General features: G+C 35.1%; 7 protein-coding genes and 1 long non-coding RNA gene across 10 annotated transcripts; 4 read left to right on the forward strand and 4 right to left on the reverse strand.

The window, feature by feature from the left end:
• Positions 1 to 662: 662 nt before the first annotated feature.
• Positions 663 to 8,135, reverse strand: LOC133205254 (calcium-binding protein P-like). 2 transcript variants are annotated; one of them, XM_061341024.1, is made up of 9 exons: positions 8,050 to 8,135; positions 7,697 to 7,748; positions 5,470 to 5,585; positions 4,805 to 4,968; positions 4,486 to 4,510; positions 4,086 to 4,251; positions 3,681 to 3,929; positions 3,423 to 3,521; positions 663 to 2,926 (listed from the first exon to the last, which is right to left on the reverse strand). In XM_061341024.1, exons 2-9 carry the CDS (start codon positions 7,740 to 7,742, stop codon positions 2,775 to 2,777), a joined length of 1,017 nt encoding a protein of 338 aa, XP_061197008.1. In that variant the 5' UTR covers positions 7,743 to 7,748; positions 8,050 to 8,135; the 3' UTR covers positions 663 to 2,774. The 2 variants fall into 2 exon arrangements, with proteins under 2 accessions (XP_061197008.1, XP_061197007.1); XM_061341023.1 differs by having other exon boundaries at positions 4,483 to 4,510.
• Positions 8,136 to 10,315: 2,180 nt separating this feature from the next.
• On the reverse strand, positions 10,316 to 25,503 carry LOC133205660 (collagen alpha-1(III) chain-like). Its single transcript, XM_061341505.1, has 9 exons — positions 25,419 to 25,503; positions 25,033 to 25,101; positions 20,953 to 21,068; positions 15,937 to 16,100; positions 15,125 to 15,152; positions 14,824 to 14,920; positions 14,518 to 14,643; positions 13,640 to 13,768; positions 10,316 to 13,244 (listed from the first exon to the last, which is right to left on the reverse strand). Exons 2-9 carry the CDS (start codon positions 25,070 to 25,072, stop codon positions 13,102 to 13,104), a joined length of 843 nt encoding a protein of 280 aa, XP_061197489.1. The 5' UTR covers positions 25,073 to 25,101; positions 25,419 to 25,503; the 3' UTR covers positions 10,316 to 13,101.
• Positions 25,504 to 25,743: 240 nt separating this feature from the next.
• LOC133205303 (NADH dehydrogenase (ubiquinone) complex I, assembly factor 6-like) lies at positions 25,744 to 33,528 on the forward strand. Its single transcript, XM_061341083.1, has 10 exons — positions 25,744 to 25,932; positions 29,291 to 29,390; positions 29,835 to 29,921; positions 30,045 to 30,086; positions 30,277 to 30,333; positions 30,430 to 30,529; positions 31,654 to 31,787; positions 31,954 to 32,055; positions 33,011 to 33,067; positions 33,263 to 33,528. The coding sequence occupies exons 1-10, from the start codon at positions 25,757 to 25,759 to the stop codon at positions 33,386 to 33,388; spliced, it is 981 nt and encodes a 326-aa protein (XP_061197067.1). The 5' UTR covers positions 25,744 to 25,756; the 3' UTR covers positions 33,389 to 33,528.
• Positions 33,529 to 41,507: 7,979 nt separating this feature from the next.
• Positions 41,508 to 55,186, forward strand: LOC133205765 (proteasome subunit beta type-5-like). 2 transcript variants are annotated; one of them, XM_061341631.1, is made up of 7 exons: positions 49,656 to 49,823; positions 49,942 to 50,086; positions 52,627 to 52,738; positions 53,646 to 53,745; positions 53,952 to 53,981; positions 54,433 to 54,637; positions 54,966 to 55,186. In XM_061341631.1, the coding sequence occupies exons 1-7, from the start codon at positions 49,683 to 49,685 to the stop codon at positions 55,052 to 55,054; spliced, it is 822 nt and encodes a 273-aa protein (XP_061197615.1). In that variant the 5' UTR covers positions 49,656 to 49,682; the 3' UTR covers positions 55,055 to 55,186. The 2 variants fall into 2 exon arrangements, with proteins under 2 accessions (XP_061197616.1, XP_061197615.1); XM_061341632.1 differs by lacking the exons at positions 49,942 to 50,086; positions 52,627 to 52,738; positions 53,646 to 53,745 and adding an exon at positions 41,508 to 43,437 and having other exon boundaries at positions 49,753 to 49,823.
• Positions 48,188 to 49,495, reverse strand: LOC133205878 (uncharacterized). The gene is made up of 2 exons (XR_009723675.1): positions 49,393 to 49,495; positions 48,188 to 48,888 (listed from the first exon to the last, which is right to left on the reverse strand). It is a non-coding gene; the product is annotated as an uncharacterized LOC133205878 (long non-coding RNA).
• Positions 55,187 to 57,923: 2,737 nt separating the features above from the next.
• Positions 57,924 to 63,176, reverse strand: LOC133171563 (centromere protein T-like). Its single transcript, XM_061306329.1, has 9 exons — positions 62,985 to 63,176; positions 62,681 to 62,784; positions 61,419 to 61,991; positions 60,661 to 61,323; positions 60,452 to 60,495; positions 60,178 to 60,311; positions 58,789 to 58,920; positions 58,470 to 58,574; positions 57,924 to 58,098 (listed from the first exon to the last, which is right to left on the reverse strand). Exons 1-9 carry the CDS (start codon positions 63,167 to 63,169, stop codon positions 57,975 to 57,977), a joined length of 2,064 nt encoding a protein of 687 aa, XP_061162313.1. The 5' UTR covers positions 63,170 to 63,176; the 3' UTR covers positions 57,924 to 57,974.
• Positions 63,177 to 67,490: 4,314 nt separating this feature from the next.
• LOC133205285 (transmembrane protein 231-like) lies at positions 67,491 to 74,774 on the forward strand. Its single transcript, XM_061341059.1, has 7 exons — positions 67,491 to 67,636; positions 68,403 to 68,569; positions 68,805 to 68,933; positions 69,054 to 69,197; positions 71,836 to 71,917; positions 72,037 to 72,142; positions 74,127 to 74,774. The coding sequence occupies exons 1-7, from the start codon at positions 67,498 to 67,500 to the stop codon at positions 74,290 to 74,292; spliced, it is 933 nt and encodes a 310-aa protein (XP_061197043.1). The 5' UTR covers positions 67,491 to 67,497; the 3' UTR covers positions 74,293 to 74,774.
• A 20,592-nt stretch (positions 74,775 to 95,366) lies between these two features.
• Positions 95,367 to 110,710, forward strand: LOC133172398 (sodium-dependent proline transporter-like). Its single transcript, XM_061307275.1, has 14 exons — positions 95,367 to 95,612; positions 105,420 to 105,615; positions 106,010 to 106,141; positions 106,535 to 106,850; positions 107,024 to 107,156; positions 107,371 to 107,505; positions 107,705 to 107,808; positions 107,898 to 108,028; positions 108,194 to 108,306; positions 108,561 to 108,692; positions 109,037 to 109,136; positions 109,259 to 109,359; positions 109,775 to 109,942; positions 110,437 to 110,710. Exons 1-14 carry the CDS (start codon positions 95,367 to 95,369, stop codon positions 110,569 to 110,571), a joined length of 2,142 nt encoding a protein of 713 aa, XP_061163259.1. The 3' UTR covers positions 110,572 to 110,710.
• The last annotated feature ends 277 nt before the right edge of the window (positions 110,711 to 110,987 follow it).

Raw genomic sequence — 110,987 nt, forward strand, 5'->3', positions numbered from 1 at the left:
AACAGTTAGTTACTCAGGAAACCCATGGGCCATAATGTTAACCTGCCTAAATGATTTAACAGTGTTAACCTGATTCAATGATTTAACAGGAAACTTGTGGACCATAGTGTTAACCTGTCAGTGAGTCAATGATTTAATAGGAAACCTATGGACCATAGTGTTAACCTGACTCGATGATTTAACAGTGTTAACCTGACTCAATGATTTAACAGTGTTAACCTGACTCAATGATTGAACAGGAAACCCACAGACCATAGTGTTAACCCGAGCCACACTACACTTCTGAAAAATGAGTTTGAAAAATGAAACCCAATATTGTGGTTTTCAATTTTTCAACAGGTTAAATATTACAACAGCATATACTGCAGTATATATTCCTATGTTATTGTGGCTCAGTCCAAAGTCAAGGTGACATTTTTTGCATAAACTGATTTGAGAAAATGAAGAGGCCTGTAGGCTACTGCGCTCACCCGTCACTTTCCCCTTCCAATGGGTAAATATATGTACAGGCTCTTCAGCTTATTAATGTTAATTTAACATCAATAGCATACATATGGTCAATGCATACATTATATCAGGTATCATTTATGTACATGTAGATAAATTAAATGCTTTATTGGTTTTAGTAGCAATGTGAGTTGTGATTAAAACAAATATTTCAGTCATGTGTTCATATTTTTATTTTCAACCATTATAACATAATAAGTGGATTTTCAGAGGAAAAAAACAATGCAATCTTGAATTTCATTTCTATATCTAAGACCGTAATATACTAGTTTACATTCTCTAAATACATGTAGTCTCTATTCTCGACATTTAACTGTTAAAGATATAAAAATGATACATATCTGTTATTTGCAACATGATACACAACTATCCAATGAAAATTTACATTTATAATATTAAATAAACAATATCAAAATGTAAAGGGATATAAATAAACAAGAATCACATATCACATGTTAAATATTGAACACATAAAAAGACTTCAGATCAAACTAAAATTCTTCACAAAGTTTCACAGATTACTGGTAATTTGAAGAAACCATAAAAAAAATATATATACACAATTTCTTTTAATCTTTTAAGAGTTCAATTTTTGGTTGCAGTTTTAAATGACTTACCAAGCTTGGGGATTTAAAATACTTAGAGCTGCATATTTTTATTTTCATTGTACACTCTTTGGAGAGTTGGAGAGACATTATAAATGACCCTGTTGCACACATTTCAAAATTTCACCTTTTATAATGTTGTAGAGATTATGAAGAACACAATACATGCATAAAACACAAACCAGAAAAATAAAATGCAAATATGTGTATCTGAAACATTTATATATATACCTATATGTACATATTCATAGATAAATACATTATGTTATGTATTACATTTGAATAAGGGAAAATGCTGAGAAACATTTGTGTTAAAATAAAAATTATGTAGCAATAATTGTACAACAGTAATGGAAAGAGAAACATTTTAATTATTATCAGGCACCTGAAAATCTGAATTCTATTTTTAGTTTTTGTAGCTGTTATATCAAATTAATACTTTGACAAAATTTTTTTGCTTGATAAGAATATTCTGATAGAGCAGATGATGAGGTATAATTATCTCTTTATATAATGAAATGTCCATGTAATGGAGAAAAAAAATCACAACAATCATCACAAACTTCAGGGACTGGAAGCATAGACAGAGAGAGTTACATCTGTATCTTAATTAAGAGCCCTCTATACACTGCACACTAGAGAGTTCTGATTTTGTGGTATTTTTATGCAGATAGAGTGATCTGCCCTTTGATCAAGAATAAGATAAATTGAAATGTACAGTTTATTACTTAATTTGTGATCAAATCAAGCATTCATAACACTTTCATAGGCCAACATGTGAATATTTTTCCTGGGGGTAAATGCAAGGCACCCTATGTTGAAAATGTGATAGATAAGCTCAATACTTACACCTTTACACACTATAATTTTCTCAATGTCCAAAAAATATTTTCCTCTAGTGTATAGAGGGTCCTTAAAGTATCCATAAGACAAAGACACTGAAAACTAAGAATTATAAAAATCAAGAGTTGATAAGTGTCATGAATGAAAACCACAACTCTCTCAATTTTGTCCAAGAATAATATTGTCTGACTATAGTGACTTTTTTTCACCAATTGTTATCAATGTGTTCAAGATATCACTTGTTCATACTATGACATTCAGAGAAGTGTTTAAAATAAATAAGAAAAAATATGGGAAAAACACAATAGGTCACTTTGAAACATTTTACACTTTTATTCAAACTTGCGATGGATTTTAGAACCATGTCCTATAAAAAAAAAATACTTTGGCAAGTATTTTTCCTAAACATTAAATTACCGTACTTGTTACTTTTATACAAACATGCATGCACAAAGATTATTAGGCTAATTGCTAATTTGCTGTTTAGCAAAGTAATTCAGAGAGATTAAACGTGTGTGAACTAGCAACTGTATCTCCTCTAGTTATTCATGGGAGTTCATATGAATAAAAATGATGAAAATATGCATCAATTGGCCACTTCTTATATTTTCTTTAAGATTAGCTGTTTCCTTTATTTCAGTTTCAAAAAAAAAAAAGTTTAACGAAGTCATAAATGTATTATAAGTTCAGACAAACAGAAGAAGATGCATTTAATATGAGATTTAATTCAGATATTAATGGTAAAGAATTTCTTTCAATTTTAAAATAAAATGAGTATCCTAGTGTTAAATTTTTCTGATAAAACAAAGTCCTTAAAGTTTAATCAAAGCTACCAAAACTTCCCACACTTCCAAAGCTACTTAAAGAACTCCAACTTCCGTGGCGACCTAAGCCCCACCCAAAGGGCCCTCCGAATCCGTGCCCCATCATTCTGGAGGCTCCGTACCCCAATGCTGCTCCTCCTATTAGACCTGTAATCACAAAAAATTCATTGAGTGTTGGAAAAATATATTGCATGTGTATCTTTTTGTTTAAGCACTTCAGGAATTTCAATTTATTGATTTGATATGACCTGAAATAAGATACTATATGGCTGTGTATTCTATTTAGCACCTTTGGAGGAAAGCAACTTCCACTACTTACATTGCTAAATGTCTTCTATACATACGTACATATGTATATCTTAGCACATTCAGAAATGTGTTATTCAAATCTAAGTTATCTTCTTGAAAAGTCAATTTCTGCCAAAAATCATTGTGCGTTAAATATAATATAATACATCTACAGTATAGCACAGTAATACCTAGTTTATACAGAACAGCCATATAATAAATAGCTGATGATAGGAAAGTGATGATTTGTCACAAACTAATTTAAAGTAATTTGGTAAAACCTCTTTATAACAGAGCTCTGATAGATTCTTGACATGATTTTTTGATCTATATATAAGTAATTGGTTATACTAACCTGCAGCCAGTTTGCCCGTATTACCACCAAGTATTCCTCCACTTTTACTTTTCTGTGGTTTAACAACATATTGCTGCTGATATCCTTGTGGTGCATAACCTGAAGTCATAAGAACATTTTTTAACTTTAAAAAGAGGTGTTATCTAGAGACAACACTATGGGTGTAAAATGAAAGTAAGTTTCTCAATTGAAAGCTATTTCATAGACCACAAACACTGATAGCAATTTTAAAGTTCTGGAAATTAAAAATTGTATTACCATATGGTTGCTGGTACTGTTGTTGAGGATACTGTTGATACGGCTGTTGTGGATATTGTTGATAAGGTTGCTGTGGATATTGTTGATAAGGTTGCTGTGGATATTGTTGATAAGACTGTTGGGGGTATGCTGCTGGCTGTTGGGGGTATGCAGCAGGCTGTTGAGGATATCCTTGGGGTGGCGTGTAAGACTGTGGGGGAGGTGCTTGAGGATATCCACTAGGTTGTGTTGGGTAGGGTGCAGGTCCACCTGTATACATAAAACATGTTTGTCATCTAAAATGGGTATGTACACATACAAGAAAAAGACTTTTTTCACTGTCTTCAGCATCTACCCAGTAATGTTCATAATACACAACAATTATCCTCAGAAACATTGCCATCTGCTGAAGGGAACTTTACTGACCTGCCAAACCATCAAAACCTAGCCCTGGCCCTCCTGAACCACTGGGTGGTGCTGCACTGTAGGGGGGTGGTGCTGATGGTGAATTATAACTTTGTGGCATACTTCCTGTAGAGCTACTTGGGGGGATTCCTCCTGAGGGCTGCTGCTGGCCGCCAGGTGGTGGGAGCTGTCATAAAATCATTATAAAGGTTATAGTAAACACACTAGTGAACTGCTATTAACAAATGCCCACATTTATATTTCTGCAATTTATACTAATTTGAAATTCACAATTTCCAATGATTTATACATTGCATTGCATATCTAAACATATGTAATCATTTTGTATTGGTTGTTAATTATAATGGTGATTTACCGAGTGTAGTGAAGTTCTGGTATAAAGAGTATATGTACTTACTACTTGACAAATTGCATTCATCCATTCACTGAAATAGAAAATACTTGATTATTAGATAGCTTTATAATTTTATTCATTTTTACATCCAATTTGTAAACAAGTATTTTAAAATACAGGTACTGATACATGTATTACGACAGTTACGTTAACTTTGAAGAAGGATTAAATTAAATTTAATTTTTAACTTTTGACAGCAAAATCTTTATACAGATTAAGCATATACATGTATATTGAAGAGCTGCCTGAAACTATGTCTTTCTTCATCAAATTCAAAAGAAAATAAAAATTAACAGATATACTGAATGACTCTGGTTTTTCTTACTGGAGATCATTGTTGTCCCGACATAGAAACCAGAACACTTTAGCCTGACTGTTGTTTTTATGGGGGATGGCCAAGACTTGGTCATAAGATGCTCCTCTTGGAAGATCAGGTCTATCAGAGAAACTACTTGTATGTTCTCCAAAGGCAAATCTTTTACATACATCCTGTTGAAGAAGAGCATTATGATGTACTTGTCATAAGTTGGAACAGAGGTATGTAATTTATATCATTATACAGTCTTAAGTCATACTAATCTGGGATTTTTTTTTAAGAACTTTTAGTTCAATAGCAAGGATACATACTTTGGCTTTGTAGTATACATGTTAAATGTAGCAACAAGATGAGTATTGGGTTTGCTTCGACCACTTTCATGAGATACAAAAATACTAAAGCAAAATTATCATTTTATCTCTCATCCACCTGACATTCACATTTTATTGGAAAGTAGCTGCAAAACTGCAGCTCTCTGTTTGAGAAAATTCAGATGAATGGTATGTCTGTCCTACTTTTCTTAACCAGAAAGCTACAGTTCTACACTACATGTAGTTGGACAAGGTATATTTTATAATGTGTCACATACGCATATAGAGCTCTGTTTAATTCTGGATGTTTGTGACCTTGACTTACTTCAAAATAACCTTACAACATAAAATGGAAGTACTTACCTTCATGTGAATTTTTGCTTTGATTTCAAGGTCACCTTGTCTATTGTACATGCACAGGTCACTGTTGTCATAAAGGACAACCCACACATCCTTCCAGCCACCAGAAAACATACTTTCTGGAAAAAAAGAGAAATTTTAAGCATACAGTTATCTTTAGTTTTATCTAAACAGTTAACAATTCCTGCTTAATAAAAATTGAGTATGTTTTACTTCAAATATATACTTTATAAGACAGTTTAATAAATTAAGGTAATCTGATCCTTGGGTTCTGAAAATTAGCCATTAAGTAATTGAAAATGCTCATAAAAATGCCTCTGATTTCACAAAGTAATGTGCATCTACCCATGGTATTTCTTCAAAGTTCATCATTACAGATAATCACATTATATAGGGAACTTTATCAAATCTCATACATATTTTCTGGAAACACAAATAAAAACACTAGCTTTACATTTTCTATTTGAAAATTGATCAAAAAATTTTATTTTAGGATAAAAAACTAAAGATATTCACTATTCAGGCATTTGGAGAAAACTGCATGTTTCTTTTTACTAAAACGGTATTTTAGTTCATCGTTAGATTATATATAGTGTAAAAAGCTTAATTGTGCTATCATTGCAAGACATCACACGCCAATGGGTACCTAATGCTAAATTAAAGGATATTCAATTTCTCTAAAAATGTATGTATTTTTGCATTTTTATGGGGTACAAATGTCAACATTTTACAAAGTCATTTTTAAGGCTTCAGAGAATGTTGAATCATATTGAGATGCATGAAATGAAAATTGTTGCACGGAAAGATTTCAATTTCAAGCTTCATTTGAGACTTTTTAAATTAAAATAATATTTTTAAAAGTATTTCTCCTGGTTCCTTGATATATGCATGTAGAATTAATATTTCTGGTTAATTATTTTTAAAGTATTAGTACTAAGGCATTACCTGTAAATTACTTTCATTTATCATAATATCATGTTACAGTATAAGATGAAAATTGAAAATATAAATATTGTTCCAAGGTCACTTGGAAGAGGGCCTTAAATCCTCCACTTTACTAAATTCAGTCTCTCTCTTTGTTCTGTTTCCTTTTGGTTACCATTTTTGAAACATTTTAAAATACAAGGAGATTCACATCTATAGTATCATTTCCTTCCTGTGTTTATCCTTAAAATTTTGCCAGGCCCATACATGTATGATAAAAATTATGACAAATTCATATCATTGTAAAAAAAAAAAAAAAAAAAAAAATCAAGAGTGGCATTAAGAGTTTTAAAAAGTCAGCACTAGCTTAATCAATTAGCTTACTGAATACAACTTATACTATTATAATTGTGGATGTACTTTTTTCCACTGGGTAATAATTCCACGCAATCACAATTTCTGTATAATCCAAGTGTAGAAAATTGTATATGTCTTCAAAATACTTTACAGTACACAGTGACAAATTTCTGCAAATAATATGTGACCACCTACATAGCATAAATTAATCCAACAGGGAAAACATATGTGTATAATATTTATAGTGACTCTCAGCTTTAGTTCTGTTCATAATATATATATATTTATTGCCTTCATTTGAACATCACACTATCAAACTTTATACAATTATGGACTGTTTCAATGGTGAATATGGTTTGATAGTCATCAGGCAGAAAATTTTGAATATTGACCGAGGTGAAGCCAAGGCCATTTTTCTGGGGAATATCAAACCATATTCACCACTGAAAGAGTTCATAATTGTTTTATTATATAGTCCAGGTTTGAATAATTAAAGCATTGAAAGCTGCGTAACCACACTATTTTCATTAATCAACTTCTGTCGCAGAAAGATTTAAATATGTCCAGATTACAAGTTATAATTTCTGTGTTTTCCTTTCATAGTGTGTAAGACATGATTCCCAAAATATTAAGAACAGGATTATGATCTGGCAACAAGCTTGCCTAAAGTTTTTCCTGCTCAGATAGATAGCTGGGTCCAGCCATTGCAAACATTGTTTACAATGCTTTTTGAGGTGTTATTAAAATAAATATTTGTGACACCACATCACAACTGCTCATGTATTGACCCTCCGGTGAATCTGGTTTCAAATCTATGAATATATTGTGTTATCAACCATATGTATTTGTGTAGATTATAAGAACTATTAATAGACTATATAAAAAAAATAATTAAAAATATATTCATTCACTGAATTCACCTAATAAAATATTATAGAATCAAACTTACTACTGAAACGTTTCAGGTGTCCAGATTTCACAATTCTCAAAGCCATGTTTTCCTGAAATGTAAACAATTAATTTTTTTAAAGAAAAAAAGACTAATCACAAGATAGAAAAATACTTTAAATAATAAATTTCACAACATTTTCATTGCTTGCCCTTCAGGGGAAATACTTGCCATCAGTATTAATGATAAATGAACTCGGAGTCCTGATACATAATTATCTAGTATCTATCAGTTTCTAAACATTGAGCCTCTTCCTTTTTTGTACAAAGCATGATTTTTCATTTCAGTGTGTCTCATGATGTGTAAATATCTTTAAAAAACATCACAACAACACCAGAATTGCTCTGACTTACCTATATTATTATTACTGGTAGATATAAAAGACTTAAATAGGTCTGAAAATGTCTCTGTGTTTTACTAATGGTAGAAATCCGAAATATTTACAAAACATTCAATATGTCAAAATAAACTTGCTCTCATTTAATAAAAGCTTGTAAGTAACGGTCAAAAGGATAACAAGATAAACGCACAGATGATACAGAACAGAAAGTTAGGGTTCCAGCTTAATTTCCCCCTACATATTTTCAACCTCGTACGAATTTCTCGACACTATCGGGAAAAAGTTCAATATATTATGCTTAGATTTATATATTTTTGTGATTTTGCAAAAATGATACTGAAAATAATTCAATAGCGTTTTTTTTCCAATTAATTTTATCTGGAAAGAAAAATGTGTGGGACGATTTCTTAATCAGTTTTACTGTCAATATTTTCAAAAGTAAAAACATAAAAACATGTAAAGTTCATTCACAGTATCTTCTGATACATTGTACCAGTCACTGCTTGGATTACTTGCTTTTAATTAAAACAATCTTTCAAAATGTACCATTTTCAATATTTAAAGTAATATTTAATTTTGCTGTCTATACAAAAAGAGGCTGCCTTAACAGAGTACAGTACAAAACAACCCTTAGAGAGAATATTTTCAAAGAATAAATACATTTCACTATTAAATCAATAGAGTCAATAGACACCAGAACCCCTGCCCAATGGGCCAGGAATTTCACAAATTTCATAGAAGCACCCTTGCTCATCATAATTATGCACATAGTTTATCTGCTTTATTCCCAGGAGCAGAGGAGACACTTTTCAAAGAATTAATTCATTTTACCATATAACCAATAGAGTCCTGTCCTAACTAAAACCTGAACCCCTTACCCAGGAATTTCACAAGTTTTTGAATATGCACTTAGTTGGTTTGCTTAATACCCAGAAGCAGAGAATAACCATGCACTTAGTTTAGTTAACCCAGGAGCATAGAAGAAGATTTTCGAAGAATGAACGTATTTTCACTATATTATCAATAGAGCCCTGCCCTAACACCAGTACCCCTCTCCAAGGGGCCATAAATTTCACAATTTTGGAAGAGGTACCCTTGCTCATCATAACCATGCACTTAGCTTGTTTGCTAAGTATCCAGGGGTTGAGAAGAAAATTTACAAAGAAGTATTGCAGTTTCACTACATAATGAATGGAGCCACACCCTAACATTAAAACCCATGACCAAGGGGCCAGGTATTTCACAAATTTGGAAGAGGCATCCTTGCCCATCATCTATGCAGTTAGTTTCTTTGCTGAATACCGAGGGACATACATGAAGATTTTTAAAGAATTTATGCATTCTCCCATTATGATCAACAGAGCTCACCATGACATCAGAACCCCTGATCCAGGGCCAGGAATTTCAAATTTTGGAATAGGCACCCTTGCTCATCATAAATATGCTCTTAATTTTTCTGCTGAATATACAGGAGGAGAGAAGAAGCTCTTTAAAGAATTAATGCATTTTCATTATTAGATAATCAAAAGAGCCCTACCCTATCTCTGGAATTCCTGACCCAAGGGCCATGAATTTCAAAATTTTGGTAGAAAGCTCAGTATGCTTATTACAACAGATTGACTGCTTGATGTCCAGGGGTAAAAAAGATTTTTAAAGATTGAATTAATTCTTATGGTTTTAGATCCACCCCTCAGGCCCCAAAGGGGTAGAGAAAATGAAATTCAAAATTTTTGTTCCCCTTCACCAATAGATCCTATTACCGGTAGTCAAAATTAGTTGAAATTGGTTCAGCAGTTCCAGCAAAGAAGCAAACAGCAAGAGGACATCTGATTGACTCAGGTGACCTAAAAAAAATTGGAGAATGATTTCACATTCATGGGAGGAATTACAAACATTATAATTTTCATGACTGGATAATGAACTCTGATACTATCGTCAAAGTCACCAGTAATTCTTGATCAACTAGAAGTCATGTAAAGAAACAGACTGGCACTGTATCATTCCATTTCATGATGTGTATCGTATCACCAGTGAAGTATCGCAATACACTTGTTATTTCATTAACATGAAATTTTATAATATAAATCAAGTAATAGAAACATTAGAAAGATATAAAACATGATATTTCTTTGGTCATTTGACTAATTTCCTGAGAGCAGGATAAGTAAGTTTTGAAGAGAAACATGTCATTGTCTTTTGTTACCTGTGTCTAGTAATTTCTTTGGGTTCTTATCTTGTTATGTCATCTAATTGTCTTTTTTACTGATATTAAAACAAAGGAAAGGAAAAATGTATTTATTTAAAGACATGAACAGATAAAAAAAATGCAAAGATTCAATTTCCAAAACATTTAAATATATGCTTTAATAATGCAGCAAGAAATTCATTAATACCTATCATTTTATATACAGTGAAAACTCTAATCAGAAACCTGTGTAATCCTTTTCACTGTGAGTTACGACTTAAGTTAGTTTTCATTCCCATTTTACCATTTTTCATGTTCTTTACACAGTGTAATCCGACACCCTGTCTATTCCAACAAAAAATTTGTCTCCCAGTGTATGTCAGATTAGACAGGTTTAACTGTACATATGTATTAATCCAAACTTTCAAACCTTTAACATTGACAAATATTATACCTCTGTATTCTTCAGATCTCAATATGAAATTTTGTTACTTGCTACAAACCTTTCAAAAATCAAGAAAATAGGCTCTAAATATATATATTTATGTAAGTAAAACTTTAATCACATGAAGTTTATTTTTTCCCAAGATTTTTCAATAATGTCTACAAACCTTTCAAAAATCAAGAAAATAGAAAATTCTTAACTTTTCATATTTTGGGAATTTGATATTTGCACCATTTACAAATTGTACATCCAAAATAAGTCCAAAAATATTTACCAACCGAATTCATGCATCTGATTTTTTTATAACAAGTGTAACATAAACATGATAATCTCTAAACTGCTCTATTGATGACAACACTGGAGATTGGTTATGTCATGTACATCAGAACATTTCTATGTTAATCAAACAAATTTCATGAAGTCTGTAGAATACTTTAGGCAAAGTGTTCTGTTAGAAAGGAATATTACATTTTATACTTGAAGAGTTAGCTCCCTTGAAGACACATTTTTTTTTCCACAGCTGTACTATAATTAAAGGGTTTTTATCACAGTTCAAAATTTGACTTAATTCAGAAATACAAAAGTAAAGTAAGAAAAAAAATACAGGTAATATTTGTATACTACACTGTTTATAAAAAATAAAAGAAAATAGACGTAAAAAACACAAACTAGTTGACCAGACATCATACAATAGTTGCAAGGTACTTCATTTTATTTACATACCACAAGGACAAAATGAACAATGTAGACACTGGCATGTTTCAAGTTAACACATAAAAGAGAGAATTTGCTAAAATTTCAATTACTTTTATTTTTTTATTATTATTAATCAATAGTCCATCTTAGGAACAGGATTAAAATCCACTTAAGAATGACTTCATACTTAGTATTTTTGCAAACTTTTCTTTTGTAACAGATACATTTGTCAGCAAAAAGGAACACCAGTAATATATATATTGTTTGTTTTTTTCTTTGGTCAAAAGTCCTTCTGGTACTTTAAAACTAAATTCCTTAAGAGATAAAAGTCATAAAAGTAAACGGAGAATACATAAAACACAACCAGATAATTTACTATATATACATCGTACGTGTACATATAAGTTACTAAAATGGCACAGGTTTACATAATGGCACTCTATGCATTGCATGTGATACAAAATAATATTTTGCATTTATAAATAAAATGACAGATACAAGTCTTCATTCACCATATGCATGATCCCTAACAATTATAAAATTAGATTCTAGTGTGGTGCCAGCAAAATAACAATTTCCTTTGCTGACCCTTACCATTTGTTATCCCTTCTTTATTCAATATTTATGTATCTTGCTATTATGTGTGTGTGTGTGTGATGATTATGGTAACTATACCATTTTGATTTATTGTATGATACATAAGATACTTGTATAGCTGTACTAGCATGTGCCATTAATCAAGAATAGTAATCTTTTATTATGAACTGGTAATTAAGTGCTTTTGATTTTATTGGAAATGCTAAAAGATGCCGGAAAAAAAAATTAAAATACTAATTTATCCCTTTTTTCTTCATGATTTACAGAATTTTATACTCATCAGTCTTCATTGTTCATTTTTTAAATTTGAATGTGGCTGGACAAAGCTTGAGAAGAAAATAAAACCTAAACAAACAGCTCATATATGAGCCACAAAGTGCATATGTACTGCTATATCTTTATAAATACTGGTACATGTATATACTAACTAAGAAACAGTATTTCATCAATGTAAACAGTATATATACAGTTAATTCATCGATAATCTGTATAAAAATCTGATCACAAATTGTTAGTACAAAAACAAAAAAACAAACAAACAAACAAACAGAAAAATCCTGATTTTTTAAAATAGAATATGGCATGGTAATAGTAAATTGGTACCGATTATGCTTACAATATGAGATATATCAACACAAACCAATATACATCTGTTTTACCAGGTATCAGTACTTTACTGCAAGTGTAACCCTGATTTTAAACAATCCAAACTATCTCATTCCTGTATTACAGTCTGTCTGACTGCGGGTGAGATATTCAGTATACAGAACCCATTGAACATACTAGAACATACGTATAATTAAAAATCTCATGCAAATATCACATTGATAAACAGCAACCAAATAACATGCATAGAACATCTTCATATAAATACCAGAAATATCTTAAATATTTGTGAATTTCATTCAATTTTTACAGAGAAAAGGTTTACACATAAAAATTGGATGTATGTATTCTTAATTACGCTTTAGGGTTTTCACAAGAGTGCTTATGCTACCTTTCATCACCCTTTGAAGACATTGTTACAGATTTTAATACAAAGGTAAAAAAAAAATACTAACATAAAAATGTACGTGCTATAACATTATCCACAATTTAAAGTCAGTGGCAGTGCAGGTTCTAATTTAAAAGCTTCTCTTTGTTTAATCAAAACTTCCAATGCTCCCAAAACTGCCTGCACTTCCAAAGCTACTCATAGAACCCCAGCTACCAAAACTACCAAGGCCCCAGCCATGACCAAGCATCTTCTTGGCTCCATAGCCGAGGGCAGCCCCTCCTATCAGACCTGCAAAAGAAAATTTACTAAGCCCTGTAAAAAACTGATAAAGACAGGATGATCAAAATGCAAAGCATTTGTAAAGTTATATTCCCACTGATTCAAATGCACAATCAAAAAAAAACCTATGCAGATACCTATTTATGTCTTATGGACTTAATTAAAGGTCAAGGTTCAAGGTGAACTCTGAAGGAGGTATTTAAATATGTCATCATGATCAACGTGTGAATTAAACTGAAGAATGCATGTGAGCATATTTTGCCTAGAGCAAAGTGTTTTTTGTAGGTTGAACATAATTTAACAAACCTTCAATTATTTTCTAAAAGCATGACATGTCTAACCAGGTTTGAAACAATTGTAATCTCAGTAATGTTGATTATCAGAATTTACGTAAAGTTACTGACCTGCTGCTACTTTTCCACCTTTACTCCCCATTATTCCTCCATGTCCTCCTTTTCCTCCCAACATTCCTCCAAGCCCTCCTAATATTCCCCCTGAACCTTTATCGTGATATTGCTGTTGTTGAGGTTGACCTAAAATGTTCAAAATTGTAGAAATTTCTTTAAAGACTTGCATTTATGTAATAAGTATACAAACAGGCTGCTATTAAGGTATTTATTCCTACAAATGTACAATATATGACATATTAATACTTTAATTTCCACAGATATTACACAAATAGAATAAAAGAACATGGACTCTATCTAAATAAAATTAGATGTTCTGAATCTGCTCCTGCTTCTCAAAGTTTGAGAAGGGGTAGCAGATTTGGAACATCTAATTTTAATTACATTTAATTTGACATGTACTATACATGAAAGAATCTAAACACTAACTATTGGAATATTCATGAATTTCAGCTAACTTTTTTCTTTGTAATTAGTGTATAACTAGAGTGTTATAGAAGACTTTAAACCAATCAAGACTGCTTGAGGATAAACTTCACCAAGAATTATTATTTAAAAATTAAAAAAAAAAAACATACTTTAGATTCCTTATGATAAGCAAAGAATATCAAGTAATTTTGTGAGAAGCACAACTTAAGAAATAAAACTACTGGCTTTTTATTATTTTATTGCTGAGATACATAAATGTGAAAGGTCTTGATCAAAAGAGCACTTGTGAATTCATATTCTCCCAATTTGACATCTATAAGTCATTTTATGATATCAAGTAGTAATTGTGTAAAATAAAGAAACAAAAGTAATGAGTAGCCCAGCTATTTACTTCCAAACTTTCAGTGGTTATTAGTTGGGATGTAATTTCATAGTAATTAAATTACCATATGGCTGCTGTTGATACTGAGGATACTGCTGATAAGGCTGCTGGGGATATCCTTGTGGGGGAGGCCCTGGGGGGTAAGGACCAGGTTGTTGGGGGTGAGGAGCAGGTCCTCCATAGTATCCTCCTACAAATGAAACAATTTTGAATGTTTATAGTCGTCCTTTATAATTTTGAAATATTTACCAAGAAATTTACATTGTTTATTATACAATTTAAAAAATGAAAATGTAATGCAACTTTTATACAGTATTACATCAATTCAGTTTGTAAGTTGATCTGCAAACATGTACATGTTCAACTTTACCTGACACTCCATCAAAACCTATGCCTCCAGGTGCACCTGCACTGTAAGAAGGTGGGGGGTTTGAAGGCTGCTCCTGTGGACTTGGGGGTGGGGGAAGCTGTATATCAAAAATATCCTTGTGTATATACACAGTAGCAATACATGTATGTATGAAATCTCTCATAACAATAAAATAATGTGCTTTAAAATATCTATTTGATTCTAGTAATAAAAATACATGTTCACAGTGTAATCATTTTTTGCAACTAGCTTTTAATCAAATATATGTACCCGGTAAATGTATGTATTTCATATTACTTACAGTTTTGCAAATTGCATTCATCCACTCACTGTAATCAGAAAACTAAAAAAATGTATACATGAACATGTCAATCTCCTTACATTAGATACAGAAGAAGCATTGAAAAAAGATAAACATAATCAATCTAATTAAAATTAGATGTTCCGAATCCCACATCGCTTCTCAAACATCTAACAACATCCCATACAGAGTCATGTCAGAGTGATCTTTCAAACATGGATAAACATGAAAAATTTCAGCCAATCAGAATTAAGCCTCTATATATGATTCTAAAAATAGTTCAACAGCCATTTTTTACATTTCTGCAGGTCACGCTGATGTGACCCCGAATCAGATGTTGTTAGATATGTTTGAGAAGTGGTAGTGAAACATATTTTATAAAATTCAAGGCCCAATTTGAAGTTAGACAGAAGACATCCATATTTACTGGTGATAATACAGTTAAAATCATTTAGTACGAACACGGATTTTGCAAATTCACTGATATAGTTAAGTTTTCTTGGATCCCCAACTAAATAAATTTTATGAATTCGTTATATGGATATAACAAATCATGGATATAGCGAAGTAATTTCACAGGTCCCAATGACTTCATTATAACTGAGTTTTACTGTACATGTATCATAGCTTTCAGGTCAACTTGACCTAAATAAAAATTATCTTAGATTTTTTCTTCATTTTACATGATGACGAATTTTGGGTATTTTAAACTTCTTCCCACTAGTAATGCATTCAATGACATTTTTTTTAACAAGATAGGAGTCCAATTCCAAACTTGATTAAACCTTTATCTAAGTCTTTTTTATGCTTACTGGAGTTCATTTGGATCATGACAAAGTAACCAGAAGACCTTGCATTTGCTGTTATTTCTGGTGGGAATGGCCAGTAGACTGTCAATGGATGCACCTTCGGGAAGATGGGGTCTGTCTGGAAAACCGGCTGTATACTGGCCATAAGCAAACCTTTTACATACATCCTAAAAAATAAACAGGTAAACTTGTATTAAATCTATCACATGTAATAAACTGTTAAACATACATGTACATGTACAACTAGTAGGGCAGTAACAAATTTATATTTTCCTCTCCATTTTTGTTATACCGGTAATTTCATGTATAAGTAATTTGGTCATGGTCATAGGTTATCCTGTACCGAAGTGGGCCACAATGGGATGTTTGTGCATTAATATGATTTTGTGCAGTTCTTCAAAAGAAGATTTTGATTTTTCTTTTATATTTCATCCCTACTGTGACCTCACCTTAATTCCCGTAGCAGGGTTTTCATACCACTTTTTGGTACTGTGACTAAAAATGGGGAAAAAAACCAGTGGACCTTTCACAAAAAATCTTGCGACATATTTTTATCTTAAGTGAAAACTTATGATAAAAATCATTTTCACAAAAATTCTTAAGAAAGTCGTAAGTGCAAAATCAGTCGTAACTTTACGAGAGCCCCAACCCTCTCTTAAGTATTTTAAAACTGATTTTATTGTAAAAATATAACCGCAAAAACCAAAATACACTTTTCATTAAACCTTTTAAAGCAACTTCCAATAATATTTTATATTTTTTTCACAATCATTGTCGAAAGATTAAATGAAATACACTACAAAATATTTACAATGCAAGTTTCACTTAAGATTTTTGTATGGCCTACTTTTATGTCAGACTTGTAATTGTGACGTCAGATTTTAAACCTCCTTGCTTCACAAATGATTGCATTCGATATTTGTAGTAAATAATGTTTGTTATGCTGACAAATGTTGAAAACTAATGCCCTGTTCACACGGAGAGTTTAATTCGAATTAAACGTAAGTTACTGCGAATTAAATTTGAACAGCGTTCACACGGAGAATTTAATGCGAATTAGTTTAATTCAAATTAATTTACTGCGCATTAAATTACTTCGCATTAGCTCCGTGTGAACGCTAAGCGAATCTAATTCGAATTAAATTTTGACGCATGCGTAAGGGCAGAATTAATTCACAGGCCACATGTCGGTGGTCAGATATAGGTACTTGCGCTATTTTTGAGTGGAAAACAAAGGAAAATTGTGTTAATTACTAAAATGTATACAGACACTATGACATTATGTCAAATCAGTGGTCAGATGTGATCTGCTAGGCACAATGTGACGTGATTCGCAAATGACATCATAATAGCCTCACTGAATAGCCTTATTGCAGAAATAAAAATTTAATTCGCATTAGTTTACTTCGCAAAAGCTGCCGTGTGAACGCAATTTAATTCGCATTAGTTTAATTGGCATTATTTTACTTCGCATTAATTTACTGCGAATTAAACTCTCCGTGTGAACAGGGCATAAGTTTAATTTTATTTTCACTCACTTATTTAAGGATTATAAAGCATATTGAAGTCGTTGCTAGGGATGAAGTCTGTAGTAAGTGAAATCTTAAGTTTCATCTGCTACGAATGCGTTCATGAAAAGCACTTAAGATTTGTCGTAAGAGATTCTAATTTAAAATCTTACGCAAAAACTTAAGATTTTTTGTGAAACGGGCTAGTGGTAACCTCATCTGGGGTAAAACTCATAAAAAAAGAGCACATTCAGTTGGAGGAAAAACATATTTTTTGAATGGGGAAAGAGGCCTTCCAATAGCCTCAATTATAGACAATTGAGAGCCTTGCACTGGCATTCTGTACTTGCTGAGGATGCTGGCATATTTAAAATGTGAACTTTTATAATCATGGTCCTGCTGTTCAATTTCTGAGAAAAAGAATTAAAAAAAACCTTTCCTATATGTTATGATTTCTATTGGTCTCCATTACAAAATCAGAGCCAAAGTGTGAAGTAGAATGGAAAGACAGATGAACATGTCATTACTTATCCTATTTATCCTTACTTATCTTACGTATACTTAGGTATACTACTTATCCTGCCTCTGATAAAAATTTTGAAGGAGTTTCATTGGTCAAAAAGAATATTGTATTAATATTAAACCATATTATGCTGCCTACTGACATTATATTGTTAATATGCCCCCTCCATGTGACCGACTCGCCACATATCAAATAACAAGAGGCCCAATGGGCCTTAACGGTCACCTGAGTATAACACAACAATTTAGAGGATCCATAGACTCTGAGTATAAAATAAACTGATAGATGAAGCTTTGTTGCCCAAAAGCAAGAGAAATAGGATGATCAGGATCAATGAAATAATTAGTGTAGTATTCAGTAACAACTCATACATTAAATTCTAAGCTATCCCCCATTTAGCACTATCACCATGCAGACTATTAACAAACAATTAGTTCTTCTGTATTACTTTTAACCCCATATTGTGACCTCTCACATTGGCCTCTCTTGGTCTTTGAAGAACATTTAATAAGTTATTTTTGTCTCATTTCTATTCATTTACTATAATTTACAAGTCTACCTAATCATTAAAACTATGAAAGTACTTTTTGTATTATTCAATAAAATTTTCTGCATAATTTTCTTATTCTAATAACTTTCAAATACATTATTTACAGTGATTAATTATCAAAAGTGAATGGCAAAGGGGAATAACTTCTCTTAGTTGAATACAAATTAATGGAGCCTTGGCCAGGACCAGAACACTTGACCAAATGGTCCTGATGTTCAAAAATCTGGTAAAAATATACTTGCTTATTAAAACTTTTATTAAATTTGCCTTCAGTATGCCAAGGAGCAGAGAAGATTTTCAAAGAAATAATGAATTTTCACTACAGATTCAACACAGCCCTACCCTAACACTAAAACCATGTCCAAGGGTCATGAAATTCTCAAATTTGTTCGAGGTACCCTCTTCATCATAATTATGCACTTAGTTTCAAAGAATTAACACATTATCAATAAAGCCTCCCCCCCAAGAAACACCAAAACCTGGGGACCACAAGTTTTAAAAATTTTGTTCATCATAACTATGCACTTTGTTTATCTGCTCAACACTAAGGAGCAGACAGGATTATTTAACAGAATTAATGCATTTTCACTATATTATCAATAGAGCCCCACCCTCACACCAGAAAATCTGACTTAGGGGCCATGAAACTCAAAATTCTGGAAGAAGCACTCTTGTTCATCATAACTATACACTTAGTTTCTTTGCTTTTTAACCAGGAGTAGAAAAGAATATTGTCAAAGAAATTATGCTTTTCACTATATAACCAATACAGCCCCCCTCCCCAACCCTGGGGCCATGAATTTCACAATTTAGGAAAAAGCATCCTTTTGCATCATACCCATGCACTTAGTTTGTTTAAATAATACACAGGAGCAGATTTTCAAAAGATTCAAAAGAATTAACACATTTTCTCTATATAATCAATAGAACCCCTCCCTTACACCAGAACCCATGACCCAGGGGCCATGAAATTCACAATATTAAAAAAAGACACCAATGCTTATCATAACCATGCACTTAGTTTGTTTAAATAATACCCAGGAGCAGAGAAGAAGATTTTCAAAGAATTTATGCATTTTCACTATATAATCAATAGAGCGCCACCCTAACACCAGAACCCCTGACCCAGGGGCCATGAAATTCACAATTCTGGAAAAACAATCAATGCTTATCATAACCATGCACTTAGTTTGTTTAAAGATACCCAGGAGCAGAGAAGAAGATTTTCAAAGAATTAATGCATTTTCAGTATATAATCAATAGAGCCCCGCCCTACCACCAGAACCCCTTACCCAGGGGCCATGAAATTCACAATTCTGGAAAAACAATCAATGCTTATCACAACCATGCACTTAGTTTGTTTAAATAATACCCAGGAGCAGAGAAGAAAATTTCAAAGAATTAATGCATTTTCACTATAAAATCAATAGAGCCCTGCCCTACCACCAAAACCCCTGACCCAGGGGCCATGAAATTCACAAATTTGAAAAAAACATCATTGCTTATCATAACCATGCACTTAGTTTGTTTGTATAATACCCAGGAGAAGAGAAGATTTTCAAAGAAATAATGCACTTTCACTATATGATCTATATAGCCCCACCCTAGCACCAGAACCCCTGACCCTGAGGCCATGAATTTCACAATTTTGGTAAAGGGCCTAATGCTTATTACAGTCATGCCAACAATTTGACTGCTTGATGTCCATGAGTAAAGAAGAAGATTTTTTAAAGATTGCATCAATTTTGGTGGTTTTAGCCCCACCCCTGGGGCCCCAGGGGGGCAGGGACCATGAAATTCACAATTTTTGTTTCCCTTCACCCAAACATGCTATATGCCAAAATTGGTTGAAATTGGTGTAGCGGTTCTAGAGAAGAAGTTGAAAATTTTCAAAAGTTAACGCATGACGCACGTCGGACAAAAACAGATATCAATAGGTCACCTGAGTGACTCAGGTGACCTGAAAATACCCCCTCCACATGCCATACTGTCCAGATCATATTCAATATGTTGTTTTCATATGAAGATGAAAGGAGCCTAATAACTGACGTCACATAAGCATCAAATGACGTCACAATGTAAGCAATTGCTACAGAATGGTTTGGTTATATAATAGACACTTAGAGGGGTAATACGGAAATATATGAGGTTCTTGAAAAAATGCAATATATTGGACTTGGCTTACACCTTGCCCAATATGCATTTTTTTCTAAGACACCATGCATATATTTCCGTATTACCCCTCTAAGTGTCTACATAACTAATAATGTCCCCCTCCCAAATACTTTGTTGGGAGGAGCACATTTAAGAAATATTAATTTTCTGTCTACATTTGTAGCTTTTGATATGTTCAGCTTAGGGCACAGTAATTTCTTATAGAAATTTAAGAAAAACAATAGATCAAAGGTTACAGAACAAGTATGGGTATTCATTTTTACCTTCAAATGAATTCTGGCTTTCAATTCAGAATCATGTTGGTGTTTGTGAAGACACAGATCACTGTTGTCAAACAATTCAACCCAAGTATCCTTCCATCCCCCATGAAATAAGCTCTCTGAAATGAGGAGATTTCTGATGCATAAAATTGATTATATTGCTTTACAGATGAATTTGTTAATTACATCTTTTATAAATTGGAGAAACAAAGTTACTGGGCAAAATTACAGTACTGTGAAATTACTTATTTTTTCAAGGTGGGGGGGGGGGGTCATTTTATCACTGTTGATTTGGTGGTATGAAGACATCCACAAGTTCATATTCTCCATGAAATTTTAAAACAGAGTATAATGTTTACTTTAACAGGAAATTGAATCCCCAAAACCAATATAATCTTTCCTCACATATTAACTTGAAACAGAATGCAGATCATCATTTCAACATTCAATTGATGCAAATTTAATTGACATAAGTTCAGTGCTTCTGGGAATGAGGACTAAAATAAAAGTTCACATTATCATACTGTCACAGACAAATAGATGCCAGGCAACCTTTAATGAGAAAAGCTCAGTTGAACTTAAGCAAGAGGCCCATGGGTCACAACACTCACCAGAATCAAGTTTCTCTTTCTAAGAAATGAAATCCTAATACTGTAGCCTTACTTTTAAAGACCATAGTTTTTGAAAAAAATAATTATTTACAGACTGATAATTAGATTGTAGTTCATGTAGAAGTTTATATATTTCTGTGCAAAACTTCAAACCATTATTTTGAACCTAACTTAGCTCCCTTGAACCACAATTTAAAGAAATTTGAATTTGTTTAACATGGAGAAACTTGTTTAAACATATTTGTTACCGTTCTGTTCTTTAAATAAAAAAATTCAAGAATTTTCTTTTTATACCTGTAAAACATGTAACCATATCCCAAGTCCTGGGGGGGAGGGGGGCATTATTTGACATGGTGGGAACAAGCATAATTAACTATGGGTTTCTGATTACATGCCTCACCCTAACTATATAGATCATGATCATTAATACAATATTCAATCTACAACTATATAGGGACACTTGACATTTTTTTTTCAATATGACTAATTGTTGTCCTGATGATTTAGATCTTTCAGATTTTTCCTATATTTCAGTTAAAAACTTTTGATTCCCTATTGTGGCCCCATAATAGCCTCCTGGGGCCTTGATTTTAAGAAAGATGAATTTACAGTTTAAAGGCACACTTTTGTTTGAGTTGTGTCATTTCTGGACTCATCACTGATTTTTAAATGACCCCATCCTTTTCACTATCTCTAAATTATCTCCCCCTAAACAACTCCATCAATCATTGTTTGAATAAATTTGAATGTCCTTCAACAATAGTACCTTGTGCCAATTAAATTTGGAAAAGTAGTTCTGGGTACGTGAAAATTATAGATCTACTTTTGTACATTCAGATTACAGATAGATATACAGTTGAACAACTGACAAAATTATAGACGTTCTTTTACAGATAGATAGACAGGTGGACAACTGACAGAATTAAATCAGAAAGGTTGCACATTCGAACCTGTAGTTCAGGTAAAATTCTAGCTGCAGAATTTCATGTAACTTTCCAAATTAAAAAATATTGACAAACCAGAGAGTTAGTGACAATACATAGAAAAATGGTATATTTATTGCACACAAAAAGTTGCTCTTGGTTATGGATTTATTTCTCCAAATTCTTACCCCAAGTACACAAAACCTTGATTTAAGAAAATTTCTTAGACCTCTATCAACTTCTGTTGTAGTTGACATCTGCATGAAGTATGCAATGGACCAAACTGTCTTGCCACCCAAAATGGCAGTATAAATTAAATAGGCAAAATTTTGAAGGTCTCAGTTTTAGGCCCAGAAAGGTAATTAGCAACGGTTATGGAAATGTTTTGTTGTGGAAATAATAAAGAATATGTTAGAAACAAACAGTAATATTTTGAGATGGCAGTTTAAATATATGGAGAAATAAATCAGGAAACAGTACTTTTTTGTGCAATAAACACTTTTTTCAATGGGTGGCACTGTAGTTCTCTGGTCATCCATCCCAAATTTTTGCAGCCCAGCTACCTATAGATCTGCAGCAAGTAAAATTCAATCAACTCATACATTCATGTATGATACAATTGTATCTTTTATCTCTGGGGGTCCTTGATTGGAAATAAACTATTGTCTATTGTATATACATATGTAAGAGAGAGGAGAAAATTGTGATGGACCAGACTAGGATTTGAACCCAGGCCCCCTGAATCTCCAGTCAGGTGCTCTACCAACTGAGATATCTGGCCACCAGCGATTGAACCCGCCTGACTGCCACATCTTCCCTCCTTAAAGGTTGTTGGCCCTTGAAGACACAAACCCAGGCTCTTCCAGGCTCTGGTTCATTGCATTATTCTCCTCTCCCGTTACAGTTGATGTCGTTCCATGCCCTGGAAGTGACAGGTGAAAGACCTGTCAAGGAAGAGTGTGGGACGGTTCGCCCCAAAAGACCATTCGCGCCGAGACATTTCACCCCAAGACAGTTCGCACCGAAGTTCAATTAATTAATTATGCGGTAATTATCATGTGTTAACAGCAATTATTAACTTCTTAATAACTTTTGCACTGTGTTATATTAATCCAATCCTTTGGTTCAATCAATAAAACCTGTCCAATTTATATGGTATATACTAAAGACGTGACACTCTGAAGACCTGATTGAGATAATTTTGCCTGTATGAGGGAAATATTAATAGATGATGCATACCAAAATACACTTGCAGAGAATAAAAACTGAGAATCTATCTCTATATCATGCTATATAACCCCTTCCTTCCCCCCTCCCCCCCCCCCCCCCCCAATATTAAACCATACTAAAATTAAAAAAAAGAAATTGCCAGAGCTGATTTTTTTTATGAATTCCTGTTACTTAAAAAAAAGAAGATATTTCTTACTAAATGATATTTTTTATATGATGTGAGAAAACAGCAACTCGTGATTATTTTAATGACATGATGATTAAAAAAAAAACTGATCTATTTTGATATTAACAGATATAGAAATAAATTAAGGTATGTCACTTGTGAAATTAGTTATATCAAAAGATTTTTTTGAGAAGTATATTTTTGATAAGTACTTATATAGCATTACTCAAAATCGCAAAGAAAATTGGAGTCAGTGTGCATCCTATTGAGCAACAGTAAAATGAACTTGACACCCGTCTCATAATTTAATTCTCCTCTTTTATAATCTTGACGTGGAGAGTATCCAAATTATAGTTATAACACCTTTATTACAAAACTGAATCAGACAATTATGATTGCATGCTGAATAAACATAATTATATCTGCACATGGATGATTATACATTTAATTATGGTATAAGCCTATTTCCAACAATTTAAACATAAAAGTTTTTTCAGTAACTTTAGAACATTTTTTAACAAAGTCAATATTAATCTTATATATAAATATTTATCTTAAAGCATCGTAATATATGGTTATAGACAAAGTAGATTAAATTTGGCGCGAAACGTCTTGGCACCAAAGGTCTTTAGGGGCGAATGGTCTCGGCGCGAAACGTCAATAGGGGCAAAACGTCCTGTTACCCCAAGGAAGAGCCTGGATTGGTACGTGTCTTTGGGGGCCGAAGACCTTTAAGGAGGAGGAATGTGGCGGTCAGATGGTTTCGATCGCCAGTGGCCAAAAAGCTCAGTTGGTAGAGCACCTGACTGAAGATTTAGGGGCCTGGGTTCGAATCCCGGTCTGTTCCGTCTTATTTTTCTCCTCTCTTGTTACACATATAAGACCCTTGCCAATAAACAGGCACATTTCAGTCATTTTTCTGGTCATTTTAGAAAATGCTTATCAAACTATAGTATGAATAGGAGTCTAAACCCCTTCCTAATCCTGTATTCTAGTGCAACTAATTTGTCAGCAATCTACAATGAAAATGACAATACTGGGACCCCCTCCACCCACCCACCCCCCACCCCCTTCTCCACTACACACACACACACAGTTTCCACGATATCCATACAAATTCATGGATCCTTCTCACTTGTCAAGAATCACTTACTGCTGTGACGTTTCAAGTATCCCGACTTCACTAATGACATTTTTATCCACCTTTCCCTAGGAGAACGTACTGCAAAAAAAAAAAAAAAAAAAAAAAAAAAAAATCCTATATTTTTAATTTTTTTTTGTGGAAAGTCTGCAATATTAGGTAAAACAGATAATGTGCAAAATTGAAATTTATAATAAATAATGAATGCTTAAGACTAATCTAGAAGAGAAGAATTGAAGTATGATGCCAATACATAAATGAATCATGCCTGATTGGTCAATGAACTTGCAGACGAATTTTAACTTGACCAGCTAAATTTTGACGACTTTAAATACCGAAAAATCAGTGCACTGATAAATTTGATTAAATTATTAAAAATAAACTTTTAATTAACCAACCTTTCTGTTAAGATGACTGGATAGTATTGAATCGCCTTCTCCCTGCGTAGTTCACTACGTTAGAAAATTCGGGAAATTTTGGATATTACCGTGGTACGAGCTAGCAATTTTTAAGAAAAATTGTTAAGTTGAACCATGAATGGGTTGGGGGAAAAAACTTTTTATCGATATTAACTGGACAAAAATACTAATATTGATATTACTGTCAATTTAACTTGTTAAAGTGTAAAATCATATTTCTCAAAATACTATTTTTGACAGAAAAATAAAAATTTCCTATTTCGGAAAATTTCATAATACATATACGCGTTTGGTTTTTAATTTTATTTATTTTCAAGATGGCAGCCTCCTTGAGAATAATTTCCAAAGGCTGTGGAATTGGTTTAAAGCAAAATAGAACATTGTATTCAAAAATTAAAACTTTAGATTTGTCGTACTTGAACTTCAGAAGAAATGCATCAGTGGTTCGCAACATACCACCCAAAAGTTTTGAATACTGTTACAGTTTAGTCAGGTAAAACTACATCATTTGACTATTTGATGATTGTTTTCTTTATGTGTTTTTTGCTAAATCTGCAATGTTAGTATGTGTTTTCAAAGTGATAAAAAGAGTTACCGATTACCATTCATATTGCATTTCAACAGTTATTTTTTAAGCTCTCGTATTAGAGCAGAGGAAATTCGAGTCAGATTTGTTTTTGTGGACGTCAAGTTCCAAAATTCGGGTAGACTTTACTTTACCGGTCCCCAGATCCGCAAGATCCGCGCGCTCATTGCACTATGACGTAAGATTTACGTCACTCAACTGATTAGGGTTGGTTTTGCACATTTTTCGACTGGTTAGGGTTAGTCTTGCACCCACCTGAAAGATTAGGGTTAGTCCTTGCATAAGTTTTCGACTGATTAGAGTTAGTCTCGCATATATCCGAGAGATTAGGGTTAGTCCTCGCACATGGGTTAGTCTAGCATGGTCTAGCATCCGCCTGGGAGATTTGGGTTAGTCCTCGCATACCATCCGAGAGATAAGGGTTAGTGTCTTGTTCTTTTAGATTAATTAAGAAATTCAGTTGCATCTGTATTTTTTGCAAGATCTTAATTCAGCTTCAACGACATCTCGTTGGTTTGTTTACATGAAAAAAATGGCTAAGTACGAAAGAAACGGCACTAAGCATGCGCCGCACTCGCTTCGTTCACAATTATTTTTTGTCTCCTTTTCACTGAATAAACAACATTTATTACTTTTTTTCAGAAAACGAGGTTAAAAACTTCGTTTATAAACGAAGTTTTAAACTAAACTTTTAACCGTAGAATTCGAATTTGGGGTCAAAAAGGCTTAAAACCTCATATTTTTTATTTTTTTCGATCGCTCACGCGATCTCATATATATTGAAGTCGCCTACGGCGACACTATATTTTAGCGCGTTTTTCTGGGGACCGGTAAAGTAAAGTCGTTCCCAAAATTCTCATCCATCTAATCATGCATTTGTAACAACATGGCAGTATACCTTAATTTTAAATTAATTTAAATTTAAAGATTAAATGCATTCTTTTCACTGCAATTTTATATTTCCAGTCACACTTTTTGTCTCCCATCCTTCAAAGGACATGGCAAAACATAACTATATGACATCTTAAAAAAAAATTGATGTTCCCATATTTTATAGTATTAAGATTAACAATTAAATCATTTACGTCTTTGCTGAAATTAAATTCTGAAATGATTGAAAGGAAATAAGATTATTTATATATGCTATCATCTAAGATGTTGAAATATACATGTTAACATGTATATTTACAAAAGAGCTAACAGGATATATGGCAAACATGGTAAAGGGCAATCAGAAATTATGGCAAATGGGGTACAGGGTGAATGGGAATTATGGCGAACAGACTCGTGCGAACAGGTAGGAGAGGGCAAACGGACTTGATACCCCTTCAAGAAAAAAGATGTTCCATTTTGTTATTTTTAATTAATACATTAATTAAAAAACTTGTTGGAATTTTCTGATTTGTCAGAAAGGCACAAAAACAGATGATGAAGTTGGCATCTGATCTCCCAAATGATGATAATCAGCAAGGATTAGAAAAACCAGAGAAATATATGCCCAGAGTTTATGTAAAATGAACAGGTTGATGCCAATAGGAATGAATATATAAGTATTTATGATGTTGCTGATTATATTGAGCAATACTTCACTGTTTTGGAAGATTTACTGTCAATTAGGATGCTTGATAACAAAAGAACAGCCATAGTCTTTGTGAAAATGACACTTCCTTGAACTTTCTAAAAAGTTAGTGGACTCTTTGAAATTATTATAAGGGAAAGAGTCGGTGTGTCATTCAGAATGCTGACATGCAATGATCAGATGCCTGTGTATTAGAGATCAATGTCTCTTCCCTTTTCCAATGTCATCCACTGATATTTTCTTATTTTCCTCAATCTTTTTTGACAGAAAATAAATGACATCTTTAATTAAATTTAGTAATTTTTGAGCTGATGAGTGCATCCCGACTAACAGTTATGATAGATTGGTATATCGATGATATAACATATCCAATATTACTTAGTAATAATTGTCCCAACTGCCAGTTTACGCAAAACAAAACTCCCCACCGTAACAAAAGAGCACACCAATTGAGATACTAAAACTCGAAATTTGTGTATTAAGCCCCAATAGTTTATGTCCAAAGAGTCCATGTGTACCCCCATCTGTGTGTATGTTTTCATAGTATCAAACAATGTGATGGATTTTGCAAATGCCTAAATATTACGTTCCTGACCAAGTGTTGACAACATAAAACCTGATTATTGGGTCCTCACAAACCATGGGTGTATAACTCTCTTTAACTTCAGAGAAAATTTAAAACTGGTTAGTACATACAGGGACCTATATACTAATGGGATAGGCAACTCCTTCAGCACCATGTTTATTTACCAAAACGGCACACACAACACTGCAAGTTTTTCAAACTACGTTTCTTCCCAGTAAAAAGCTTGTTTTCTGATTTATGTAATCTGTTCTTTTTGTGTATCGGAATGGATATTTAATAAATTTTAAAGCACATATTATAAAATAATTTAGATATTAAGTAAACAACCACCAAAATCGGCGATTTCTCGGAAATACGGCCGATCAGGGGCACGCACCAATTTTTAAATAAACGTAATTACTTCTATTAAGATAAGGAGTAAAAACAGTGCTAGTAATAAATCTTGAATAATTTTGTGATAGATAAATTAAGATTTTATTCTGAAATATTTGATAGCAAAGGAGATATTATACACCTATTTACTGGCTATGAGGACAATAGCAATTTTATCGTTCCCCAAGACAGCAACTATTTCCCGAGCGCAGCCTCGGGAAATAGTTGCTGTCGAGGGGAACGATAAACTTGCTATTGTCCAAATAGTCAGTAAATAAGTGTTTTATTATACTGAAGCAGTCTTTACTTGTGTTACGTCACAATCTGTATAAAACCAGAAGAGTTCCGAGATGAAAAGTGAGGGAAACAGAATGCTGTCGGTGAATAGTTTAATGACTATTTCACCATGGGCAAATAGCACAAAAACTATTCCACGGTAGGGACTGTTTGGAAAAAATAGCATGTTTATTCGTAATATTTTTATATAGAAAAAATTCACAGAGGTATAATAAATTTAACTAAAATTGACTTACGAAATCCCGCAACTTACGAGATATCGCGAGACTTGTGACAGTTGCCTATCCCGTTAGTATATAGGTTCCTGGTACATAATACTCAGGTGACTGTTAAGGCCCATGGGCCTCTTGTTAATCAAGAAATGACAATTGTGTTCCGGTAATCATTTCTTACTGTAATTAACTTAAACTTTATATCATTCTATTTTGTAGGCAATATGACCATGAAAATTATCTTTGTACCTTACTATTAAGAAGAGACCTTCGTGCTGCAGTTATTGTCTTAAGGGCCTTTAATATTGAAGTTGCTATGGTAAAGAATGGTATAAATTTAGATTATAAAAGCATTGGTTTGTTTCAAACCAACACATATTTGTAATTTCTTTTATTCAAAACTGATAAATGTCAACCCTCTACAAACCATTTATATTTTTAAGATTTCTTATAAGTATGGAGTTGACAGCAGATTAAAATAATGGTGCCAATCTCATTGAAAATCTCAAAAAAAAAAAAAAAAAAAAAAAAAAAAAAAACACGGATAAACCAAAATAACAAAACAAAACAAAACAACAGACAGTTTTATGAACAAGTTAAAACCTTCAAATACTAACTATTAAGTAAGAATTTAGTAATTTCTAATAAAAAAAAAATTATGCATTAATGTTGTTGCTGTCTTTGTTAGACTCCACATTTAAAATAAGACTGATTTACCTTCTTTGCTTAGATTTTCTATAGAAAACATTTGTTTGTGTATTAGGTTGCAAGCAATGTATCAGACCCAATTAGAGGTCTTGGCAGGTTCCAGTTCTGGAGAGAAGCTCTTGATGGAATTTACAGTCCAAAGGCATGTGACTCAGAGTTCTGTCAAGTTAACTGTTAATGATAAAAGAAATGTTATCTTTGAAAAATAATCCTTTAATAGCATGAAATATGAATGTGTTTATTAATTCGTTTATCTGTTATTTAGGGAACTGTACCTCAAACACCAGTGGCCCAGTTGTTGAATTGGGTTTGTAGTTTTCATTATGTTTAAACTTATAAACTTAAAAATTTATCATATCTACATCCTATATATTTTTTTACATTACGGTAAATTGAATTTCTTGGTTGTTGAAGATTTCAAAATAAATCCCTTTTGCTATTGTTAATTGTATTATGAAAATTTCAACCAGGTAAAAATAGAATAATTATTTTTACAGGTAGCTAATGAGTACCAGGTCTCTAAATCATGGCTCTCCAGGCTGATCGAAGCTAGGGTAAGAAGCCAAAATACAGCTTTAATAGGGCTTGCGCAAATTTCTGGTTATAATTGTCACAGTCAACAAAGTCACTTTCTTCATTATTCTTTGCAGGCTTCCAATCCTACGAGTCAATTTAAGACATTGGTGGAAATGGACAATTATTATGAACAAGTTGTTTCCTCAATGAATTACTTATTACTTGAATTACACGGTAATAAATTTTAAAAATGACAGTCTTATCATTCGGACCTTACCGAGAATACCCTGTATAGAACAAATGTAACAATATACAATAAACTCTGTGCATGTGTTTAGGTAAATGAAAGGTAATCTTCATTGGTGGCCATAAAGACACAATGAATTTGGTATTGATTGTTTTAGTATAGATACATTTTGGCAATTTTAGCACTTAAAAACTGAACTTTTACATCTGCCATAGTTGAAAAAGTTGTATGTTTTCACCTGTGTTATCTTTGTCCACTCATAAAGACTTTTATAAAGTGTCAACTGAATGCCATCTTTGTTAGGTTTCTGATCCAAAATCTACTCTCAGATTGGAAACCCTTGGCCAGCGAAGATGACTTATATTACCTAATACAACTGATTTTGCTGTTTTATTAAATATGTAGTATTTTTGACTATTTTGTCTGTATATTCTCTCCTCTGAACTAATTAAGAAACTTCAGATTGATCTATTGGACCACCGGTCAATAGTTTGTGACTTCTGGACTGGCGATCTATTGACCACCAGTCGATAGTTTGCAAATTTTGGACCATCAATCTATTGGACCGACGGTACCCATATACACACTATGATATTAGGTAATAAAACAGTTAGTTAGCCTCAGGCAATAGAACACATAGAGCTGTTCCCAGTACCTTGGGAAAAATATTCTGGTCTATTGACTGATCGGACATTAAATAGCTGTATAATATTTGATATTCTCAAAATCACCAACCGTGATTCAATGTACTATGACATAAAATAAGGGTTCTTTTTTTTTGACATAAAATAAACTTTACAATGTTAAAACATAACATTAATACAAAATTAATACATGTAAATGATTTAGTACTGCAGACCTTTATACAGATTTTTGATAGGTTTGTGGCCTTGTCACCTGAACCCCTGACCTCATTTGATACTGTAGTATTATGCCAGAGTTCCTGGTAAATTCTCATATAAGTCTCTGCTGTGTACCAGAGTATTCGTAAACTCTTTTAACACCGAACTACTTCATATAACTGAGTAATCAAAGTTCTTTATTAAAGAAATTACTGATAACTCCGTGGTGAGGACCTGTTTTACAATTAAAAATGTGTATATTTTTAAAGGTATAAAAGATGTACAGGCAGATCATGCTGCCAGTCATTTAGGACGATGCTATGGGATGGTGAATTTAATAAAGGTTACCCCATCCCAGCTGTCACAAGGAAATGTAATGTTTCCCCATGATTTATTAGCAAAGGTAGTGCAATTTATATCATAGTGTTTCATTTCTTTGTTTTCATAATACACATGTAATGAGAATTTTGTTTAAAATTCAGGATTTTTAAAAATAATAATTTTTTTGTAATGCTAATGAATGCAAGAAATAAAAACTCTATATTTATTTTTTGCTTTTTGAATTTCAGCATTCAGTATCTCAGGAAGATATCAAACGAGGGAAAAATCCAAAAGGAGTCAGTGATGTTGTGTACGAAATAGCAAGTGTTGCAAAACAGCATCTAGACAAGGTAAATATCCAATGGTTATTGCTAACATTTCTTAACATTGTTTATTACTGTACAGTCATTGTTTGCATTACCATTTTAAGTGGTCTAGATACACTTTACCTTTTAAAGTGAAAGTCTGCACTTTTTCTCATAGAATTTCATTTTAAATAGTGAAGAAAGGGGTATTTCAACAAATCTTTCTTCTTAAAATATACATGTATGAGCCAGAATTGACAAATTTATATATTAAAACCTTTCACTGTATTTTATTGATTCAGTTTAATTTAGATCATAAAGCCTGTGGCCAATTGAAATACATGTAGTAGAAAAACAGATACAGTATATACTGAATTTTAAAATTATAAATAGAGGATATTCAGAGTTCTGTAGCTTCATAGGGAATTTTCTCCATATAGGAAAGATTTCTCTTTATTTTCACTCAGAAAAAAATCCTAGCTGTCTCACGAGAGTCAGAAATAAACTCTGTATCCAAATTTAAAAATTTTCTTTACTTTCCTTCTGTGGCTCTTAGCTGTCTCTTTGTTGAAATTCAAAATAATATTGGGAAGGGGGGGTGCAACAATAAATTCAATTTTTCCCACAGTAATAGAAAAAAGTTGTTTTTACATTTATAATAAATATCCCTAACTTCTGGAACATCACCAAAAATGAGGTCAAAACAAAATTATATGCAACAAAACTAAATTCTTTCCATTTTGAATGTGTTTTAATATAAGAAATAAAGTCAGACTTCATTAATATCTTGAACTCGATGGGACTGTGAAAAAAACTGAGATATCCGAGGTTTTGAGGTATCCAGGGTAAAATACTTATAGAATAAGAGGTTGGGACTTCCAAATTACTTCAACATATCCATGGTATTCCAGATATCAGTGTTCGAGATACTGAAGTTCAACTGTATATGTATTACACATGCAGATTAAATTTTGTTCTTTTCCTTACTTTTGCTTCAAAGGCCAGATCATTGAAAGGAAATGTTCCAAATCAAGCTATGCCTGTGTTTCTTCCATCCGTAAGTTTACTTCACATTTCAAAAACCATTAATAAATTGAGCTTTTTAAATCTTGTTATTAAAACAATTTTATTTTTTGACGTGCATGTAATTTTTTGAAATCTACAAGTTACCTGTATGTTGTATTGTTATCTCCCCTTTTCAACAAATTTTTCCATTAAAATGATTTGACAAGTTCTATCTGCTTTCTTTTAGGTGTTTTGTGATAATTACCTGACTAATTTACAGAAAGTGGACTTTAATGTGTTTGATCCAACACTGAATAAGAAGAGATTTCTATACCACAAACTTTTACTGCAAAGATTCAAGAAAACCTATTAATATCAGTCTGTGATTAGAGCAAAAAAATGGAAACTGTGTTGCAGCATAACGTTTTAGATAATGTAGCAAATGTGAGATGCAAAAAATCTCTGATTTACAGAGATTGTTTTATTGTTATTTGATTACAGAAAGATTACAAAAAGTGATGTTCCTCCTTTTTGTTCAAAAACAAAATTATGAGATGGCAAAGTACAGGACAAATGTGTCCCCCACCTTTGTGTTTTAGTTTCCAGAATGTTCAACCACAAGCATACATGTATTTAGTTGACCTCAGGAACGTATATGTATATGAGAGGTATACTTGTGAGAAATACTTTGAAGTCGGTTTTCTTTCCTCATAATGGTGAAAGACTTGTCATTACATGAATTATAAGAGAATTTTTATAATAATTGTGATGTTTTCAATCTGTAATGACAATAAGAAATGAACACATTGCTTGATGTATTGAAGGAATATGCAAGAAAATATTTACAAGTATTTTTAACCCCCCCCCCCCAAGAAAACAAATTGCAGAAATGGAAGCATCCTCACAATGTCAAGGTTTTGTGATTTTGGAACTCCACACAAACCCTTGACATAAGTTGTTATTTAAAAGTTGGGCTAGAAAGCTACTATTTCATTTGTTCCTGGTCTAGGACTGGAACCAATCAGAAAACAGCTTTTATTGTAGGTAAGTTTTGTAAGCAAATATGACTCGTCTTTAAAATGGAAAATGTCAATATTGTAGGATTTGTTACTAGTTACTTTAAATAAAACATTGGGGATTAATTTTTTGAACATCGTCCTCCTTACAATCACAAAAGATATACTCTAGAGTTGGGCAATTTGATAACAATGGATTTAAAAATATATATTCTCATTGGTTAGTTTATAATTACCCATTACATCATGTGTAACCACACGCCCAACTTTTTTAAAATAATAACGACTTATGTCAATGGTTTGAGTGGAGTTTTGAAGTCACAAAACCTTGACATTGTGAGGATGAAATAGAAGGAGTATTAAGACATCATGGGCTTGTCATTAGATCCTGTAATAAAGTTGCAACATCTCAGGTTTTTCTGGAGAGTATTACCTGAGAGACTCAAGCAAATATGATTGCTCTCTAATAATTGAGCTTATTTGAAAACTTGGCAGCAGCCATGCTATCGAAAGTTTCATAAGAATAATCCTAAGAGATGATTTCAGAGACATCTTAGGACCTAACTTAGGATGGTCCTAAGACAGTTATAGACATAGAAGCTTTCTTAGTAATGTCTTAACTAGAACAGAGCTTAGAGATTCTTTTTAAGATAATATTATTATACATTTATTGACTGAAATGAAATTTGGTATACAGATTTACCATAAGAATATCTAGGTCAAGTTCTGTTTTGGGTACGATGGAGCAATTTTTGACAGAGTTATGCCCCTTGGACTTTGGAAAATTCCAATTATTTGGCATAAGTGTTTCACAAACATCTTTTGTTTATTTATTTATTTATTTATTTATTTTTTGCTGGCTTCCATGATGAACATTTTCTTTACTTGCACTGCGGTAAAACTCGGGCAATTCTGTCACTGTTGAACACCTAAGATTTAGCTGATCCCAAGAACAGTGTAAAGTAAGCAGTCCAATATCTCATCAACAGGTCTAATATCTCACTCTGCGGTCAAACATTGATTTTTTTATGACCGCTCAGTAGAACATTGGAAATGCCATACTTTTTACTTATAGATTTATATAGGAACTAATTTTAAAGGTATAACAATCTAAAATATGTAGCGGTACAAACTATGTTTACATAACAAAGAAAAAATAATAATGTCAGAACCTTAAATGTTTTAGTAGCTTGTAAAGAGATGAGTCTTCATAAATACATGTAATTGTAAAAATTCTTTGTTATTTAATTAAACAACAGAAAGGACATCTCTCTCTTTCTCAAAATAATGAAGAAAAAATAAAAACATGCAAATTGGGAGTATGCAAACTCCAAAATTTATTTCATGAGTGAGTTAGACCATACTGCACAACAAAGTAGGGGGGGGGGGGGGATGGCATCTCAATGAAAATTTCCATACTTAATGAACAGCAAAAGACCAAAAAGTGGGAAAAGACTCCTCTCCGCGGCCTCCAATATTACATGTATGCCTGATAAGAAATGAACAGTTGCACAAAGTTAGGAACCTCTCAAGTTCATCTTCGGATGGATGTTGTAATGTCTCAACTTAAGAAGAAATATTAAGATATGTTTTAAGTATGGACAGATTTAGATAGTCTCACTTAGGACTAAAATATCTCTTCATGTATGTCATAGTCCTTCATGGTAGCTCAGTCTTTTGAGTGCTCGCTCTACAATCAGAAGGTAGTGGATTAATTCAAACCTAGCTGCGACAGACCTAAGTCTGTAAAAAAAATAGGTAGCAGCTGTTCCTTCACCAAGTGCTCGACAATTGGAAGTGAAAATTGCAGGTCTTGTGGGTAAGTCCTTAAAAAATCCTGTATCACAATGGTGTTAGCATGATAAAGATTCGTCACTGCTCAATGGCCCTTAGTGCCGAGTATAGGTCTAATTTTGAAGCCCTTCACCAGTATATGATGACATAGAACATGAATATGATGTAAAACAACATACAATCAGTCAATCATAGTCTTAAGATGGCTTCGATAGCATGCATGCTGTTTCTTTCCACATGATATTTGTATGTACAATTGATTATACAATGTATATATTATTGGTAGGTCACCTGAGTCACTCAGATGACCTATTGCTATCTTTTTTGTCCATCTTTTTGCATCCTAGGATGTGTGTTGGTTATAAACTTTTGAACATTTTCAGTTTCTTTTAAACCGCTGAACCAATTTCAACCAATTTTGGCATATAGCATCAATGGGTGAAGGGGTACAAAATTGTGAATTTCATGGTCCCTTCCCCACTGGGTCCTGGGGGATGGGGCTAAAACCATCAAAATAAGTGCTTTTTAAAAATTATCTTCTTTACTCCTGGACATCAAGCAGTCAAACTTTGCATGATTATAATGTTCAAGCATTGAGCCCTCTTCCAAAATTTTGTAATTCATTACCCCAGGGTTGGGGTTCAGGAGTTAGGGTGGGCTTCTAAGGCCAAGCTTAAAAAAATTCTTTGTTTGTAGTTGCTGACCTATAATTTTTAGAGTGGGTTGGTATGTAGGCATTTTTATGCCCTGCCATGAATATGGCCGGGGCATATAGTGTTTGTCATGTCCATCTTCCATCCTTCCGTCTGTCCTTCCGTCACACTCTGTGTTTAGCTCTGTTCAATGCTCAGTTTCAAAGAAACTATCCAAGATATTTTTATCAAACTGATAGATATTGATGAGAGCTATGCAACTGCATCAACATTTTTTAACCTTGACCTTTCCTTTGACCTTGACCTCACTTTTCTTAAATTAGTGTTTAGCTCAGTTTTAAAGATACCATTCAAGATAGTGTAATCAAACTTCATATGTTGATACATACTGATGTAAGCTATTCAACATTTTTTGACCTTGACCTTTCTTTTGACCTAGACCTCACTTTTCTTAAATTGTTTAGCTCAGTTTTAATGAAACCATTCAAGATATTTTAACAAACTTCATATGCTAATACATACTGATGAGAGCTATTCAACTGCATCAATATTTTTTACCTTGACCTTTCCTTTGACCTTGACCTCACTTTTCTTAAGTTTTTAGCTCATTTTTAAAGATACCATTCAAGATAGTGTTATCAAACTTCATATGCTGATACATACTGATGAGAGCTATTCAACTGCATCAACATATTTTTTTTACCTTGTCCTTTCCTTTGACCTCACTTTTCTTAAATAAGTTTTTAGCTCATTTTTAAAGATACCATTCAAGATAGTGTTATCAAACTTCATATGCTGATACATACTGATGAGAGCTATTCAACTGCATCAACATTTTTTGACCTTGTCGTTTCCCTTGACCTTGACCTCACTTTTCTTAAATTAGTGTTTAGCTCAGTTTTCAAGAAACCATTAACAATATTTTTATCAAACTTCATATGCTGATACATACTGATGTAAGCTATTCAACTGCATCAATATTTTTTCAACTTGACCTTTACTTTGACCTTGACCTCACTTTTCTCAATTTGTGTTTAAAGAAACCATCCACAATACTTTTATCAAACTTCATATGCTAATACATACTGATGTAACCTTTCCAACTGCATCAACATTTTTTGACCTTGACCTTTCCTTTGACCTTAACTTCATTTATTTTAGATTAGTGTTTAGCTCAGTTTTAAATAAACCATTTTTATCAAACTAATATGCTGATACGTATTTATGAGAACTATTCAACTGCATCAAAAACGTTTGACCTTGTACTTTTCTGGGACCTTGACCTCACTTTTCTTAGATTTGCATTTTGCTTAATTTTAAAGAAACCATTTAAGATATATTTATGTAAGCTTATGCACTTATACATAATTTGGTGCAAATTTATCATCTATATCAAACTTTTTAGATTTCAATTTTAAAGAAATATTCAAAATATTCTCATAAGATTTCACACACTAATACAAATTTTCATGTTGCATTACTAATATACCCTCGGCGGGGCATTCATGTCCTATGGACATATTTCTATTTTTTTTTTTTTTTTTTTTTTTTTTTTGAAAAAAAAAAGATCATAGTTTTCAGATTTCTGTTAGATAACAAAAATAGGCTTGCTAACCATAAAAAAAATCCACTTGACATAAATAAAAAATGAAAATTTTAATATCCTAATTAAGAGCTTGAAACTTAAAAAAAATAATAATAATAGAAAATAGCTTTAAAAAAAAGTTTGGGTCGGGTGCATTTTCAATGAGTCAGTAGGCAACTGCAAACAAACAGTTTTTTATTTTAGGCCTAACGATCATATAGTGAAAATGCATAATTAAGGTATGTCACTCGTGAAATTTGTTATATCAAGGATTTTTTGAGAAGTATATTTTGGATAAGTACTCATATAGTATGACTCAAAATCGCAGAGAAAATGGGGGGTCAGTGTGCATCTAAATGAGCTACGGTACAAATAAGTTGACCTTTTTGCACTTAAATTGTAACTCTTTGGTTAATCACTTTAACCGTTATCATATATCATAAGATGTAACCATGGCAATAAACATAATCTTATTTTACGTAAAATAGTTTGAATAGTATTTATCATTGAACAAATCATGCAAATTAATGCGCGTAAATTATTGTGTGACCTTTTTGCACTAAAAAAGTCTCATATTTGGGGTATTAAAAATCTAAATAGGCAATAGAATATTTTCTTGTATCAAACTTTTTACGACTTAAGTGCTGATCGGTCAAAAGTATCAAGTAGTTTAAAATGATGAAAGAAAAAGTTGGGTCAGTGATGTAAATTTTGCAATATTGGTCAAAATATGCGATTTTCAGGCAAAAAACTGTGTAAATTTTATCTCGACTTCCTTAATATATCTTCATTTCTTGGCAATGTTTGTTGAGCGAAGGTGTAAATTTTGTTATAAAAATATAAATTGAGACCTATATTTAATATTCCAGGCATATCATGGCGGAAAATATTCTCCGAGTAAAAGTATGTGAGGCTAAAGTTCCAAGATATTAAATTAAATAAATGTGTAGATTTGCAGAATTTTCTGCTAAATATCCTTCCGCCACAAGAAATAGTCCCTTATAAATCTTGTTCTTTGTGAATTTTTGAGCAGTTTTTTAATTGAATGTTGAACATTTTACATTGTTTAATTTAAATATGTTATAAAATTGAATTTTAATAAATAGTTTTTAAGTAAGAGGCTCTGACTGAAATTTTCTAAAAGGCTGACGAGTGACATACCTTAAGTTCTTTAAAAAAAAACATCAAAACTTCTTCTTTCCCCCTGTATATTTAGCAGATAAACCATAGTTATGATGAGCAATGGTGCCTCTTCCAAAATTGTGAATTTTTTGGCCCCTGGGACAGAGTTCTGGTTTTAGGGTAGGGCTGTATTGATTACATAGTGAAAATGCATTATTTCTTTGAAAATCCTCTTTAAAAATTCTTTAAAAAGTCAACATTTCGCAAGTTCTATGGTTGATACAATGACCTTGTCAGCAAATACAGTCTATCATTAAATTGATGTTTTTCATACTAATTGTTAGGTCATTATTTACGAACTGAATTGTCTACGAATTTTTTCCGTTTGCCCAATCATGACAAAGAGCACACAGCAGTTGTAACTGGTTGACAGGGGATGCTTATTCCTCCTTGGCATTCTGCTCTGCTCCTGGTTTGTATTGTTTCAATGAACTTTTGAGCTAGATTACACTTTATCTCCATATTTCATTATTATGAGCAAGGTTGCCTCTTTCAAAATAGTGAATTTCATGACCCCTGGTCAGGGGTTTTGATGTTAGGGCAGGCCTCTATAGATCAGATATTGAAAATGCATAAATTCTTTAAATATCTTCTCCCCTGCCCATGGGTATTTAGCAGACAAACTAATTGCATGGTTATGATGAGCAAGATGCCTCTTCCAAAATTATGAAATTCATACCCCCCCCCCCCCCGGGTCAGGGGTTTGGTGTTAGGGTGGGGCTTTGTTGAATATATAGTGAAAATGCATTATTTATTTGAAAATCATGTTCTTAGCTCCTGGGTATTTAGCAAACATACTTAATGCAAGGTTATGATGAGCAAGGGTGCCTCTTCAAAAATTGTGAATTTCATAGCCCCTGGTTGAGGGGTTCTGGTGTTAGGGTGGGTTTTTTTAATCTATTGTGAAAATGCATTTATATTCTCTGCTGCTGGGCATCTAGGAGGCAAACAGTGTACAAAGTTGTAATAAGCAAGGGTATTTTTACCCAGATTTTTGACATTCTGGACCACTTAGTCAAGTGTTCTGGTGCTGGGCAGATCTTTATTATTTTGCATTCTTCTGAGAAAAATTATTTGCCTTTTGCTATTCATCTATGATAATTGATCACTGTAAATAATATTACTGAAAGGTCAGTTGATTAAGAAAATTATATATAAATTTGTAAGAATTTTTATAATATATAATACAAACAGTACTTTTATTAGTGTTTAATGGTCAATTAGATTTGTAAATAATAGATAAATAAAGACAAAAAAATACTCAATCTTTATTTACTTGTGGGTAAATACAGGCAAGTTAATAGAACTACTTTAAGATTTGTTACGGAGTACTAGCCTAATAATTTTGTTGATCCCTGTCATCCTATTTCCCTTGCTTTTGGGCAGCATAGCTTCATCTGTCTTTTTTTCATTTATACTTCTATGGATCTTTTACAATGTTGTATTATACTCGGGTGACCGTTAAGGCCATTGGGTCTATTGTTTTTATTGTCAATGATTTGATTTGGTGTTTCTTGATCTAAAAAGTCTCCTCTATTTAAAAAGATGGCGAATTCAAATACATTCATTTTTTTCTAAAAGAGAGGAATTCACCTCATTTCAATCTCGGACATTCCCTAAAATGTAAGACGTGTAGGTGTTTTTGCCGAGGTGCACAAAAATATTTTTCTTCTTCAAAAAAGTGATCCAAAGGTGCATGACATTTTAATCCAGATACATTTTTTGCTCCTTTTTGTTTTTTACCTAAGCCAAGAAATCGCAAAACATTATGATGGAATTTAAGACGAAATGTATTTATTAAAGATATTGATTTAGTTTCGATGCGAGTTTAGTTATTGATGCGGGTGCAGCAAATATCACTGCCATCTTGTAATCGTAGATTCGGGGGGGGGGGGAGGGGGGTGTTAACATTTCAAAAGTTTCAGTTTATACAATGTATATTACACCGAAAAACTCCGAAATCCGTGCCTTAATTTTATTTATTGAAAACTTTTACTCCTTTAAAAGTAAATACATACAGTGTACTTGTATCTACGTAGGTAAATGATCCTTCACAAAAAATACCACGTGAACATTTAAATGCTAGGTGCTTTACAAGGTTACCGAGATATTTCTATGTGTGTTGGTTTTGGATTAGGTTCAATAATATTGAATGTTAAATGTTCATAAATCTTTACGAAAAGAAATTTTAAGCTCTCTATCTCGCACTTGATGTATACAAATCACGAGTATATATGGAATTGTGACATTTTTTGGATGTGAATTATAACGCATTTCATGGCTCAACGTGTGGTTAAGAATGTTGAAAACGACTACTTAATTTGCAGCATTTGTTTAGGAAGATATGAAAACCCCAAACTACTACCGTGTGGTCATACGTTTTGTCGTCAGTGTTTGAACGACCATATCACTTTGACAGTTACGGACCGAGCGGCCCAAGGGTTCAATTGTCCAAACGATCGCTCCCTCGTTAAGCGACCGAAAGTGGGTCTTAATCCAAAACAATGGGCGGACGCTTACCCTACCGACACCTTTCTTGTTAGCTTAGTTCAAGCTGTAGCCTCGCACGAAGGCGGGGGCCCTCCGCCAGTCGGAGCAAATGCTTCCCAGAAAACCGAGCAGACGGCAGAGGGCGAAGTGGCGGGAAGTTCTAATGGTCCTCGTTGTGAAAAGCATCCGGATAGACAGATTGAGTTCTTCTGTCTTGGTTGTAGCACTTCAATATGTCCAGTTTGTGCCGTGAGAGAACACAGAAAAAGGACTTGTGAATGTGTCTCCGTATCCGAAGCAATGGAAAGACAGAGGCCAAGAATTCAAGCGTTGAAAAGAAGATTTGAAACTCAGATTCAAAAGATTCAAAGGTTAAATCGGGGTGATGGAATTCTAAATGGCACATTTACAAGTAGCAAAGAGAGAGCACTGAATACACTGACTGACATAGAAGGGAAACTTGGTACATTTTTCCAAGTGATTCTTCAGCAGGTGGAAATTCTTCGTCAGCAAGTGAATGAGGCAACAGTGAATTTCGCGGGCGAAAACCAGCAGCTAAACTCTGTTCTTGAAAATATCGAATCGACAAAGCTTACTTTTGAAAACATGTGCAATATTAATCATAGTGCCGAAGTCTTGAATATTCTTCCCAGGATGGAGACACAAGCTGACGAGTTTGACACTGCCATGCAAACTGCCAATCAAAGTGCAGGAATGCAACTCGATGTTGTCACCAATACATCATTTGAAAGTTTTCTACGGAATCCTCCTCCAATTGGTACCCTTAAGGTTACTCGTGGTAGCAGAAACAACACCAGAAGACCAGCCAACAGACGGGACCAAACTAGACCCAACATACGCAGTGGGAACCCATCCCAGGAATACCAAAGGCAGACATCCACTGGAGCAGTGCGACCGACAAACACTCCTCGGCCTACACGAGAACCAAGACCAACGAGAACTGTCAGCAAAGTCAACGTCAAAGTAGCATCAGAAGCAGTGTCTGCTTGGCATTTGACAGGTGTGGTGTTTGTTGGAAATACCATTGTTGTAACAGACAACTTAAATGAGATGGTCCGACAAGTTACTATATCATCACAGGCTCTGAATCTCACGTTACCCTTAGAAAAACCAGTTTCAATCTGCAACGTGTCCTGTCCTACAGACGTCGCAGTGACACAACCTGAAAAAAGAACCATCACGATTATATCAACAGAACGAGGACTGAATGTCAAAGGGACTGTGCGTACCAACAAAGCTTACGAGGGGATCGCTCAGATGCAGAGTGGGGACTTCGTAGTGTCCTGCGTCCAGGGCAGGATGTCCATTGACGTAATCGATAGAGGAGGTCACGTGTTAAAGTCGATTGAACGGTCTTACTCTTTACGATGCCCGCGCTTCCTGTCCGTTACATCTGCAGGGAGAGTGATTGTCACTGACAAGGAGCAGAAACATATTGTCAGCCTCAACTTCGAAACTAGCCAATTAGACTGGACCTATTCTACCCAATACTCTCCTTGGGGATTGGCTTGTGACCAGGATGGCAAAATATTTATTTGTTTGGACAACAATTCGGTGCAAGTTATCTCCGAGGAAGGCCAGTTAATCCAGGACAAATTTGTTACCGAAACCGATGGTATCAAAACACCACATGCAATATGCGCGCGTCGAGGACAAATTGCTATGACTGAATTTGGACCAAGTTTGTTCGTTCCGAACAGCCCTTTTGTGTATATTGCAAAATTCAGTAATTAATTTCTGCATGCAAAATATTTTTCAAGGAGTAACATGGGCACGATGTATATCTGTGCAATGGACGTCTTCCGTTAATATTTGAACATTTTCAGCTTCTTCCTTGGAACAGTTGAGCCAGTTTTGGCCAAATTTGGTACATTACCTTTACAGGTGAAGGGAAACTAAAATTGCACATCTCCCTCTTGAGGCCCGAGAGAAGGGCCCAAACCTTCAAGACGAATATTTAAGGAATCGTTTTTTGTCAGTTAGACGCAGATCTAGGAAACAAATGTTAAAAGTCCTCTACCAAAAATGTGAAATTCATGTCCTTTAGGTTCGGGGCTCAGGTTCCTTGAGCAAGGTCAAGTTACATGTAATCATAAAAAAATCTGAAATTGGCCTTTGAACTATCATAATAAACAAAGTTCACCAAGAATGAGGGTGATATTAAAAATTGCAATTGTATCTTTAAGAATTTTCCTTTATTGAATGATGTTTCCTTTATTGGATATTTGGCAGACAACTCGTATGCATGATGATAATGAATTTGACGCTTAAAATTGTCGATTTCGTGTTCAAGGTGTGAAGGTTCAAAAGGACCCGGATGGGGCTAAATCGATATCGAGTCCAACGGGCCATCAAAGTAAGCCTGTAGTCAATAAATTTTACTGGATTTTGGCATAGTGATGAGTGAGATGAGTGACCCCCCCCCCTTCCTCCCGCAGAGGTATTTGAAATCTGTAAGTCTCCGTGGCTTTGCCATTTATGTAAAATTCAATTGTACAGCTCTTTTTTTATACCTCACCTGCAATTTCCAGGATTTTGACTAATTTCACTCTTTGCATATACATTGTATGCATGTGAATTTCACTATGGTACTGTATATATTAAAATTGCGAAACCAGTTGTTTTTCAATTTAATCAATAGAAGCTGGTTTTGTTGTACGTACTTGTATTTTGTGAATTACTTCAAAGGGACTGACAGCATATGCACGACCTTTAGCACACATGCAGCCCCCTTTCCTCCCCTGTTAAAGGACTAATAATAATTCCCATCACCAATTGAGAATATGTCTTTGAATTCAAAATCTGAAAATAAAAATATTTTATATAAGGTTTTAAAGTAGTGTATCAGAAACGAAAGGTGATTAAAAGTCCAGATTCATTATTGAGAATTAAATTTATTTATACATATTTTTCTTAACTGCATGGTTGCTGATTGATTTGGCCGTGCAGTTGTTTAATGAGTATATTTGTTCATGTATGGTGAAAATATTTATGTATAGTAAAATATTTACATTCCAAAGTTGTTTTCGTAATTACACAACTCACATAACTTCTTATAAGTAAAATAAATCACTGAGTTATCGCAACATAAACAAGGGATGCGGATCTAGAAATTGTTGATGAGGAAACCACAGCAAATCAGGAATGCTATATAATAAATAAAAACGCTGGATTAAGGTAGTCCGATCCTCAGAATCTGAAAATCGGAAGTTTAGTAATTGAAAATGCTTACAAAAATATGTTTGAATTCACAAAGTGGAGTGTATTTACCCATGGTATTTCTTATAGTTAATCATATTATATAGGACAAATTATCAAATCTCAAATATTTTTCAGGAAGCGCGAATAAAAGCACTAGCTATGCATTTTCTAATAGAAAATTGATCAATAGTCATATTTTAAGATAAAGAAAAACTATATATATATATATAGGTTTTCAGGCATTTGGAGAAAATTGCATATTTTTAATAAACGGTATTTTAGTTTTACTTACTTCAATTGTTATACGTATAATTTATAGGTTTGTGCTATCGGTGCAAGACATATGTCACTTTTTAATTTCATATCACAGGTGCTTGGCGACGGGGCCCCCCTCCCTCCCCGTGTTCCGTACCCCAAGGGTTCTTTGACTTTTTTAAAATAAAATATTTTTCTATGACACATTCCCAAAGTATTACAACTGAAAAATCCAAAATATAACCTAAAACTAGGCTTTTATAAAAAAAATTCACATTCTCTGATACCAAAAGAGAACTTTTAGTATCAGAGAGTGTGAATTTTTATAAAAGGCAAGTTTTAGGTTATATTTTGGATTTTTCAGTTTTTTATACTTTGTTAATGCGTCATAGAAAAATATTTTATCAAAAAAAGGTCAAAGAACCCTTGGGGTACGGAACATGGGGGAGGGGAGGTCCCGTCCCCAAGCACCTGTGTTTCAAATCAGCTAATATCATAGGTATTTAATGCTAGATTGAAGGAAGTCCTAGTTCTCTAAACATTTATTTAATTTTGTACTTTTATGGGGTACAAATATCAACTTTTTGACCGTATGTAAGACTTCAAAGAACCTCGAATCATATTAAGATGCTATGAAGTGAAAATCGCTGCATGTACGAAAAGATTTCAATTTCAAGCTAGTCATATTATATTCTCGTTGGAAAAGCCAGTCAAAGTGTGGTGTTTATGGAAACTAAGCAGAGGGTTGGGATCTGACTGGAACCAAGGCAAAACCTCTAAAGGTGGGGATTTTGAGCCTAGTGACCCCCCCCCCCCCCCGAGGCTTCTGACAAGTTGAAAAAAAAGCATTTTTAATACACAACGCGTAAATTTTTAGATTGAAAACGGTGTATTCTAATATAGATTTTGCATTTAGATGACAGCCTTGGTACAAGTTGAAACTCGGGGAATTGCATGTAAGAACTATTATTTTTACCAAGCCGATGTGAATATTATAAATCTGAGCATCGATTTTTTTTGTGGCATGGATATTGAAAATTGATGTCACACAGTCACAGTGGTCACTGAATAGTGGTTGTGAATATCATATTTTTGAAAAAAGATGTGACAGTCAGCAGTGATAGCTTTCTTTGTATCATATACTTAAATGATTATTGGTGGCATGAGTTACAAAATTTAAGGTTTGCATCACTTTTCACAACGCGCTTTATTCAAGTATAGTTTGCAACCTGTGTTATATAAAACAACCCAAAATGCAAAGGTCTTAGAAATATTAATTACAGAAACAAATGACTGTCAATAATAACTAGAGTATCACTTGTACAGAATTTAATACTAGTATATATATAGAGAGAGAGAGAGAGAGAGAGAGAAAGATTACAAGCATTAATATTGACTTCATAATGATGTTGAGTATAACCATATATTATTTTTACTGTGTAATTCAATAAATCTGATTGGTTTTGCGTGATATCACAGGCCCGTAGGAAGCAATTTCAGTTTGTTTGTTTTTTTTGGGGGGGGGGCATTACCAAAATTAAAAAAATCCTTGACAAGCAAAAAAAAAAAAAAAAGAAAAAAAAGGAGGCATCAAATGTTCTTATTGAGGGGGCACAAGCATATAGTAGCTATGTTTTCTATAGTATTCTATATATTGGCAAAATTATTGGGAGGGCACTTCCCAGATGTGTTTAGAATAGTGAAAAGTCTTTAAAATAAGGATTTGTCTCTTTTTTCCCAAAGAAAATAATATAACAAATGTAGCTCTTTGAATTGGTCAATCCTTAGATATATCGACTTCACAGAAAAGCACATGGGCTTCCCACTCTGTGCTAAGTCAAAATGCTTTTCTGTGAAGTTAATATAATTTAATTTTGTTTGTATTCTAGCCTGTGATTGGTTAATATCCAAAAAGGAACACAAATTATTTCTGTATAACCTGGTTTGGTATGGGGACACCCCCCCTTGACAACCAGCTGAATCATCTGTATCCATACAATCCTCTCATTTCCAGTCCTCGGGATTCATGGAAAATTCCAGATTTAATAAATGTACCTTTAATTTCAAACAATAATTCGATCTTACCACATGTAACCAAACAACATGGCTGCTAGGCCTATGTATCAGTTTTTACCTCCCCTCGATTCCCATCACTTCCGTTACTTCCGTTACTATGGTTGTATTATTGAGCGGCAAATTTGAACTAATAAAAAGTAACGAAATTTTACAACCATAGTTATTTAATGATTTTAAAATTAAATTATAAGGAATGACTCTAATTCTTGGCCAAATTATTCGAGTATAACCTGGTTTGGGTCAGTTTACGCTGTTTTATAATCCGCTTCGTGGATTATAAAGCGTAAACTGACCTAAACCAGGTTATACTCGAATAATTTGGCCAAGAATTAGAGTCATTCCTAAAATATATCTGTAGATTGACCTCATTAAAGTTCTATATTGTATAATATTAGTCCATACTAATCAACTCAGAGTAAAATTGTATGACACTCATAACTGTATATCATACTTTATTGAATTTTATTCATGAGAACTCTAATTATGCAAATTATGAGATTGTCCTTTTTGATGAACAAAATATATGTATTTCTCTTCAGTAACAGGATAAAATAACCTTAATACTAAAAAAAAAAGTAAATAAAAAAAAAACACATGGTAATATTCAATCAAAATTAAGTTTTGTGAAATATACAATTAAATTTGCATTCTATCAACTAATATTCTAGTGAAATTACAAAATTTCAAATCACATATTATCAGATTTTAAATTCTATAGACATCTGACAATCTACAACCTTGGAATTTTACCTAAGAATTGTGTGATGGAAGATCATAAAAGCAAATCTCAGACCCATAAAAGTATTTATAAACGAACATTCCTCTGAAATATTTTTAGAAAAAATATAAAAATAAAAGAAATTATCTCTGATCATCAAAAGGAACATTTAACAATTAAGTTGCATCTTTCACTGACATTTATTCTAATGAGCTATCCAACATACAACAATGGAGTGTCCTCCTTCAATTAACACATAAATTCTTGAGGTACAAATCAATGAGGATTGTTAAGTTGCTTGCATTGCAAGTCTTTAAGATTTATTATAAACACAGTTTTAAATATGGAACTCCAAACAATCTTATTAAAAAAAAAGAACATTTTTTATATTTAAAAATATATTAACACAATATTTAATATAGCCCGGAATGTGCACCATAATTATACAATACAATGCAACCATATTCCTGTCTGTTTAGACTAACAGAAACTGGACATGAAAGCATGAATGTTTATGTTATGTCTATATCTATTCTAGTCAGAATACTCCACATAGCTATACACATAATAATGTACTGCTTTACACCAATCTTGGTTTTGCACATTTTTATTGCTTTACTGTAACATTAATCTTTCAAGAAAATGCATTGTACATGTACAGTATCCGTGGAATACTGTTTGGCATAATCACGCTGGATCTGTCATCCAAATTAAAAATAGATGCATCCATCACTCTGTCTCTTGAATCTTCAAACTAATCTCTCCTGACCTTTGCCCTTGGTTTCTTTGGTGTCATCTCCACACTATCTCCTTCATTTTTCCCAAGAAGTTCTTGAACAAACTTAAATTTTGATAAGAAAAGTTTCCATACTAGATACCATCCTGTAAAGAAGCAATATACCTTTTAAAATTTCTTCCTCATACTTTTTATTTTTTTGATCGCTCATGCTATTGCAATCTCATATATATCGAAGTCATCTATAGCGACACTATACTTTAGCGCGTTTTTCTGGGGATTGGTAAAGTAAAGTCACTCCGTAAAATTACCAAAAATGTGAACTAAATGAAGCAAAAACATTTAAAGTGGTGTTATGACTTACGGTTTAAAAAGCCATCCCCCTTTTTGGTTCAAATATAGAATGCCATATGTATATATAAAGAACAGTGACTAGTATACTGTGTTTGCTAACAAGCAAATGCGAGTACAAAGCAGCCTACTGGCGATTTTCTTAATGTATAAGCACCATATTAAGACTGAGTCACTTCTTCAGTTCTTGTACTTCATAGAAAGATGCATGTGCTTCAGTAACAATAACAATACACTAATCACACTTGGCATGGAACATAAAACAACAGTAATATAGCAGCTGAACCATAAGAACTTACCACAACCAATAAAGAGTATAACTGCGATCAGTGCGACAGCAATAGTGAAAAAAGTAAGTAAAACTTCTAACACATCAGCCATGAATCAGCTGATAGCAGACATCCGGAAGTACAAAGATATCCGCAGAAAATGCTACAAAATGTGTAACCTTAACTGTTGTCTCTTCTATTTTTATTTCCTTTTGTATATATCATTATAGCCCAAAATATTAAACATTGGGTTTTTTTTGGTCATTCTTTATAAATTTAATAGTAAGTCCGATACTGCCATTTGGAAAATAATAATCATCATGGCGCTTGCCGATGTCTGTGGCTTGAAAACAAACCAGTTTAAAAACGGACTTCTCAGCGATTTCGGGGGAACACCATCACATTTATTAAGCGATGTATTGACAACAACAAACAACTTTATTGTACCTTATGGCATTGACGTAAGAGAACAAATTATGAGTTAATTATCATTGCTGCATTCTCATTCAAGAATTCGAATTTCCTCAATATTTCAAAATGTAAATGAACTGTGAGATTTTAATTTTGTTTATTTTTCAGCCGGTAGAAAGTGTGAAAGAATTTACAAATCCCAATAGTGATGTCAAAATACATTTTGACCATGGAACTACAACTCTTGCTTTCAAATTTCAACATGGTGTTATTGTTGCCGTTGACTCAAGAGCCACAGCAGGACCATCTATAGGTCTTTTTCTTTTTAAAAAATTATTTTCATTAAGTTTGTAACAATACGTTAATATGTTTTGCGGTGACACTGTTGGGGCAAGGGTCAGATAAAAAATCTAACTGTGTCTCTGGACAAGCCCTCACCACAGTTAGAATATGTCCCATATACTTTCAATGTAGCAAATCGGAGTGGATCCACTTCGAAATGATTTTGAAGAATACAAAAGGAGTTGCACTGAAAATAACTACCAAATTAATCATAACAAACCTTTTTGAGATTGTATATGCCTTTTCACCTTAAAAATAATCCATATAAATACGAAAATTTAAATCATTTTGTCAACGTTTTTTCCTCGCTTCAAATTTAACGCCATGTTGACATTAGGAACTCTCTGGATTGTTCATAGAAAATGCACAGAGTTCTATCGCCCGTGTTTATTTTGCAACATTGCCAATACACGGAACAAATTCAATCGTTAAACCAGGTCCGTAGGACAATATCATTTTAACGATAGAATGTTCTATCTAGGGCAAGGGCAGTTGTATACCACTGGTTGTATATCATTAGTTAGAATAATCTAACTGTGTCTTGGGACAGGCCTTCACCACAGTTAGAATGCCTCCCATATACCCGTAATGTAGCAAAAAATTGCAGAATCGCTCCGAAACGATTTTGGAGAAAATTAATGAAGTTGCATTGAAAATAACAGTCAAATTAATCATAATGAACCTTTTTGAGACTGTAAATACCTTTTCTCTAAATATTTAATCCATATAATGGAAGAATTCAACACTTTTTCACCAACGTTTTTTACTCGTTTCAAATTTACACACCATGTTGACATTCGGAACTCTCAGGATTTTTCATAGTAAATGCACTGAGAGTTATCTCCTGTATTTTCTTTGCTACATAGACAATACACGGAACGCTTCTATCATTAAACCGGGTCCGTAGGACATTTATCATTTTAACGATAGAACATTCTATCTAGTATACCATAAAAAAAACCTTTACACAGCTTACACTTTAAATTTTGATCAGCCTCTTCAAACTTCAGACCACACAAGACAGTAGACTGTGACTTCACAAGAAGTTGTATATAAGTTGCATTTCTGTAAATTTTGCAATTTGTAATGAAAGGCATTGTAGAGTAGATGCAATTATTTTGTTTTGTTTAAGTTCTCTGCTAGAACTAAATCTTAATACATGTTAACTGCAGGTCTCTTTGTTCATCATTATCGCTTGGAATCCTGGTAGCAAAGGAATTCTGGGAAGGTTTCACAGAAAAATTTGCTTGACGAATTTACAAATTTTTATTAGAATTTTCTCTGTTCTTACGCATTAGTCTATTGAGCTCACTTTGCCAATGGTGCTTCGCACTTTTCGCTGCACTCACTATGAAATACTAGTCTGAAATTTCTGACGTTTTCCAAGTGTATTTCTTGATTTTGATATTTAACATGCCAATGAAGTGACGGAACCAAGGCCATTATGAAAATTGAAAAGTGGCCGCCTCCAACCAGAGGCATTATCCTGTCGATTTTCAACATGTGAACGGAATTAAATGTGTAATTCACATCTTATCAACAGTACAATGCTTCTAGTTTTGCCAATATCGCTCTTATTGTTCATGTGTAATATAAAGTGTCTGGTGAAAAGTGTCGATGTTTGTTTTATCAAGCTGTCAAGGTTTGTTTTGATTTCGTGCATTTTAAAATCTCATGAGACCTGAATCAGAATGTAGAGCCTCAGGGATATTTTCTTTTAAGCAATATTGGTGAGAACTAGAAGCATGGTGCTATTGATAAATTGTGAATCTGACATTTTAAAATTCGATTTGCAAGTTTCAAAAATCGAGTTCAATTTGGGGTGGTGAAATTTCCACTTTTCATTTCCTGTAGTGCCCAATGTTCAAATACAATGAAACCTGTCTAATCTGACATGCACTGGAAGACCAATTTTGTGTGGGGATAGGGTGTGGGATTACATAGTCTAAAGAACATAGAAAACAGTCAAATGGGAATGAAAAATGAAGGTCAACATTCACAGTGAACGGGTTGCATAGGTGTTGGATTAGACAGTTTTCACTGTATTGCATTCAGTTGATAACAGTAAGAAGTTTCCAGTAGTAGAATTTTGTAGAATTTCTGGTAAAAGCACCCTGTCCTAATTGAAAATTAACTCTTATTTTCCCCAAAGTTAAGTAAAAATTCCCAAAAGATAAACAGAGTGAATTTTTCAATGCTTTTTACATGTTCAAAAAACTTGAATTTTGAGATTAAAATGATCTTAAAGATGTGAATAGGAAATCAGCCTTCAATCTAACTCTTTGTCAACTTAATATAAGACATCAATACATGTATTTCCAAATTTTGCCACTTTTTCAATTTAAAATTCCCAATTTTAAGGGTACAGTACCCTGTACCAAAGGGTCAGTTAAGCCATGTAGGCAGGTAAGACCACAAGTTAAGATTCAGTGCATATATTTTGCTTCATTTTCTGCATTTAAAAGAAAAAAAAAAAAAACTTGGAAAAGATGTGTCATTAATGTTTTCCAGAATCCCAGACAGTAAAGAAAGTGATTGAAATAAATCCTTATTTACTGGGAACCATGGCTGGTGGGGCTGCTGACTGTGCATATTGGGAGAGGGTATTGGCAAGACAGTGTCGGTAAGTTGAACATATTTTATAAGTTTATCTTATCCAGGGTTGTCCCTAAGACCCGGGGAATTTCCCTGCTTATAATGCCGTAATCCCCCGGTTATTTTGGTATTCCCCCTAAACTCATCATTGGAGGAGGAACCCCAGACCCCCTTATACTTTTTTAATGCCCCTTCTATTTCAAGTTTTAGAGAGAACCCTGCTTATCTCCCTAATATTTTACAATGTTTACACACCTAGGTACTTACTAGGAATAGTAACTGATGAGAATACATATATCTTCTGAATAAATAATTAATTATACCCCCATAAAGCTTTTCTTGGGGGCGGGGGGGGGGGTATAATATCGTGTCACTGCATCCATTCATCTGTCTGTCTTTATGTCTGTAGAAACAAGGTCAAATGCTAAATGTTTAGGTCCAGCTGAAAATGCTTAGGTCTTTTTCAGGCTTATTTGAGGAAGTATCCAAACTTGCAGATATGATGCATCTTTAGATACTAGTATGATGCATTTTTGATGTCCCTTCTCTGGATATCAGTTCTGTGAAGCAATTCTTGTTGTATATTGTCTTGTAATATAATCATTCTGTGTATAATGTCAATACATGTATCTTCCTCCATACTGCTGTTAGATAAAAAGTAGTTGATTGATCAGAGCTTCCAAATTCAAAATTTAAAACAAGTTAATAGTTATGAAATGTATACATACATAATATTTGCAAATCATATAAGTTGGAGGGAAAAAACTCTCTTTAAAATATAGTATAATTGCTTTCTGAATTTTATAAAAATTGAATTAAATGTATGTGTTATGATTGGTTATGCAGTCTATGATCACTTTGACATATTAGTTTGAAAAAAAATCCTTTATTTATCTAGAACAAATATTACTAGAAAATTGCTTACATATTTTTAGAATATACGAGTTACGGAATAAGGAGAGAATATCAGTAGCTGCAGCATCCAAATTATTGGCTAACATTGTTTACAACTATAAAGGAATGGGACTGTCTATGGTAAGTTTTATTCGAATTTAAAATTTATTCACACACAGCATATCAAACCCATTCATCTGCAGAAGGTGGACTTAGTTGTTTGTTATTTTGTCCTAATAAGCAATTCAAATTTTAACTGTTTATAATAGATATTTAAATTAGAGCTCTCTCATTATGAAGTATTGATTTTTTTAATGTATTTTTATTCATGAATTTTTATATTGTAGGGAACTATGATTTGTGGATGGGATAAAAGGGTAAGATTTTATAATATTTCCTTTCCTCAATAACAACTTGAACTGTCTTGAAGCTAAAGTGAACTTTTGTCAAATACACACTCTACACTTTCTTTTATTAATTCTGATAATCTAAAATGAAAATGGGGTCTTTTTATGAACCTTTTGAATTGTGGTGTTCTTGCATGTAATCCTGTCCATACTGCAACTCAAAATTCATTTGCCATATTGTTCAAACAAGTTAAACAAATTAAACTGAAAAACTGTGCAGAAATATCATTAGTTAGAATATCTGTTTCTTTGGACAAGCCCTCACCAAATCTGGGTGTGTAGTACGATATCATTTAACGATTGAATGTTCTATCTAAAATACCATTTCTTTATTCTCTTTAATTCCACTATTTAGATCTTTTATTAGTAATTGTAAGCCAAGATATCAGCTGTTAAGAGTTTGAATTTTTTTACATTACAGGGACCTGGTCTTTACTATGTTGACAGTGATGGAGAAAGAATGTCAAACAATATTTACTCAGTGGGTTCTGGGTCAGTTTATGCCTATGGTGTTTTAGACAGTGGCTATCGTTACGACCTCTCAGTAGAGGAAGCTATTGACTTAGGGAGGAGGTCAATCTACCATGCTACCCATAGGGATGCATACAGTGGTGGAGTTGTTAACTGTAAGCACACACTAACTCTTGAAAAAAAAAAAAACCATGATGTAATAATACTTGGTTTATGCAAGTTTTTACCTTAAAATTTCAATCATTCAAAATCAAACATTTCTTTGGTACTAAGTATTTTATTTATGTTCCTTCGAATGAATTTATTTCAACTCCATTTATCTTGTTGTGTACCATTTGAAGGAAACTGAATCAAAATTTATATCTCCTTTAGAATGATATGATTTTATTATCTACATGTATCTTGTTGTGTACCATTTGAAGGAAACTGGGTTGAAATTTATATCTCCTATAGAATGATATGATTTTATTATCTATCTTGTAGTGTACCATATGAAGGAAACGGGATGGGAATTCATCTCTCAGACAGATGTGTTTGATCTCCATTATCAGTACCAGGCCGAGAAGAAGTAGAGACAAAATATTAATCTATACATAAAAGTGCTACCTGAACATTGCATCATCTCATGATATTGAAATCATGCTTAAACTTTAATATTTTCATTAATAATAATAAATATCTTCATTAAAAATGAATTTACTGGATTTATTGTGTCTGATACCTTTGAATTTCTCTCAGTACAGCTGATAAAATAAATAGATAAATTCAGTACTTTGATCATCTTTGCACTCTGTTTCCACAGATATACAATGGATAGTACAGAACATAATATCAATAAGTTATTTGGATTAATGCACTACAGTAATGTATTTTATGATTTTGGTAATCAGCATTAATTAATATTCAGCTGCAATGTGTTTAGAAAAGTTTTGGGGGTATATATGCATCATGGATTGTAAATGAGAAGCATTGGAAGCTCAAGCTTGACACAAATATTGCTGATGACTTTAAAATATGTCATAACATAGGCCCAAGGTTATTTTATCAAGTTCAAGGTCTTTTTTTTTTTACAAACTTTGCTGTATCTTGTAATGGCAAAATATTAGAAGTTCATACTTGAAACAGAGATTATGATCTGATGGTTCAAAGAGCTAGGTTCACTTTATGCATAAAATGGCCCTGTCCTTGTATCAATTAATTGACTATCACCCTCTGTCCCATTTCATATATATCAAAATAAAGTAGAAACTTAGTGCTTTCATTTCCTATAACAAAATTTATTTTTGAGAATCCAGGTATTGGAAAACAGGCTTTGAGAAAATGTAATGTTCTTGAATTTTGCAGAAAACGTGTACATGTATTTGACTACCTTCAGCAAAGAATTAAAATATGAGCACAGCCCACAATCCAAAAACTAAAACATGTTTTGTGATCTTCAGAAACAGATCTTTCATCATGTAATTGCATATTTTGGATCAGAGGTTTTGCTCTATATGAAATATTGAAAAAATACCTCAACTTTTGGCTATTTGTAAGGGAATTTACAGGATATGGGAAGAATGACACATTTTATGACATCACAATACATTGACTAGAGAGAAAATTACGTCATGTTCATATAGATACATGGTCACCAAGGGTCCAAGTTATAAATACTGCATTTTCCACCAAAACTGAGCAGTTTCGATTTTTCAGAAATTCTCAGGGCCAAAAAAGGCCCTGAGTGGCTCTTGCTCCTTGCTTGAAAAAAAGTGTATAAATTGTGCCAAGTCCATAAGTTTCTATTGGAGAATCATTGGAAGCTCTTACCTCATTCAAAGAATCAGAGGGTGTGTCTTGACTTGTGCACAAGTTTAAAGTCACTTTCAGAAAAATGTACAATACAGCCCTGGCCATATTTTGTAACGGAAAAATATTGGAAGTTTGTACTTGCCACAAGGATTTCTATGACCTATGGTGTGGTGTATTCTTGACTCAGGTCGTTTGGCAAATACAAGGTCATAGGTACAAAGTGAAAAAAATATGTCTATGGCACATAACTTTCTATGAGAGACACATCGAATGCAGCAATTGAAAAAAAAATGCAGTGAGGAATATCATTTTGTGAGCTTCCTCACAGTACTTCTAGTAAATGGCTGACACAGATGCACCATTTTGCCCACTTGCAGAAGGAAAAAACTGTAAATATCAGACTGTTGAGGTTAACATTATATACTAGGGATGAAATGATTTGCATAAAACATTTTTGATGACACCCCCACCTCCTTTTAAAAAAAAAGGGCATATTGGTTTGGAATAGTCGGTCAGTCTTTACATTTGTAGACTGAATGTTTCCCCCTCAATGTCTTTGAGAACCAATTTGCTTGATAGACATCAGCCTTGGTACACTGGTACCCCCTGAGGAGTAGATGTCCCCTACTGATTCTGAGGTCCAAATGACTCTTGGACATAAGACTTTATAATGTCCACTGCAGATGGAGATATTTTTGTGGGGATAAAATTTTGTTTTGATCTAAAATTATTCTTTGGGGATTTAATGCCTTTATTTCAAAAATAATAATTTCTGGGTGCAAATTATGTACTGGTATAGAGGGATTCAATTTGGTTGATAAATGGTATGAACAAAGGACAAGATAGGCTTAGACCCCTTTTTGGCCCCTGGTTTGGGGTGTCTTTTAGAATGATGCAACACTTTATCAATAAAAACTTGCTGTCACCCCTGCCACTAAATAACTATTGGTTCTAAGTTATGGGATACACAGAGGTCACAGGAAGGTCAAAAAATATGCCATTTTCCGAATTTTCTCATTTTTATGCAATTTTTTATCGATTTTACAACACATTTTGTTTCAGAAAACATAGAGGACAAGCTTGCCTATCTGCCAAATTTATATATTTCATACACTAGCATCAGATGCATCTTATGTATAAAAATCACAGATAGGCAAGCTTGTGCTCTATGTTTCCCGAAGTGAAAAGTATCTCAAATGTGACGAAATTCCACCAGAATTGAGGAAATTGTCCTACTTCTGCACCCTCTTGTGGCCTTCATGTAAGCTTTAAATCAAAATTGGTGCTGGTTTTAAAACAAGCATCATTTTAAGTTCCTAACTACAAACTATCACAATTTTAACTGTGTTCTGATTTTTACATCAAATAAGGGGCCAGATTCGGCCGTTACCATACCTTGTCCAAATGCTAAACAAATAATTTCAACTTTCACAGTTTATTAACTAAACTTTTAATACCGTACTGTTCAGAAATGAAAGATTTCAAACGCTTTGCAGAATATTCTGCACAGACTTGTCCAGTGCTTTGTTATTATTAGGAACTGTTATTTTTCTTTACACACTGTAATACAATGTACCACTTTGAAGAGTTGTTTCAAAGAGGGATGTTAAATATTAATGCACTCGGAGAAATAATGGAGTGAAAGCCTTTATTCACATGTACAAGTAAAATAACACATAGTTCAACCAAAATGTCCCTTCATCACCACTGCGGGAATATTTTATTTCCTGATCGGGCTACTGGTATGATTTCCTGGCGTAATTCTAGAGGAAGGTGTTTTTCTACGAGGTGGGTCAGTGATGTTGTCTTGGTGATAAACTTCTGCCTATCATACAAATAAGGAAAAAATGTTGCTTAGTAAATTACAATGTACTCACATTAAACAACATTGAAAGTCCTTTTAATGCCACGGTGAACTGCATGTAAATATAAAAGATATTATGATTTTTTAATTGGGGAATAGACTTTTCCATCAAGTTAAACTGAGGGTTTTATATAACAAATTGTAGGTACATGTACATGTATTTAATTTTTTTTTTTTTTACACATGAATAAATTGGCATGTACACATGTATAGTGAGATATTTGATATAAGTGAGAAACTGGTTTTTAAAATGGCAAAAGCTATGCATGTATCATTTCACAAATACTGCCAAAAATTAATTAAAGCCTAAAGTCAGGCACACAGCTACAAACCTTTTAAGAAGCAGTTCGACATCTCTCTCATCAATAGTTCTTCTCCCTGCATGATGAGCAAATGCTTCCAGATCACTGGCAACTTGGTCAAAATATTCCTCTGTTCTGAAAAGTTCAAAATATCTTAACTGTAGTATATTTAACAAATTTTCCTTAGACTTGCATTCTGTATTCTTTTGGTCACTACTTGACATTCAAGTGCTTTGAAAATAAAGAACATTTACAGGAAAATGTTAATTTCATCAGTGATCCATAAATTTTTCTAATAAATTCTATTAAATGCTTAATTCTTCATTAGAAAAAAAAATGTATTCCATACATTTTAACAAGCTCAGGTAGTGTATCTTTATCCACTCTCATCTTACAAAAATGACTGAAAGTCTGTTTAATGGTAGATGCTGGGAGAGTGCTGGACTGCACCTTCACTCTTGGTTTCTTCAAAGTTTTTGACCTTCAATAACAATAAACAGAAAATTAATTTGTCAGTAGATTTTAGCATACTGATCATGTTAAAAATTGATTTTTCTACATGAGCTATATCTCTAGTGACCTTTGTGTAATTACAATGTTTTAATTAAGGATACACCAAAGGTTTCCAAATGCCAGAATTTAATTGGCATGTAATTCTTTCATTATCAAAGATAACATAATAAAAGTATATATCATTTGAAAGCTTGTTAAATTTACTATTTAATTATCCTAATTTAAACTTTAATTAATAACTTATTCAAAAATTATTTAAATATTAATGTAAATTTTAGTGCTTGAATATTTTATAAATCAACTTTTTTGCATTTAACCCCTCAAAGTGGTCATTTTACCTCAAGGTAGACTAAAGATTGAACTTAAAAACCGTATCTCAGATTTTTGATAAATCTTCTAATTCAAAAGTTACAGCCATTTGTCCTTCAATGTTACCAATTTATTAGCCTAATTTAACATTTCCCTCAATAATTCCAAAACTAAGCTAGATATCAAAAATCTGAGATACGGTTTTGTTAACACACATTTGAGAAGCAACCCATCCAATTTTCAGAGAAATTGGTCCATAAATAAGGGAGCTGAATCCTTTGAAATAATACCACAAACTGTCTGATCTTACTTTACAGTAGAGGGCAAAAACCCATTACACAACAAAATCTGCCAAAGCTAGGAATATATGACACCTTGGAGATTCAGCTTTGGATACCTGTCACTTAGCCATATTTCCTATGCATATTCACAAGAATGGGAGGTTCTTTTCTGTATTTAGATGCTTTTAATTAAGTATAATGGGTTCAATTCTGAATCAGAAAGATTTCCCGGCAAAATGGCAAGAGCTAAGCTCCACCTCCTATTTTATGGTCATCAGTGATCTGTTAGATCTCTTTCTCTTAATCTAGAGTCCCTGTAGTTTAATTACTGATAACCTCTGTGTGGCTAGTGAAGAATTCCCCAAGTGGTCACAGTGATTTATTGCGTCTTTCATGAGCAGGCAGTCACAGATCAAATCAGAAGCTTCAATAACGGAACATTCACATGTGGTAGTGTTTATGTTTCATTATTGTTAAATAATTTGAAAACCATTTCATAATTACCAAGAATTTTACATGCATTATAAAGCAGTGATTAACTTCTTTTTCTTGGCCAAAAATCTCAAAATTGTTGAAAATCTTGAAAAAAGCCTTTGGTGTATCCTTAAAACTGTTTCATCATTAATGGACCTTACTTGACTGCAGGTTTTTTCTTCAGAGTTTGTGTGATAGGGGAATCAGTAGGGGAGTCAGATGGAGAGGGGATATGAGGTCTGGCTGGTCCCAGGTGGGGAGTTTTAAGTCGAAATAACTCAGTTCTGTCAAATTCCTAAATAGCAGAATTCAAGATAAAATTCACACAGGAAGCAAAAATGCAAAGCATGAACAATTTCTTCATTCTTCATTCATGTGATTAATTACATTTTGTATAGTCTAAAGCCAGTACAAATAATAATTTTTTTTGCTTACATCTTGAAAATCTGTTCTTCCCTGGTGTTCAATCATGGAAACATCTGCAATTACAACTATCTATTTTATAATATAGAAACTCTCAAACATGAATCAGTATTTTTTTTATAAAATAAAAAAAAAGATACCTTTTGACTGAAATGGACCCTCAGCTTACTTTTAGCATTACATGTACATATGTACACAATGCTACATGTACAAACACCTACCTGGTAAGTTTTCATCTCCAGTCATTGAGATGTGATGAGTTCTAGATAGAGGACTGGAATGTCTGGGTCCCAGTGCTGTACGCTCAAACACGGGGGTCATCACTGTCTCCTTGCTAGTTGTATCATGCATTAGGCTTCTTTTGTTTATTGGTTGTTGCATGGCTAATGGTGATCTGTCCGCAATGTTTTTCATTGGAGATGAGGTTGGTCTTGGACTCCTTATATCTCTCTGTTGTCTTGGTGTTGTATTTTTTCTTGATGGGCTTTCGATCTTAGATGGGCTTCCTATCCTAGATTGTGTGAGGATCTTACTTGCAGACATTTTGACCCTCTGAAAGTCTGCAGATCGTAGACTTTTGTTTGGAGTTCTGTTTTGAAGATTCTGGTTGCTGCTTTTATCAGGTGTCCTCACCAAACTTGCTTCTTGTCTGCTACTTGTTAACATTGTAGATGGAAATTTTATTGCACTTCTAGCTGCTTCATTTAGACTGCTGTCTTTCCTCGGTGTCTCCATTAGGTCCTCACTCTCACCAGAAACTTCTTTTCTGTTTCTTTCACTTGAAGAAACATTGGCAGACAAAGCATTTTCTGCATTCCAATGCTTCTGGGTGTTCGGTCTCAGAGGCATATTCTCTGTGTCTAATCTAGAATTTTCTGCAATTTCTAAAAATATTCACAAATCAAAATTTACAATATTAAATACTGGTCTACAGATCTTACAATAACGGTGCAACAAATAATAAGACATGTAAACCTACCATTACTAGCCTCAGTTTGCCACTTGCTTGGAGTTCCTGTCAGGTTCCTTGTTTTGGAGGATGAAGTAGCTATGGCTGAACTGCGAAGTGTTCTTCTTGGTGTGGATTGCAAAGTGGCAGATCCTTCCTCAGATAAATCCTGCTGTCTTCCAGCTGATTGTGATGGCGTCTGAGCAACAGGTGTGTTTTGTTTCCTTGGTGATGCTGTTCTGGGTGAGGATCTTAGGATAGTAGGTTCAATCTCTTTCCCAGATAAAGAAGACCGACGGCTTGTTGATGATCCTGGAAGAGGGGATGCAACATGTTGATTTTTGGAAGACAGCAAGTTGCCACTTTTATTTTGCATGGGTGACGTAGTTGAAACCTCCCGAACTGAGAAATGAAACCGACTTCTTTCCCTCCTTGTTTTCACTTTGGCAGAGATTTGAGAATCATCGACAGAGGCTGATGATAGTTCCTGACTTATTGACATGCTTTCCATCTGAGTTGCTATTCTTGGTGATTTTCTTCTGGGTAACCCTGACCCCTGGCTGATTTCCTGTGTGATCTTGCTCTGACTGCTTGATGGTGAGTCTGTATAGGATTTAGATAATTCTTTTACTAAATATAACTTTAAAGGTATCAATGATGTCTTTCCATGATAAAGCTACTGTTTTATCAAAGGTTAGACATTTTTAGCTGCAGAACTGTAGCGTCATGGTTTTATATTTTATTCTTTGACCATAATGCTACAGATCCCGTAATGCAAATAAATATGCAATTTATGGTGCAAGATTTTCTGAGCACTTTGGGGATGCATTTCTCCATTTTCCAGCATTGGACCATCAAAATAACTTTCATTCCCTAATTCTAGACATATTCTATTACCAACCAGTATATTTCATCCACCTCCTAACCCTTTATAGTCATCTCTAAAAACCAATAAACTCTCTTGTTTTTTATTTTTTGTCGGAAGGCAGAAAATTCAAAACAAACGAGTTTATTGGTCTGTAGAGACGATTAAAAGGGTCTGGAGGTGATTAAAATATACAGGTTGGTAACAGAATATGTCTAGAATTAGGGAATTAAAGTAGTAGATTGTCCAATGCTGGAAAATGCAGAAATACATCCCTAAAAAGCGCAGAAAATCTTGCGCCGTAAATTGCACCATATTTGTATTACAGGATCTGTAGCGTTATGGTCAAAAACTAAAATATAAAACCAAAACCCTACAGTTCTGCAGGGCTAAGACATTTTATACACATTCTTTCCTTTTCTTGTACCTGAGTGTTGAAAATGGAATCTCTTTCGTCTAACAGAATCTACCAATGACTCTCTTTTCTTCCACATAGATCTTGTTTTTACTGGTGTGCTTTCATTCATCTCACTGTAATGATATATATTCAATCAAATATTAGGTAAAACTGCTTTTGAATATATAAGCAGTTAATGGAATTTTAATGATTTGATACATTGTTTTAACAGTTATATTTAAATATCAAATTTTATTGTTACTGAAAGACAAATATTAAAAATATTGTAATTCTAAATGTCAGTATATAACTTAATTTCACAAAGAAGATTTACTGTGTCATGTCTTCATCTTGTTGGTGTAGTCGGATTTCTGTGGAAGGCAAGGATCGACTAAGCCTGCCATCAACCTCTGGGGTTCTTGTCAAATGTCTTCGCTTCCTATTGGGACGCTCTGTCTCATTTGTTTGTGCAGCATCCATGAATCCTTGGATAATAGTCCTTGGGGTAACTTCCTCCATTCTTGTCTAAAAAACATTTAAAATAATCAGCAAAGGCAACTATTTACAGTGATTGTTACTTAATCCACAATTCCTCTAATACTTACTGATTTTATATTCTGACATGTTTGGGGAAAGAAAGGGTGGACACCATGCTGAAAACCTAGAATTCAAAACCAACCACCTACCAGCACAACTTTCCTTATGTCTTGCCTTGTTATTGAAATGTCCAATTGATTGAGGCTCGGTAGAGAAACAAATAAGCATTTTGCACTGTTTAAGCACTGATCATGACAAATATCCACCTAGCCGCTGTTTCATATGATTTTCAATTGTTATTGGTGATCAAAGATCATGGTGTGCAAATCAGCAATCATGAAAAATTCTGCTATTGAGACTCTAAGGTCTGGTACTTCAATATAAGAATGCAAGAGGTATAACAAGATGTGTTTGTGAAACACTGATGCCCCCATATGGCAGCTTATGGCGAAGGTTAAAGTTTCTTCAAATGCAAGTCAAAATCCAGGCCAAAAGATAAAAAATGTTGATACCCAAAGAAAGGTCTTGTCTCAAGGAATACACCTGTGAAATTTGAAAGACCTAGATACAACTGTTCAAAAGTTATGGCAAAGGTTAAAGTTTTTTAAATAAAAGTCAAACGTCAAGGTCAAGGTCAAAGTGCTTGGTATCCAAAGGAAGATCTAGTCACAAGGATTACATATGTGAAGTATGAAAGCCCTAGCATCAACCATTCAAAAGTTATGGCCAAGGTTAAAGTTTTTCAAAAGGAAGGTCAAACTCCTAGGTCAAGGTCAAAGGGTCATAGTGGTTGATATCCAGAGGAAGGTCTTGTCACAAGGAATAGACATGTGAAGTTTGAAACCCTAAACACCACCTGTTCAAAAGTTATGGCCAAGGTTAAAGTTTTTCAAAAGTAGGTCAAACTCCAAGGTCAAGGTCAAAAGGTCAAAGTTGTTGGTATCCAAAGGAAGGCTTTGTCACAAAGAATACACATGTGAAGTTTGAAACCCCAAGCACCAACTGTTCAGAAGTTATGGCCAAGGTTAAAGTCTCATAAAATTTTGCAAAAGTGGGTCAAACTCCAAGGTCAAGGTCAAAAGGTCAAATATGATGGTACCCAAAGAAAGGTCTTGTCACAAGGAATACACATGTGAAATATGAAAGTCATAACTCCAACCAATCAAAAGTTATGGGCAAGGTTAAAGTTGACAACAGACAGACAGACAAACAGACAGACAGGACAAAAACAATATACCCCCGTGATCTTTCAATCCGGGGGCATAAAAACAAGAGGTCCATGGACCATATTGCTCACCAGAAAACTTTGGATAGGAAAAAGCAGGAATTAGTTCAGTACTGAAAAGTTAATATATAACTGGTCCCAACTTGGGGGGGGGGGGGCAAAGATTTGAACATACTTGAATCTACATTGACTGAGTATGTTCCATATTTCTTTCACTATTCATGGCTTTAGAAGATTTTTTAAAGATTTTTATGCCCTGGGATTGAAAGATCCCGGGGGAATATTGTTTTTGTCCTGTCTGTCTGTTTGTTCGTTTGACTGTCTGTCTGTTGTCAACTTTAACCTTGCCCATAACTTTTGATTGGTTGGAGCTATGACTTTCATATTTCACATGTGCATTCCTTGTGAAAAGACCTTTCTTTGGGTACCATCATATTTGACCTTGACCTTGGAGTTTGACCCACTTTTGCAAAATTTTATGACTTTAACCTTGGCCATAACTTCTGAACAGTTGGTGCTTGGGATTTCAAACTTCACATGTATATTCTTTGTGACAAGGCCTTCCATTGGATACCAACAACTTTGACCTTTTGACCTTGACCTTGGAGTTTGGCCTACTTTTGAAAAACTTTAACCTTGGCCATAACTTTTGAATGGTTGGAGCTAGGGCTTTCATACTTCATATATGTAATCCTTGTGACAAGACCTTTCTTTGGACACCAAACACTATAACCTTTTGACCTTGACCTTGGAGTTTGACCTACTTTTGAAAAACTTTAACCTTGGCCATAACTTTTGAATGGTTGGAGCTAGGGCTTTCATACTTCACATATGTAATCATTGTGACAAGACCTTTTTTGGATACCAACCACTTTGACCTTTTGACCTTGACCTAGGAGTTTGACCTACTTTTAAAAAACTTTAACCTTGGCCATAACTTTTGAATGGTTGATGCTAGGGATTTCATACTTCACATATGTAATCCTTGTGACATAACCTTCCTTTGGATACTAACCACTTTGACCCTTTGATCTTGACCTAGGAGTTTGACCTACTTTTGAAAAACTTTAACCTTGGCCATAACTTTTGAATGGTTGGTGCTAGGGCTTTCATACTTCACATATGTAATCCTTGTGACAAGACCTTCCTTTGGATACCAACCACTTTGACCTTGACGTTTTACTTACATTTGAAAAACTTTAACCTTCGCCCTAACTTTTGAACAGTTGCAGCTAGGTCTTTCAAATTTCACAGGTATATTCCTCGAGACAAGACCTTTCCTTGGGTACCAACATTTTTTATCTTTTGGCCTGGATTTTGACTTGCATTTGAGAAGCTTTAACATTCGCCATAAGCTGCCATATGGGGGCATCAGTGTTTCACAAACACATCTTGTTTTCCTATATATTTGATCTTTAATTGTGGCCTCTCCCTACCCCTGGGACTTGATTTGAACAAACTTGAATCTACACTACATGAAGATGCTTCTATATTAATATGACTATTGACTAACTGTGACTTTGCTGTTCTTGAGAAGATTTTTAAAGATATTTCCTACATATTCCTATAATATATAAATTTGATCCCCTGTTGTGGCCCCACCTTACCTCCAGGGGTCATGTTTTGAACAAACTTTAATCTACATTACCTGAGGATGCTTCGATATTAACATGAATAATCATAGCTTTGCTGTTTTTGAGAAGAAGATTTTTAAAGATATTTCCTACATATTCCGATGTATAACTTTGATCTCCTGTTTTGGCCCCAACCTACCCCTGGGGGTCAGATTTGTACACTGTCTGAGGATGCTTCTGTATTTAAAATTTTATTAATTATGGCCTTGCTGTTCTTGAGAAGAAGATTTTTAAAGATCATGAAGATATTTCCTATATATTCCTATGTATAACTTTGATCCCATGTTGTGGCTCCTACCCCCATGGGTCATGATTTGAGTAAACTTCAATCTGCACTACCTAAGAATGCTTCCATTTAAATATGACTTATCCATGCAGGCTTTATTGGTCCCAGGAAAAGGATTAATTTTTAAAGATTTTTTTTCATTATAAGTTTGATTGCCCATAGTGGCCCACTGGCCCCATCCTATCCCTAGGGGTCATGATTTGAACAAACTTTAATTTACACTATGTCAGGAAGCTTTTGTATTAAGTTTCATCTCATCTGGCAGACTGTTCCAGTGGTTCTTCAAAAGATTTTTAAATGACCCCACACAATTTTCACTATTTCTTAATGATCTCCCATTGAAAAAGGGTGAGGCCTTTCATTCAAACAGATCTGAATGCCTTTAGGCTTTACCCAAGAATATCGGTTAATGTAAATATAGAGTATATGCATGTATAAAAATTTTTTTTTATACATGCACATACTCAATATTTACATTAACTTCCAGTGCCCGTGGATACTTATAAAGGAATAACTTTTGGTTGTAACAAGTTTTTCTGTATGCCCACTTTTAGGAGATTCAGGGATTGATCCCTCAGAGGTTCCTGAACTTTTTGGGGATCAATCTAACAAACTGTAGAGTTGCAGAAAAACTTGCTTGCCAAAAGTTATTCCTTTTCAAGTATTTTATCCCAGACGGGTTATTCATCCCAACCTGTTAAATAGGTAAGTTTACTAGGTTCCCCCTGTGTTTATGGGTTATAACACAAACTCAAACAAAGGGCTATTGTGTACAGAAAATGATCTACCAGAGACCTAAAAACTTACATGCTACAACGTTTTTTTAAAGGTTGTAAATCAATGAAGATATGGTATCTCAAGCATTCACGATTCAGTCTTTTAAAATAATATATTAAAATATCCCGCTTGTTTATAAATATTACGTAATTTCCGTGAGCGCTCTTCTGTACGAAGGTCGTACGAATGCAAATCGTGTTATAAAAGATCGTCCTTAGAAAAAATAAAACATCCTCAGGAAACCCCATCTTCAAAAAGGAAGCGTTTTTTTCATATTGCTCCTCTTAACCCTATACACGTGTAACCTACAGTTAGATACCGATACCGTCCCGAATAGTTTCTTGGACGAGCTGAAATAAAATTTTCTGCGAAACTGTTTTGTTTAAAAATGGCGGTTTACGAAGTATTTGCACACCCAGAACTTCGTCGCTACAAAACTCATATATGCACCAAAGCTACGCTGTTGACGTTTGTTGTTTTATTTCTTGTGTTCATACCACCGCTTTTTGTTGTTTACAGGAGTTATGGTGAGAATTTAGCAAAAATTTTGACATTGGACAAGATGTGTTTTGTACTGAAGAAAGACATGCATGAACATGATGTTCATAATATTGTACCACATTAACGTCATTACTAGCCATTTAAAAGAACTACTTAACCGAATGTTTTAAATAATTTAAACTATCTGAATTCAGTTTTTCATTAGATTCTTTCAATACACCAAGGTGAACTTCCAAATGACTTTACATCAGTAAAAATATTCATCTTGAAGTTGGCGTCACTTACAGTAAAAAAAATTGCCAGACAGTTCCGAAGCCATTGATTTTACTCAATATATTCTTTAAAATTAAAAAACAAATGGGACTGAATGATAAATATTATATGTCATCGACATATATGTTAAATTATGATTGATGTGCATGCTACTGTTATTTTTGTAAAGCATCACTACAACATTTACCAATAAAGTGTCTTCTAAAAAAAAATGAGTATTTATCCCTAATACTGACATTACCACAAAAGAAAAAAAGTCGCATGCAGTGCGTAATTGTTTCCTCACACATACAAAGATTTTAATTTACCTTTGTAACCTTACTAACTATTATACAGTGATTTGTAGAAAAAAAAAATCAGTTCAATGCAACATTTTTTATCTGCTTGGTAAACATGAATACGAATGAATTAATGATGGGGGGGGGGGGGGATAATATCTTTGGAGATGTTGGACATTTAAGACTGACAATTCATGTTTTTGATTTTAATAGCACTGCACTGTTTATTTGTTTTCAATAGGATTTTGGAAGAAGGAAGAATATTACAGGGAGGTTCCTACCGTTTATTTTAAGAAGCAACTGCTTGTGATTTTTGAATTGGAACAGGAGGGGAATTTTATTACGTACAGCACATATCAAAGATACAATCAGTTGCAGCAACAGAATATAAGAGTACCTCTTATCCAGGTAAAGAAGTGTCATAGTCTGTAATTTGTTAGAATTGTATGTAATTAGAATTAAATTCAAGGATTCACAGATCTTTTATTATGAATTCTAATTATGCAAAACACATTAAACTTGATTTATTTCACCCGGTTGGCAAAATTTCATATATTATTTCATAAAATTATTTCTTGTGTAGCCAAGAGAGTTGTTAGAACCATATGTTTACATTTCATAAACTCAATTACTTTCATTTAAGTCAAGAGAGCCAGATGAAAATGGTGATGGGAAAGCAGATGGACTGGAATTTAAGTTAGAAATGCCACTTCAAGACTCGGAGAAGGTGGTTGGTGTAAAACTTCTTCTCTTCTTTGAATATAATCTGCATGTAAGTACATACTTTTAATAATAACTTGAGAGCCTATTTCAAATTTACTGGTACATTTTCTTAGTCACAATAATTAGTTATTACTCTGATTCACACTGATTTTTTTTTATTATTTACTAGAGGTTTTCCTCATTTAGTATGGAGTCCTTAGCCTACATTAACCATGACTCACCCAAAGCAGGAGCACGACTTGACGTTTATGGTGAACTCAATATAAGGCAGAAGCAGCCTCTAGGACACAGAGGTTCAGATACAAGATATAGTGTAAATAGTCATTATTATTTCTGAAACATTAACAATGTTTTACAATATAATTTAATGAAATAGGCCAGGTAAAATTAATCTTTAGATTCTCATCCCCGCCCGCCCCTCTCAAAGTGCCCCGCCCCGTTGTTTTTTATTTTGCTTTTTGGGTGCCAAACGTATTATTTTCATGTATTTTTATTCAGCAAGAATCTGGGTCAAAATTTAAGAGTTATCTCCCGTCTGTATTAAAAGTCGCGTGGCGCTATTTATAGCAAAAAAACTATGTGAAGAATGGAGAAAAATCGGCAATAAAGGCAGTTTAAATATGTAAGGAAAAGATAATTTGTCAGTAAAGAGAAGGCAGAAAAGCAAAAATAACATATAAACACATCTATAGATATCATCACTGGCATGGGCAAGTTTTTAAAGAGATTTTAACCAAGTAAAAACAGACGAAGAAAATACACATGGTCAAGTTTTTAATAACGATCTCCAGTTGTATGTGATTTTGCATTAATAAAAATAAAACATCGTCCAAAGACTTTAGAGAATAATAAAATCTTAAAACTGTTCAGGCCTAGGCTTTTCAGTAGAATATTTCACAGATTTACACAATCCTGTTTTGCAAATATGATATATTTTAATGTCGAACATGTCAAGTCTCAAGAACGATTGAATGTATCAGGACAGCGTAAATCTGTGATATCTGTACAGATTATATATCACACAGAACAGGAGTTGTTGGTAAAACTATAAGGTATTTGGGAAAAGGCCGATGAGAAAACATGCATATGCAGTTTATTAGGATCAGCACCTCATTTTGTTTGGCTTGTGCCGTATCCGTGTACTTGATAATTTGTTAATAAAACTATAAATATTCTATAACAAGAATCTTCTGTAGATATTTAAAAGAATATGAAAACAATAAAATCTATTTATATTGTCATTAACATATGTAAAAATTACGTGTACGAATGTTTTGTTGATACTTTCAATTATAAAAAATAAAAAATAAAATCCGCCCACCCGCCCCAATTTTTTAGCAAATTAGGATGAGAATCTAAATTTTAAATTTATATGGCCATAGAAAGAACATTTTTACACTTTACATAAAGAACTAATATTACAACAAATAGCATATATAATGCATGTCAAGATATAATTGAAAACATTGCCAGTGTATGCATTTATAACTGCATGTCTGGGTTGAACTTTTAGGTTTTTCAATTTCTCCACGAGGTCAATTTCAACCAAACTTTCCATTAAGCATCACAGGGTAAAGTGGAATCCAGTTTTTATCAATTGAAGAGCCACATTTTTTCCGAAAGAGAGAAACGATATAACTTTATAGTGAAAATAAATTTTCCTAATCAAGAAGCACTGATTTAGAAAATACAGAATCTAAAGCTGTTCATTATGAAGCACAGTTTCAAGTTTATTCCATTCATGATCTTTAAGGTTTGGATTGGACTATATTAAGGTTCAAAGTATCATATAGGCATATTAGGGAAAACAGTAGACATTTCATTTAGAATGCTATTCAAAAGAATAGCAAGGATGAAATTAAGTCAGATTGATCTGCTAGCCTCCCCTTGCTTTGCAAATTGAATTTTTTTTTTTTTCAAGTCATATATCCTGTGTTCAGTATGGGACATAGTAGGAATAAATAGAATTTCTAAGAACAAAAATGAAAATTTGCACTTTTTAGAATATGGCTTTCAACTTTGTTTGGATAATTTACGCATGTGAGTTAAGGCTGGGTATAGGCGTTTCTATGCAAATAAGCTAATAAAAATGCATAAGAGGTATATTTATTATTCAGAGAAAGTTTTGATTTATTTTCTTATGCATACTTAGTACCCATGATATGTTATAGCCAGTACACATTATGACGTCATATTATGACGTCATTGTTCTTACCTACTTATTGTTATAAAACATATCAACAAAACAGCTTTGGCGCAAGGGATTTCCCTATTTAATTTTACATAAAAATTGTATAATGCTAAGAAGAATATACTATAGATTAATAAAACTACTGCACAAATCCTAGGCATTTTCTCATTTGATTGGAATTTGAGGAAACATATACCGGACTGTACATTTTTACCCTGATTCAACTTAAAACTTTTCAAATAGAAATTATACAACTGAGCTATTGATATTTGTGCAGCAATACCAGCAATCTTTGTGATATTTTGCTTCTAAATATACCTTGTTTCAGTTAAATAAAATAGAGCATGCCCTTGCGCCGAAGTATTTTAGTTGATGTCCATTATAATTTTGTGTAGTAAAGAACAATGACGTCATAATATGACGTCATAATGTGTACTGGCTATCTCATGTCATGGGTACCAAGTATGTATTTAATAGACAATAAGTTTGAACTTTCTCTGTATAATAGATATAGTCCTTAGACATTTTAATTAGTTTATTTGCATAGAAATGCCTATACCTAGCCTTAACTCACCTGCTAAGAAATGTTATTAAATATTTGTTTGGCAGAGACTTAGTGAGCGCATTTTAACTCAGATGAGCTTTATAGCCTATTGGGCTCTTGTTCTAATGAAAGAAAGAATTTTTAAAATGTTTAACCCCCTAACAGTATATGTTGTATAACAACATGTCAAAAGAATATTTAATCAATTTTTTCCAGGGTTCCATAATAGATACAACTAGTGTTTATGCTGAAACATATGATTTGACTGACATCTTTAAAAAGTATACAGACAGAAATGGTAAGAAATGCACATGTATCAGGTACTCAACACTGTAAAGGCTATATGTTATAATTACTTTATTCTGGCTCAAACTTTATAATGAATTCAGAATATGATCCTGATTTCTACCTTTACAGTGACAACACAACTAAATGCCCCATACTCTGTTTGGAAGAGTGGTCGAGGTGCAGGACAGCCATTTGTTATCAACAGCAACATAACTTATACAGAACAAATGATATTGTATCCTTTCTCAGATTACACAACTATAATACCAGTATCTCACTCACAACAGGACAGCATGTTCAAGTTCACACCTATGTTCACATAACTTGAAGCATATGATTCTTGGTACATTTTAAGAAATCAATTACAGGTAAACTTCGGTATCTCGACATCGGATATGTCGACAACCTGGGATATGTTGACATCCTTCTGCGGTCCCGGCAGTATTTACTATATAAATGATTTGCAAAGACTCTTATATGTCGACCTCGGTAATGTCGACAACCCGGGTTATCTCGACGTATATTCACAGTCCCAAGAGCAAAATTTACCTGGCATATGTCGACATCGGCAATTTTCTGCTCTACTGAACCTAACTGTTTGTCAGATAGGGTCGCTCGTCACGCATGGACGACTCCGGGTATCTCGACGTCGTCAAAGTTTCACACCTTTCACACCCATGTTTTGACTGCATGCTGCTTAATTAATTTTATAGACTGTGTTTGTAGGTGAATCCCAAGCCCCTTCGGCATCTTTGAGAAGTTAATTGAGCTTGGGTAATATCATTGCTAAATCTACACGATTCTGCGTAAATGTACAGAATGTTATTTATATCTAAGCATAAAATAACTTTCAAATTTGAAAAAGATAACTAAATTACAATGAATAACAAACACACTGAAAAATTCAAACTAAGGAATTAAAAAAAATGTTTTAATGATATTTTGTAGTTAAAATGTATTCAACAGGAAACAATCCAATTAAATACACGATTGACCGAATCAGTCAGAATTCGTGCATCTGTAACATCACTACGTTAGTTTAGATACACAAATCTCTTTAAAAAAATTAATTTTAATGTACATCCTTCCTGAATGAAATAAGAAAAAAGTAATCCGCATTTAATTTTTTTTTACCGTATATTGGATGTCGACTTTATACGGTTCGAAGTTTATAGAGCGCATTTCGTATCCTGTTCTGACAAAAAGGCAAGTTACACGCGAATGCAGTTCAATGCTGTAACTTTGTGCTGAAACTTTGTGAATTTAGAAAGATTTCGATAAAGAACACGTTTTATAAACAAAATTTTTAAAATAACTTCTTAGATTTTTAATAAAAATAGAGGGAATTCTGAAATATGTTGAGCTACAGTCTATATCAAAGTCATGTAGATATAATAAGCTTGTCTGTTTTGCTATGGAATGAAATCTTGGACGTCAAGTCTCAACTCTGATATCTCGACACCTCGGATATCTCGACATTTTCCGATGGTACCGTCGATGTCGAGATAACGAAGTTTACCTGTATGTTTATAATATATTTAGAATTGGGATATACTTCTTAGTTTAAAATGATATCCTCAAAGTAAATTGTATCTTTGCTAGCTAAGGGTTTCTGATCTGCTACTCTCCTCACAAACCTTTGGCCTATGGTGCTGTCAAAAGTCGGGACTGTTTATGTCACATGATCTCGAATCTTACCACATATGTACAGATTGGGTCATCAAAAGAAATAAAAAGTGTAAAAATAACATTTTGTAAAGTATTTAAAGAATAATAATAATTAATAACAAGCAGGTATTGAGTGATGTTCATTTGTAATGTAGGATGCAAAAATTGCAAATCTATATCTGCAATATAGATTCCTGATCAAATCGTGCACATCTGCTTAAAGTTCATAGCTATTTATAGAATGGCACGTTATCTTATGTAATGCTGTTTACTTGTGCTTTTGACTCCTGAGACTAGAGAGTCAAGATATATCCCAAATGGAGATATCATCATTTAAAAAAGCACTCGCTGATTGGTCAAACGATATCAAATGACTCCAAATTAGTCCAATCACAACTCAAAAAAAAAAACTTATAACTTTTGATAGCACCATAGGCCAAGGGTTTGGGAGGAGAGTAGCAAATCAGAAACCCTTGGCTATAGGGAAGATGAGTAAATTGCTGAATGAATTTAAGACCTAGATATAGTAACTTGACCTTAACCCCTAACAGATATTACCCAGGATTCTGGTACATGATCAAGTGGGGCTGGGTGCAGTATGTGTCAGTGCTCCTTATTTTCCTGTACGTATTTGACAGAATCAAGATCTTCATTTTCCAGAATCAGTTAGTAACTACAATGGTGGAGAAACCATGGAAACGAGAGAAAATGTCATGATGGACTCAGGTTTAGTAGTATGAGATTGTAGTGATCAAAATAGGATACGAAGGTGAATCTATGGCAGCTTGGTGACAGCTGGCTATGGGCTTTCCAGATGTAAGTGAATATGAAAAAGACACTAATGGTTACATTCCTTGTGATATTATGGTGTAATGAAGCTAGATAACATGTAAAAGAGTGAATGTTTTAGAGATGTGCTGATTTTTAGCCTGAAAAAATTATGCAAGATAGTAACACAGAGAGATGTTCTTGTTCTTGTAGATAGTTGTCATGCTGAATTCATTCAGTATTTGTTCTTAATTTATCAGAATGTACATTAACATCATGTTTGAATGACATTTTATTAAAAAATATACATGTATATATAAATAATGAATGTATGATGTTCTTGGAACAGTGAACTGTCTGACAGAATGTGATCATGAAAGATTTTTCATTATATTTTTTTTTTATTTTAATAAAAATGTAAAATAGGTGAATTATTATTTATTTCTTTATTCACTTTTGTATGTCAAATGTCACATGAATTAATTTTGGTAAAGTTTATCTGACACAAAATTTTGCTTAATTTGAGAGGCATTCAGTAGATATTACGATTAAGGTAAAAATTAATGACTTGTTATAGTGATTATGGAATCTGTTAATAGTTTGTGTGACAGATGTTCTCAAATGTAAAACAGTGACAGTAATAAATCAAATAATGTGCTTTAAAAAAAAGTTGCCTGGTAAGGATTTATAAATAGAGAATGTTTTGCCATCTCATTTAAAATGACTTAATATGGTCAGCCAAGAGAAGTCCTGTTATTTGATGCAAGAGGTTTGAATAACTGCATCTCTGCAGGGCTGTATTTTTGTAAAAATGATAGTTACATTGGTCATTATTTTAAAAATTGTCCAGAAATCTTTTATTATACCCCCACTCCGAAGGAGAGGGGGGTATACTGTTTTACCCTTGTGTGTCTGTCTGTGTGTGTCCCTGTGTGTCTGCCCGTAACAAACTTTCGTCACAGTTTTCTCAGCAACTACTCATCACAGATGATTGAAATTTTAGCACAATCTTTGTTTAGGCATGCCATATGGTGATATTCATTTTTGTTTGAATCCAATGTCAACTTCCTGTTATTCTGTGCATCTGTCCGTATCAAATTTTTGTCACAGTTTTCTCAGCAATTACTTAACGCTGATGCTTGAAATTTTAGCACAGTCTTTGTTTAAGGGTGCCATATGGTGGGATACATTTTTGTTTGAATCCGATGTCAACTTCCTGTTAATCCGTGCATCTGTCTGTCTGTCCGTGTGTCTGTCCGTAACAAATTTTTGTCGCAGTTTTCTCAGCAACTACTCATCACAGATGCTTGAAATTTTAGCACACTCACTCTTTGTTTAGGCATGCCAAATGGTGGGATTCATTTTTGTTCGAATCCGATGTCAACTTCCAGTTTCTCCGCGCGTCTATCTGTACCAAATTTCTGTCTTGGTTTTCTCAGCAACTGCTCAGTGCAGATGCTTGTAATTTTAGCACAATCTTCATTTAGGCATGCTAAATGGTGGGATTTATTTTTGTATAAATTAGATGTCAACATGAGAGTATATATTCACACCACAGCGGGGGTATTACTAGCGAGCATTCGCTCACAGGCTTCTTGTTAGATACTATGATTAAAGGGTTTTTATCACGTATTTAAATTTCTTTAAAATGAAACGCTATTATATTCTTGAAACATATGTCATTTAATTATGAAATAATTTTGAAAATGATCAGAATTAGACGATAAAACGCCCTTAAAATAGGGTCCTCGAAGTAAAAATCTCCACTAATTAGATAGGGGTCACGTGGTACTGAAAAGTCATGGGTGTCAATGGTCAATTAGAACTCGTAAAGCTTATCGTAATTTTCTGTACTATAAAATATTTTAAGGAAAAATACCTTTCTTAAAAAAAAATTCCAACACACATTTTTAGCTCACCTTGACGAAGTCAAGGTGAGCTTATGCTATACCCCTGGCGTCAGCGTTAGCGTCGGCATCCTGGTTAAAGTTTTAGGAGCAAGTCCATTCCCAAGTAACTATAAGCCCTACCTGGACCAAACTTGCATGGATGATGCATCTACTGATGGACACTACCACACTTGCTTCAAATGCTGGATCTGACCTACATTTTCCAGTTGAGTGACCAGGCTAAAGTTTTTAGAGCAGGTCCATTCCCAAGTAACTAGAAGCCCTACCTTAACCAAACTTGCATGGATGATGCATCTAGGGATGGACATTACCACACTTGCTATAGATGCTGGATCTGACCTAGATTCTTCAGATGAGTGACCAGGTTAAAGTTTTTGGAGCAGGTTCATTCCCAAGTAACTTAAGCCCTACCTTGACCAAACTTGCATGGATGATGCATCTAGGGATGGACACTACCACACTTGCTTCAGATGCTGAATTAGACCTACATTTTTCAGATGAGTGACCAGGTTAAAATTATTTGAGCAGGTCCATTCCCAAGTAACTATTAGGTCTACCTTAAACAAACTTGCATGGAAGATGCATCTAGGGATGAACACTACCACACTTGCTTCGGATGCTGGATCTGACCTAGATATTCCAGATGAGATACCAGGTAAAAGTTTTTGGAGCAGGTCCATTCCATAGTAACTATGAGCCTTACCTTGACCAAACTCACATGGATGATGCATCTTGGGATGTACGCTATCAAACCTGCTTCAGATGCTGGATTTGACCTAGATTTTCCACATGAGTGAATTTTAGCCATATTTTAACCAAATAAGCATGGATGATGTAGCTAGGGATAGTCACTTCCAGACTTGCTTTGGATTCTGAATCTGACCTACATTTTCCAGATGAGTGACCAGGATAATTTATTTGGAGTAGCTATATAACATGTCCTGTTATGATTAAACTTGCATAGATGGTGCATCTAAGGATGAAAACTTCCAGACTTACTTTGGATTGGAACTGACCAAAATTTTCTTGATAAGTAAACAGAATAAACGTTTTTTGAACAGGTCTATTTCCAAATTACTATAATTCCTACTTAAACCAAACTTGCATGGATATTGATCTTGAGATGTACACTAACTTAAAAAAGAATATGCTGTGAAATTTGCCTTACTTAAAGATACATTTGTAACATTGTAACATTCGTCGAGGTGAGCTTCGTAATCTTTGATTACCTATGTTTAAAAGTTGCACAGAATCTAGTAGGAATGTTGTGAACTTCATAATGGTGTACAGCGCCATTGACTAAGTGTATGATATTAACTGCTGGAACAGATAGAAGATATTACTAAGGATTTATTTATTATATATAAATAATTGAAATAATGAAGAAGGAGAATTTGAAATTCACATATTTATAAATATTTATGAAGTTAAACTTTAGTAATTCATTCTCTTCAGTAGAAGTCCTGAGTTGTCAATGGCTTCGTCTTCGGTGATCTCTCCAATTGTATATGTAATAGTTATTGTATATTTATTATGGTTTATCCTGATTTATTTGGACAAAGGGCGGTGACAAGTATGAAGCACAAGTCTCCGCTCCTTTGTCCAAATAAATCAGGATACACCATAATAAATATTCAATAACTTTCTTGTATCATGGCCAATCAAAACGTCAATAATTGTCATGTCACAAATTTTCAAGCATGATTTTTAATTTCACCAATAAACCAGAAGTCTCTGATGAGACTGTAGCTCTACTGGTTGTATTTATAAAAGAAGATAAAAGTAGCACTTGGACTTGAAACTTTGCAACAGCAATAAATAGAATAATGATCCTTGGTTTAGTCTCTTTTGTGGCAAGATTTATTATCATATCAGACGAAAACTGTAAGAGGAGTAGCCTTTTAAAACAATTTTACAGAAATTTTGATTTAAGTAACCATGGCAACATCATTCAACAAAATCAAAAAACAATAACACCAATTACATATCTCTGTAGTCTACTTGTATGCCACATTATACTGAAATCAGACAAAAAGTGTAGGAGGAGTAGCATTTTGAAAGTATTTCAAGAAAATTTCTATTCTTAGTAACCATGGCAACATTGTTCACTGAAATTGGTACAGAGAATTATGTATCTTAGTGTAGTTTACTTGTGTGCTAAGTAATACTAAAATCAGACCAAAACTGTAGGGGTAGCATTTTGAAGGTATTTCAACAGAATTATGTATCTTATTATAGTCTACTTGTGTGCCAAGTTATATTGAAATTAGATAAAAACTGTAGGAGGAGTAGCATTTTTGAAAGTATTTCACAGAAATTTCTATTTTTAGTAACCATGGCAACACCGTTCATCGAAATCAAAAACCGATAAAAAGAATTATGCATCTTAGTATAATCTACTTGTGTGCGAAGTTATATTGAAATCAGATAAAAACTGTAGGAGGAGTAGCATTTTGAATGTTTTTCACAGAAATTTCTATTTTTAGTAACCATGGCAACACCGTTCATCGAAATCAAAAACCGATACACAGAATTATGTATCTTAGTGTAGTCTACTTGTGTGCCAAGTTATATTGAAAGCAGACCAAAACTGTAGGAGGAGTAGCATTTTGAACAATTGTTTACAGACAGACAGACAGACGGACGGACGACGGACACCTTACTATCGCATAAGCTCTTCTGGTCTGTGACCAGTAGAGCTCAAAATAAAGTTTTTGTCAGGTGACCACATGGATAATCTCTCCTTCTCGTCAGTATTAAAGTAACTACCGAGGGTGTGTACTTATAATATTTATTAACAACTATATACAAATATACTCTTGTCGTGGGTTCTGGCCCGTGCTGACTCACCGTCTCTGCACCACGTCTGGTGTGCCTGACATCTTGGCGGTGAAAGAGGTTCGTGCGACTGTCCCGCCATCTGACGTTGCATCATCAGTAGGTCATACCACGGGACAGTCGCACAGATTCTTTGAAAGGCGGGAGTCCACAGTGCGGGGGAGGGTCTGGAACCATCTCCAACGATGGGGCGCTGTTAACGCCCACCCGGGCGGACGGCCCAGGGACGACTAGTGCCGGGGCGAGCCCCAGACAAAACACACCCAAGATAACTCCTGGGAAAGGGGTCCGGGATCGCTCCCAATTAAATACTTCCAGGCCCTAGGTCCGGGATAATTCCCAGGTAAAGAGTCTGGCCTGGCAGGGTACACTGGAGCGGGTCAAAGCCAGCTGACCCACTCACCATTCCTGTAAAAACGCCAGAGTAACCCGTCTTACCCTGGGCCAAGATGGGGGCTCCAGAACAACACCAATGTTTGCTACCCGGGGTTCCCCCATACAATTGGGGCAGATATACTGATCCAGGGAGGAAGCCTCCTCTGAAGTGACCCCCACACAAACCCCGTGGAACCAACTGTCACACTGGTCGCATTGAATCATTAGCCCCCCATCATCCGGTCTACGACAGAAACAATAGAGCTCAGAGTCTGTCAGATCCCCATCTGACGACTTAGCGGACTCAGTAGAGGGCGACCGCACTTTACGTGGGCGCCCCCGTTTTTTCGGTATATGGGGAGGGTTGTCTGAGGACGAGCTCAACTGGGAAGGTCCAGGGACCACACTCGAGGGAGTTTTCTCCCCTGGGGACAATGGGACACTACTTAACTCACCACCTCCCTGGGACTGGGCTCTGAACTTCTCCTGATACAGGGACAGCCATAACGGTATGTCCCGATCTACACACTTTTTCAGGCGATCATGATTGACAACCATCACTGTGAGCTTGGTCTTCACTCGGTAAAGGTGGGAACTTAACTTTTTCAAGATAATACCTGGTTCCTTCCAGGAAGGGCTCAACTTTCTGCATTTCCCCTTGACAGTAGCCGTGTCAAGGACGTAAACTAGGTCACCTTCATTGTAAGTTCTGGCATGGACCTTCAAGTCATAATCCCTCTTCATTCGCTCCTCTGAGGTCCGGAGATGTCTCCGGGCTGTCTCATGAGCTGACTGGATGGTCTTCTCCAAATTCACTACGTAGCCCTCAAGGTCAACAGCCGGGTCCCTCTGAGGTGGGGCATACATCAGATCAGCAGGGATATTCACCTCCCTGCCCAACATCAGCTTGTTCGCCGTAAAGCCTGTGTTCCGGTTGACTGCAGAGCGCAAGGCACCTGCTATCTGGGCAAGATGTTCATCCCAGCAGTTCTGGGCCTTGTCTATATAACAACGCACAGCATCCATCAAGGTTCTATTATATCTTTCTACCTGGCCATTGGCTGAGGGACGATAAGGAGTGGTGTGGGCCTTATGGATCTGCAACAAGTCGCACACTGCTGTGAAGAGCTTACTTTCAAAGTTCTTACCCTGGTCGGTGAAGATCTGGAAGGGACAGCCAAAGCAACCAAAGAACTGATCGACCGCAGCAGTAGCTGTTGCCTCAGCAGTCTGAGTGGGCAGAGGGACACACTCCACCCACTTGGTGAACTGATCCACCATGACAAGTACATATTCATTACCCTGTTTAGTCCGGGGTAGGGACCCCAGAAAATCAAGATGGACTTTCTCCATAGGGGCACCAGCATGGTGCTTAATCATCTCTGCCCGGGCATGGCGCTGAGGATGCTTATTCCTGCTGCAAGGACCACAGGTGCTCACGAACTGTTCTGCCTCCCTCATCACGCCATACCATAAAAATCTATCACGCAGGCGTGCCTTAGTTCTATCAATGCCCTGGTGGCCTGCTGCTGGGACGTCATGGCACAGGCGTAGAACCTCCTTCCTCAACTCTTCAGGGACAACTAAAAGTCTAGTCTTCACACTCCCCTTCCCCACCTCTTTCCAAAGGACCTTGTCCTGATCTAAGGTGAAGGCCGTCCTATGGAGCCAATAGTTTTTAACTGCGGGACTTGCAAGGAACATCACACCTTCCTCTGGAGCTACATCATCGTCCAACCAGTCAAGAAATTGACTGATTTCCGAGTCCCTTGACTGGCATAAACTCATTTCCTCTGGGGTCAAACCCACAAACGACAACAGGCTACCAGAATCGTCAGGGGGTGCCCCCACTACTGCCACAAAGTGGGGGTGCTTAGCAAGGCGAATCTGGGTCCGGAAGGGCCCCTCTACTGACTCCTCATCATCAAAGTCAACTTCCGGGGGAGAGTAATGACCAATGCGACCTAACAATCCCCCAGAAACATAACCATAGGCCACTTCACTAACTGAAGGTTGGGCTGGTCCAGGGGGAGAGGGCAAGTCACTGGCTTCCTCAGTATTGCCCTCAGACTCTAAAACTGACTCCTCCACAGTTTCCACCTCCGAGCTAGGCGTATATATCCAGCTTCCAGGACTGGCCAAGGGTGCAATATTGTCAACCTCTTCTGCAAAGACATTCCAGGTCTGTTGAGCCTTAACACACCTCGGGCATCCGCCACAAGGTAAGTCGCTGGGGTGTATGGTGACATCAGCTCCAGCACAGATGGCACTAGAAGGCAACCGGGACAGGGCATCCGCATTGACATGGCGTCGCCCCAGGTGATGCTGTATCTCCATGTCATACTGGCTGAGCTCTTCCATCCATCTGGCGAGTTGATCCTGGGGGTTTCTAAAGTTAAGGAGCCAAATAAGACTATGATGGTCCGTCCTCAAAATAAATCTCCTCCCCAGCAAGTAATGGCCAAACAGGCGGGTAAAGCGGATAACTGCCTGCAGCTCCTTTTGGGTTGTGCAGTACTTGCGCTGCTCCGGGGATAGACTGAGGCTTCCATAAGATATGGGTCTCTCCTGGCCATCTTGTAACTGGGAGAGTTCGACCCCTATGGCTTCATTGGAGGCATAGGTGTCAAGTATAAACTCTCCATCGGGAATGGGGAGGGCCAGGACAGGCGGAGACGTAAGGGCCCTCTTTAAACCATCAAAAGCTGCTTGTTGCTCCGGGCCCCAGGCGAAGGGGTTCTTGCCTGTGATCTTGTAGATGGGCAGTGCCCACTCAGCATAACCCACAATGAATCCTCGGTGGTAGTTAGCAAACCCAAGGAACCTCTCTACCTCCTTTGTGTTGCCGGGGACAGCCCAGTCCTTGACTGCAGCAATGTAATCATCTCCCATCTCAATGCCTTCCTTGCTTACCCGCCGCCCCAGGAATTCAACCTTGGTTTGGAAAAGTTTGCATTTCTTCGGCTTAAACTTAAAGTCGTACTCCCGGAAACGCATGAACACAGATCGCAAGTTCTCCAGGTGTTCCAGGAAGTCCTGACCTAAAACCAGGGCGTCATCTAAGAAGGCCAGAACAATACTCAAAGTAAGGCCTCTGAGTACAAGGTTCATCGCCCTAGAAAAGGTAGCCGGGGCATTGCATAGACCAAACCCCATGCACACAAACTCAAACAGACCATACTTCATCAAAAATGCTGTCTTCTTCCTATCCTGGGGACGGATCTTTATCTGATGGAAGGCAGAGTTGGCGTCGAGCTTCGAAAACCATACATTCCCTGTAAGGTTGTCCAAGCACTCATCTATCAAAGGCAGGGGGAATACATCCTTCCGAGTCACCTTGTTCAAATGGCGGTAGTCCAAGCACCATCTGACCTGACCGTCTTTCTTCCTAATCAGAACTGGAGCTGAGGCCCATTCAGACATGGAGGGCTGTATCACACCAGCCTCCAGCATTTTCTTTAGGTGGGATTCCTCCTCACCAGCAAAGAACATGGGAGTACGTCTCATCCGCTCCTTTACAGGGGGTGCGTCTCCGGTATCTATCTCGTGTTCTAATGCGGTGAAGTTCCCAAAGTCGAACTCGCTCCGAGCAAATACATCTTGAAATTCCGAAGGCAGACTGGCCAGCGAGGCCCTCTTTTCTAAACCGAGTTCCACCGAGGAGCGCTCTAACAAATCCTGCAGAAATTCAGGCACCTCCGGATGTGGCTCCTGCCCCCCGATCCCCATCATCCAGGCTGCCTACTGTCCGCACCAAGTAGGGCACAGGCTGGTGTGGATCAGCTTCCACTGCAGTACCAACAAGGCTACCCCCTGTCAATGTCACATCTCGATCTGAAGCGTTCACTACACAGATTACTGCACTGTCCCCTCCCACATGGTATGTATGGAGCATAAGAAGCACATCAGACTGCATATCAGTGCCAGGGACCACCACAAAATCATCCAGCTTCTGATCCAGGTGACAGAGGCATAAAACAACAGAGCCAGCTGGAACTCGTACCTTCCGGGCCAAAGTCACCCTGGCCTCCGGAATCTCCTCAGCTCGGCCGAAGTTCATTTTAATTGTCTCTCCTCCGAAGGTCAAAGTCCCATGCTCTAAATCTAATTGAGCCTTACGGGCATGAAGAAACTCCATGCCCAGCAACATGGGGTCCTGCTAGGGGGCAACATAAAGGTCAACCTCTTGAGTCTGCGTACCTATGCTCACTGCCACGGGTCTCACCATGAAACCTTTCAACTTGGTGTCCTTACCCGCCTGAGTCATAGTAACATGTTTCCATATCGGGGGCTTGGGCTCTAGCTGGTCATAAACCTGAGTCAACAAAACACTGACCTCAGCCCCCGTGTCAACCACAGCACTCACCCGTGTGCCTTGCACAAGTAAACTAACAGAAAACCCTGTAGATGGACGCAGCTATCCAATAGGTATGGTGGGCTCATTCCCCTCAACCTCTGGTGACCTCTGACCAGAGCCACCAGGCTTGGTCCTCCCAAAGCCCTGGAACTTCCTAGTCCTATCCCGAGCTGGTCCAAGTGGTTCCGGAGTGGAGTGGGGGGCCACAAGCTTCCCCACTTCCTCGTCCAAGGATGCCTCTTCCTCCTCAGCTGAGAATAGCTCTGGCGATTGGGGCCTCTCAAAGCGGACCCTCAATCTGCGCCACTTGCACCTATGCCGCATACAGAAGGGGGGTTGACTAGCCCCCTGCTCCTTACTCTCCGAGTCTGTCCTCTCTGGGGACTGCCCTGGGTTCATAAATCGAACTGCCTGGGAGGGCCCTCCCTGGGATCCAGGCCTTCCATTCTTTGGTCCCCTCTCCTGGGACTCGGACCTACAATACTTCTCACCAAGGGGTCCCTTCATCCGGGCTCCGCCCCGCAGCCCATCAGTAGCTACTAACTTCCCAGCAGCTTGGGCAATCTCTACGGAAATGCCCCACCTCTACACACTTAAAACACACAGTGGGCTTCGGGTCTCGCTCTGCCAATCTGGGTGGCAGGGTACCAGTCCACTGGGGTTTAGGGAGGGGGGCAGATCCTGTTTGCTTAACAGCTTGTTCCAGCTTTTCCATTCTGCTCTGGAGGGCTTCCAGCTCCTCCCCAGCAGCAACATTTACCATCCCGGGATGTCCTGTTCGGCGTCCTCATCGGAGATCAACTTCCGCAGCTCTTTCTTGGTCTTAGGCCTATGTAGCTGGGAGTGCAGGTAGTACTGCATTCGCTCCACGGCTTCATCCATGGTCCTGGGATGCCCGTCGAGTGCGTAGAGGCCAGTGTCTCGGTCCTCGGCTCCATAACACAGCCTAGGTATGGCGTGTGTGTGCAAGTCCGGCACACAAGGGAAGGCTCGCGTCGCCAAGGTCAGCACCCTGTCTGCCCACTGACGAAGTGACTCTCCTGATTCTGATTGGCAGCCTGGAAGTTGAGTTGATGAGTGAGATCGGGGGCAGAGGAGCCAAAACGCTTCTCAAATCTCTGCAAGATCTCACCTAGGCGGAGCTGGCTACTGGTTTCTAACAGCAAGGTGTAGTATTCACTGGCTGCCCCTTCAAGGGAAAAACAAAACTGGTCGTGCTGCTCCTCCTCTGTCCACAATTGGCTGCGAGATAACCTAACGAACTTGTGCAAAAATGCCTTCCAGCTGGTCTTACCATCATACCTAAGGTCCTTATACCGGGGCTTACCCCCAGTGGCTGTCCTAACTGGGTATGGTGTGGTGCCCTGGTAACCAAGTGAGCCATAATGTACTGGTGTACTGAAGTTGCAAGCCTGGTTAGCCGGGACTGACTGACTAGCATAGTGTCCCGGATGGGCTGCCCCATACATGTTAGGTTGAACATGTGCTATCTTCTCCCCCTCCCTTCCAAAATGACAGGCTGGGGTATCGGGATGGGCAGGACTACAAGTCATTGACACAGGAACACTATGGTGCTGTAGTGCACTGGGCATAGCCATACCATGGAGTGTGGCTGGAGTACTCTCGCCTCGATACAACAGAGACTGGGCGAGGTCGGGTACTGGGGATTGGGCATGCCTACCCTCAGGATTGATGTACACTGATTGGGGCGCATGGTAAGGTGTGCTTGTGGAACTAGCATACAATGATGTAGGTTGGGGTCTGGCAGCAGTCACACCAGTGTCTAAAGGCCAAGAGACTAGGTTACCATTTGCTTGTGACTGAACCAGCGCTGGGGACACTCCAACATTTACTGGGGCTGGGGCAGATATAGTGCGTGGCATTGAGCTCCGGGGTTGCAAATCATCCCCAGGGAGAGAGGGCGCACCAAAATCTGCTAGTCTAGGTTGGCTCTGTATGTGTGCAGGGTCCCAGGTGAGCCCTAGAGGATCTACGGACCTCACATGTTGACGATCATACTCGGGGTGAGTTGTGCGGGCCTCACAGGCCTCTCAGGTTGCTGACTAACACACTGTGTATGGGACAGAAGGGCGGGGTCAAGTGGGTGTGGTACAACCTCACCCAAGCGGCTTGGTCTATAACCCATAGTAGCAGGGCTCCCCAGGTTAGCTGTGTCTTCCACAAGGACAGGGTGGCTACTAACTGAATGCACATGCCCTAAAGAATATGGATGCTCTAACCCTGAATTTGAAGGGGCCTCACTATATTCTTGTTTAGGGTGGGTACAACCCACAGTGCTACCAGGTGAGCTACACCTACACAGGCTACCTAGAGAGGACACCACGGAATCACTTGACATCATCCCTGGTGAGCCAAATTGAGGCTGGGCAAACCTTACCTCTTTTCCTGACTTTCCATGTAATACACTACCCTCCCCACAGGGGATGCCCGAGTGCAGGCCGGGCATAGGTGTAGAGGGACCCCCCAGGGGCAACCCCCCTCCCATGTGGCCTGACATTGGCTGAGCAAAAGGTGTGTGACAGGAGGCAAAATGCTCACTCCCGCTATAAGCGTATGGTGAATAACCCCCCTCCCCGGGGTATCCCCCCACCCTACCCGGAGTGTGAGGGGTGATATTGTCTGACCGCGTGACAGCCGGGTCACTACCCAGACCTAAAGCCGACACGGCTTCCTCCAGGGACATACCCATAATAAAATAGTACAAAATAATTTTCAAATGAATCACAGTCTACAAAATCACTAAATCACTTGCAATAAATATATACACAAATTGATTCCAGTTGATTCAAAATAATATTGTATCACAAAAATTTTGCAAATATCACACGTGCTCTCAGCACCAAAAACGGCGGCTAAAAACAATGCCGAGAAAAAAAAAACAAACTGACAGCAGTGCGGGAATCTAGCACCGGGCCCCGCGAGTTGGGCGCCAGTAAAGTAACTACCGAGGGTGGTACTTATAATCTTTATTAACAACTATATACAAATATACTCTGTCGTGGGTTCTGGCCCGTGCTGACTCACCGTCTCTGTACCACGTCTGGTGTGCCTGACATCTTGGCGGTGAAAGAGGTCCGTGCGACTGTCCCGCCATCTGACGTAGCATCATCAGTAGGTCGTACCACGGGACAGTCGCACAGATACTACAGTATTTTTAATATGTGCACATTTTATGTGTGTGTTCATGAGATACTATCATAGGACGTCGGATTGCAGCTCTCCAACTTAATATAAACACGGATTGTTAAAGAAGTTCATAAAAAAACCTTTGGAAATCAAGGATGAAAAATTTGAAGTTGAAGAAGGGAAATTCAAGTGTTAATAAAAAATCAAGAAAAAAGATACCCGTTGATCATTTGACATATTCGAGAGCTGTCGCATGAAAAAAATAAACCGCTGTGTCAGGGTCAATAACTCTTCATCTATGGATGCAGTGCAGCTGAATTTTATTCTAGTTGAGCAAAGAACATAGCAAAGATGGTATGTCCTGCTAAAACGCTCTATTGTATCATTGCTGCGGTGTTTTTTCCTTTGATGTCCACTATGTTTTTATTTTTGATACACCATGACTAACTGTGCTCTAACAACCATGCTCTATCACGATAGAACACACCAGAGGCCTGTTCAACGAGCGAACGTTCGCTAGCGCTCGCCAAAATTCCTTATACCTCCAACAGAAATGTTCGCGAGCGCTCGCTCTGTTGAACAGGCCTCAGGGTAATGATGCAACAATTCCAATGACCCTTGACCTTACATTGATAAAGAAAAAGAATATGTAATATATAGAGTACCTTTTAACGAGTGTATCTTCAGATATCAGACGAGGGGGCTTGTCCCCCGAGTCTGATATCTGAAGATGCACGAGTTAAAAGGTACTCTATATGTTTTGTATCATTGTTCTCAGGTATTGAGCTACCCATGATCTATCGATTTCACGTTAATAGTACGTAATTCAACTACATATTCTCATGCACTGAATTAGCTATGATCTATCAAAATTTCATCATACCATTTTATATAACCAATGAAAAAAGAGCACGTGATTCGAAAAGTATAGCGCGCTGTATTTCTTGAACTTTCTGCCTTGTCCATTCATATTCTGAACGCCATGGATGACGGTTGTGATTTTATGCTTTTGCAATTCTTATAGACACGGAAATTGGAATTATGAAGGAAAATTCCTAGTTAGGAAACAGGTTGAAGATTCTTTGGGAAGCATGACGTTTGATCTACCGGAACTAAAAATTGAACCTATTATGGATTTCAATATAGGAGATATTATAGACATGATGGAGACTGAGTTGAGTGCGTTAATTTCACCATTCCTGAGGTCGACACGAAGACGAAAAATGAAAGGTTTGTACAAGTGTCTGATTATGAAATTCAGCGTTTGATAGACTCACAAAAAATATCCTAACACTCGTTACGTTCTTGAAAGCTAAGGAGTGGCGTGCGTCACGGGAAAATGTCCACTTTTGACCGAGATGAACAGCGATTCTCTAAATTACTGGATGCAGCGATTTGTGTTGGAATTAAAAAACAAGGAATACTCGCTCCCTGTGTGTGGTTTGTTACGCTTCAGGTTTATGAGAGACGAAAACATTCATTTATGAAAATGTGCTTGTGTGAATTTCGTTTTGGATTAAAAAATTGACGTGCAAAATTTAGAATTTTTTATGTAGACCTATAGAAAGGTCACTATGTTTATATGTGCTTGTATTTTGCTTATAAAGTCAGCTACTTTGTTTATATTCTCTTTTTTTATCAATGTAAGGTCAAGGGTCATTGGAATTGTTGCATCATTACCCTGGCGTGTTCTATCTTGATAGAGCATGGTTGTTAGAGCACAGTTAGTCATGGTGTATCAAAAATAAAAACACTGTGGACATCAAAGGAAAAACACCGCAGCAATGATACAAAAACAAAGTAGCTGACTTTATGAGCAAAATACAAGCACATATAAACATAGTGAAGGTATATCTTTCCTTAGGTCTACACAAAAAATTCTAAATTTTGCACGTCAATTTTTTTATATTTACATTTGCTGTGTTTTTCTACTAAGCCAACTGTGAAATTGATTTGAAAGTCATTTTTGTGTATATACTCACTCGTGGAAATATAAACAGTAAAACTCGCGCTAAAGTGACGTCACAATGAGGCTACAGAGACGTTAATATATTAATAAAAATGTAACATATAGGGCAGCAAGAAATTCAAATATTGAGTATATAATTGGTGCATTTAAACGTGTAAAATGTAAAAATAAGGAATGTTTTTAAGCATAGTGTGAATTATTGGTTTGTAAATCACACCGACTTGCACGTAGGCCTAGCGCGCTTCATGAAATATGCCTACGTGACGAGTCTGTGTGATTTACACACCAATAACTCACACAAAACTTAAAAACATTCCTTAATTAAATCCAAAACGAAATTCACACAAGCACATTTTTATCAATGAATGTTTTCGTCTCTCATAAACTTGAACAAACCACACACAATGTAGTACAAGGAGCGAGGTGGATATTCCTTGTTTTCTAATTCCAACACAGATCGCTGCATCCAGTAATTTAGAGAATCCGCTGTTCATCTCGGTATAAGTGGACATTTTCCCGTGCCGCACTCCTTAGCTTGAACGTTACGAGGATATCTTTGAGAGTCTATCAAACGCTGAATTTCATAATCGGACACTTGTACAAACCTTTCATTTTTCGTCTTCGTGTCGACCTCAGGACTGGTGAAATTAACGCCATCGTGTCTAAAATATCTCCTATATCGAAACCCATAATAGGTTCAATTTTTAGTTCCGGTAGATCAAACGTCATACTTCCCAAAGAATCTTCAACCTGCATCTGGTTTCCTAACTGATCTAAAGAATTTTCCTTCATAATTTCGGTTTCCATGTGAATAAGAATTGCGAAAGCATAAAATCACAACCGTTATCCAGGCCATGGCGTTCAGAATATGAATGGACGAGGTAGAAAGTTCAAGAAACACAGCGCGCTATACTTTTCGAATCACGTGCTCTTTTTTCATTGGTTATATAAAATGGTATGATGAAATTTTGATAGATCATGGCTAATTCAGTGCATTTGAATAGGTAGTTGATTAAGTGCTATTAACGTGAATGTGATAGATCATGGGTAGCTCAATACCTGAGAACAATGATACAAAATATATAGAGTACCTTTTAACACGTGCATCTTCAGATATCAGACTCGGGGGACAAGCCCCCTCGTCTGATATCTGAAGATACACTCGTTAAAAGGTACTCTATATATTACTTACAATAGGTGTGGTATTTTAAGACATTTATCTGTGGAATTCATGTCAAGACCTTGATTTCTCTTAGCGGTGAATCGAATATTTGCAGAGTTCCGTAAGCACATTTCGTATTTTGGAATACATGTGCACTGTAATTTATGTGAAAGACCTTTATTTCATTGACAGAAATTTTGTCTTTATATATAACAAAGCCCATTTAATTCTGTTATTCAGATTTAATATACATGTAATTTAAAATGTTGAAATCGCCTTAGTGTTCAATAATTTATTGACACGGCACAGTTTTTGCTGGCTCCGCCCATCGGTGTATCTGTATAATAAGCGTTACTCATTGTATAACTACTTATTCATGCTAATTACATCGTTCTCAACTAGATTCCGTGATTAATTTGTCAATGTTTTGTTTAAATTATATGTTCTCATGTCTATAAATCGCTTTCTACCTAGAGCTCTATCAATAAAGATCTATTTGTGTTAAATCGGACTTTGTTTCCCTTTTTCCAATTAGATATTCCTGTAGAAGCCGATTGGCATTTGCAGCACTCCCAGAGTTAATTCCCCGAATTCACCATTCAGTATCACGAAGGAATTTATTCCAGTGTGACAAATTTAATGTGTGAAAAGTGGTGGAGAATCCGGGTAGAATTCAAAGATCCCGGACCTCATGAGTACCAGTAAGTACCTCACTTACAATCTTCGCTCAGCTAGTACTGAGAGTGAAAATCAAACTGAAAACCTCAGTGATACAATCATGGCTACAGCTACGACAACCTCAGCAACAAACACCACAGTCACTTCAAGTTCTGGATTAAGTTCAATTTCCAGTACAACAAGAAGAACAACTACCTCAAGCATTGCATCCATCAGGACTTCCACTGTGAGTGCCTCAGCCCCAATTCCAAGTATTGTGTCATCAACCCCTACTCCTCAAATAAACATGGCACAAACATTCATAAAAGGCCCTGAGTCCTCCCAGTTGCCAAAATTTTCTGGACGCAGAGGAAATATAACTGCATCACAATGGTGGATGTTATTTATCCAGTGTGTACTTTGCACTCCTTCTCTGAAAATCAAATTCTCAGCCGAATCGTGTTCCATTTAACAGACATCGCACAACAGTGGTTTTTAGCCTTACCTCAGAACTCCAAAGCCACTCTCCGTCTTCTAAAAACGGCATTTTTGTCAAGATTTGGGAAACAGAATGCCTATAGTTTAGACTTTTTTAAATGTTCAACAGCTTATTGATGAGTCTGCTGAAGAATATATATCAAGGATTCAGCAATGGCTTGTGATTGAGATTCCTCAACAGCTATTAGTTAATCTTATAGCCAAAGGATTAAAGCCGGACTTATCAAAAAAAGTTCTAGATAAAGATCCCACAAGTTTTGATGAACTCTTTCCAAGCGTGCTGAATCAACAATTCAGATGAGAAAGTCGGACTCAACAGTTCTCGCATCAACAGAAGGTATGGAAGACCGCTTACTATCAAAACTCTCAAAACAGATAGAATCCACTGTGTTAGCATTCAAAGGAGAAAATGAACTAAAGGACAGAAATCCAGAGCCCCCTTCAACATGGTCTAGAGACAAAGAGTATCGAAAAAACAAACAGTTTAATCCTCGTTCGGATAGTTACAACCATGTGAATAATGGGACTTAAAATCATGGACAATCCAATGCATACAAACAATACAGACCGTTTACTCCGCGTGGTAACACTAGGCCAATGCGACCCCAGTTCCAGCCCCAAGGAGCCCCAAGGCAGCAGTACAGACAAGACGCACCCGAGTTTAGAGGACAGTCAGGCCCTCGTAAGTGTTTTAAATGTGGTTTAAACTGTTTTTATAGAGTTTGTTTTGCAATGGGTCATCAATGTAATATTTGTTCTGGTAAAAATCATTTTGACAATGTCTGTTTTAACAATCCTGACAGTCAATTTTTTTTATGCTTTTTCAACTCAACAAAAGGGACTCATGCCTATTCCAGAGATGGATAGGCGCCTCGAAAATTGTAAAGTTGCTGAAATCAATTTAGCTACAAATATGACAAAAAACACTGTCCCAGTATTTATTAATGGTGCTAAAACAAATGCTCTTGTTGATACAGGTGCTTCAATTACAGTCATTAGTTCTACATTTTTGAACAAAACTTCTTATGCTAACAATGTGCTACAAAACCCAGATTTTCAGTTTGTAAATGGAGTAGGTGGACAATTAAAAGTGCTATGAAAAATTGAACTACCATTAAATTTCACTAAAGGTGCTACATTTAACTTTTCAGTTCATGTTGTGGACAGACTTCCACATTCTTTAATTGTGGGTATAGATTTTATGAAACAACACAAGGTTACCATCAATTTGGCAAACGATACTTTATCTTTTTATGACAGTTCTGTTAATGTTTGTTTGTTGCAGTCCAATAGTGGCATTGTCAGAGTGGCAAAATCAACAAATTGCCACCAAATTCTGAAAACATTTTGTCTGTCAATGTGTCCCGAAGGTTTTCAAGTGAAGAAATGCTATTAGAACCTTTACCTGAAATTCAAAACTTGCATATTTCAGGTGCTAAATGCTTAGTCAAAATTAAGAATGGACATTCCGTCTTAAAGGTGCTAAATCCAACTACTCAAACCGTTCATTTACCAAATGATAAGATTCTTGCTAGTGCATCAGAATTTGACCAAAATGCTGTATTCAACTTTGATGACACACCATCTTCATCAACATGCAACATTGGACCTATTCATGTGGTTCAAACACAACAGCATTCTCATTCAAATTTTACACAGCAATCACCTGACATCTCTTTTGATCTCAGCAAATCTGATCTAAATGCACAGCAAAAACAAACACTGACACAATTTTTGCACAAATCAGAGATATTTTTGCAACAGGGTACCATGAACTTGGCATATGCAACACCTACATGCACAAAATTGAGACACAGCCCAATGCCAAACCTGTCAAAATGCCTTTTTACCGCACAACACCTGCAAATCACAAAGATATAAATAGACAAGTTAAAGACTGGTTAAAAATGACATCATTCAAGAATCAAATAGTGATTGGCACTCCCCATGTCTACTTGTTAAGAAAGCTTCAGGTGAATTCCAACTTGTTACAGATTTTAGGCGTCTCAAGAAAATTACAAAACCAATGTCCTTCCCTTTACCTCGTTTAGAGTGTGTCTTTGATACCATTGGTCAAAGTAGAGCCCAGTTTTTCACAAGTCTTGATCACCACAGCGCTTTCCTTCAAATAGGTATGCATCCAGATTCTCGTCATAAAGCTCCTTTTATTACTCAGAATGGCATCTATGAATACAAGCGAATGCCATCATTTGACCCATTTAGAGCAGGTCTTTACTCATTTACGCCAAGCAAATTTGAAGCTGAAACCTAGTAAATGTGACTTTGCTGCTAAAGAAATCAAATACCTTGGTCACATTATTTCAAAACATGGTATCAGAACAAATCCAGAAAAAACACAAGTAGTCAGAACTTTTCCAGTACCCAAAAAGCAAAAAGATGTGTACGATCCTTTCTTGGCCTCTGCAACTATTACCGCCAATTTGGCAAAGACTATTCAAAAATTACTTCTCCTCTCAATAACCTACTCAGAAAAGATGTTCCATTTCAATGGACAGCAGATTGTCAAGGATCCTTTGATTCCCTCAAACAATCTTTGGTCTCTTCTCCTATCTTAGCTTATCCAAATCTCAACAAAAATTTCATACTGACTTGTGATGCCTCTTCCTCTGCTATTGGTTATGTTCTTGGTCAGTTGGACGACAAAAATAAGGAACATGTTATTGCCTATGGTGGTAGGAGTCTTTCTGAGGCAGAAAGAAAATGGTCCACTTCTGAACAAGGAATGCTTGCTGTACTTGAAGGTAAAAGATCTTACCGCATCTATCTGTCTGATAAGAAATTCACAATCTACACAGACCACAAAGCCTTGAAGTATGTCATGGACCAAAAACGATCCACAGGACGCCTAGCACGTTGGGCTATGGAATTCCAAGGATATCAATTTGATATCATGCATAGGCCTGGCAAAAACAACGAAGTTGCGGACGCATTGAGCAGAAGAGAGTACAACACCCATATAGACAAGACAGAGGAAAACAATGTATGTTCTGTAACACCAGCTGAATCAACTTTTTCCTCTCAAATCTTTCCTCAAAAAGAGACTACTGTCATTACATCTGAAACATCACCCTCTGACTTACATTGTTTAAGCAGTCCTTCTGAGCTGACACTGGTTAGTCTTTTCAATGTAGACTCCCCTGACATTTGTAGTATAGAATCAGATATTGAAGTTGGCAACTTTCAACATCCAGATCTTTCAACTCTCTCAAATCTGTCAAGTCTCCAACAGAAATGTCCTGATTTCAGGGATATTTATGCTTACTTAAAAGATGGTACCTTACCAGATGATGAAAAAAACTCAAATCAAGGTCATACAGACTTCCAAGTACTTCGACCTCTGCAATGATGTGGTTTCAAAGACGAGTAAAATCTACCTCACCAATGAACAACAAATGGATTCAACAAGTAGCCCTGCCAAGAATATTAAGATTAGATGCCCTCAAAGCCTATCACGATAACAGTGCAGGAGGAGCCCACCTTGGTATTGAGAAAGTCATGGCCGCCATGAAATCCAAATACCACTGTCCTCGTATGCACCAGGACATCTATGATTATATCCACTCTTGTGATACCTGTCAACGCATCAAAAGGGACACTCATGCTCGAAACCCTCCTTTAACACCTCTTCCTATCGTTGGTCGTTTTGAGAGATGGCACATGGACTTCCTGAAGTTACACAAGACTAAAGAAGGTTACCAATATGTCTTGCTTGTTGTCGATTCCTTTTCCAAATGGGTAGAAGCATTTCCAATGAAAACTCAAGAGAGCACTGATGTGGCTAGGTGTCTTTTTGAGAACATTTTCTCTCGTTTTAGCTGCCCAAAATATCTTGTCTCTGATCGTGGGAAATCTTTCATGAACAATCTCATATCATCTCTACGTGATATCTTTGAAATCAAACATTTTCTCACTTCTAGCTATCATCCCAAAACAAACAGCCAGGTTGAGAGAACCAACAGCACACTCATTCAGTGTTTTCGAGCTTATTCAGACAAAAACCAAAGCAACTAGCCATCCAAACTTCCTGGTATTTTAATGGCCTTGAGAAATTCTCCATCAACACAGTCAACTGGTTATTCTCCCTACTACATGGCATTTGGAGTTGAAATGAATTTACCCTTTGATGTCAATGCTATCCCCAAAGACAAACCCCTAGGAAACAATGCAAATTCTCAGATGCAAGATTTAATTCAAAACATCAAAATTACTCAACAAATTGCCTCTGAAAACATAAAAAAGAGCCAAGAGAAATCTAAAGAGAGATTTGATCAACATTCGAAAATTCCTGATTTTAAACTCTTTGACAAAGTGTTACTCAAGGTTCACAAAGTTCCAGTAGGACTGTCTCCAAAGCTCACTGAGAAGTACCAAGGCCCATTTATTACTATCATTTTCAAAATTATTTCATAATTTAACGACAATTATATGTTTCAAGAATGTAATAGCGTTTCATTTTAAAGAAATTTAAATACGTGATAAAAACCCTTTAAAGATATCGATTTTCGCTGTTTAGACAGTTGGCCCCGTTCCTCTTCTGTCATACTTTTTAAGTTTGGAAGGTATCTGTTTCAAACTTCAAACACTTGTTCATGGCCCCTAATGTAAAATTAGCTGTTCCCAATAATAAAATAATATCATTAACCTGACATTTATATAGATAGGAAATTGCATTGATCACAATGTAATTTATTTGCTGGAGCACTCAACAAACTTTATTTTTGGGACCTTCGCATCCATTCCCATTTTTCGGAGGACTTGCTAATTTTAATAATTCTGAATCAAGGATTTTCGGAACATTGTTGTAACCAGGCTTGGAGTAGGGTGTCATACCGGATGAATGCTGTTACCAAGGCGTAGAATATGGTAAGCATATAAAAGTAGTATAAAATATTCATAAATTGAAACTAAGGTTGGTTTTGAAAATGGTATGAGAATATGTGGCTGTTGGTTGGATATCTTTGGTAAATAATGTGTTTTAAGAAATAAAATTGGATATGACCGAGATATTTGTATATAATCTGAATAGCGGTTAGCACGCTTCCTCTGAGAATATAGCAAAATTCTTTGTCGGACATGACGATATTGGAGTACCGTAGAGTTTATGTCCAATGAGATCAGACAAGAATTCGAAGCAGAAATAATGAATTGTACATTATTTAATAAATGACAAAGCCAGTAACATTGGAGTTCCTCCCATGAACATGAACACACATTTTTTTAATCAATTGATGCCATTAGAGCATGTTCAATAAATTTATCAAGTTTTAATTTCCTTTGGGTTGAAATACAAAAAAAAAATGCAATTTTTGGAATTCAACTTCGGTGGCGAAAGGAAGTACTGACGACGCAAAAAAAAGTTATGTTAGACATCTATCTGTCATGCTCTATGATCTCGGGCATTATGTTGTTACTATCGTTTGGTTGCTAGCATATAAAGATCTCACAGTATTATGAATTTGGAGAAGAGTTAAACTAACTGGATCAAAAGCAAAACTCCCTTTACCTCCTGTTTTCCAGTAAACGAAAGCTATAGACCATATATGTTCTAGCTGAAAGTGGGGATCAGACATGAGTCCGGTTACTTTAAAAAAAAATCAATTGATTAAATTACAGTTACATTGGTCTTTATAATTTTGTAATCGATTAAATTAATGATACACGATTTTTAAAATGTAATAAATTAAATTTATAATTACATAAAAGTAACCATGATTGTATATGATTACAATTAGGCTGGCTGAAATTAATTCTATGTTTAACGTCACCTGAAAACTTCAAAACCTGCGAGAGAGGGAGAAAAGATTAAACAAAAATTTCAAACAAATCAATATTTACCCATGAATAAAAATACTGTTAACATCCGTGCATCATGTAGGCTTATTACATGTTTAATTTTTAATAATAATTTAATAATTTTTAGTAAATCTGTCAGTATAAATGATGGACTCATCTTAAATATACCTCTTAAAGGACCCATATGTTGTCTATTCATATTAAATGCATCTTTAGTTGCTAAAATCAAAGCAAACCGGAATACAAACTTAGGAAAATACCGATCTGTTTTTTGTTTTTTTTCTTCGGAATTGCAAATTTCTCCGAAATCTACTCTCGCGGGTAACGTTAAACATAAAACTATCTTTGGACAGCCTTAATTATATTACTTTTGATAAATTTCTGTACATAATCAGAAAAGTTTTAAGGTTAAAACAATTTTATTGTATGATTGAATAATTCATTTCTCTCTGATTAATTGAGATCCAACAATGTAGAAAAATAGCACGTTAAATTCACCTGCACGTGACCTTCCAGGTGAATATAAGGATTTATTTTTCTCCACATTAGACTAAAAATAGATTGGGAAATTCCAAATTGATACAAATAGTTTTGGAAAGTTGTTTCACTTGCACCTGAGTTCACTCATATGAAGATAACAATAAGGCACATTGATTCTTGGGTGAGGGGGAAGTTGCGGGAGGCCTGTCCCTCTCCCCACCTTTTGATAATGTAAAGATTTAATTTAAAGATATCCGCTCCTCAGCGAGGAATGATAACTCTTAAAATTATCATTTAATTAAAGGAGTCTCAACATAAAGCTTGAAATTTTCATTTCATGCATCTCAATAAGAATCAAAGTTCTTTGAAGTCTTAGAAATGGTCTTGTAAAAAGTTGACATTTGTACCTCATAAAATACCTTTTTAGAAAAATTGACTTTTCCTAATCTAGCCTTAGAAACCAATGTTTATTAGCATGATAGTTACTCATGATATGAAATTAGAAGTGACCTGTGATGTCTTGCAATGATAGCTGAAGTTTTTTACACTATATATTGTATTACAATTGAAGTCAATAGAAGAACTAATGTAGTGTATCTATACTTATAAATTAATAAATTTTGCAAATAAACTCCGAAACGGGTGCACCAGAGTTCTTACTTACTCCTCTAACAATACACTAGATACAAGCTGATGTCCGTAAACTATATTTAGATTTCACTCGCATAGTAAGTATCGTACATTAAATTAAAAGTCTACTTTCATTTTCTATAAACAGCCATGAAATAGCTAAAACGTGAGTAAGGTGGCGTTTCCGGTTGGCGGATCTAAGTTACTGGCAATTTTTAATGAAACTGACAACAAGCAATCGTTTATTTATTACAGAAAACGTCATCACTGAATTATTCAATCAAAACTCGATTTAAATTATATAAAAGAAATAAGCTGTGATAACCGATTAAAAAGGGAAATGTGCAAAATATTTTTGTCATTCACCGATCTTCATATTGACGGAAGCTTCTAGAACATCATATAGCATCGAGCCCGATGTTAAGAAAAAAACGAGGCGATTATAGCTACATGACCATAAAAAAGCTTTTGTGTAAATGGTCATAATTGAAATAATGGTAAATCACTGATAACACTCTAAGTTGTGAATATGATTATATGTCGAAAGACTATTACATATACATGTATGTAGTAGGTTTTCCTAATAAATCTATCGGTAAAATTTGTATATATTCCTTACTGAGAGCAATCGTGGCAACGAACCCGAAATACAATTTGTTCTTCGTAATAAACTTGCTTACATGAAAAGAGAAAATTAATGAAAAAGGTATTGTTCAAATACAATTAAAGATGTAATATTTTCCGCTTTAATCAATGCACAGTTAATTTCTGAATACAATCTTTTATAGCTGCAATAATGTAGCCCTCTCCTTTTTTGAAAGGGGCGGGGGGCAGAGAGAGAGAGAGGCCAGAAAATATCAGATCCAAAAAAAAAAAATAAATAAAAAATAAAAAAAATAATAATAAAAAAATAAAAATCGGAGAGAGCTACATTATTGCAGCTTAGTCTTTTGTATCAAATACTCAGCCTATTCATAGGGCGTTAAAAGCTAATTTTTACACAGGTACTTGGTTCTTGGTTTATAAATATGTATGTACCTATTATTGATAGGTAAAAAAGTAAAATACATTTTTACATATCAATAAGGTACAAACATATTTATAAACCAAGACCCAAGTACCTGTGAATTTTTAACCCCCCCCCCCCCCCCCCCAATCAATTTATTATAAAAATGTGCATATTCGTTGCTTTTATCCTTGACGGAAATGAAATAAGAGCATCTGAAGTACAATATCCATAACATGGTATAACAGGTTTCACAATAAACGTCAATTAATGATTTTCAAGTTTAAAAAAATAATAATAAAATAAAACAAACACAAAAACGGAGGTTGGGGTGGATAGGTAAATCTACTTCCTGCGGGATTTGAGCAAAGTATTTGTTCCTGCTATAAGCCTGTAGGCTGTCAGTAGAGAACTACAATATATTTTCTGTCGGTAGTGGTATAAATTCAATTCCCCGCGCTTGCGCGGGATTTCCTCTAGTAATTATATATAAAAAAAAAAAAAAACATGCAATTTTCTCCAAATGCCTGGATACCTAAAATAAATATATTTTCTTGATCGATTTTTAATTAGAAAATTGACAATGGGTGCTTTTATTCGCATTTCCTGAAAATATTTTTGAGATTTGATAATTTCATCTATATAATATGATCAACTATAATGATGAACTTTGAAGAAATACCATAGGTAAATACACATTATACTTTCAGAATTCAGAGACATTTTTGTGAACATTTTCAATTAATCAACTCCCGATTTTCCGAACCTGAGGATCGGACTACCTTGAATTTTAAGGATAAAAATTTTCAATGAAAACTCCCCCCTCCCCTCGTTTATGGACCCTAACATCCCACCAAATAAAATTTTTAGTTGGGGGAATTCTTTTCTTATTTTTTGGCCGGGGTTGGGGGGGGGGAGGGGGCTAGTAAAAAATTTGTTTTCAGGTAAGTTGTCAATTTTTTTCCTTATAATGCACCCTTTTTCAAATTCAATCCTATATATATATATATATATATATATATATATATATATATATATATATATATATATATATATATATATATATATATATATATATATATATCCCCTTTATTTTTTCTACACTGCACCTAAAATAGAATTGAAAATTCCAAAATAATACTATACAATTTTTGCTGGATTTTGAGGTCAATACGATGATTTAGACACCTGAGGAGTACAATGTTTGTTTGCCCGCTACAAGCCCAGTGCATGTATTTTATCTATGAATCGGTGAATTTGTAACAAAGAGTGTGAGAGAAAATTCTAGAATTTATATCTTTAAATTTTATTATTGATAGGTTCCAAATACTATTTTATGGGTATATAAATAGAGTAATTCAAAAAATCCAAAACCAAAAACAATACAAAAACACTGATCTTGCAAACTGTAGAACAAGTACGTATGTCCCATCGACCCAGAATTCCATTATTGCTAACACAATTCTTTCTTTAATTCTCTGTATTTAAACTCTTATTTTAACAAAAATCAAAAGGGGGTTCGAACCCCTCTTCTAGATCCAACAAAGGAGAGTATATTGTCAAAATATGTTGGTAAAAATATTTTTTTATGATGTACATGTATTGGTTTTTGCGTGAGAACAGCAGCAGTTTATTTTCTTCTTCATAAGCTTATAGAAGTTTTAGAAAGTAATCTATTTTTTTCCAAACAAATCTAGATTCTGACAGGATTTTTGTCCACGTTAAACCACCATAAACAAGGGTTTGACACTTGTCGGACGATTTAGCCAATTGTAAAGGATATGATGTGTACGTCAATTCATTTTACAGGTTATATAAAGGTTGTGTAAACCCGGATTTTAATGTGTCCCTACTTAAATCGAAAAATTGAGTCAACACTATGGTAAGATAAAATTTCTATATTTTTTTTTTACTTCAAGTTTGCAAAATTCAATGCAATTAAATATATGCGAGAAATGTATATATTTTCATTTTGATTGAAGGTTCATTTGTCATCCCCAAATTTAAATTATGCATTGCTAATTTACATCAAAATGAAATTATCTGACTTAAATTTTGGCTATAGATAAACCATACAGTAATATATAGCATGAATTTCAGGTCGTTGTATTCTATTACATGTGCATCCGAAGTTACAACACAATTATCTTTTGATCCATTTTTTTCTCTCTGTTTTATGACCACTCTTACGCCAGTTTATTTAAACAATCTTGACACATGAGAACTGCGATTTCTGGTTTGTATCTACCAAATTCATCATTAAGTAGAGAGTCGTAAATCTCTCTTATGAAATCTTACACAAAAGCATCTGTGCTAAGCCATACTTTCCAATGATTTTATATGAACCATTGCAAAGAGGGCAACTGCAAGTTAAAGTATTCGAATTATGCAAAGAAAGCTGGGATAGACTTCGAAGACAGCATTGGAGGTTTGGATATACCGGTATGTCACGAGCGTTTTTGCTACACAGAGTAAAGCAAAATAAATTTTTAACGTTTCTCAAAATTACATTTTTTTTTTTTGCTTTAAACAATAATTGTTTTATATAATTATTTTTTTTAATTTCATCAAAATTTTCGAACGCGCAGAATACTGTAAGTGGCAGCCATATTAAAGTTTCTTTGCCAGCATCATCTTTAATAAAATGATTTCGTTGGTTATTAGTGTGGGAATTAATGTTGCAGCTGTTGCAGAAAATATACATTAACAGTAACGAAAGCGGGTTATGTATTTTTTCCCGCAATAGCTACGATGGTAATTCCTGTACTAACAAACACAAAAAGGCGTGGTTTTATGGTTTATATTTATGTCTGCATAAATAAGCATATAAAGTAGGGTTAAGTGCGTTAAATATTGTATTATTGAATGTTTCACTGGTGTAAGAGCTACTGCTCAACAATTTTCACGGAACCCCTCTGATTTTATCCATCAAAACATGCATATTTTTTTTGCCCACTAACCCCCTATTATCAATTCGCATTTTGATTCTTTGTAGTTTTGATAGTTTTTGATAGTCTTCTAACATTTTTTAAAGAGAAGTTTAATTCCAGATTATAAGTTTTCAGAAAAGGAAATATGCCATTCATTGTCTATGAAAAATCCCAAGAAGTCTGGTTTCCCGCCATATTTTCAATGCCTTGTATCTCACGTATTTATATGTTCTACTTCTTTATTTTGGTTCAGATAGTGAATACATCTAAATTAAAATGACAAAAATTGAAAAGTTAATTCAGTGGAAGTAAATACTCTTGAATAAACGTTAAGTAATGATACATTCAGTCACAATGCATATTTCATTACTTTGCAATGAAAAATTGTGTTATCTGTGTATTTTTTCCATCAATAAAAACATTTTAATTGTGTCCATCCCTGATTTTGTTTCAAAGTGCACCTTGAAAGGAAAGTAATTAAAGAGCTGAAACATGCTTAAAACATTAAAATCTTCATATAAGGAAGTTCCATATATGCATGCAGTTGCCTGATTTTAACAACAGAGCAAGTTGTTTCGAAAAAATTATGACCACACGAACGATTTCTTGTAAGGTACCTTGCTAAACAACAAAGCAACACATTTGGTTGTGTCTATCTTTCAGTTTGTTTTATTATCCTCATGTGCACCATTTTAAATAAAAAAAATTAAGAAATACATACCTAGCAGTTACTATAGCCCTACCTCTGCATCAAACTCGATAATATAATGGTATGCATAGTTCACAGAAACTGTACTTGAACTTTTTAAAATTAAACAATTTATATTTATCTAATAATTATGCGTGCATTAATTCAGTTATTGCTCTCATCAATACCAATGAATTGTTGCACGCATCAATGGAACCCATGGGAACAATGAAGACTTAATTATTTGCGAGAGTTAAGCCTCAGTCAGATTTCCCGGCCGGTGGCCGTAGACCGGTGGTAATCGGTGGTGTGAACGATGCCCCAACATCGGTCCTCATCGGCCAAGTAGTCCTCAACATCTTACACAGCGATAGGCATACCCCCGCCGATGATCGTATGGCGAGTGACTCCAGAGGGAATCATTTTTGACCGGCGTGGCACCGATTACCGGCCGGACATCGGATACATGTAGTTTTCACTGACCATCCTACAAAGCTCGGCCGGTGACGCTCATACATTGGTGAACATCATTCGTGCATCAGTCGATTATGGGCCAATGTTTGGTCGAACATCGACAGATGATCGGTCGATGTCTGTTGCCCACCACTCACCCCCGATGACCTCAGATTCAACGGAACTGGAGGATGCTCGGCCATACATCGGCCAATCCTTGAAAGATGTGTTAATGATGGGTTGCCGATGAGGAGCGATGTGGGGCATCGGTGGAGACATCACTGATTTTTCACTACAACTAATTTTCTCCCGATGACCCCCACCGATTCGCCCGATGGCCTCTGTCACCGTCCGATTACCATATGGGTGTCCGGCCGGCAACCGCACCATTTTTATCAAAAAACGCATCGGTTGCCCATCGTATACCCCATCGCTGGATAATGTGACTGATACTTTTGAGTAATGCCTAGGTCACATTTAAGCCGAAGGTCGGGCGACCAAATTTTTCTCGTATCGTCGGCTGAAAAACATGATTGGGCGACGCGGAGCAGTCACATTAATTCCTAGGAACACCCATAATTTTCAAAAATTAAATAATTCTATGTCGGCGAACAGTCACCGATCATCATTCGTTAAGCCACAGTTTGATTTTCACCGTCGGGCGATATTTACGAAAACCCAATTCCTAAATGTCGACAGACCGACGACCGACTTAACGAACTCTCTGCCGATGGTCGGACGATGATCGAAGGTTAGTCGATGGACTGTTCAATGACTGCTTCATTTTAAGGAATCGGCCACCGACGCAGAAAAAAATAGGAAAAAAATATTTAAAAAAAAAAAAAAACATGGCCCGACAGACACAAAATTGGTCGGTCGACGAAAAAAGAGGTCAAAATCGGGCAAGACAACGACCGATGAACAGCCGACTGTCGCCCGAAGAATCCTATTTTTTGCCTCAAAAACCGTCGGCCGTTGGTCCTTTTTGGAATTGTGACTGAGGTTTAACAAGAATTAAAGAGAGAAAGAGAGAGGGAGGGAGAGAGAAATGCAAGACATGGTGTGCGCGCAATTCAGTTGATCAGAGCAATGCTGAATTGATTTCCATTTGTTTTCTCGATCATCAATTCAGTTGAGCTCAGTTGAGCTCAACAATGTGGTGGAATTATTGCTTTTGAAAGCAAAAATTGATTCATGCATCGGTATAAACGATTTGTTGATCTTTTTATCTTTAGTTGTCTTACAACGATTTTGATGTAGGAATTAATGCGCACTTCAATTCTTTTAGGGAGAACAATAATTTGATTGAAGAGATCTTCATTCAATTTATCTAACTGGAGATGTCGCAAATTTAAAAATAGTTCCTTTTTCTAGAAGAATTGTTAATGATATTTTAATTCACTTGAAGAGAGCAGTAATTCAATTATCATAAATATCATTAATTAATTGAATTGATGTGTACAGTAATTCACTTGAAGATGGCAGTAATTCAGCCAATTCGCGTATGAATTGAAGTATTGCTCACTTCAATTAAAATTAATTAAATTGATGATATCATTTATTTATTTAAGAGTGCAACGTTTCTATTATCAAATTGACAAGAATTAGAGAAATTGGCAAATCAGCAAATACTCATACATGTATTTCAATAAAAATTGGCATATATGTGAACGATATCAATATACATACACTGTAATTTAGTACATCGATTTAATTTTGATAAACAATATTGTTATAGTTAATGGTAAATTTAGTTTATAAATTCCTCTAAAAAGCTATTCTTCCTCAATTTCTGAGTTGAATTAAATAATATGCTCTAATCACATCTTTATCCTTGTCATAATATTCAAATTTTATGCGATGCTTTATATTTGGCGATTCAAAGTAGAACGCAATGAAATTGTCAGATCAATATCATAATGAGAAAAAAAAATCAAGTACGACTTTGAAACCATGTAGCAGTTTGCCTTGGGATTGGGTTTCACATATAGATATCCACTTGTAAACGAATAAAACATATTTTATTATATCAGTATTTTGACCTCATTTAAAAGTAAAATATGTAGTTTCGAACTTTTTTGGAAATTATTGTTATTTTTAGTATACATTGTAATATACTTAATTAATAATTTTTAAAATAAACACTCCTTTTTGTACACTAGACCAAAGAACTCTGCGTCACAATGGATGTAGAAGACAATCCGTCTTCGCTTTTAGAATCGGAATCTGACAATTCTAGTCCCCAGGATCGGCCGGTATGGAATCGAAAAATAGAATACCTTTTATCTTTATTTGGTTACAGCGTTGGACTGGGTAATATCTGGAGATTTCCATATCTTTGTATGCGAAACGGAGGAGGTAGGTGTTTTATATGTTGTAGAATTGAAAAAGATTTGTAATATTAATGTTAATTGAATAGGACTTGAATAAAATGGGCTAAATGAATTTGTGCAATGATCCGTGAAAAAGCTAAATATATGCATGGACAGAAAGTATAAATTATTTCAGCTTTTATGAGGGAATGATTAGTGCCAATTAAACTTGACATTGAAATGTGAAGATAACGAACCAGGCCATTATCATTCTCAGATGTTGTGAGCAGGGCAAGAAGGCTTCTGAAAATATCAGAGTTGGGATTATTGTGCTTTTTAACATGGTATATTGAAAAGAATGGTAAAAAATATCTTAATTTGCGAAAGACCCAAACATTTCATAGAAAAATAAATCGAATGTTGAGATATACATTCTACAGGTGCTTTCTTGGTCCCTTTCTTTGTCCTGTTATTTTTCTGTGGAGTTCCTCTTTACTTCTTGGAAGTTTCTCTGGGACAGTTTGCTGGGAAAAGTCCAGTGGTAGTGTGGTCTATTTCTCCCTTATTTACAGGTAATACCATAAAATACTGTGCACCTTTTTTATGAATATTATTTTTTAAAAAAAGATGGATTAAGTCTTTATAAACGAAGACAAAGGTATTAATAATTGAAATCTGACATATAGATACACAGATGTGATATAACCTGTTTGTTCAGTTAACCGCATAATGAATGCTAATTATTTCAAAGTATTCTAATTTTAAAAAAAATGATGATAATTTCTTTTTGGAATTCATCTGATTTTTTTTATTTCAGCTTCGTACAATGGATTTTTTTTTTATCGAAATGAAAGATGTTCAAGACATTGAATCACATTTGCATCTTAAGAAATATTTATTCTTAAGAATTATGATAAGATATTGAAGGCTTTCAATATTTGCTTATTCTGTATGTGGTGTTTTAGGACTCGGATGGCTCATGATGATAATCTCCTTAGTGGTCTCGTGGTACTACAATACGGTCATTGCTTGGGTTATCTATTACTTTGTCCATTCATTCTTTCCAAATATCCCATGGGCCACATGTGATAACTGGTGGAACACAGAAAAGTGTATTGTCAGCCTCAAGGATAGATCAAGTTTAAACAACTCTCTTCCACTGATGAACCAGTCTTTGGTAGCAGCTGTTATTATAAGTCAAAACGAATCCCTCTACTCATCCAACGTGTCCTATGTCAGTCAGAATTTGACTTATAACACTGCAGCGTATGAATTCTGGGAGTATGTTTCTATTAAGAAGATTAATTTATTTCATGTTTCAGAGAAGATTGTATTGCAAACCGAAAGAGATCCTGGTCACGGCACCAAAACTATCACGTAATTTTTTTTTTATAAATTGTATACGCCATTTAGAACTGAATAGTTATAATTTGAAATTTTCCCATAACTTTTAGGTATAATGTCCTTAGGCGTTCTGAAGGCATAGAGTATCCTGGTTTGGTTCAATGGCACCTCGTTTTAGTTCTGTTTGCTTCTTGGCTATTGACGTTTGTATGCCTTCTCAAAGGTGTACATTCAGTTGGAAAGGTACACTTGTAGTGTTGATTTATGCTTGCATTATTCATACATTCTTGTAAACTGTAATGGGTTTTAAGTTAAATTCCATAAATTATATCTTAAATCAACACAACAGTTATCTGAACTACATGATACGAAGACTTTTTTCTTCAAATACATTGGAATCTTTCAGGAATAATTCGGATAATTTTCTTTCAAGTTTGCTATATGCAATTTATTTAAGGTTGTGTACGTGACAGTAACTTTTCCATACATACTGTTGACAATTATTCTCATCCGTGGCCTGACGCTTGATGGAGCTATAGATGGAGTACTTTTCTATTTGAAACCAGATTTTTCCAAAGTTTTAAACTTTCAAGTAAGCATTTTACGAAATGTGAATGTGTACGATAAAAAATTGCTGAACATTTTAGCGAAGAGCACTCATCATTTTTCATTAAAATACGTTGTCCACGGTTAACTAGACAATTCTCATACGTTCTAGCCAAATGGCTTAAACTACTTGTATTAGTATTTTGATATCTTGGGTATTTTTTAAAGATTTATTTCGTTTGAAGGTGTGGGTTGAGGCGGGAATGCAAGTTTTCTTTTCTCTTGGTCCTGCTTGGGGAGGACTCATCACAATGTCAAGTTTCAATAAGTTTAACAACAAGTGCATGAAGTGAGTATATCATGCGTATAATAAATGAACAAAGATTCGATCTATATAAAAACATTGACTTTTCTGATTTGTTTGTCGATTTTTAACAGGGATGCCTGGTATGGTACGTTGGCTGATGGTCTGACAAGCTTCTACGCTGGCTTTGTTGTCTTCTCTATTTTGGGATTTATGGCTCACAATGTCGACATGACAATGGAAGAAATTTCAAAATCAGCCACAGGTAATATTTTATATATATATATATATATATATATATATATATATATATATATATATATATATATATATATATATATATATATATATATATATATATATATATATATGTGAGATAAATGATCCTGACTGCTGTGTAAGTAAGTACATGTGTATTATATTTTGTCAGGACCTGGACTGGTGTTTATAGCATACCCAGAAGCCTTAACAAAACTCCCGATGCCACATCTGTGGGGGGTCCTGTTTTTCCTCATGTTGATTACTGTCGGAGTTGACAGCCAGGTAAGTAAATACTATTATCAATCTCTATTTATATCACGGGGAACCGTTCCCCCCATGATTTTTTTTTTACAAAATGAAATCCATGAAAGTAAGAATTTCTTCAAGGGAAATGTGTGTATATATATATATATATATATATATATATATATATATATATATATATATATATATATATATATATATATATATATATATATATATATATGTTTTTGTTTAAATTCATATTGCTTATTTTTATAAACCTTCATTTTCAGTTCGGAATGTTTGAAACTGTTGCTAGTGGGCTAGCGGACATATTCCCTAAGCAGTTGAATTCGAGAAAAGTCCAGACAACGGCCATTTTGTGTGTCGTTCTCTTTTTGCTGGGAATTCCTTTCACAACTAATGTAAATTTTAATATAATAAAAGCGTTTTAGTTTGTATTATCAAGACATCTTTATAGCATTTTCATATACATATACATGCACTCTAAATTCACTGATGGGGGGTTGTAATTTTCGGTGACCAGGAAATCACATTCCCAGGAACCAATGTTTTTCCTAAAATCAAGAATTTTGTTCCCACGACAATAAGTTATCTTACAGTGCATTCAATAGTAAAAAGGAAATACGAAAAGGCTTCAAACATCGTAATTTTCTCGCTTTTTGTTTGTCTTACAAATTTCGTAAACATACGTATAGTGTAAGAACACTCGAAATATACTAAATATCACTTTCTATTTTATGTCTAGGGAGGAATATTCATTTTCCAGCTGATAGACTGGTACGCTTCCACTTTCTGCATTATGTTTGGTTCATTCTTAGAATGTGTCGTTATTGCATGGGTCTATGGTAAGGAAAAGAACGTTGATACAAACTTTATACAGTGCATAAATGAATTTGAATTGAAATATGATTTTAACCATTTCAGGGTTGTAACAGAAATTTTGATACATCAATGCTAATGGTTACAGGTGCAGAGCGCTTCAGTCGAGACGTAGAGCTGATGATAGGAAGACGTGTCCCCCTCCCCATGAGGATAAGTTGGTGTATAGTTACACCATTATTTATGTTGGTAAGATGATATTAATAAAAAGAATTCATTTTGTTGTGTTGAGGGACATGTTAGTAAACTTTAATAACGAAGCCAGAGTATTGGGAGAAAATTTCAGTTTCAGATTTGTAGGAACACGAAAATTCCGTAAGTCCTGGTGAGACTACCCAGAAATTGCAAACATGCTTAACTGAGTATACAGTGAACTTCAATGAAGCTCTTAAGAACTTTTGTTAATGCTTACTACATACCAGTACGTATTTTTTTTTTATAATTCTGTCCATATAATTAATCTTTGGAACTATCACTTGTTCTTTGAAAGTATCAATAGAAAAAAGTGATTTAAAGTGTGTGCCCAATGTAAGGCTTTTTATGAATTATTTTTTCTCCTAATTAACAGAAAGAAATATAAAAGATTACTTTTCTGTCTTTGAAGGTGCTATTTCTGATGTCAATGATTATGTATGCCCCACCAAACTCAGCTAGTTATACGTATCCAGAATTCGCCATTGGAATCGGTCAGTTTTTCGCCATACTCCCTCTGTTACCAATACCAGTACTGATGATTTGGCAACTCCTTCGATCCAAGGGACCATTCACTAAGGTATCATGTAATTCAAAGTTGAGAATAATGGATGCAATGTACACGTATAATCCAGATTTACTGTATGCAATGTACATTATCTTAAATCGAAGGATAAGAAGAATTTGATCCTAGAATTCTGTTGCTTGCTCTTGTTTCTAAGTTTTTGGCACCACCTTAAGGTCTGGGTGAAGAGGAAAGATCAATTACGTACGGACATGTATGGTAGACTTTTCATCAACATTATTACATTTAGGGGCGAGCCAAAAAAATGCACATGTATACGAAATCTATCTATTTTGAATTTTTTCCCTTCTTAACGTTTTGAAAACTATCTTGAACAATTTCACACCCATAATTATGATGACAAATTATCCATTAATCAAAATTTTTATGACATCTGGATAAGGGGTTATGTACGGTGACGGAATTTAGATGACCATACCAGTACACCAAAATATTATAATATCGTTTGCTTTTTGTTTTAGTATATATTACACCATCTTCTATTGCAGAGGATAAAGACTCTTGCTCGTCCGGATTCCAGCTGGGGACCTAACAGTAAACGTCACTGGCAGACGTACAAAATGTATGAATATAAGGGTGGACTAATAAACAGAATCAAAGTGAATCTACTGGGAGATAATTAAAATTATAATGTATTTTAGAATATATTTATTGCTCTGCAGTCAAGCTGATGCAAAGGAAATATAGAAATTTTAATATTGTGTGGCATTTTATAAATATTTATTAAAGCAGCTATAATCTTATTAATAAAAGATAACTTTATTCTGTTTTTTCATAAGTCAGTAGAATAATAACATTTCACATATCACTATGATTTGTATATTGTAACATAGTGCCAAGTGTCATTTACAAAAAAGAAAGATATTTCTTACGTATTTGCATACTTGACATTTTGCAAAAGGATTCTATAGGTTGGGAGTAAAATCAAATCCAAGAATGTTAACTAAAGTTGATTACAATATCCAACATCATGAACATTGATCTTCCAAATACAGTTAAGTAATTGGTTTGCATGTAATTTCATTATTCAAACGAATCT

This window comes from Saccostrea echinata, unplaced genomic scaffold (assembly GCF_033153115.1).
Source record: "Saccostrea echinata isolate AGI-Se365-2 ecotype Australia unplaced genomic scaffold, CSIRO_AGI_Sech_v1 ptg000054l, whole genome shotgun sequence".
In the NCBI taxonomy this organism is placed as follows: Eukaryota; Metazoa; Mollusca; class Bivalvia; order Ostreida; family Ostreidae; genus Saccostrea; species Saccostrea echinata.

What these genes read in the sequence shown, in the direction of transcription:
- LOC133205254 (XM_061341023.1), bottom strand. Translation starts at nt 7,742, where the DNA reads ATGGCTTTGAGAATTGTGAAATCTGGACACCTGAAACGTTTCAGTA. An exon ending in TGAATGCAATTTGTCAAGTA is followed by an intron (nt 4,252 to 4,482) that starts GTAAGTACATAT and finishes ATTTTATGACAG; the next exon opens with CTCCCACCACCTGGCGGCCA. An exon ending in ACAGTACCAGCAACCATATG is followed by an intron (nt 3,522 to 3,680) that starts GTAATACAATTT and finishes TTATGACTTCAG; the next exon opens with GTTATGCACCACAAGGATAT.
- LOC133205660 (XM_061341505.1), bottom strand. Translation starts at nt 25,072, where the DNA reads ATGTCATTAGTGAAGTCGGGATACTTGAAACGTCACAGCA. An exon ending in ATACTTGAAACGTCACAGCA is followed by an intron (nt 21,069 to 25,032) that starts GTAAGTGATTCT and finishes TCCTCATTTCAG; the next exon opens with AGAGCTTATTTCATGGGGGA. An exon ending in CATGATCCAAATGAACTCCA is followed by an intron (nt 15,153 to 15,936) that starts GTAAGCATAAAA and finishes TTCTGATTACAG; the next exon opens with TGAGTGGATGAATGCAATTT.
- LOC133205303 (XM_061341083.1), top strand. Translation starts at nt 25,757, where the DNA reads ATGGCAGCCTCCTTGAGAATAATTTCCAAAGGCTGTGGAATTGGTTTA. An exon ending in CTTATTACTTGAATTACACG is followed by an intron (nt 30,530 to 31,653) that starts GTAATAAATTTT and finishes ATATTTTTAAAG; the next exon opens with GTATAAAAGATGTACAGGCA. An exon ending in CCCATGATTTATTAGCAAAG is followed by an intron (nt 31,788 to 31,953) that starts GTAGTGCAATTT and finishes TTTGAATTTCAG; the next exon opens with CATTCAGTATCTCAGGAAGA.
- LOC133205765 (XM_061341632.1), top strand. Translation starts at nt 41,523, where the DNA reads ATGGCTCAACGTGTGGTTAAGAATGTTGAAAACGACTACTTAATTTGC. An exon ending in TATGACTGAATTTGGACCAA is followed by an intron (nt 43,438 to 49,752) that starts GTTTGTTCGTTC and finishes GCGATTTCGGGG; the next exon opens with GAACACCATCACATTTATTA. An exon ending in TTTGTGGATGGGATAAAAGG is followed by an intron (nt 53,982 to 54,432) that starts GTAAGATTTTAT and finishes TTTACATTACAG; the next exon opens with GGACCTGGTCTTTACTATGT.
- LOC133171563 (XM_061306329.1), bottom strand. Translation starts at nt 63,169, where the DNA reads ATGGAGGAAGTTACCCCAAGGACTATTATCCAAGGATTCATGGATGCT. An exon ending in GCAAACTGAGGCTAGTAATG is followed by an intron (nt 61,324 to 61,418) that starts GTAGGTTTACAT and finishes GAATATTTTTAG; the next exon opens with AAATTGCAGAAAATTCTAGA. An exon ending in TGGAGATGAAAACTTACCAG is followed by an intron (nt 60,496 to 60,660) that starts GTAGGTGTTTGT and finishes TTGTAATTGCAG; the next exon opens with ATGTTTCCATGATTGAACAC.
- LOC133205285 (XM_061341059.1), top strand. Translation starts at nt 67,498, where the DNA reads ATGGCGGTTTACGAAGTATTTGCACACCCAGAACTTCGTCGCTACAAA. An exon ending in TAAGAGTACCTCTTATCCAG is followed by an intron (nt 68,570 to 68,804) that starts GTAAAGAAGTGT and finishes CTTTCATTTAAG; the next exon opens with TCAAGAGAGCCAGATGAAAA. An exon ending in AAAGTATACAGACAGAAATG is followed by an intron (nt 71,918 to 72,036) that starts GTAAGAAATGCA and finishes CTACCTTTACAG; the next exon opens with TGACAACACAACTAAATGCC.
- LOC133172398 (XM_061307275.1), top strand. Translation starts at nt 95,367, where the DNA reads ATGGCATTTGGAGTTGAAATGAATTTACCCTTTGATGTCAATGCTATC. An exon ending in GTGTACATTCAGTTGGAAAG is followed by an intron (nt 107,157 to 107,370) that starts GTACACTTGTAG and finishes AATTTATTTAAG; the next exon opens with GTTGTGTACGTGACAGTAAC. An exon ending in TTTAACAACAAGTGCATGAA is followed by an intron (nt 107,809 to 107,897) that starts GTGAGTATATCA and finishes GATTTTTAACAG; the next exon opens with GGATGCCTGGTATGGTACGT.